General features: G+C 59.3%; 3 protein-coding genes across 3 annotated transcripts; 2 read left to right on the top strand and 1 right to left on the bottom strand.

Annotated features, from left to right (window-relative positions):
• Positions 1-52,051: 52,051 nt before the first annotated feature.
• JADE1 (jade family PHD finger 1) lies at positions 52,052-56,671 on the top strand (the record flags this gene model as incomplete). Its single annotated transcript, XM_084245710.1, has 8 exons — positions 52,052-52,103; positions 52,349-52,434; positions 52,792-52,949; positions 53,063-53,250; positions 53,345-53,556; positions 54,592-54,759; positions 55,178-55,294; positions 56,141-56,671. The coding sequence occupies 8 exons, from the start codon at positions 52,052-52,054 to the stop codon at positions 56,669-56,671; spliced, it is 1,512 nt and encodes a 503-aa protein (XP_084101836.1).
• An 8,730-nt stretch (positions 56,672-65,401) lies between these two features.
• SCLT1 (sodium channel and clathrin linker 1) lies at positions 65,402-102,616 on the bottom strand (the record flags this gene model as incomplete). The annotated part of the gene is made up of 20 exons (XM_084245606.1): positions 65,402-65,464; positions 67,849-67,944; positions 69,475-69,553; positions 75,231-75,427; positions 78,443-78,635; positions 78,841-78,898; positions 79,950-80,077; positions 80,343-80,514; positions 82,041-82,236; positions 84,187-84,261; positions 85,774-85,845; positions 88,603-88,701; positions 89,603-89,780; positions 92,000-92,091; positions 92,285-92,375; positions 96,465-96,535; positions 97,942-98,007; positions 98,742-98,864; positions 101,390-101,525; positions 102,567-102,616. 20 exons carry the CDS (start codon positions 102,614-102,616, stop codon positions 65,402-65,404), a joined length of 2,235 nt encoding a protein of 744 aa, XP_084101732.1.
• Positions 102,617-115,002: 12,386 nt separating this feature from the next.
• Positions 115,003-120,628, top strand: LOC311178880 (UPF0462 protein C4orf33 homolog; the record flags this gene model as incomplete). The annotated part of the gene is made up of 5 exons (XM_084245604.1): positions 115,003-115,186; positions 117,299-117,359; positions 119,934-119,985; positions 120,085-120,284; positions 120,514-120,628. The coding sequence occupies exons 1-5, from the start codon at positions 115,006-115,008 to the stop codon at positions 120,626-120,628; spliced, it is 609 nt and encodes a 202-aa protein (XP_084101730.1). The 5' UTR covers positions 115,003-115,005.
• Between the last annotated feature and the right edge of the window lie 18,196 nt (positions 120,629-138,824).

Here is a 138,824-nt window from a genome sequence, read left to right as displayed (position 1 = left end):
TTAGCCTCCTGTTCTGGGAGCCCAGCCTTTCCGGGACCTATTCAAAGGGAAAAAAGCCTTCCTCGGTGGTTGTGACCTATTTAGACATTCGGCGGCAGTTGCAATCATTTGAGGTTTTCTAAGAAAAGAAAAAGAAAGTCTAAATATAACCCTAAAAGCAGCTAACCTGACAACAGGCTCACCTGCCACCGGGGATGCTCTGGAAATGGGCTGGCTGGGCGGGGCTCCTCGGCCAGCCCTGCCCGCTGCCCCTGGCATCCATGCGGGCTCCCCGCACACGCCCCTTGCCCCACCACCGCCCTCTGCCCCCTGCCTTAAAAGCAGCTCCAGGCCGAGGCCACTGACCAGGATGCCCTCAGCCCACGCCCAGCCTCCCGGCCCCTCAGCACCGGTCAGCTCCTGTCCAGTCCGGCGTGTCCTCTTGGGATCACGGAGCCAGGGTCTTGGGCTGTCTTGGTGCCCGCCCTGCCATTCCCCGCTGTTCCCCACCGCTCCAGGCTTCCAGGGGGTGGGCGGGGTGCGGGCCCAGGTGCCACGGCAGGACCCCTGCGGCCCAGCTCCCAGGAGCTGCCCGCCGAGTGGTGCCTCTTTGGTCCAGGGTGTCCTCGCTGTCCTGCACGCTGACCTCTCCTTGCCCTCCCAGGGCAGATGTGGCCACCGCCCCAGCTGCGTCCATGGGGCGTCAGGGCAGAAGGCGATGCAGGACTCGCCCCCTCCCAGGACGTCACCATTGGCGCGTTCTAAACCCTCGCCCATGCGGGTCAGGCTCATCGGCTCACTCCGGCCTCGCCAGGACACTGGGAGGAAAGCCGCCCCCGCACTGTGGGGAACAGCGTCAGTCCCCGAGGTCCCACAGCTCAGCCGCGCCCTCAGCTCCGGCCCCTGGAGGCTCAGCGGCATCCCGGGGCTGGGCAGAGGCCCCACTGGTCGTTAAGAGAGCGGATCAGCGGAGTTCAGGACCTTCAAGATGTAGCTGGGGGTGAGAGGCCAGGGGTCAGGTGGTCAGGCCGAGGCCAGGGGCCTCGCCCTCTGGGGCTTTCTGCACTAGGGCAGGTCTGAGGTTTCAATAGTTTTTGTTATTAAAATCGTTACAAGGTAGACAAGACCATCACTGGGTCCCTTCTTATTTTATATGAAAGGGAAACTTTGAAAACTGGGATTTTGCAACTAACTTTTACTTAGACCTGCCATACCTGGAGCGTAAAGTCTGCTCACAACCTACGCCTCAAACTTTCAGGATCTTTTTATTAAGATCTGAGCAGGTACCTTGACATACTGCGCTACAAAAGTGAGAATCACCCCGCGGTGCGGAGCTGAGGCTCTGGAGTAATTAGGTGCGCCCGAAATAACCCCCCCCCCCGCCCCCTCCTCTTGCGAGCACTGTGCCTCACGTCCTCTGGGCTGTCTGAGCCGCAAGCTCCCTCCTCCGCCCACATGCGCCACCCGTCCCTCTGCCTCGGGGCCCACCTGCACCTGTTGCCCCCGTGGGCGTCCAGAGAGCCGGCACCTCTGGGTGGGAACCCACGGGCCGGGGAGGGCAGCCTCCTCTCACCGGACTGGGGCTGATCAGGGCCCTTCTCTCCGCAACTTTTCGATTTGGGGGTTGCGTTTTCCTGCCCCACGAGTGTGCTCTCCGGGCTCCCACGAAGTGGCCAGTGGTGGGTGGCCAGGGCATTCTCCGCCTGCCAGCTCCCTGGCCCGGGCAGGGCTGCACGGTCACCCGCAGGCCTTTCCCCCAGGGCATCAGGCCGGCCGAGGCAAGAGACGCTGGAGCAGTCTGAGGGTCTGTCCACCCACGTGAGTGTCCACATCACCCCTGTTTCTGTAGCAAAACGAGTTTTCTTTTTTATAGAGGAGAAAAGTCAGACTTAAGAGATAAATGAACGGCCCAGGGTTACTCAAACAGCAGCAGAACCGGTTTCCTTTAGCAGATCACTCCCTGGATCAACAAAGGCCTTTATCTGGTTCTTGCAGAAAAGAGAACCTGGAAGCCTGGCCTGAGGGTGCCAGCCGGCGCGTATTTCACTGTAAGGAAGCTTAGGCACGCCATTTTTGTTTTATGAAAATAGGCCTTTGCACACTCAGACCACGTCTGTTTCTGAGAGGTCGGCCTGGTGTGTGTCTTGCTGTACACTTGTCCACAGCGTCTGGCTCACAGGTCTCAGAACCCGGCCAGCTGAGTGGGGGGGAGGGTGGAGCCAGCAGGCCGGGGCAGCTTCTCTATGGATCCGGGCAGACGGTGAAGGGGAGTCCTGGGGCCCTCCGTGGCTTTTAAAGGTCTCTCTGCACCATGTGTAGTTAGCACCCAGGCGCAGAGTAGGCAGGTGGCCGGGGGCTGGCAGGTCTCCCAGCCCCCCGCGAATCCTCACCCTTCTGGGCTCTCTGGCATCGCTCGTGGCCCCCCGCTGGTCTCTGCTGCACTCTGCGGCACCGGTGCTCTGCGACGCTGCCCCTACACGCCCGGAGCTCGGCCTCCTGGCTCAGGCGTGCCACTAAGCGCCCGCACCACACTCCAGATGTACGTCATAGATGCTGCGGCGGGAGCGTGGAAAAACCTGATCACTGCCATTCCCCTGCAGGTGGGGTGTGCTGAGGCCTCTCGGGAAGCACCTAGGGCTGCGGCCAGGAGAACCAGCCAGGCTGTGAGGGGGGCCTTTCCACCCGCCGCCCCCACGCGCCGGGGAGGGTTGGGAGGGGGCTGCTGGGCGGGCCAGGACGGCGGCCCTCACTCCCTGTAATGAAGGTGCCATAAGACCCTGAAGGACAGGCTTCTGGGAGCTTCCGGGCTGCTGACCCGGAGCCCAGGGGAGATGTCCTGGGGAGGCTGGGGCCTGTGTCTGCCCTCGCGCCTGCCCCCGCGCCTGCCCCCGCGCCTGCCCTCACACCTCACCGCGTCTCCCACCTGGCCCTCCCGAGCTCTATCCCACTGCGACAAGCAGCAGTTTAGTAAGGACGCCTTGGTGCTGCGGTGGGTGGACCACTCCAGCAGAAGAGCCCGCCCAGGGACGGGCTCCGGGCCCCTAGCTCGCCCGGCCGTCGGAGGCACTGTGACAGCCAGGCAGGGACGAGGGGGCGGGCAGCGCCCGGTGAGCCCCTGACCTGCAGCCTGCACGTCTCAGCGCCCCGGCCAGCGCCCAGTTCCCGGCCGGCATGCTTGTGGGGGACCCGCACCTCCACACACCCCACACACCCGCATCTGCGAGCTGCTCCCCAGTGCGGGCCCCAGCAGTGCCACGGAGACCCCAGAGGGTGACGGCACGAAAGACCCTGGCGCCGTGGGCTCTCTCGGCCCTCCCGCTGGCCTCCTGGCCCCCTCTCTGCGGCCGGCCGTCACCACAGCTGTGCGGCCCCCAGGGGCCCCGAGGAAGCAGAGCAGCGCGGCCCGGCCCAGCGAAAGGGCACACATTTGTCTTGCGAGATTTCTGTCAGCTCAGTTTTTAACTTGCAGAACCACGGCGGGAAACGTGGTCGCTGACCTTCCTCAAAGACCAAGACGCCGCGAGCACGAAGCGTCTTGGTGTTTGAGGAAGACGTGTCTTCTCTCTTCGCTCTTCGCGAGCGTTGTGCTGGCTGTTGAGCCCCAGGCTGGCGATTATTTCTCTAGAGCGCTTTGAAGTCTCTCGTCCGTGAACTTCTGAAATTCTGCCTAAGCTTTGGGCTCTGTTTCCTTTCCTCAGAACAAAAGAGTCTTGAGCCAAAGGAGTCAAATCTTTTAGTCACTTGCGGGAACCGTCAGCCAGCCTCACGCTCCCGGCTCTGCTCCGGACCTGGACCGTGCTGGGCCTCCTCGTCTGGCTTCGGTGTCTCCTAATCGCTCATAATTCCCAAAGCCCTGCGTCTCGATGCCCCCTGGTTAGTTCCTCAGATCTGGCTCCCAGTTTACGAGTCCCCTCACTGTGTCTAATTGCTGCTCAGTCATTTACACGTTTAATTTCTTTGATCTCTCCCTGCGCGCGGGGATTTTACCCAGGCCTCTCGCACGCACGAGGCGCGGCCCCGCGGTCCTGGCTGCCGAGCAGAGCTGGCTCTGCGCCAACGTCGTGTCCCCCGCAAGCGCAAGCGGGATTGTGAGCCCGAGGCGAGCAGATCGACAGCAACCCCCACCCCGCGCTGCCGCTCCGCCGTGAATGGACGTGAAAACTTGGCTCTGTTTCCAGTGACCCGTTTCTGGTGTCTGGGGATTTCTCTTTCCTTGCTATGCATGCAAAACATTTAAAATTTACATTTTATCGAGCATTTCTAGGTCTTTATAGTGAGATTTAACTTAGTCTGTGTTTTGCTAAAACAAAAAGTCTTGAGTGATATGTCACGAGCGAGAAAGAGCGCCCCTGGTTGGCTTCAAACAGAGAAAGACAACCCGCGGTTCCGGTCCAAGACAAATCACTCCGACAGCCCCGGCCGAGCCCGGGCTGTGTCCGCGTGCCCACGGGCGGTGGCCTCGGGTCGACGTCTGCCTCTGGGAGAGGAGGAGCAGTGCTCGACGCTGGCTGCACATCCCGCCGTCGCTCACCCGCATCTGGACTCCGAGGCTCAGTGACCCTCCTCGGGGCGTCCATCCATAGGCTCGAAACCATCCGGGCAAAAGCCCCGTGTGCCAGAATGTCTGCTGCGGCGAGTGGGCAGTGGCTAGGACGTGGAGGCCGCCCGCATGTCCACCAAGAGACGACTGGTCAGGATGTGGCCACACCAGGCCACACCATCCAGCCGCAGAGGAGGGCGGGATGCAGCCATTTCCAGGAAAGTGGGGGGTCCCCGGGGTGCTGTAGGGAAGCAAGTGGGAAGGATGAAAACAAACACTGGGAGTTTACCTCGCAGGTGAGTGGCAAAGTCAAGTGTGAAAACAAGGACACTAATCAGGGGGCGGGAGGGCTCTGATGGGGGGGCAGGCCGGGGTGGGGAGAGAGGATGAGGTCGGGAGAGGGGGGAACCCAAAGGACCTTGAGCTCTGGTCACGATTCCACCACCAACTCATAAGCCCAGGGCACGCAGGGCAGTTAGTCTCTCGGTAGCGTTCATGAATCACTAGATCCTGTCAGTCCAGGAGCATGACCGGGCGCCCGCTCTGCCCACCCTGAGGCCCAGGAGCAGAGACTTGGGCTCGGGACAGGGGTGGCCAGGGCCCCCTCGCACGGACGGCAGCGGTGTGCCCGGGACACGGGTCAGCGTGGCCAGCTGCGTGGGTCCGGCGGGGCATTACCGTCCAGAGAGAGCACAAGACAGGAGAGGCCCCGAGCGCATAAGCGGAGGCTTGTAGTGGACACCAGGGCCTGCGGCTCCCCGAGTGCTGCGAACGGCAGCACAAACCCTGGAAGGGCTCCCAGCCAGGCCCCGGCGTGGGGCTCCGCCAGACAGCGGCCCTGCCTGGGCCTTGCCCTTCTGCAGCCGTCCATGAGGGTCTGCTGTGGCTGGTTCCCGACCAGCAGCCCGCACCAGCTGGGTAAGCAGTTCCAGATGTTTCTACGGGATCTGGGGACTGCGCCTGAGGAATTCTTTGTGTGTCATGGGAACCAAGTCCTGACGGCGCCTGGCGCTGGACTCGTGGGCCGCTGGGCTGGTGCCTCGGGGACCAGGACACCTCTGGTGGGAGATGGCTGGGCCTTGCAGGGCGGCCTCACAGCCTGCGCCCAGCCAGGCTCAGGAGGGGAGGGCTTTGCCTCCTCCCCCACTCTGTGCTCCTGGGTGCACACTCGGCCCCGCTGGAGGCTCCGGACGCCTGGGGAGAGGCCTCCTGCTGGAAGCCAATGAGGATCTTCAGATCCTTCCTGGACAACTGTGTCCCCCCATCCATGCCTGCTGACTCGCTCTCCCCGTGTGCTGGAGCCTGGTGCCGCTGAGCACAAGAGGGCCGGGCTGTGTCCGGGGCTGGGAGGGCTGCATCCCCGGGGGCCGGGCAGCCCTGGGTCTCGAGTCTCGCTGTGTGCGTGGCCAGGACCTCTGTGCGCGCTCCTGTCCATCATTACGATGGCCCACGGAGGCAGGAACTATAATTATTCCTCATTTTAAAGATAACTTCATGGAAGCTGGGGGAGCCGGAACGATTTGCTTGCAGTTTTTCAACAGCTACGTTAGTCTCCCACGAGTCCCCCCAGGGCAGCGGCAGGGGTGCCCGGCCTGACTCAGCCCCCCCGGGGCCGTGTCAGCCTGGATCTCCCCTGCCCTGGCCCGAAGGCGCTGCTTCCCCCCAGCTCAGCCACGCTGCTGCGGCTGAAGTCACCCAGGCAGGTGCCCTTCCCCTGCCCTGGGCTCGGTGTAGGGGTGCAGGCCAAGAGGCTGGAGCCAGGGCAGGACCTGGGCAGAGACTGCAGCTCCCGAACTGTGGCCTCTGGGCAAGTCCACCTCTTCACTGAAAGACAAAGCTCAAGTGTGGGGACTGGCCCGGTGGTGTGGAAATGGAGGGGCCCCTGGAGGGGGCTTTGTCCACCTCACTTACTGGGCACACTCTGTCTTCCCCACACCTGGGAATTAAAATGGAGAGAACCCCCAGCTTATCCCTCAGGGAGGCGCTCTCCCGCCGCCCCGGCTCCAGGCGTGCAGCGGGCCCCAGCGGCTCTTGGCAGGAAAGGCCGAGCCTGGCCCTGGCCTCCCTGGACACGGACCCACCCCTCAAGTCTCTGGAGTAGCCCTCGGTCACGTGACCTCGGGTCAAACTACCCAGCTAAATACCATTCATGTCTTGGGAAAACTTTTCATGCAAAAAGCTTTGCCTGTCATAACCACCTGACTCTCAGCTTGGACGAAAGTAGCTGAATGTGTGTTTTCCTGGCGGTGGAAATTCTTGCCCGAATAGTTATGTTGCCACTAAATGTTCCCAGTTTATACAGCTAGAGACAAGCAAGACTAATTTCCAGCTTCTCTGTCTAAGCAGTAACTTGGCCCCTGGTAATCAATTTACTTAGAAAGTGGGGAAAAGAAAGGCTCGTTGAGGACAGGGGCCTCCAACGTGCGTCAAACACCCGGCGTGATTCCGACAGCGAGTTAAGTGCTTTTTGTATAGGCCTGTTGCGGCCTTGCCGTGAGAGGGAGGAGGGCTCCTTCTCATTCACGGACCCCCTTCACTCGCCAGACCCCCTCTCACACGCCAGGCCTCCGGGCCAGGGTTTCGCCCAGCCCGGAGTGTGGAGGGCAGAGGTGGGGAGCGCTGGGTGGCAGGAGGCAGGCCATCTGGAGGGTTCCCCCTGCAGGAGTGTCCGGCTCCCTGGGCAGGCTGGACAAGAACCGGTAACGGAAACCAGATGGCTTGGGACAGAGAGCGCAAGAAGGAGCAGCCGACAGAGGTGCCCAGAGAGACCGGGGCCCTCGAGCCCCCTTCTCGACCTGCCCATGACCTCTGCCCCATCCTGACCTGTGGCCTGCCCGCCCAGCCTGAGCAGAGGCTCCTGCCCGGGCCCCACACCAGCCACCTGACCACGCCGCCCCCACCTCCACCTCCTCGTGCAGGAGCCCAGGGGCGGCCCAGCAGGACTCTCGCCCCAGTCTCGTGGCGCAGCCTGTACCGCTCCGGCCGCACGCCCGCATCCCCCTGAGCCTGGACCTGGTCTCTCCCGCTGTGACTCGAGGGCCTGTTGCTGTGGTGAAGTTTTCCTTGCCCCTGAGCAAGTGCCAGAATGACTCTTCCTCTGGGCCGGCCCAGCACTGCTAAGTGTGGGGCCCCAGCGGGGGCCCCCAGGAACGCACAGGGGCACAGTGGTTCTGATGAGCCCCGGACCCCGCCGCCAGGAGACCAGGGCAGGGCCCGAGCGTAGCAGTAGCTCCCCTGGGCCAGCCAGAGCACCGTCCCCTGGGGGACACCAGCAGAGGGCACTCAGAGACCAGCATCCAGGCCCGCAGCCCGGCCTGGAGCTCACCCCGGATCCTCGGGCCGGCTGGCAGGAGGGGGCCCTCTGGAGAGGCTGGGCAGGCGCTCAGGCCGGCCCAGTGCTGGCTGGTTGACTCTGTGCCCCAGAGCAGTTAGCGAGGCCACAGGGTCGCCCGGAAGGCAGAGGAGTCTGGGGTCAAAGCGCATCGGCTCTCGGGGCCTGAGTGGCCGCTGGGCACCATCCCAGCGGACGCCGTGAGAGCAAAGCGTGCCACTGTCTGCTCGCCCAGCTTCGAGTGCTCTTGAGACCCTGCAGCCCCAGGGTCGGCCAGAGAGCAGCCAGGCAGGGCCCCGACACGGCATCCCAGGGTGGGGGGCCTGGGACTATTTGGGCCTGAGGCCATTCCAGTTGCAGCTTCGCTGTGCCTCCCCTGTCAGCGCAGTGACCAAGGCCTGAATCCTGGAGCAGCTGAATCGGGGCTCCAGAGGCCCGACTCCAGCTGCTCGCTGCCCGATGGGGCCCGGCAGTACCCCCTCCGCAGAGCCTCGAGGTGGAGCATGCATACAGCTCCGTCCTCCACCAGCCGCTAGGCTGGGACTGCAGAGCCACAGCGGAGAAGGCTCCGTGAGCAGTGGAAACCCCTCACTGAAGCTTTGAGATCCCCCCAGGCCCCACTCATGCCCTGTGAAGGTCAGAGCCACCTCTGATACAGCACCCTGCCCTCCGTCCAAGGTTCCGCTTCCCTGGAGGCCATGGTCAGGGCCTGCCCTGCATGCACGCCCTCTCCAGGGCCACTGCTGCCCGGGGGAGCTGCTCCCTCTTGGCTGGCACCACCTCTGCCGGCACCACCTCTACCTTCCACCACAGGGGAAGCTGCTCTGCGTGCCCACGCTATCCTTCCCACAGCTTGGCTGTCGATTTAAAATTCCAGCCTGTGCAGGACGCGGTGAGATGCAGGGGGACAGGCCCTGCACCAGGCCAAGCGAGCGAGACCCAGGGGTCCTGGCTCCTCAGAGCCCGGCAGCCTGGCCCACGCTGCTCAGGCTACAGCTGGCAGTGCCTCTGCTCCTGGCGACGACGTGGGGCTGCCTGCAGGTGATGAGGGTGCAGACGCCAGATGTAGATGCAGGTGGGAGCCGCGTGAAGACTTTCCCACAGGAGTGCTGTGTTAGCCCCTGTGTCGCCTCCCTGGGGCCTGGCACCAATCACCACACTTGGCGCTGGAATGCACGAAGCGGACTTGCTGGCTCTGCAGCCGAGCTCCCGTGAAGGTGCTGGCAGGTGCGGGCAGGTGCCTCCTGGTGGGGCCTTCCTCCAGCACTCCTTGGCCGTGGCCGTGGCGCTGTGGCCTCCGCGCCACCAGCACCGCTGGGTATGTCCCTCCTCGTCTCCTATGAGGACACTCAGGTTCCTCGGGGCAGCCCAGGGAGACCTGTCTCGGCAGCTTTCACTGAATCCCACCTGCAAAGACATGCCCTCGGGGATGGGGACGCACGTTTGTGATTTGGGAACTGCTGGGCAACGCCCAGGGATGCCCCATCACGGTCACATTCCACCCCTCACTTTCCACTCCAGGAAGTGTCACGACCCTCCGTTTCACCCCCGTGACCCACAGTGGCCTCTCGCTGGATACCAGCTGCCCGTGGGCCTGCTCGGAAGCGGATTTTCCATCTTGTTTTCTGCTTTTGTTTCTACACCCTGTCATCCAGGCAGCTGAGCTACTGGAAGGTTCACTTCGCTTAGTTCCAGAGCGTGGCCCTGCCCTGCTGTCCCTGCGCCCGTGACGTCCACTCTCAGTCCACGTGTCTGATTCTGTCCATCGGGGCAGGTCCACTGCAGCCTCCACCTCAGCGAGTCGCCAGCCCCACCTCTGCCCGTCTGTTCTTGTCCCTGCGCTGGTCACACTGTCCTGCCCTCTCGTGGCCCCTGCTTGGTCCCTGTCCAGTGAGATTCTGTGCCCCTCGGGGGCACACCGGGCTGAGAGGCCTTGTCTTCTGGTACCAGGCTCGGGCTGCAGGCTGCTGGCGCTGACAATGTCGTGAAACGCACAAGCCGTCCAGGGTTGTGGCTGAGAAGTAACCAAATTAAAGTATTTCCTATCTCAAGTCCTTGATCTTTGGTTTTTCAGGGATGTACCAAAAAAATGGCCATGGGGAAGCTTCTATTTGTAAGTGGAAAGGTTGGGAGTTATTAATAGTGCGTCCGCCTGGCGCTCTGCCGGCGGCTGTGAGGTTTGCCGTGGCATTTTGCTGACCTTGGCGTGCTGGCTAAGACGCAGGCCGGTGGAATGATCCAGCTGCCCAAGCAGTGACTAATCCACGAGGCTGCTGAATATTTATTCCTTCTGAAAATGAAGCAAAGTTTTGATTAAGAACATTCCAAGGTGAGGTTATGTGTGCAGCTCCATCGTAGCAGCTACGTCTAGCAGGTTAGGCCCACAGCAGAACTGCAGACAGACAGAACGTGCAGAAAGTGTTTAAACCACTACTGTCGCCGCTCGCTCTCGTGTCCCGCGGACGCGCGCATTTCTGAGGAAGGGGAGGCAAAAACACGGGGCGTTTCTTCAATGTTAACTGATAAACTGTCAGATCCACGTGTGCTGGGAATCCGGTCGCCCGTCTCCCTGCTGCTAACAGCGGGCTTGCGCAGAGCCTCACACGCAGGAGCTCGGGGCGCTGACGGGTATCATTGTATTCCAACATTTGTGTTAAAACCTGGATGTTGTGTGGCTGACACCTCTTGGATGCTATTTGCACTGAGGAAAGTTTAACAAGTTGTTTAACAAACAGCGCGAGAGGGGACAAGACGGTCCCGTGTCGGAGGCGTGACGACGTGGCCGTGCTGAGTGGATCTGCCGGGCAGAGAGGGCTTCGGGGCCGGGAGGACCAGGTCAGGGCGCCTCGGCGAGGCCCGGGAGGCACTCATGCTGACGGCAGAGGCGGGAGCGCGGGGCCCGGACGCCAGGGTGGTGTGGCTTCTCCCACCCACACCACCGTGACCGAGGGCGACCCAGGCCACGCTGCCCTGCCCGGCCTGCGGCTGTTGCTCGGCTCCTGGGGACAGCAGCAGTCACCCTTCAGGGCTCTCCTGGGCGGGGCCCAGGAAGACTCAGCAAGTTACCTGCTGCCCGGAAGGTCCTCCGTGACTCTTATTCCTGCCAGAAACGGGCGTGTCTCCAGCTGGAGTCAGCGGCCGCCTGGCCCCGGTGGCACGGCCTGGGCATGACCGGCGGCACAGAGGTGCGGACGCGCCGTGGCTGTTTTCAGGAGTGGTGTTTGCAGGTCGGGAGGAGAGGAACCCCCCGCCCCCACCGATTCTTTTAGGCTGGTCAGATAATCAAATTCACATCAGACAGATGAGTAGCAGAAAAAATATATATAATGGCAAAAATAGGGGCCCACAGACGTGGATTACAGTGTCATCCAGGAGAAACGGGGGGTGTGTGCGGGCTGGGGGCACAGGGCCGGGGCTCCCAGGAGGGAGGGGGCCTGGATGGCAGAGACAGGTGCCGAGAGTCAGATGCCTGCCCCGCCGTGGAGACGGCGGCTCTGCTGGGAAGGGCGCTCCTGGTAAACACCCCAAATCTGGGTCAGACCCCAGTTTCACTCCTTTTTTTTTTAAAAAAGATTTATTTTTATTTATTTATTTATACATGCACTGGGCACAGTCAGAAGCGCGGGAGGGTGAGAGGATTCACCAGAGCCAGAGCGGGGAGCAGAGCAGGCAGAAGGACCGAAGGACACTGCTGAGGGGAGCAGCGGGCGGCAGGAGAGGTCTGCGCGCCATGTGGGACCCTCCTCCAGTGGCCGGGGAGCAGCCGGGGATCGAACCGGCGCCGTAGAGGCCGCGGGCAGCTTCTCAACCCAGCGCTCAACCGCTGCGCCCCCGGGGAGGCCCTAACCCAGTTTCACTCTTTGGGTAGTTAAGAGGGTGGGGAAGCTTCTCACGAGCCTGCAGGGCCTCGATTGAGCTCAAAATAATGCATGTGCCCAGAGGCTTGTCTCAGGGGTCTGCTCTGCACATCTTGGGGGGCCCTGTTCTGGACATCTTGGGGGGCTGTTCTGAATGTCTTGGGGAGACCTGTTTTGAACATCCAGTTTTAATAGCATCCTCTTAAGGTGGTCAAACCTTTTCCATGAAAGATACTCAGTCCCCCAAGCTATGACCTAAGCCAGCTTCAGACCCTCCTCCCCCGAAGCCCGGGGACCCCAGTACTGGAACATCGGGGTGGCCTCCTTGGGAGGCTTTTCTTCCTCCTTCCCGCTGGTGGGGCTCTCTCACCCGAGAGAAAAATTTTGCTGTGATGATTTTGTTTGAGCCTAAGGATTCTGAGTTGCCTCGTGTGGCGAGCGCATTTTCAGGGTCCAGCTCTAAGGAACCGGGTGACCAGCCTGAGTCTTCGACTGCAGAGACAGCAGGGCCCACGCGCCGCCCTCGCCCAGCTGCTGCCCGTCACTGTCAGGTGCGGTCTCGGGGACGAGGACCCGGCACCTCACAAGCCGCCTGTTCAGTGTACGACACCCCAAATTTACGACAGGAGGCTTGTGGGACGGGAGCGAAGCCGAGCAGGTGGAGGAGCGCGGCGTCGCAGCGGGAGAGCCAGCCCCGCTCCTGCTGCTCACTTTTGGTTTTATTTTTCCAAAGGTCAACACTGGAAGTCGCGTGAGGTGGGCCGGGGGTTTCCTGCAAGGGGGAAGGAGGCCCCAACACTGGGCTGGTTTTCGCCAGCAGGGGGCAGTAGGCTCCCCGGGGGCTGGAAGGCAGGCTCGGGCTCCCCACTCTGGCCACCCTGGGGAGGAGAGGCCGGTGAGAGGCGGGTGAGAGCGGCTGGATCCTGGGGCAGCGGAGCTGAGGCATCGTGGTGTCGGATTTCTCCACCAGCTTTGGGCAAGTCATCCAGAGCCGTCCCTAGCGAGCGGCAAGGCAGGGCAGCTGCTGGCACAGCTGGCATTTGGCTCCCAACAGGACTGCCAGGCCCTGGCGGCCCGGACGGCCAAGTCTGCCTCCGTGCGGAAGGCCCTTCCCTCCGCCACCCGGCCCTGAGGTCTGGCCGGGGTGGGTGGCCCCTGGAGGGCGGAGAAAGGGTGGGGAGCCGCGATTCGCGTCCTTCAGCCTGACCCTCCCCTCCTGCCCCCTTGAGCGCCGGCCAGCAGGGCCACAGCGCGCACCGGAGGCGCCAAAGCGTGCAGGGTCCCTGGAGGCTCTCAAGGAGGACCCCGCTCAGACTTTGGGTCAGGTCCTCGGTCCCCGACTCCGAGCCGCTCCAGAAACAACAGGGAGTCCACAGAGACACCGCCGCAGTCCTGGCCCCTGGCCGCTCACCTCCGCCGGCTCAGGCCTCTCGGTGAGCTCGGGACGGGACAGCCGGGCTGGTCAGGAAGGGCCGGGGTCCCCCGCATGGGGACATCTTGAAGTCGCTTCTTGAAGACCAGCCACGGCGCGGCGTCGGGGTCTGGGCTTGCACAGGCGCGAGCTCTGTGTCCGCGCAGTCGGAGCAAAGACCCTTCCCAGCGAGCAATTCCTGGAGCCGGCCTGAGTCGGCCGAAGCCCCAGCCCCGGCCCCGGCCCCGGCCCCGGCGAGGCAGGCTCCCTGTCAGCTGCCCGAGGATGCCCGCCGGGAGGGGTCTGGGGGAGCGGCCACACCAGGCCGGCCATCGAGCCCGGACCGGCTTCACTCCCGCACAGAAAGAGCATCTCGTCCGTCCTCAGTGGCTGACAACTACGTTCAGACCTCCCGCTGGAGGCGGCTTGCAAATGGCGAGGGCGGGAACCGTCCGAGCCTGCCTCCCAGACTGGAGAAGCCACGCGTGTGCCTATGTGTGCATACGTGTGTGCACACGTGCCGGGGGGCCTCTGCAGGGTGTGGATGGCCGGGGCCGAGGGGAAGCAGCCACCCACCGTCACCAGCAGACCCTGGGCCTTTCCCTGCGGCCTGGCACCGTGGCTGTGTGGGGAAGCAGCTCTCACCTGTATGGCAAAAGCCCCACCTGGCCTTCCCTTTCCTCTGAAGAAATGGGGTCTTGTTGGGGGACGCCGGGGCCAAGCTGGGACGGGCGGCTGGGGCGGGTGCGCGGGGAGGAGGCTTTGCCGCCACCGTGGTCTCAGAAATGGGCTTCCACCGGCCGTGCCCACTGCTGCCGCCCCGAGCGCCGGGCAGCAGGAAGCATCCCAGGCAGCGGGAAGACTGGCCATGAGGCAGGAGCCAAGGACAAAGGGCAATTAATTCCAAGGGAAGTCAACACCTTTGCTTTGCACTAGCTCTTGCAGCTAAAAAACAGGGCTGGTAATTGGACTTGCTTTATGAAAACCTCATTAGCATCAGCATCTAACTAAAATGCACAGCCCCGGCGTTAATTGCAAGCCTGCACCCAGGTTAACAACCGTGGTGATGGCATTTGCATATTGCACATAAAATTAAAAATGCATGTCAGAGAGGCGCTCTTTCAGGGAAAAACCCTTGAATAACGTGGCATTCACTACAAGCAACGGAAGAGGCTGAGTCTGAATGGAAATGATGTGTCGTGCGAGCTGCAGAAAGACAGAGGCGCTGATCAGAGGGGCGGGGACGCTGCACGGGAGGAAGCACGGAGGCAGCTCCGCAGCCGGCCGCAGGCAGGTGTGCAGGGGGCGCTGCCGGGCGGGGCTCCTCTGACCGTGGCGAGCTCCCCACCTGCCGACCTGTGGGTCTCAGAGTGGCTGCTGGTTCCTGTGGGGACCCGGCCGCGCTGGGCCAGCAGAAGCGGGAGGCTGGGTCACGCCTTCCATGAGTAGTGACCACCTGATCCAGTCCTGGGCCTGCCGGGCCTCTGGCTCCTCCTCGGCCACCTGTTCTGAGAAGGTCCGGAGCAGTGTCCAGAGCTGCGCTGGCCTGGGGGGCAGCAGGCCCCGCTCACCCTTGCCCTGGGGGCTGTTGCTCAGGATCAAGGGGTGGTGGGGCGCCCCGTGGCGGGCCTCAGGTAGACGCGCTCACCGTTTCTAGCTCCAGCGCCTGGGTTTTGACCCTCCAATCTAGCTCCATTGTTCAAATGACCCCAAATGTTCCCACCGCAAATTTTTATCTATAGTTCCTCTGACACGTCTCTATAGTTCCTCTCTTTTGGAGGCGAACTAAGAAGACAGCGCAGGTTGCTGTGCCTGGCGGCCTCCGGGCGTTTGATTCTGGGTTTTCCCTCCGATGAAGGGAGGACGGCAGGTGGGCCTGGGGAGCGGCCTCCGCCGCGTGCCTGCTGCGGGCCGGGCAGCCGGTCCCTCCGCTGTCGGCGGGGCTCATGGCTCATCCTCCGGGGCTGCTTCAGGCGGCCAGCGGGGCTGTGCCACCGGCTGCACAGCAGACGCCACGCGGAGGCCAGGCCGCCCGCGAGCAGAAACGAGGCCGCGGGGCTCTCCGCGTGCTGGGGCGGGAGAGCAGCGGCCGCCTCCCCCGTCAAAGAGTGTCTGCTCCCAGAGCCGAGGGTTTGCAGGAAAGAAACATCTTCCTGTGAGAAAGGCCTGGTTTCTGGGGAAATGGGTCATAAAGGAAAATTGCAGTTTTCCCTTTTCCTCCGATAAAAGCTCTTGGGACTCTGGTCCTGGTGCCCGCCGTGGGCGGCTCCGGTCAGCCCCTGCGCTGGACCCCCGTGGACGGGACGGCAGCGGCAGGCACCAGGCTGCGGGCGCCCCCGGGCCGGGCTGACGGGCGTGGGGAGCGGGAGTGGGCGCAACTGCAGCCGAGCGGCTCGGCCTGCGGTGAGTCTGCTTTCTAAGATCGTTTTACCATGTCGTGTCTTTCCTGAAAAACACAAAATAAAGCCTCTTCGCTCTGTTTCTTTCTCCTCCCCACAGTGCACACAGAGGATGGCGGCCGGGAACGCGGGAGAGAGAGCACAGACCGGAAAGAGACGGGCTCCCCCCAAGCCACCCGCCAGCCGCTCGGTGCGTGGACCACGTGAGCTCGGCCCCCCCGCGCTAACCGGGTCAGACGATGAAGACAGACCAGGCCAAGGTGCCCAGAACAGGCCCCCAGGATGCCCAGACCAGGCTGGCAGACGCGGCTCCGTGGCGGGCGACTGTTCCCGGAGAGGGCGGTCGAGGCTCTGCAGGCTCACGAGCAAGTCTCGCCGCTCCTCTCGCCACCTAGACGGAACTTGGGGGTCTTACCCAGAACTGAAGGTTTTCCCAGAGAAGGTTTTCTGTTGGGAAACGCGCCCCCCGGAGGAGGCAGAACTTAATGCAGAAATCCTGTCCCCTCAAAGTCCTGATCCTTCAGCCAGTGTCGGTAAGATGTGGTTGAAGATGCTCAAAACATCCCCAAGATGTCCAGAACAAGGCCCCCCAAGAGGTCCAGAACGGGCCCCCAAGGGTGTCCAGAACGCGCCCCAAGATAGGTCACTTGGGCACGTGGATTATTTTGAGCACAATCAAGGCCCTGCAGGCTCGTGAGAAGCTTCCCCACCCCTTTAACTATCCAGAAGAGTAAAACTGGGGTCTGAGTGGCCCAGATTTGGGGTGTTTACCAGGAGCGCCCTTCCCAGCAGAGCCGCTGTCTCCAGGGCAGGGCGCGCATCTGGTTGGAGACTCCGCTCTCCCCAGGGGTGCCCCCTCCCCTCGGTGAGCCCCTAATCTCTCCCTGGAGCTCCAGGCCTCGCCCTTAGCCCCGGATAGACACCCCCATTTCTGCTCAGTGACCTTGGAACCCACATGTCTGTGCCGACTCGCCAAGTGTGGGCAATTAGGTTTGTTTTTTCCTCCTACTAATCTGTCTGATCTTAATTTGATGACTCCACCAGATGGAGCCGCGAGCGATGGGAAGTTTCCTCTCCTCCTAGATGCTTCCAGGGTGTCTCCCCGACTCCTCTTGCCTCCATCATCCTGCTCCCCGGACTCCCCCCACATGGAGGTACCATGTTTGTTTGTTGGGGATTTTATGACAGTTGGTCTTTGCACACTCATGTTTATCAGGCGTTGGGAGGAGTCTCAGGCCACTGCCGTCGTAGTTGGTCACAGAACACTTCTGGTTTACTGGATCCCGCGAGAGGGGAAGGTCCCACTCGCTGGGCTAGCCCGGGACATCGGGCTCACTCTGAAGGGATCCAAAAGAATCTTACTTGCCCATAGATCCCGGGAGGTGCAGCGATGCTCAAGTCTTTCCTTGGGATGAATCCTAAGGGCTGTCAACTGTCTCCTCAGTTACCGCTTTCCCACTAAAATGTCTTCTCCAGAAAAATTCATCATTTCATTGATATTTGGTAAAATTTCAGAAGGTTTTTTTCTTGTTGGCAAATTTCAGAGAAAGTGGCATTATTTGACCCATTCCTGCCAGTGAGCGTCTGACCCGGGGCGGTGACAGTGCCCCGGGAGCGCCTCTGTGGCAGGAGAGCACGGGGGTCACTCGGCAGCCTCTGCCCTCCGGCCGGCCTGGCCTCCGGCCCAGGTGACCAGCGTCACGCGGCTGTTTAGCAATTAATGGGCCAACTTTAGCAGAAGACACTTGTGAGGTCGCTGCTAACTTATGTCACTGATGCAATCTTTTATTCTCTTTGGTTTTCTTTTTGAAAGGTTTGTTTTGATTTATTTATTCGGACCAGAGCTAGGATACAGGCCAGATGTGCGGGTAGGGGGAGATCCACCAGAGACAGAGTGGGGAGCAGAACAGGCAGACTGACTAAAATCCACTGCTGAGGGGACCAGCGGGGAGACAGGAGAGGTCTGCTGCGCCCTGTGGGGAGCTCCCTGGCCGGGGATCGAACTCGTGCTGCAGTGGCTGGCGATAGCTTGATAGTACTGAGACTTTAACCCCTGCGCCACCGCGGGATCCCTTCATTTTGGTTTTAAAGGAATTAACTTCAAAAGAATCCTCGTCTATTGTAAAGGCAATATGCAAAGTCACGGAAAGACTCAGTTATGAACTTAAATGTGCGCCTCCACGCAGGTCCTGTGTGAGCTGGTGCCTGCGGCCTCTCAGAGCTAAACACAGAATTAAACCACCTTAAGTTCTGCTTCCTCGTCTTTAAAGTTGCTGAGCTGCCAGAATCTGTTGCAAGTGGAAATCTGAACTGTAGGCCGGTGGCTGGAGGGGGTGGAAGGCTGCCGGGTCTTGGCGAGTTCCAGAACCCGCGATGCCCAGCCGCCAGGGCCCGCTCCTTGGAAGGGACATACGCTCAGACTCAACAGTAATTGAGCAATTGTTTAGGATTTAGACTAACAACAGATTTTTTTCAGAGAGGACAATCTTACCCCTGACATGGCTTGGAATTGCCGAGAACAGAGATAATAAAAAGCAGACCAAGTCTTAGTCGGTTTTATGAGAGCTTTAAAACTCCTTAGGCAAGCCCCCCACCCCCACCCCGCCTGTGCCGAGGGGCTCCTGGCTCTGACCCCGGCTGGCTCTGACCTCAGCTGACTCTAATCCCAGATGACCTGAGCCCGGCTGGCTCTGACCTCAGCTGGCTCTGACACTGGCTGGCCTTGACCTCGGCTGGCCCTGACCCCATCTGGCCCTGACCCTGGCTGGCCCTGACCCCGGCTGGCCCTGACCCCAGCTGGCTCTGACCCTGACTGACCCTGACCCCGGCTGATCCTGACCCCACCTGGCCCTGACCCCGGCTGGCCCTGACCCCGGCTGGTGCTAGTACCTGGGCGACCGAGGGGTTTCAGCAGCAAGCAAACTGCAGCTGATTTGCAAATGAACAATTTCGATAAATATTGAAGTGTCTATAAAGCTTTTTGTAAGCCTGGGCTGAGATAACAGTCGAGAGGAGTGGCACGTCGTCTCTTCTCGGGTTTATTACGTGCCGCGTCTGTGAGGGGAGTCGCGGGCACAGACGCCCTGTGTTGCCAGATACCCCCCCACCGTGCGAGCCGCAGGCCGTCCAGGAGCGCGCGGCCCTGCCAGCTCTGACCAGCTGTTGCTTCTTGTGCTTTTTGAGGCGGGGCTGGCTCCCCACTTCCCCGGCCCTGGGGACGTGGTGGAGAGGCGAGTAGCCCCTCATTTTCTGCAGGCCTGGGGCGCAGCTATGGGCAGGCGAACAGCTGGGGCAGGAGCCTCTCCTGGCTGCCCGAGCCCGAGGGTGTCCGCGGGCTCCGCTAGGGAGGCTCTTCTCGCCCCAGGCCGAGTGCGCAGCAGGCAGGGCTGACAGACACGCTCTCTCCCTGCCGCTGCTCCAGGTGATGCTGCCTGCGGGGAGGGAGTTTGACTGTCCCCACTAGTCGCTCGGCTGCGGCGGCTGCTGTCTGGAGTGTCCTTGTGCGGGGCTGTGCGGGGCGTCTTGCGGCTCCAGGAGTGTCTCCTGCTGTGGCTCCTGCCGTCGTGTGAGGTGGACCCGGCCTAGTCTGACGCCTTGCTCCAGGCCCGTGGTGGCGGGAAGACACCATCTTAGACGCTTTTGGTTTGGGCCTTTGAACCCCGGGCCTGGCTTTGGGTGGGGTGAGAGGCCTCTTGTGGCCTCCGTGACTCTTTGTTTCCCTGGTTTGTTAAATCGACCCCAGACCCCATCCTTGTTGTTCCCTGGGCCTGCGTGGGCCTGCGGTGCGTGCGTGTGAGAGCTCAGATGGTGACCGGGGAACTCTTTGGGCATGTCCTTGGCCTGAGTTACTGCCCCGGCTGCCCTGGATCATGTGTGTGTGTGTGTGTGTGTGTGTGAAAATGTTTCAGCACACTCCTCTAAAAGGTAAACATTCCTGTTAAGAATTACTTCCTAGGGGCCTCCCCGGTGGCGCAGCAGCCTCTGCAGCGCTGGTTCGATCCCCGGCCGCCAGCGAGGATCCCACATGGGGCGCAGACCTCTCCTGCTGCCCGCTGCTCCCCTCAGCAGTGTCCTTCGTCAGTCTGCCTGTTCTGTTCCCTGCTCTGGCTCTGGTGAATTCTTTCACCCTCCCGTACCTCTGACTGTACCAGTGCTTGTATAAAATAAATAAAAAATCTTTAAAAAAATTATTTATTAAAAAAAAAAAGAATTTACTTCTAAAAAATTAGTAACATATCTACCAGAAAATAGAGCGTTGCAAACACCAGCAGCACCCCTAGCAAGCAGTCATGTTTACTGCATTTCTCTCTCATTGGCCTCTGATCTGCCTGGTTATTCTTGTCTCCGGAGTCTTGGGTCAGCCATCTGGGCTCACCAAGTTTTCAATTTCTGGTTGAAAAAAACACAAGTTCTGGGGCCTCCCCGGTGGCGCATCGGTTGAGCGCTGGGTGGCGAAGCTGCCCGCAGCCTCTGCGGCGCCGGTTCGATCCCCGGCTGCTCCCCGGCCACCGGAGGAGGGTCCCACATGGCGCGCAGACCTCTCCTGCCGCCCGCTGCTCCCCTCAGCAGCGTCCTTCGGTCCTTCTGCCTGCTCTGCTCCCTGCTCTGGCTCTGGTGAATCCTCTCACCCTCCCGCGCTTCTGACTGTACCCAGTGCATGTATAAACAAATAAACAAACAAACAAATAAATAAATAAATCTTTAAAAAAAAAAAAAAACACAAGTTCTGGGATTCCTGCAGGACCAGGAGCAGTCAGTCAGGGCCTGACATCAGGACCTTTCTTCGAGGCACTGGTGACCGTGGACAGTCTTCTCCCCGCTCGAAGGCTTCTGCAGGGTGAGAGCTCTGGCCTGGGACTCACAGCAGCACCCGTGGGCACGCAGCCAGGGAGAGCGGCCAGGGCCAGCGGGCAGGACGGGAGCTGTCTGCCCTCAGGTTCCTGAGGGCAGGTCAGCGTGTCCAGGAACACGCAGGTTGCTGACCTTGGGGCAGTGATAGGTGTCGAGGGCTGCCTGTAACCGCACAACCTCCAGCCGCAGCATCTCGCCCCATGGGCCTGGGCAGGGAGGGGGAGCTTCACCCTAGTAGGCAACTTCTCCTCCCGCGTGCTGGGCTCCCTGGAAGCTGTTAGGCCACCCAGCAAACCCAATCATGTCCAGGTTCTCTTTCTTTACAAGGCGAAAGAATAAACCTTTGTGATCCCCCAGCGGTTCTTCGGGAATTCTACAAAGGTGTTATAGGTGAAGATATTCTGGGAATTTTACTTCTGATTTTAGGGTTTACCTCGCGAAGGTGGAAGCAACAGATTTCAGGGAGATTTGGCCCCTGGTCAGGGTAGATCACGGTGTCTGAGGAAAAGCCTTTGCCACCCAGTCATTAAAGCAACAGTGCAATTGTAAAAATAGACAGAGAAGTGGGTAAAACAATTGTAAGGAGTCTTAGCTCGTTAAGGTGTCAAGGAGACTTTGCTCCTAATAAAATAATCACAGACATGATGAAATCACACAAAGTGTAGACAATGTGCCTCTGTGTACTCTGGGAGGGACGCCACGAAGGTAACTTCTTGCCGTTTGTGAAGCGCGGGAAGACCAGCTTATTTTAATAGAGAGAAAGCCAAATTCTATTTTTGCATTAATTCAATATTTGGCAATAAAAGATTCCAAGTTCCTTTTTAAAAATTATCTTTTGAATAAGCCCATCAAACTGAGAGAACTTTGCCAAAAATTTTAACATATTTTATTGCTTCTTTTCAAACAATCATGACAAATATGATTTATTTTCAATAAATGTTTAACAATTTTCTGAATCCATTCAAATTTTTCTTCCCCTATCCAAGCTCATATTCTGGAATAGATATTTTTCTTTAGGACAAAACTACTCTTTTTTTTTGAAAAACAGCAAATTCCTTTACTTTGCAAACACTGCAATTCTTTTTGTTAACCCTCACACTGGCCCTCCTGGCGCGGCTTCAGGTACCTTGTTAAATATAACTTTTAAACAAACTAAGGTCTCCTTCGCAGAGACTCGGGGGGTGGGTAATTAATAATTGAGTGTTATGTACAAACACGTGACTGAACGGGGAGGAGTCACTGCAGCTTGCGGGAAAGCTGCAAAGATGGAGAAATAGCTACCATATAGGTGTTATGTATATATTTAAGAGTGATGTTTAATAATCAGTGCTTTAGCATCCCATCTTAAAAATTATCTAGGCATCCTGTGATGATGCAATTGACTTGCTTTCCTCTTACTACAACACCTTTCAGTTAACTAAGGACCGTAGAAATTATATTTCAAGTGAGATCTTTGTTTTTTTTTTTTAATAGAGGCATGCTTTATTTATTTATTTATTTGTTTGTTTGTTTTGTTTATACAAGCACTAGGTACAGTCAGAAGCTTGGGAGGGTGAGAGCATTCACCAGAGCGGGGAGCAGAGCAGGCAGAAGGACCGAAGGACACTGCTGAGGGGAGCAGCGGGCGGCAGGAGAGGTCTGCGTGCCATGCGGGACCCTCGCTGGCGGCCGGGGATCAAACCGGCGCTGCAGAGGCTGGGGCAGCTTCGCAACCCAGCGCTCAACCGCTGCGCCACCGGGGAGGCCCGAGATCTTTGTTATTTTGCTTCCCATGCAGCTTATAATGATTGTTGACATAAAAAAGACTACTGAAATGACAAGTCCATTTGCTTAGACACGTTATTTTTCATTTTTCATAATCTTTAACATTATTAAGTTGTCATGTTGACTTATTTCACCAACAAACTAGTACAGGAGTTGAGGAAGTTGAGGAACCAAGCCCAGATCTTCAAAAAAATAAAATGTGCCTTTTACGCTCCTGCTCCCAAAATCAAAGGGAGAAGGTACAGATTTTTTCTTTAACCAAAATTTTAACTAATCAGATGTATCTAAGGATTCACCTAAATTATGTGAATTTAGATTATTACACATTGTATTAAACAATGAGGCTTATCATGTAAATGCTTCTGAGTTAGCACTTTTTTTTTTTTTTAAACATTTTATTTTTTTAAGATTTATTTATTTATTTATCTATACAAGCACTGGGCACAGTCAGAAGCGCAGGAGGGTGAGAGAATTCACCAGAGCCAGAGCGGGGAGCAGAGCAGGCAGAAGGACCAAAGGACACTGCTGAGGGGAGCAGCGGGCGGCAGGAGAGGTCTGTGCGCCATGCGGGACCCTCACCCGGCGGCTGGGGAACAGCCAGGGATCGAACCGGTGCTGCAGAGGCTGCAGGCAGCTACACAACCCAGCGCCAAACCGCTGCGCCACCAGGGAGGCCCAAGAGTTAGCACTTTCTGAAGGAATTTTCACTCAAAGCCCAGACTCTGAAATACTCAGAAGGAGCTTCTCTGTTTTCTGGGGAGTCTGGAAACGCTGGTTCGTGGACACAGGCTGCTGGGAAGCCACCGGCTTCCTCTCCCAGGACAGAGCGCCTCCACTTAGCAGACCTTCTCAGCTCCCTCCGGAGGTCAGAGCATCCCGCACACACAGCGAGCGGTGTCGGCTCTTCTCCGTCCAGAGAGCCAGCTGGCTCGGCTGTGCCGCCCCGGCCAGGGCTCAGGAGCGCACGCAGCCCGCCAGCCCAGCTCTCCAAGGGCTGATTTCCCTTCTAATGAGCACTCAACGTTTTAATTAATTCGAGCTCACACGTAGACAAACAGACAAACAAAAAGACTGACACGCAGGATTAGTGGCCACCGCGGGTATCAGAACCCTCCGGCCAGGGCTCTCCTGTGCGTGGACGCGAAGCCACCCGTCTCGTCTAGAACTTCTAGCCAGAGGCTCGGTCATGCGCCCGGGAAACGCACAAACACACTAGCACCTGCCTCGTTGGATCGACTTTCGATGTTGATACAACCATCTCGGGGCCTGCAGCGGGTCTGGCTCATTGAGGACCAGAACAAGTGAGGAAAGGAGCCCCGGAGGGCCCTGGGGTCAGGCCCCCGCTGCGCGGCCGCAAGAGGGGAGGGATGAGGCAGGGAGCCCCCCCCACATGTTCCTGCACCTTCCCTGCCTCACGCCAGGTCCTGCCAGACCGCGTCCCCGCAGGGCCGGTGCCCGGACACAGCCGGGTCTGCAGTGGGCGTGGGGGCAGCTGCGTCCTGAGTTCTGGGTTCACTGACGTTTCACTCACTGGACACCACCTCGCTTTTAGCTCACAGCCCCGTCAAACGCCACTTCCAAAGAGCACAAGACTCCAGAATGACACAGGTCAGAAAGTGCTCCGTGTGGAGGGGATACTTTGGTCCGGGTGGCCCAGGGTCTGGCCAGAAGCTCTGGCTCTTGAGGGTCTTGCTCGTGTTGGCAGAATCAGGCTCCCCTGGAGTTTTGCCCCCTAGAAGGTTGGGTTAGGGGCGGACAGACCAGGCAGCTTTGTGCATTCACCAAAAAGGGCGCAAAATACCCTGAAGCTCAGTCGACGGTGGTGCCGGTCCCCACCCCATGGCTCCCCTCCGGTGGCTGCAGGGGCTACGCGGACTCCCGGGGCTGCCAGCCGCATCGGTGCTCCCCCACCGAGGCCCAGGGAGGCCGGCACGCCCGCGCTCGTCCCGCAGGAGCCGGCAGAGACGGGTCCCTGGTCCCAGCGCCTGGTGGTGCCGGAGTGGGCATGGGAATGAGGGTTTTCTTATCTCTTACGTACACCACGACCCCGGGCTCATCATTCCTCCAGAGTTACAGCATCACATAAAACAAGGAGATGCTGCCAGCGGGAAGGCCAGACCAGGCCTGGGGTTGTGGGGTGCAGGAGGCTGCTGTGCCCCAAAGCCGCCCTCTTCTCAGGTGGCTGCACCCCGGCTGGGAGGGCCCAGAGACCGGACGCTGCAGCTGGCCACCGCACTGTGGCCGCCGCGCCAGCGTCCTTCTGGCGTGAGGAACCACACGGTCTATCAGAGAGGAAGCGGTTTCTCCCCACTCTCGCAGGCACTGGCCAGGCTCTCGTGGGCCCTCCTGGCCGTGCTCTCCAGTTTGGCTGCTTGTTTCCAGCTCCAGCAAGACCAGTTGCCGCTTCTCCAGATGACCCGCGACCCTCCCAGGGATGGCTTCCAGATTGCTACCTCTCCGCCTTTCCGCCCAGCCGGGGCTCCCTGCCCTGCCTGTCCAGTGGGACGTGGCTGGTGGGACGTGGCCGGTGGGCGTGGCTGATGGGTGTGGCCAGTGGGACGTGGCCAGTAGGGTGCACAGGCTCCTGCGGGCATGGCCCAGCTGTCACAGGCCCGACTCGCCCAACCTGTCTGCCAAGTCTGAGTGAAGTAACAGGGAAGGCCAGGGGGGGAACACCCACGTCCCTCCATGAGCCTGGTCTCTGGACTTCCTGGGGTACAGAGAGCGGGTGCCATCCTCCCAGAGACAGGAGCCACAACCACTGTAGAGGGGGACCCTTCACAGCTGTGAGCCAGCAGCAGGTTGCAGCCAGAGCACCAGGGAGGGGCCGGGGGGGGCAGAGCTGCCAGGGAAGGCGCAGGTGCAGCTGGGAGAGCACTGGGCCTGCCAGCTAGGAAGGCCCTGCAGAGCTGGAGTCACCAGCCACAGCCACTGGCCCAGCCCCAAGACACGCCCCAGCTGCTCCACCCTAGGGCAGCAGGCTGCAGGCCCCCCACCCGTACCCTGCCCCAGGAAGCCGCGGCCTGGCCATGGCCCTAGGAAGCAGCGGCTGCCGAGACCTGACAGGTCACCTGGCTCTTCCGAATCTCACACACGATGTGCGCAGGGCCAGTGAGCGGCACCAGGGGTTGTGACAGAGGCTGAGAGCAGGAGCTCACAGACCTGGCGCTGAGCTGGGCAGGCATGGTGGACGGTGGTCACACCAGCCGCAGAGACGAGACCCTCAGGCAGCCGGGCGGGAGGCCCAGATGCACAGGGGTGTCGAGGCCAGGCCAGGCCGTGTGGCGAGGCCGACCGTCCTCAGGACCAGCTGGGACCCGGCAGTGGCAGCTCCACCCCAGGGGGCCCCTCTAGCCCCCGTGCACCTGCCCGGTGAGAGGCCACTCCCGCCCGACCACAGGCGCCGCCTGCCCTCCTGTTCGTCACGAACCTGCCGTTCCGAGTGCAGCCTGCATGACCTGTGTCTGCACACCCTCCGCTCCTGGCAGACCTGAGCAGGCTCTACCCCACCCCCGCGCTCAGCAGCTGCTGCCTGCAGCTCTGGTTTGCTGCACCTGGTCCCCCGCTGGCCCCCGCATGGCTGCTGCTGTCCAGGGCCCTGGCGGGAGGTGTCCAGGCCAGGCTGCCCGTGGACCCAGCTCCCTGCAGGGGCTCTGTGTCCTCCCTGGCCTCTGGGGGGCCTCCGGGTCCCAGACCACAAAGGAGACACGTCTACCTCCCCATGCTCTCAGGAGGGCACCGGGTGCCAGTTGTGGCTCTTTTGGGTGGCTGTGCAGGGAGAGCAGGGCCCGCCAGAGGCCTTGCGGGGAAGGCGGGGTCCCCACGCTAGCTTGCCGGACTCAGACACTGCGGAAGGGGCCCGAAGCCTGAGCAGTGGGGTGTGGTGGGTGGTGTGTGCCCCTCATGAGCGGCCCCCAGGCGGCATCTGGATGAGCCTGTGAGGCGCCGTCCTCAGGCGGGGAGCACCCGCCCAGCGGGCCCAGGACAGGAGTGAGGGCGGCTGATTTTGAGTAAGAAGGCAGGGCAGCCAGACCTGTGCCTAGGGTGCAGGACCGGGACTCACCAGGATTGAGCCCAGAGGCCATGAGACCCCACACGCACTGCCGGCTCAGCCCAAGCCACACGCAGGCACCCCCCGAGCAGCAGGCGTCCGCGGCGACGGGCCGGCCCAGTGCTGCTGGGGGCACGCGGCTCTGCCTGTCCTGGCCTGTCCCCGGTGTCCACGTGCCCCTGGTGCCCGCGATCCCCCAGATGCGAGCAGCAGGGAGGAAACGGAGACCCAGGGTGTGGGGCGAGGTGTGTGTGATCCGAGAGAGTGAGCACAGAACGTAAATCGCTGGCAGCAAATTCTCTGAGTGCGTAGTAATTGTCATTTTCATTTCCAGGGTCTCAAGCCCAGAGCTGCCCGCCGCTGCTCGCTGCTCCCCGTAGTTATCAATCACTGCACGGCGTGCTTCCCTGAGCCGAGGCGCTTCCACGGCATCGCGGCCCAGCCGCCAGCAGCCCGCAGGTCAGGGGCGCTGCGAGGCTGAGCTGGTGCTTCTGGAAGCTTCGGGGAGGACAGTAGCTCAGACCGCACCCGTCCTCATGCCCGCCCTTGCACCTGCCCTCACGCCCACTGTCGCGTCCACTCTCACGCCTACTGTCACGTCCGGGCACTCCAGCCACTGGGCCACGCGAGGCGGGCCGGGCGGGCACACAGCAGCTGTCTTCCCTGGGAGTCCCGGCGGCCCCCACAGTGGCCATCTGGCTGCTCCCAGGGCTCTGCCTCCCCTTCCGCGGGGGCGGGGTCTGGTCCTCTCGGGGAGGACCATGGGCAGGTGCCCAAGGCGCATCCTGGTTCTAGAACAACACGCGTGGGTCCCGGCTCCAGCGCCACGGCTAAGACGCCTGCTTGCGCAGTGGTGGGCACCCATCCTCTGCTTCTGCCCTGGAAACGGCCCCCGGGCACCCGAGAAGAGGCCAGCATGACTTGCCCATGAGGTCAGCTCTTCCCCCCACCCCCCTGGTGCTTCCCCGCCAGCCTGAGGCGGGATGTGCCTGCCCCGGGGTCCCCGGGCTGGGGTTTCCTCCTGCATGGAGGCTGCTCTGGGAAGCGGCTGTTTCTGGACTTGTTTCCTGAGTCCCTTTTGCTGCTCAAAATAAATATCTTTGTGCTCAGTTAAAAGCTTTCCAAGATGTTCACAAGAGAAGGGGAAATTCTTGCCAAAACCTTCAGCCCAGCCAGACAGGGAGGCTGAAATTCTGTTGCGGGTGGGAACACGTGGCCAGACAGGCCCCTGGCGCGGAAGCGGCGTCTGTGCTGAAGGGGGACGTCGCCTGGTGGTTCCGCGGCTGTGTCAGCCCCGCACGGCCCGGGGCAGCCCGCCAGCCCCACGCAGCGACACCGCCAGCTCCCGCCTCTCCGCAGCACCCGCGGCAGACCCCGGGCCCTCTGGCGGGGGTGAGCGCACCCTCTTGCACGGCGTCCGCTGTGCCAGCCCTGCCAGTGGCCACAGGGTGTCAGGGCCCGGGGTCCTGCCGGCCACATCGGTGTGGGGGCTCGGGTGAGGCCGCGATGTTCTCATGCACGAAAGGGTGGCCGAAGCCCTTCTGCAGTCAGGTGATGTGGTGTCAGCGGGCACCTGGGGGGCAGCAGGCATCCTGCCCACGTGCCGTTGCTAATGACCGGGCGTCTCCCCTCTGCCCTTTGCTTTAGCTCATGTTTCTGTGGGTCTGGAGCATCTTCTTTGAGATGCTCTGAGGGTCTCGATGTGGTCGATGCTCCCCTTGCTCAGCATGAGCTTGTTGCCCGCCAGGCACCCTGCATCGGCCTGGACCATTCACCTCCCCGTCAGAGCCCTCCCGACAGGCCTCAGCAGAGGCCCCACCCCCCAGGCCCATGGAAGGAGAGCTCCGGGGCCTCGTCCCACTGGGGAGAGACACGGTGCAGGTCCCGGCCTCCTGGGAGATGCCGCAGACCCCAGCAGCACAGGCCAGCCTGGAGGTGAGCTGCCGGAGGTGAGCAGCCCTGGCTGGGTCATTTTCAAGAACATGCAACGGCTTTTGAGGGCAGGTGTCCACGCGCACAGGGGCCGTCACCTGGCGCTGGCGCCCTGGCTCACTGAGACATCGCGTGCCCGCGGCCACCCGCTTAGGCTGGCCCTCGTCGGCCGCCGACGCCTCGCCCCCGCGTCTGAGCCTCGCACGCCTACCCCGTGTGTTTTCAGTGTCTCGCTTACGGGACCCCTGCACGTGTTGTTGGTTTATCTTATCAAAAGTTACTTTTCCAGCCTAGAAATTACAAGCTGCATTCGCTTACACTTTAAAACGATCAAGCAGAATCTTTTGCAAACACCCGCTTGGCCGACAGCAGCATGGAGACCCGCAGCCTCTGCGGCGGAGGGCCTGGCCCCGAGCACCACAGGGGTCAGGTGGGAGCTTCCAGGAGCTGCGCAGCCGCTGCGGTTTGGGCTCTCGCTGTCGGCACCGGCTCGTGACAGGCTCTGGGGCCTCAGAAGGGAAATTCTCCTGCCCCTGGGTGTCGCCTGGGCTCCTCCTCTCTGTCTGCTCCCCGGCTGAAGGGGTGGCCTGCTTCCTTCCCTCCGGAGGAGGCCATTGCGGGCACCTGCGCCTGGGCCACGCCCCCTCCCCCTTCCTCCACCTGCTTCCCCTCCTGCTCTTCGCCTCCTTCAGCCGGAGTTAGGGCCCTCAGGGGCCAGAGGAAGCTGAGTCTTCAAAGGGAAGACCCCACATCCTCCCTCATGGAGCCTGCAGGCTGCGAGGTCCCCATTTAGTGAGAAATTCCCCGGGGAAAGGCTGTCGTGGAGATCTGGGGGCCGCCCCAAGGCCGGTCTCAGCTCCTGACAGCAGAGCTGTTTTCTGGAAGAGGCAAGGAAGCCCTTTTCCGGGGAGAGACTGGCCCCCTGACTGGCTTCCCAAATCAGAGAGGCCGCCAGAGGACCCGGACGCCGTGCGGGGTCCCAGTGCATAAGTGGGGGGCGGCATCAGGGCCCTGGTGTGGTCCCTGGTGACAGGCCCTGTGACATGGGTCTAGATTGGACGCACCCGGTGGCGGTGGGGCCAGGTGGCTTGTGTATTATTATTATTTTTTTTTAATTTTCTAGAGGCATGTCTTATTTACTTATTTATTATTTGTTTGTTTGTTTTATACAAGCACTGGGTACAGTCAGAAGCGCGGGAGGGTGAGAGAATTCACCAGAGCCAGAGCGGGGAGCAGAGCAGGCAGAAGGACCGAAGCACACTGCTGAGGGGAGCAGCGGGCGGCAGGAGGGGTCTGCGCGCCATGCGGGACCCTCCTCCGGTGGCCGGGGAGCAGAGGCTGCAGGCAGCTTCGCAACCCAGCGCTCAACCGCTGCACCACCGGGGAGGCCCGGCTTGTGTATTATTATAGAAAAGAGGGAATGGGGTGGTCCTGGCAGGAGCCAAGGCCTCTATCCTGCTGCTCTGGGCCCGGGGCAGCAGCGTGGCTGAGTCACGTCCACATCTGGGGAGTTCCACATCTGGGGAGCGGGGAGGAGGGGGCAGGAGCCGCAGGCCTGGCACCCCTCCCCCGACTCCTGCCGGCAGCTCATGGGCCAGAGACCGTGCAGTGTCTGCCCGCGGGGTGTGGGTGGGGGCTGGGCACGGTGGACCCCGATCTGCTTAGGCATGTGGCCCCTGGGGTGCCCGCCGTCCGGTCCAGGTCCAGGTCAGCGTGGGCAGCGGCGTCGTGTGTGAGGGCCGCCGGCAGGTCTTGCTCAAGGTGATGTTCGGGGCTGAGTCTGCCCCCTCGGCCTCGAGCATCTGCCTGGCGGGGGGAGGCGGCCGTGCCACGGCCGGTCCGAGGACGGAGTGGTGGTGTTTAGCAAAATACAGCCCCGCCGCACGTGGAGTGAGAGGCGCCGAGTAGACAGGATTGTCCTCTCTTGCTCTGGCGCCGTCTCCAGCTCCGCCTGCAGCAGTTGTGGCGTTTTCCTGTTTTCCTTTTTGTGACTCCCCGAGCTGGGGCCGCGGGGCCGCCGCGGGGCCGCCTCTCCCGGGCCATCTCGGGCACTCCCGCGAGTCGGACCGCCAGCTCGGGCACCAGGGTGGCTGGGAGGTTCTTCCTGGGGGCCCAGCCTGACCTGGGCGGGGCGGTCAAGGGTGGCCCTGCAGGGCTGTCCCGCATGCAGCAGGCCTGGGATGGCACAGCCGGGCCTGCGTTCCTGGCAGGGCTGGGGCTGTGTCCGCCCCGCTCAGCGCTAAGGCTGGCGGCCAGAGGCACAGGGCACGGCTGCCCGCTGCCGAGGGCGCCCCGACCGCCAGCACCTGAGCCGAGACGGAGCGCAGTCGCTCGGCTCCAAGATATTTTCTCTGAAAAGGGAAAAGGCAAAATCTTTGCAGCTTGAAAGGCGACGCGTGAAGATGGTGTTACAATTATAGCAGCGGGGCCTGGAGAAATGCCGCCGCCGTGGGAAGCACGAGGGCTAGAGCTGGTTTTCTAAAATAGTTTCATGGCACTGCTTGAAATGGTTAGGATTTTTCCCCTTTCCTTTTTAGACTTATTTTACTTCTTCCTTTTTGGATCGTCACTAGTCGTAGAGCGGCCTTGGGCTAGGTCCACAGACGGTGAGAGAGCAAAGTGGCCTTGGCGGGGAGAAAACAGAGGAAGCCCCGGGGTGACGGTCCAGAAACGCTACATTTCGAAGAGGTCTGCAGCGGCAAGGTCAAGTTCAAGGCCGTCCCCAGCGCTGGCCACTGGAAGTCGTGGTGAAGATGCCCGGGCTGCAAATAGCAGCCGCCAGAAGAGCCACCCAAAGTCCCCTCCAGATGGGAGATGTCCAGGCTTTGCTGAGTCCATTGGACGTGGTGTCTGAAGCTGTATCCCTTCCCGGGGCCTCCTCCCTGTGCAACATCACAGGGCGACCTGACCCAGGCCCTCCGTGGAGATGGCTGGTCTTTGGCAAGTAGGTGTAGCAAGTCACTGGCGATTGCTAATTTTTTAAGATTTATTTATTCATGCATGCAAGAACTGGGGTGCAGGCCAGAGGTGCAGGGGTGTGAGAGGACTCCCCAGAGACAGAGTGGGGAGCAGAACAGGCAGACTGACCAAAATACACTGCTGAGGGGAGCAGCGGGCGAGTCAGGAGAGGTCTGCTGCACCACGTGGGTAGCTCCCTGGCCGGCCAGGGATCGAACTCGGGCTGCAGAGGCTGTGGACAGCTTCACAGTGCTGAGACTTAACCCCTCGCCCCACCAGGGAGGCCCTGATTGCTAATTTTTAATGTTCTTTTGAGCCACCGACCCCGTGGGTCTCCCGATGTGGCTGACTGGCCAAGATGCGACCCGGTAGGCCAGGGGGCTCCGGGTCTGGCTCTCACCTTCTCCCCACACGGGTAAACGGCAACCCCAGGGGAAGTCACCTGAACTTGGGGGGCAGAGGGGACAGGTGGACAATGACCCTGGCCATTCCTTAGGCTGCATCTCAGCGTCTCCGGCCGTGATGACGTAGCAGCCAAACGCACTCCCTCGGCCCACACACCCACGGGAAAAGAGAACAGTCACAACTCTAGTCTCAAGTTCCTGACGTGGAGGTTCTTGGGGTGCCTGCGAGAGCTGCTGTGAGCGGGGTCGGCCAAGGCCCCTCCCGTGGAGCTGGGGGGCTGTCGAACCCCAGGAAGGTGTCCCTGGCGGCACTGACGCCTGGGGGCCCAGCACCCAAAGCCGAGGGCGCAGGAGGGCCAGGCGGCGTGTCCACGGGCTCGCCGGCGAGGCGGAGGTGTTGGAGCCACGCTGTCCCGGCGAGAGCGAGGGGACGGTCTCGGCGTCACGGGCTCAGCAGGCACAGGCGTCTGTGCGGCTCGGCAGAGGCCTCGTGCTTGCAGCAGCAGATGCCGCGGGAACTTCCGGTGCCCGGTTCGTAGTCGCCCAGACTGGAAAGTGCCCAGTGTCCAGCCACGTCGAGCGTACCCTGGAGTGTGCCTGGAGAGGCCCGCCTGTCCAGCAGGAGGGCAGCAGCTCCCGCCCAGGGCGCGGACTCACCGTGTCACGCGGAAGAAGGCAGGCGTCGGGCTCGCAGCGCAGGCGTCCGTCCCTTTGTTGGCGATTCTGCTGGGAATGTGCCCTGAGAGCACCAGTGTGCAGAGACCGGGCCCTCCGAGGTGGTCGTCATGGGTGTCGGTGTCCGCAGGAAGCCTCTGCAGGCCCCGCCCAGGGCTCCTCTGCTCTGATTGCCCGTTCCCAGGTGAGTGTCCCGGTCAGGACGCCGGCCCGGTGGTGCGGCTCGCCACCGTCTGTCTCTGTGCGGTTAGGATTCCCAGCAAGCAGCCGCAGAAAACCGCGAGGTCATTGTTTCTGTTTCTGCAAAGCGAGGACTTCTGAGTTTGCACAAACCTTCAGCACCCGAGTGCAACTGACAAGCCCAGGGCAGGCGCGAGTTCGAGTCTCCCTGTGGGCGTGTGAGCACGCACACTCACACGCGTGCAGATGAATGTGGCATGGGGTCGTTTGCCAGTGAATTCCCTGAGCTGGGGCGCCGGGGGTTCCTACCGGAGGAGCGCTGACGTGAGCCTGGAGAATGAAATGACAGCGTGAAAGTGGGGGTCGTCCCCTGGCGCCAAGGGACGGAGGCCGGTCTGGGAGCCAGCCCGGTTTGGGGTTCCATTTCATGAACAGCAGTTACTGTAAGACTTACCTAACATCTGTACAATATTTGCCATGTCTACAGCGTATGTTTTCTTATTTCGTAACCCAGAGAGCAAAAGGGGCGACTCTTCCCACTGCAGGGAGGAGTCTGGAGACATGGAAGGATCTGCTTGTGTGTCCCGTCCTGGAGCAGGGACTCCGAGGCAGACTGTGGTCGCGGCTGCAGGGAACAGGCGCTGCCTCCAGATCCCAAAAGCCTTGGGAAGCCGACAGGCGGGTGTGGCCGGGCGGGCGGAGGGCAGGGGCGGTGGCTGAGCAGCCTGGGTCCAGCTGTTTCCTCCAGGGGTGGTGCCTTGGGGGGCTTGGGCCTGGCTGTCCCTGAAGCCTGGCGGGGGGCCCCGCACCCCTGTGCTGGGCTGGTGACCTGGCGAGGTGAGCCCGGCGGGGAGGGTCAGTGTCCCCAGGTGTTGCTTCTGAGCTCTCAGCCTCAGAACCACTGAGTTAAGGCTTTTCACACTTAATATGTTTGTTTTTGCAAGTTCAGCATCTGAAGATGCTTCTTTCTAGTTTATTATGTGCAATTACCACATCCTGCTGTGCCCCGAGGAACCGCGCCTCCGCTCTTGGGTCTAGCTCGGTTTAAGGTAGAATTAGCTGAGAAAAAACATCAGCACACTCAAAATTTTTAAAGAAAAAAGTGTCCCTTTTGAAAAACAGCTAGACACAATTGGAATCACTACATCCACTTAAAAATAATCCTTAAAATAGGCTTTGAAGAAACAAATGCCCAGAGCCAATCTGGTGCCATCCTCACTAATCTCTAATTGTTAACAATTGTGTTTGTTCTCAGCTTGGTTATTTATAATGAGGTGTTTTTTTTTAAAAGATTTATTTATTTATTCATGCACACAAGAGCTGGGGTACAGGCCAGAGATGAGGGGGGGTAAGAGGACTCACCAGAGCGGGGAACAGAACAGGCAGACTGACCGAGATACACTGCTGAGGGGTGCGGCGGGGAGGCAGGAGAGGTCTGCGGCGCCATGTGGGTAGCTCCCTGGCTGGCTGGGGATCGAACCCGTGCTGCAGAGGCTGCGGATGGCTTCACAGCACTGCGCTCAACCTGCTGCGCCACCAGGGAGGCCCTATAATGAGATTTTTAAAACTGCTTCCTCCACTCTCTAAACTCTTATGTTAAACTCCAGAGGCATCTGCCATGGCCGTTTTCATCCCAAAGAAGTTTGCCCTCTGGAAAGAAGAACGAAATACTTGTCCAGTTCTCCTGGCCTCTTTAATTTCCTCTTTCATGTCTCATGTGGGGCAGAGAAGCAAGCCCTCCCTCACCTGACAGGGCTCATTAGCACAGTCTACCTCAGCAGTCAGGAGTCGCTTCAGCTGCAGCTGCCAGGTCGGGCAGGCGGCACCGTCCTTCCGGGCAGGGCTCCCCTGGGGTGGACGGCGTGGGAGGCGGCTCTGGAGGCTAGAGGCTCCCCTCACCGCTTGAGCTACTTGCTGAAACGTGTGTTTTCACCCATTCATTCACCACGCGAGTCTCCCACCACCTTGTCCTCATCAAATCAATTACTCACGCACCCCGTGGGCACCTCTGAAGGGGTTGGGGCCCAACCTGCTAATTTAAATCCGGATAATGAAGAGAATTAGGAGTTGATCAGAATTAAGGGTTTATCTGTCCTTCCCGTGTCATCGGTCCTTCCCATATAGCGAATATTTCCCGGGGAGGGGTTTTCACCACCAGAGTTTTAAAATAAGTTTTTCCAACTAAAAATGAAGCCCAACATCCCCACTTGTCACCCCAGTGAACTCCTGGACGTCGGCCAGGCTGTCCCCGGCCGGGGTGACCGGCAGACGGCAGGCGCGGCGTGGTCACGGCAGCCAGCGAGGCCTGGAGCCGGGGCGAGGTCTCGGGCTGGCTGGGCCTTCCCAGGGGAGACAAGCGGCGGCAAAACACGTTTTCTGTGGAAACACGGTGAGGGCGGCGTCGGCAGGGCCCGCAGGTGGGGGTTTGCTTAGAGTTGCCATGTTTGGGCCTCGTTCAGACACAGACCCTAAGAGATAAGCCGCTGAGGGGAGAAACAAATTGTGAAGCAAGTGAAGGCAGTTGGGGAGCCTGGTCACGGGGTTGACGGTTTTAAGGAACAATTATTCATTTTGTAGCGCAGCGACGATCTTATACGAGGTGTTTGGGAAAAGAAGCCTTATCTTGGAGAAACACAAAACAAGATGTGTACGGGGAAGTGACAGGCGTCCGGGGCGCTCCAGCGTCGTCAGAGGGGAACAGACTCAGCTGTTTCGACCTACCAGGTGGGGGGCGTGACGCAGCGCCCTGCGGGTGTCTGTGGAGTCCCGGCATCTAGACCCCAGGCCGCGGGAGGAGCCCCGGGACCACCCCACCTTCCAGCTGGGGGGACACGAGGGTGGGAAGGGAGAAATGTTCCCCGTGCAGCAGCAGGCTGGGGGGAAGGAAGAAGGGAGCCCCATGCCCCCACGAGACCCCCCTCCACGAGACCCCCGCCGCCGCCTCTGGCCTGAGCTGCGTCCCGGCTGGCACTGGTCCTCTGTCCCTATATGAGCCAGGACACCCTCGGGCGCGGCAGCCATGACAGCTGCTGGAAGAAGCGCCCGTCTCTGCGTGGAGAGCAGCAGAGCCAACTGGGCCACAGGGGCTGCTGCCCGCGCTGGCCCCCGACCTGCTGGGCCGGCGTCCCCAGCCTGAGGGAGGTGATCGGAGCCAAGACCAGCCCACTGAGGGAATCGCGTGTCCTACAACCCGCGTGTGGCTCCCAATCGCCTGGCAGCTGCTGGACACAGCCTTGCCATGAGCCCCGCCCCACCCAAGGGTGTCTGGCTCAGTAGGTCTGGGCGGGCCTGAGAGCCACGTTTCCAACAGGCTCCCGGTGTCCCCGATCGGTGTCCCCTTGGGCCACACTGAGGGCCTCTGACCCACAGGCGTGCTGCGAGTGGATGTCCATTCTGGACATCCCGCTGACACCCTGGGGAGGTGCCGGCAGGACAGAGGGGGTGTTCCCGCGAGCCCCTCCGCTCCAGAGTCGCCCGTGGCGGGACCTGTCCGTGTTCCAATTCGTGAGCAAGGTGCTGGCCTGCATCCAGGCCAGCCCACGGGAGGGGGCCGCGGGCCGGCGGCCACTTTGGAGCCGGTCACGGGTTTATTTGGAGCTTAGTGAGTTATTATTAAGAGTAAAAAGGACTCAGCAGCGGCATCGGGAACAAAACCCTTCTAGATATTTCTAGCTCTGGACTGAATGTGCAGTTTAACCTGCTTTGGAAGCTGTGCTCAAAAGAGGAGAAAATAAGCTTTTCTCAAGCAATGAGCATTTTTTCAACACTGGCAACGTTTACAATTAAGTATGAAAACATTTTTAAAAGCAAACACATCATATTCGTTTTTTTGTGTAAAAGAATCTGTATGTTGTATTTTAAGTATTTAAGGGAAAATGACTTATTAGAATAACATGGATTTATTTAAAAGGTTCAATCTAGGTGATTGATTTACATGTGTGATTGTAAGTGGAAATCTTTCAAAATGTAAATGCAACATTAGACATTTAAAGAAGTTAAAATTAACATGTTTATGAGATTAATTTATTAGATTTATATGAATTACGTAAACACTTGGAAAGGTAATATTTTGTCAGACTACTGAAGTACTTAAGAAATAAATTGAACTTACTAAGTTTATAAACGAAATTAAATACTTAAAACGGGCTAATTAAGCAAATTTATAAAAGGGATCAAATATTAATCCAAAGCCCCCTTTCAAACTGATTAAGTTTAGCTCTCTCCATAGAATGTACTAGTTGGACTGACAAGCTTACAGAACAATCTTCTTGAGATTTGACTTTGTAAAGTCAGTGTTAATTTTCAAAACCGAAGGGACTCAGCCCGATGGCTGCCTGGGGGAGCCGGGGCAGGGCGGTGAGTCCCCACAGCCAGCCTCCCGCGCTGGGCGTCCAGCAAGCTGGGGCCTGCGGGCCAGTGTGGGCGGCTCTCGCTCTGCACGGAGCTGGCCCAGGGTGAGTGGATGCTCTGTGACCCCACTCTTAAACCTCAGGGGGCTGCTCACCCACACACAGAGCTAAGCAGCCAGGCTGTGCGCAGGGTCCCCTATGCCTCGGGGGTCCTGGACACGCAGGCTGGACCTCAGCACGTCGTGCCAACCGCATTGGCCTGATTAAAACAACAGCACAGGGCCTCCCCGGTGGCGCAGTGGTTGAGCGCTGGGTTGCGAAGCTGCCCACAGCCTCTGCAGCGCATGTTCGATCCCCAGCTGCTCCCCGGCCACCAGAGGAGGGTCCCACATGGCGCGCAGACCTCTCCTGCCGCCCGCTGCTCCCCTCAGCAGTGTCCTTCGGTCCTTCTGCCTGCTCTGCTCCCCGCTCTGGCTCTGGTGGATTCTCTCACGCTCCCGCGCTTCTGACTGTACCCAGTGCTTGTATAAATGAATAAATAAATCTTTAATTAAAAAAAAAACTTTAAAATAAAAAAAACAAAACTGGAGGTGTTGTTATAAAACAACAGCACAGCGCCCACGGCGGGGGCAGGGCCTGGTGTCTAAGTGCTGAGTCTCCTGTGGCCTTCTTAGCTGTCCCCTACAGCCCATCTGTACCTGCCAGAGGCCTGCAGCCAGCTCTGCATTCCTGCGTGCCTGCCCCTCCCCCAGGGCACCCAGGTCCATAGTCCTCCCAACAGGCTTCTGTTCTCGAAGCCACTTCCCGGGTGTGATTCAGCCCCTTCCCCAGGGATGTGGGGAGGCAGAGCAGGGTCCTGGGGTTCCCGCCTCCTGCTGAGTGGCTCCACATTAAAGTCTTTTCCCCCAAACCCAAGTGGCACATCTTTGGCATTTACGCACACTGGGTGGGGAGCCCTTGACGCTTGCTGTGACAGTGGCACTACCACAGGGTGGGCACAGCCTGGCATCTGACAAGGCGGACCCCGTGTCCTCCTGCCCCCACGACTGGTAGGTGTGGCATTCTTTCACGTTTGCTGTTTGGAAATGTGATTTCTTTTAATGGCCACAAGACGATTCATCCCATCAGTGAACTGTCATTACCTAAGTGCTTCCTCTTACTGGACATTTAGATTGTCTCCCAGTTTTTTCTATATTGAACCCAGTACCCCATAGGGCCTCCCTGGGGGCCTAGGGGTTGTGTCTCAGGCTGTCACCGCTGAGGCCTGAGCTCGATCCCCGGCCAGGGAGCTACCCACACGGCGCAGCAGACCTCTCCTGTCTCCCCGCTGCTCCCCTCAGCAGTGGATTTCAGTGGATCCACTTGTTCTGCTCCCCACTCTGTCTCTGGTGAGTCCTCTCACCCCTACACCTCTTGCCTACATCCCAGTGCTTGTATGCATAAATAAATAAAATCTTTAAAAAAAAGAAATGAATAACCCAGAAATAGGCATTTTTGTGCATACATTGTACCCTCCAGTAGTGCTCACAGCCCAGCACCTCGTGGTCTCCCCCGTGCACCTGCCCTTCCCCCCGACCGTGCTGCAGGTGGGCAGGGCGGGGACCGGGAGAGGAAAGGGTGAAAACAAATAGAGCTTTGATTGTCTTTGAATTTTATTTATAGACACTATTCCTGTCCTTCGCCCCCATTATAGCCAAGTGTCTGGAAAGCCTGTCAAGCCAAAGCTCTCTAATTTCGCATCACGCAGAACAGAAGTCTCTCATCTTGTTGAGGGACGAGCAAATGCAAGAGTCCCCGGACCTGGCCGGACCCTACACAAAGCAATTGTTTCTTAAGTACAGAATGTAAGTACAGCGTCCACCTTTTCTTGCCATGGTGGGGACAAGGTGAGATTTGTACCTGGTGCCATGAAGAGTAGATATTCTTGTTTGTTTTTTTTTAAAGATTTATTTATACAAACACTGGGGTATAGGTCAGAGGTGCAGGAGGGTGAGAGAATTCACCAGAAACAGAGCAGGCAGATGGACTGAAAGCACTGCTGAGGGGAGCAGGAGAGGTCTGCCGCGCCATGTGGGCTTCTCCCTGGCCAGCCGGGATCGAACCTGCGCGCAGAGGCTGCGGACAGATTCACAGCGCTGCGTTCAACCGCCTGCGTCACCAGGGAGGCCCCAAGAGTAGATGTTCTAATACCTGAGTGGATAAACTTCCTTTCCTATATTCTTCTCCCTTAAACTTTCGCTATTCGTCAGACTGCTTCCACCGCAGAATTCCCACTTGAGCAAGGTTTTCATAACGTTGTTCATGCTCTCGGCTTTGGGTGCCAATGAAGTCTCTCAAGCCTAAAATTGCTTTGCTTGCTTTTTAAAGAAATCTGCCCACCTTACAGACTGGCAAGTTAGCTCGCGGCCTGGTTTTTCCTCCCAGAGGACTTTGCTCTGCTGATGTCCTGCCAGCTCCTGCTTTCCGACGCAGAGTTCAGTTTCTCTGTTTCTTGAACACCGAGAGCGGGACACCGGGAGGCTTGCCAGCCAGGCCCATGCGTGTCCGTAAGCTAAGCTGAACCGGCCGGCTGGGCGGGACGAGAAGCCAGGAGGAAGGCGGGAGGCCCTGGGAGGAGAGGGCTGCGCTGAGCCTCGGCCCTGGGGTGGAGAAACAGGTGCAAGACATGAGGTCAGATCTGACGGGGAACCCAGCTGGGGCCCCGCCCCGCCCTTGGGCCCGGGGCGGGTCTCTCCACAGAACGGGCCCAGCCGTCCCAGCTTTTTGGCCACTGGCGGAGGAAACAGCCGGGGACGGGGACGCCTGTGCAGGCGCGGCGGAGGCCTGTGGTTCTCATCGTCCACCCTCCTCTCCTCCCCGCCGCCCCGCTCCTCCCGGGCCTGGTGTTCTGAGCCGCTGCCTTCGGGCCACAGGGCAAAGGTCCTGGTCAGCTCTCGGGACGGCCATTCCCGGGCTGGGAGCCGCCAGGCCAGGCCTCGCCCCTAGACACGCCCCAGGAACTGCCGCTGCTCACAGCTTGTCCAGCAGACCGGACCTTCTTGAATTAAGTCTTTCGTTTGGAGATGCCTGCAGCGGCACAGCAGTGACGAGACTCACAGGCCCTTTGCCCAGTGCCCTGGCAGATTCGGGGCTCGGCCCCACAGGACACCCCTCAATGCCTCTGACACAGCACAGCCGGCGGTGGGGGGTCTCCATCACCAGCCCCACCGGCCCCAGGCAACCGGCTCTGCCTCTCATCTGAGTTTGTCATTTCACGAACGTGTGTGACGGGACACGCTGGGCGGTGGCCTCCGGGATGGTGCTTCCTGCCCGGCTGGGGCCTGGGGAGGCGTGGACACGCGGTCCTCGGGGTTCGTTGCTGAGTCAGCGTCCACGGTGCGCGAGTCTCCTCCCTGTTCGCTGGTGAGGGTCGTCCGGGCCGCTTCTCGCTCGGGGCTGTTTCGAGGAAAGCTCCAGAAGGTTTGTGTGCAGGGTTTTGTGAACGTGAGTTCCCATTTCTCCAGGAGAAACACCGCCAGAGCAGTCGCTGGCCACTCTCCAGGCAACCGCGTCCACCCTGCAGGGTGTCCACAGCTGCACGTTTCCACGCGTCGTCTCAACTGCTGGGGTGTCCCCTGTGGGGTCCTTCCCGCCTCCCTCCTGGAGGGTTGGCCGGCGAGCGGGCAGGGTCCAGATGCTGCTGCTTCTGTGACCTGGGCGGTCAGGGGCTGGGAGGGACGGGCCGCCGCGAGGTGGACGGCGACCCAAGACAGGAGGAGGCTGCCGGGAAGACCCGAGGAGCTGGGGGGCTGCGGTGACCGGGAAGAGGGAGGAGCAGGAGGACAGTGGTGCTGAGTGTCCGGCCTCGGGCTGCAATTTCAGGTCAACCTGGACGTCCCCAGCAAAAAGCTGGCCACTCCCTGTGCCCTTTTAGGTTCATTTTTTTTTAAATCAAATTTTTATTGTCTTGCCCGACGCTGACATGGCTCTGAGTTCGGGAGCGCCGCCTCGCCCGGCCGGGCACCCCACAAGGCCCCCTCAGCCGCCTCTCCCCTCCCCAACCCACCGAGTGTCCCGCCAGTGATTTTTGCTGTGTTGCCAGTTTGTTCTCCTTGGTTATTTACACGCCACGAGGAAGCGGGGCCGTCCGCAGCGGCCTTTTCCTTTCGGACTTAACTTCACCGGCGACCTCACTTCACGCGCCGACCCCAGACCCTGCGCCCTGCACCTCGGCCTCCTGGGCCCGGGCCCCTCTTCTTGCCCCGGCTCCTCCCACACCTCAGGCTACCTCTGCCAGCCTCCCAAAGCAGCTCTGCCCCCCGCCCCCCGCCCACCCTGGGCCCAGCCCCCCTAGTTCCCCCCCCTGCCCCGGACATCTCAGTGGGGTCCCGGGAGGGGACATGTCCTCCCCCACTCCCCATTTCTTTTCCTCTGACCGGGGCGGGGCGGGGTGCCGGGTTCAGGGCCGTCCTCACGCTCTCCGGAGCCCTCTCGAGGGCTGCGGCCACCCACCCGTCGTCCTGCCCAACCTGCTGCCGTCAGCCCTGCCCCGGCCCCAGCTGGAGCTGAGGCACCTCCCGCACAGGAAGCCAGCCCTCGGGGTTAGCTCAGAGAAGGAAGGGATGTTTGTCTCCCAGATTTGCTTCATTATCATGGAGACTAAGCCCCAGGCTGCTCCCCACCCGGCCCTCCCCAAGCAGGAGCCGGGTTTTCACTTGCTAATGGTTCGCACTTGGGTTACAAAGGACCAATAAGGGCTATTGTCAAAGAAAAGAGTAGAATGGGGCTCACTAGCTGGGGAATAACGAGACTGTGGGGGGCCACCGGAGGTGAGGAGGGGTCTGGTGAAGGGTTTGGGGCCAAGGACCCCACAGCCTGGGCCCTGCCCCACCCATGGCCCAGCAGGGCCCCGCAGCTGGGACCCAGAGGCCCTGCCCCTCACCCTCCCGAGATGCCTCTGGCAGGCCAGAGCTCCAGGTCCAGGGGCTCCTCGATGTTTGGGGAAGCAGCAGCCACACCCCTTCCCGGAGTGGGTGCCGAGCCTGGAGAGCAGGACGCCCCGAAAGCCAGGGCAGGTCTGGCCAGCCCCATCCCAGGTCTGGCCAGCCCCATCCCAGGGCTGGCTCTTGTCCACCCTCAAGGGCAGGGCAGGCTGTGTCTCACCTTGTAATGGCACTGACCGCCTCAGGTGTCCTCCAGCCCGCCCTTCTCACAGACTCTAGCGGGCGCAGCCCTCACCCGCTGGCTCCCTCCTCACCTGCAGGCCCCAGCTTTAGGTTCCCCGACCTGAGAGGCCCCGCCTCCGCCCTGTCTCCTCCACCCAGAGGCTTCCTGTTATCACCACATGTGTTTTTCCCTGGCCCCGGGCAGGGAGGCCTGGTCTGTCCACTCTCCTCGTAGGAGGGAGCCAAGCCAACAGGAGGGCTGAGGGCTGTGACCCAACAAGGTCGGGTCCGTGCCTGGGCTGCCAGAGCCAACCGGGCAGAGACAGGACTTGAGTCTGTAAGGCCAGACGGCCGGAGATGTGAGGCTGTCACCCCAGAGCCCGCCCGTCCGCTCCTGCTCTGGGGCTGGCCTTTTTGTGGTGAGTTGAACAAAGGTGGGTGATGTAGCGGCCAGGCGGTCACAACAGCCCTCGCGCTGGTCTCCGGGCCTTCCTTGTTTGGCCTGGAGTCCAGTCACCTCCTTGGTCATCTTGACCCAGGTACAGCCTGTTTTCCCGATGACGTCATGCCCAATAGGGTCACTGGGGCAGGTCAGGACTCTCAGCTCCAGCACGGGACTTAGGGCCTCCCTGGGGATGCAGGGGCTAAGCCTCAGTGCTGTGGCGCTATCCCTATCCGCTGCCTCGCACAAGTCCAATCCCCGGCCAGGGAGCTGACCCACAGGGCGCAGCAGACCTCTCCTGTCTCCCCACTGCTCCCCCCAGCAGTGTATTTCAGTAGATCTGCCTGTTCTGCTCCCCACTCTGTCTCTGGTGAGTCCTCTTGCCCTCCACACCTGTGGCCTGAACCCCAATTCTTGTATACATAAATAAGTAAAAAAATAAATCTTTAAAAACTTTGAGAAAACAACCCATTTCCCCTGTGGGCAGGGGTGCCGGGGAACACCAGCTCTCACTGCACATCCTGACACCCGCGGGCACCTGCGTTGGTGGGCAGGAACGACCTCCTTTCTCTGAAGATGCGCACGCGCAGGACTGCAGCCTGGCAGCCTGGCCGGGCCGCACAGCTGAGTCCCTTGCCAAGGCCTCGCCAGTCCTTACCCCAGACAAGGCCCTTGAAGTGACTAAATAAACAAAGATTAATTCTGATTTCAAAGTCAGGGATACGAATGCAAGAAGCCAACTTTTATTCCCTACAAGCCTGGATGATGGAAGGAAGAGCATGAAACTGTGTGTGATCAGAGGAAGGTGGATGCAGGGGCCTGTAGTCACCACACACACCGGGCCCCGCGGGGAGGCTGGGATCCTGGCATCTCACCTACCTGCGCCTTCGACGTCCTTTCATCTCTGATGGCGAAGCGTGGCAGCAAGGACACGTGGGGCGAGGCGAGGTGCAGGTGAGAGCAGCCGCCTGTCTCTGGCCGCCGGCGGGTGCGCCCCATCTGAGAGGTAAGCCCCCGCTCTGCAGCAGGTGGTAGGGAAGAGTCCTCTCGGGTCTGACGGCCAAAGTCCCCTATACCCTAAGGACAGCCTCTGACGTCACAGCCCTGTACCGCTAAGAACTGCGGGTCATGGTGACAGCATGTCCACTGCGCCCCTGGGGTCCCAGTGTGCCCGTTGCTGTTCGGAGTTGGGTGAGAACAGCGAGTGGAGGGCTGACTGCTCGGAGCAGAGGCACCAGAAGCCTCCTGCCCGTCACCCAAGTGGGCGAGTAGGCCCGAAGAGAGGGTCCCAAGTTTCGCTGGACTCCAGCCCACAGTTGCCAGCAGCACCTGGACAACCTCGTCTCTGCCCGATGTCCAGCCCTGGCCTCAGGGCTGACCTGCGGGTGGGGGTGGGTTTGAGCCATTTCGCCTCCTTAGTCTTCTCCTGCTTCTGCTCCCCATCCTTCACTCTCTTGCTTGAAGAGTTGGCTGTGGGGGCAGTCAGAACAGTAGTGGATGCCATTAATTTTTTTTAGGGAGAATAAGTGGAATCAGGCCGGCTGGAATTTAGCAAAGTAGGTTTACTGTGTTGGGGGCACCAGCGCCCCGGGAGGGCTGGACGCGTGAGCTGGTCCTGCGGGACTCTGCAGGCATATCTTGTGCCCTCTCTGCCCTCACGCTCCAGGCTGGCGGCCTCATGTGTTACTCATGGCTCCGAGGCCTCTGTGGGCCCCATCGTCACACGGCAGGCAGCAGGCAGCCCTGGCTCTGGTGCCCCCAGCAGCCTGTGTCAACTCTGCAGGATCATCCATGTGGCTGAACCAGTGGAAACAGCCAGCCCAAGGGTCCAGCAAGGCCCACGCAGTGACCCGCAGGGGTGGGATGGGCCTCCTTGCTGTCCTCATCAGCCAGATGGGCGAGGACCAGCCGGCACCTCACTCTCCTTTGGCTTCACTTTGTTTCTGAAAAGTTCCTGGAAGGTTCCGTGGACATGAGTCTTGTTTTGCCACGTTTACCCGATGGCGCCCTGGCGGTGGGCGGGGGCCAGGACGAGCGAGAACTTCCGAACACATTCAGGACACGCCAAGGGGCACGGCCGTGGGGCTGGCCTTTCAGGTCCGCGCCAGCAGCGCGCTGTTTGCTGGACGGGAGTTGCCATTTACAATCAGGTCTTTTTCTGTTTGAGCTGAGTGTCAATATGCCCTTCCTTCTCGGGGGCGGGTGTTATAGAGCCACCCCGATATTAAACGGGTTCCTGGCTGTGGGTCCTCACCCGCGCGCTTTAAAGGGACTTATGAATACTCCACTGCAGACACACACAAAAGGTTCATGAAAGGTTTATTTACAAGGGAAAAGGAAATAAGGAAAATGGACAACTCAGGGAGAAAATAGGGGAATAAAGTCTTTCATGCGTCCTACCCGATCCGCCGACCTGGAAACCCAAAGGCACTCCCAGAGCTGGCCAGACGCTGCGAGCTGGCCAGAGCGGCCAAAATGGGGGACCCCCCAAAGCCCACGTGTCTGGCTTTATCCCACCCTGGCTGCTGAACCCCACCCTCAGGTCCCAGCCACCTTCCCTTGGGTGGGGATGGGATGTGGAGTTCCCAGTGTCTTTGGCTTTGGCCTGGGGTGGGGTGGCGTCCACAGAGCCTGCGTGGGATCAGCTTTGGGACAGCCTTTCCCCCTAACACCGGGAGAGACGTAAGTTCGCCTCCACGTGAAAAAGCAAGTTCGGACCCTGGGAAAGCAGTGACGGCTCCTCTGCAGCCCCAGCCGCCCGGGAACCCCCATGTCCAGTCGGGCCTTGTCGGGCGGCCGCCTCACCTGTCCCGCGGGGAGCGTTACGGGGCCACCCCCATATGAAACGGGGCCCTAAGGGGCGGCGAGGCGGCCGTCGGGAGGGCCGTCGTCTGAATCAAAACTCATTTACGCTCGTCGCCCGCGCAGTGACTTGGGCAGAGCCGGCTGGCGGGTGCGGGGTTTGAAGGGTGACCCTGCCCCGCGGCTCCCCGCGGCCGCTCCCGCCGCACAGAGGGCCTGTTTATCGGCGGTGACCCCAACATCAGCCTTCCCGCCGGCGCGCCGCCGCTTCATCCCCAGCGTTCTGGAGCGACCTGGAGGGCCGGGGCCGGGGCCGGGGCGGGCGGGGGCGCGGGGGGCGCGCGGGGCGCGGGGGGCGCCGGCCCGGGCTGCGGGCGTGCGAGGCGCCCGGGCGCAGAGGGGGCGCCGCTCCCCCGGGCCCCGGGCCGCCAAGGGTTAAGCGGGCGGCCCCCCCGCGCCGCGTCCCGCGCGTCCCCCGCCCCGTCCCCACCCTCGGCTCGGCCGGGAGGACAGGGCTCCCCCCCGTGGCCGCCGCGACCCAGAAATGAGCGCGCGGCGCGCCGGGCCGCCTCCGTAGCCGCCAGGCCGGCGCAGGCCTCCCGCGCGGGGCGGCCGAGCCGCCGAGCAGGGCCCCGCGCGCCCGCCCCGCCCGCCGCCGCCCGGGCCCATGCGGCGCGGAGCCGGGCCTGGGCCGCAGCCGCCGCAGGTAGGCGCGGGCGGGCGGGCGGCGGCGGCGGCGGCGGCCATGTTGGCGGCGCGGGCGGGCGGCGCGGACGTCACTAACATGGCGCCGGGCGCCGGCGCCCCGGAGCCGCGGGAGGCGGCGGCCGGCCCGGGGGCGCTGGCGGGGCGGCGCGGGAGGGGCCCGGGCGCCTGCGCCCCGACCTCGCGGGCCCCGTAAGTTGGCGCGCGCTCGGGGGCGGCGCCGGGCGCGCTCAGGTGAGCCCGTCCCGCGCGGCGAGTTGCCCGAGTTGCCCGGCGGGGGCCGCGGCGGGCGCGGGGGGGGCGCGGGCGCGGGGGGCCCGGGGGGGCGCGGGCGCGGGGGGGCGCGGCCGCTCTGGTCCCCCGGCGCCGCGCGCCCCCCGTGCTCGCCGCTTCCATTCAAGGGCAGCGGGGGGCGGGCGCGGCTCCCGCGGGGGTCCCCGAGGCCGGACCCGCCGCTCCCCACCCCCGGCGGCGCGGGGCGGGCGGGGGGGCCGCGGGGCCGGGCGCCCGGAGCTGGCGGGTTCGGGGGGCGCGCCCCGACCGCAAGTTGCGGACCCGGCGCACGTGTCGGGCCGGCGCGAGGGCGCGCGGGGGGCGCGGGGGGCGGCGCGCGGGGCCGGGGCCGGGGCCGGGCGGCCGGGGCGGCGCGCACCCCGCGGGAGAAGCCCGACCCCGCGCCCCGCCCCGGCGGCGCCGGCCGCGCGAGGGGCGCGCGGGCGAGGCAGGTGCACGGCCCCGCCGGGGCGCCCCAACTCGGCGGCGGCGCGGCCCGGCGCCCGCAGGTGACCGCGGCGCTCACGCGGGCAGGTGCCGCCGGGGCCGGGGGCGCGGCCGGGCGGGGGCGCCCCGGGCCGGGCCGCGCGGGGCGGGGGCGCCGCTTTCCCGCCGGCGAGGGCCGGTCCCCGCGGGGAGAGCGCGCGGCCCGGCGCCGGGTCCCGGCCGGGGCGCCCGCGGGCGGGCGGGGAGGCGGCCGTTTGCCGCGCCGGGGGCCGCGGGGCGCGCGAGGCCGGCCGAGCGGATTGGCGCGGCCGCGGGGCGGGGGGCGCGGCGGCCACTTTCAAACGAGCGGGCGGCGCGCGCCGGCTCCCCCTCTCCGCCGGGGCCCCCGCCGGGGCCCGCTCCTGGGGTCCCCGCGCGCCACCCCCACCCCGGACGCCCACCCCCATCCTGCCTCCCCCAAACCCCACTCCCCCCAGCCCCCCGCCCTGGCCCCTCCGCCCCCCCGCGGGCCTCCCGCCCGGCTCTGCTTCCCCTCCGCGGGGTCTCGCCCGGGGTCCCGGCCACCCCGCCCTTCCCCAGGGGCTCCCTTCCCAGGTCCCTCCACCCCGGCTCTGCCCTCCAGGATCCCCTCCCCCAAGCCTCTCCTGGGGTCCCCAGCTTTCTGCCTCCCCCTCCCGCAGGAACCCCCACTCCGTGGCCTTCAGCCCACTCTGCTCACCCCGGTCCCTGGTCTGGGGTCCCCACGTGGCTCCCTCTCTGGGCGCATGGGGGCAGCCGCAGGCCGGCGGGGGACGCCGCCGCCAGCAGACAAAAAAGCGGGCGATTTAAACGTCCCGGGAAACCCGTTAGGAATGCGTGGCCGGCCGGGCCTTCGCGGGCAGCGGGCGGGCGGCCGGCGGGCGGGAGATGCTCCTTCCGCAGCCGCAGGGCCTCAGGCGAGGCCGCCTTCCCGGCAGGCCGAGGTCCTCCGGGTGGCCGGCCTGGGGCTGTGTTCCTGGAGGGGTCCGGGAGGTGAGCTCCCTCCTTTGCGCACAGGCCCCGGGAGGCCAGCGCCGGCTGCCTGCGGCTGGAGGCTGACCCTTCCCGCTCGTGAGCTGGCCTTGGGATGGAGAGGCGCCGCCCGGGAAGGCCCTTTGGCTTGCGGCCCCCAGAGTCCCAGTGGGTGTGGGTGAGCTGGGTTTGCACCTGTCCTAGTTGGGGGGCAGCCTCCCCAGACCCGCCCCCCGGGCTCCTCCTCGACACTGGCCAGCGGTGGCCCAAGCCCCACGCCCTCCTGGTGGAGGGAAATGAGCACCCGTCGGCCACTTTCAGGTCAGGGCTCCTGGTCAGCAGGGTGCTGCTTCCTCGAGAAGCAGGGCTGTGTCGGCATCCACACCCTTGTCTGCTGTCCACTGTCTCGCTCCCCTCTGTCCCCCTCCACCCTCAGAACTCGCACCGCTCCTGAACGAGAGCTGGGGGGCTTGGACAGCGCTGGACACTCCCTCCAGGGGCAGCGAGACCCATCCACCTTGCCAATGCCCCGCCTGGGGCAGGAGCCCTCTTGTCCCCAGCCCGGTAGTAGGACAGACGGAAAGCCTGGCCGTCGCGGGCAGGGGGACCAGCAGGAGCGCCTCAGAGTCCAGGGGACCGGTGCTCTGGCATGAACTGTGCTGCCTCTGGCGACCTGGGGAGGAGGTCAATTCACACAAGAGTCTGGCGGGCCCGCCGCCTCCTCCAGGGCTCTGGCCTGTGGGGACACGAGGGCTTTGTGACTTGGGCAGCCGGTGGCCTCGTCATCACAGCAGCCGTGCTCGTCGTGCCCCCAGAGACGGAGACGCGGGCAGGCAGGGGGACACCAGATAGACGCCTGCCGCCCAGACCCGGCCCAGTCCAGGCACCGCCTGCCCGGGTTCCAGCAGCCGGGGGTCGGCGCGCGTGGACAGCTCTCGAAGCAGGTTTTTCTGCCGGCCAGCCCCATCATTTCCTCAGCTGTGGGGGTGCCTGAGCTCCTCGGGGTCCTGTGGTGACACTTGCGCGTGGAGATGGCGCTGCAGGCGCGTCGTCTGTGCTCAGGAGCCGCGTGTCTGTGACCGAGGTCCTGTGCCCGCAGCCCTGCCCTCAGCCCGCGAGCCTGGGTCGTCCCGCCTGCGGGTTCCCGAGTCAGACCTGAGGGAGGCGAGCCTGGGTGCTGGCGCTGGGTCCCGCAGAGCTGGGAGCCGGCCAGGGTTGGTTGTCCTGAGTCTGGGGTTCGGAGACCTCCTGTCTGAAGTCCTTGGGTGCGGCACTTGCCCGGTGTGTTCATCCACAGCTGCGCCGGAGGGGGTGTGCTGGGGGGCGGGTGGCCCATGCTGGGCCTCTCGGGGGTTCCATGAGGCTGCCTGTGGGGCCCACCCGGCGCTGCCGTGTCCCCGAAAGTTCTCACTGTGGTTACGATCGGAAGCTCTGCTCACCCCGCCGGGCTGTGGGCTGTGGGAGCGGTGATGTGCCCTCTGTGGGGTCCCTCAGCGCCGGCTCCCTGGCTGGGGAGGGGCGCCCTGGAGGCGGTGCCACGCCCCTCATTGGCGGACTCAGCGATAGAGGCGCCCCCACCTGCAGAAGCTGGTCTCCCCACAATGTCAGTCTGCACGAACCCCAACGGGGTCCTCTAACTCCTGAGAATCGTGGCTTCAAAGTTGGCTCCTGGTTCTGCCCGCTGGTCTGGGTCCTGGCACGCGTGCGCCCAGGGGTTCACGTTTGCACACTTACCTGCTGCTGTCACATGACAGCTCACAGACAGCTCACAAGGCTGAGACTGGGCGGTGCCAAGCCTGGCATCCTCACAGGGGAGGTGCTCTTGGGCTGGGGGCGGGGGCACATCTTCACCCACTCGCAGTGGGGACGCAGGTGGCCGACAGCACCGGCAGGGCCTGCGGCAGGGGAGGGGCTGTGAGGCCCCCGGGGATCCTTCTCCAGAGCAGGGTGCGGCCTGTGCCTGCACGTGGAGACCCCCTGGAGCCCCCCGGGCCTGCGCTTGCCATGTCTGGTTCTGGGGAGTCCAGATGGGACGCGAGTTGACTGTTTATTTATTTTTATTTATTTATTTATTTACTTAAAACTTTTTTTTTAAAGAGGCATGTTTTATTTATTTGTTTGTTTGTTTGTTTGTTTGTTTTGTTTACTCAAGCACTGGGTACAGTCAGGAGCGAGGGAGGGTGAGAGAATCCACCAGAGCCAGAGCGGGGAGCAGAGCAGGCAGAAGGACCGAAGGACACTGCTGAGGGGAGCAGCGGGCGGCAGGAGAGGTCTGCGCGCCATGTGGGACCCTCCTCCGGTGGCCGGGGAGCAGCCGGGGATCGAACCAGCACTGCAGAGGCTGCGGGCAGCTTCGCAACCCAGCGCTCAACCGCTGCGCCACCGGGGAGGCCCGAGTTGACTGTTTAAACCTCAGGCTCTCGGGGCTAATTTGGGGAGGGCGCTGAACGGTGAGCCCTGTTTGGAGGTGCCCCAGGCGACCTGTTTTGCCATCAGTTGTCGGAGATTTTTATTACGAGATTCACGACCACCTCTCAGGCCGTCTCTGACTGCTGGTTAAGTGAGGGTGTCCGTGGAGAGCGAGGTGGGCGCTGAGACGGGGCCTCTGGTCCCCTCCCCCCTGCGGGCGGTGGCCGGCGCCCCGTGACAGGCTGTGTCCAGCACAGAGGACCAGCGGGGTGGGCAGAGTCCGGGCTGCTCTGGGGTCTTGGCGAGCACCCACCAGTTCTGGGGGAGCCTTAGGGCACGTCGGTGTGGGCTGAGCTCTGCGGACACCTGAAGCCATGCCCCAGCCCCGAAAATCAACTTGGGCTGACCCTGCAGGCATTTGGGGGCGCCCTTCCACTTAACATCCAAGTCCTGGTCACTTCTTCCTGCGGCTCCTCTCCCTCGCGCGCCGTCATCCCCGGTGTGGCCGTCAGGACCGGCCGCTAGGCCGGCGGGAGGCTGGAACCCTCCGAGGCGCGGAGTTCCTGTGTTAGCTTCGGGCATGTGGGGCTGGAGGCTCAGGGGTCTCCCCAGGAAAGGTCACACGTTTCTCACCGTGGCCTTGTGTAAGCTCTGGGGCCGCCCCGCCTGCAGTGTCCCTGGACCCTCGCCCGTCTGGCGCAGGGTCTGGGCTTGCCGGGTCTGGTCAGACGTGCACGGTGCTGTTGCTGGACCGCAGCTGGTCTGCGGGCTCCGGGGCCTGCCTTCCCGGTTCCGCGGATGCAGCGGGGGAGACGGGGCCTTTTTGAAAGGGTGCTGAGGGGGGTGCTGGGGACTTAGTGCTGCTGGGGTGATGCGCTGCGGCGCTCCACTCCTGGGAACCCGCACGTTTGGCCGTGGTGCCCGTGCCCCTGGCTGGCTGGTCTGGTGTCCTCAGGAGCCGCTCCGGGGTCCCGCACGAGCACATCTGGTTGGCGCGCTCACAGGCCCCCAGCTGCCTGCTGACACTTCGCAGTTGCCCCCAAGGGTGCTGCCTCCTCTCCTCGCCCCTCCCACCCCACTGAGGGGTGTCGCGTTGGACGTTTTCTTTTCCCAGGTGCGACGGGGCCGACGGGCCCTGCGTGTGCACACGTGCGCGTGTGCAGGCGCCAGTGTGTGTGAACCCTGCCCGCTTCACTGAGGTGCTTTAGAAACGGCTGTTTCCTGCCGTGCGACGAGTGTGGTTTACCTTCCTTTTCCTCTGGACCCGCGTGGAGCCCCCCACCTGGGGTCCGTGTTGGGGGACTCTGGAGTCACTGACCTCGAGCCCCGGACCCCAGGAGCACGGCGTCCGCCTGGCTGTTATGTTCTGGCACCCGGACCCTTGGCACCTGTGCACAGAATGGAGGGCATCGGGGGTGCAGCGAGGTGGGCGGGACCCCGAGTTCTGGGGAGCCCCATGCTCTGAACGCCGGCACCAGGCAGCTGCAGAGATGCGTGTGTGCGTGGTGCGGGCGGGGGTGGCTGCTGTTGAAGAGCAAGGCAGGCTCTGAAGGAGGCAGCAGGAGCACGTGCAAGTGTGGGACGGGGAGTGGGGCCTTCCAGCTGCACCCCGGGGCCGTGGCTTGGCATAGTAGGTGGGTTGGAAGGGAGCGGGGTGTTTCAGGGGGGAGGCCTGGCCAGCGAGGCCCGCTGGGCTGGGGCTGGTCGGAGGGGCCGGCGGGAGCTGGGCCGGCAGCTGGATGGGCTCTCCGCAGAGGGCCGGGCTCCGCGGTGGGTGGCTGGGTGGGGTCGCCATGGGAGGGTGGACTTGCTGTCGTAGCCTGACGGGGCGTGGGGTGGAGCTGGGGTTCGGGCTCCGTCTGCTGGGAGCCACGACCGTCCCATGCCGGGGTCCGGGGCTGGAGGGGCTGGAGGGACCCTGCAGTCCTGGCGCCTGTGGTTTTCTTCCTGGAACTCGCACTGTTGAGCTTTTAGGGTTATTTTACCAAAATGTGCCCGGGGAGCAGATGGCGCCCCCTGCAGTGGAGACCCTCAGCCCCACTCGGGGCGCGGGAGCCAAGGGCTGTGGGGCCGGGGCAGGACGCTGGCGGGTCCAGTCCCTGCACCCCGCCCCGCTCACAGCGTCGTCTCCCGCAGGCCCTGCCGCTCCCCGGGGAACATGAAACGAGGCCGCCTGCCCAGCAGCAGCGAGGACTCGGACGACAATGGCAGTAAGTGCGGCTCAGGGCGGCCTCGGAGACCCCCGCACACTGCTGGGGCCCTGGCTGCCCAGACCCGGGGGGCTGCTCCCGGGGAGGGGCCGGGTCATCCTGGAGGCCGCCTGGTGCAGCCGGGTCTGAGCGCCCTGGGGCGGCGCGGGGCCTGGGCTGTCGTGCCCGGGGGAGGCGCGGCCCCAGGCCCGTGACGCTGGCCCCGCCGCCGTCCTCACGGCTCCTGTCTGCCGCCCCCTCCGCAGGCCTGTCCACCACCTGGTCCCAGAGCTCGCGGTCCCAGCACAGGAGAAACTCCTGCTCCAGACACGAAGACCGGAAGCCCTCAGAGGTGCCGCGCGAGGGGCGTCCGCCGGCGCGGGGTGGCTCTGGGTCACGCTGCTTGTGGGCGCCAGGCCATGCCCTGCGGAGGGAGCCTCCGGGTGAGGCTGGCCCGAGGGTGGACGTGCCACCTTGCACACTGGGGAGGGGTGGGGAGGGGCAGTTCCCGGCCCCTCGGCCTCGACCCTGCTGCCCTCCAGCCTGTCCTGCGCCGTCCCAGGGGCCCAGTGGCTGTGGTGGGGGCAAGTTCTCGGCCTCCCCAGGCAGGACGGAGCTCTTCCTTGCTCTGTAGACGGGCGGGCCGGGCAGGGCTCCGCGGCCACATGTGGCTGCCCACCAGCGAGCGCCTGACCCGCTGTGCCCGCAGGTGTTCCGGACAGACCTGATCACCGCCATGAAGCTGCACGACTCCCACCAGCTGAGCCCCGATGAGTACTGCGTGCTGGCCGACCCCTGGAGGCAGGAGTGGGAGAAGGGCGTGCAGGTGCCCGTGAGCCCCGGGACCATCCCGCGGCCCGTGGCCAGGTGGGCGCCCTGGGCGGCGGCTCCGGGGGCGTCCTGGCGGGCGGGGCGCGGTGTGGGCGAGGCAGATGCACCCCTGCTGCGCCCCGGGGTCACCGCTGCCCGGCTCTCTGCAGGCTCGTGTCTGAGGAGAAGTCCCTCGTGTTCATCAGGCCCAAGAAGTACATTGTGTCCTCGGGCTCGGAGCCCCCAGAGCTGGGCTACGTGGACATCCGGACGCTGGCCGATAGCGTGTGCCGGTACGACCTCAACGACATGGACGCCGCGTGGCTGGAGCTGACCAACGAGGAGTTCAAGGAGATGGGTAAGGCCCGGGGTGTGGGGCGCAGGGCGCCCTCCGGGGAGCAGGGCACAGGGCACGGTGGCCCCCGACGGACTGCTGACGGGTGCGGCCGCAGGGATGCCGGCGCTGGACGAGCACACCATGGAGCGGGTGCTGGAGGCGTTCGAGCAGCACTGCTATGACAACATGAGCCACGCCATCGAGACAGAGGAGGGGCTGGGCATCGAGTACGACGAGGACGTGGTCTGTGACGTCTGCCAGTCCCCGGATGGCGAGGACGGCAACGAGATGGTCTTCTGCGACAAGTGCAACATCTGTGTGCACCAGGTGCGGTGGGGCGCGGGGTGGGGGCAGCCGGGGGTGTGGACATCTGCAGCACGTGTACAGGTGCGCCCCCAGGAGTGCGCCCTGCGGTGGGGCGCCCCGGCAGAGTGGCCGTGAGCCCGGCCCTCCGGGGGCGGGGCCCCCCACAGACGGCTCCTTTGCTGTGTCCTGCGCAACTAAGGAAGCGCCACGGCGGCAGCCTCGCTCCTCCAAGGCTCCAGTGCTCTTTGGCCGGCCCAGCTGCTCTGGCCGCTCTCCACATGGGGTCCCCCCCCCCCCCCCCCCCCGGGCTCTTCCCTGCTCGGCTCAGCGCAGCTGTTAGGTACACGGAGCCCAAAGCAGCCCTTGGTGGGTAGCGTTTGCGCATCCAGGGCCTGGAGCTTGGCGAATGCAGCCCGGTGCTGGCTGGTGCTGGCCGGTCCTGGCTGCTGGAAGCACCCCCCAGCATCCTCTCTGTGGGCCCCGGGTACAGTGGACGGGGCCCACCTGATCCAGCGAGGCCGCATGGTCCTGCCGCAGGGGCTGGCACTGCCTTTTGGGGACGCCTCTCTGCCCGCACCTTTGCCAGGGTGTTGGTGCAGGAACTGAGCGGGCGGGGTGGGGGTGGGGGTGGGGGCCCTGCCGTGAATCGGGGCCGTGCAGTCCCTAGGGCAGACACGTGGGGTGGGACGCGGGGGTGGTCTCTGCGCCTCCTCTCATGGCTGCCCCATGGGCCCCTCCTTGCCCGCCCAGGTGCAGTGCACTGGGTCCTCCTCGGCTGTGTGGGGCCCTCCAGGCAGCCTGCGCTGGCGGCTTCCTTGCCGGCCTCAGCTGAGCTTTGGTCTGCACTGCCCGCGGCCGGCAGCACACCGCCCAGAGCCTCCGAGGCCTCTCTGTCCTCGCTGTCTCCAGGGCTACCCTGTGGTGTCACTGGCCGTCAGCTCCCTCTGGCCATGGTGTCCTGCAGCCCGGCAGGGGGACGGAGGCTGGGCTGCCTGGGAGGCTCTTGGGTGCCTGCGAGGGGACGTGCGGGGCTCAGCATGTTCTCCCGCCATGCAGGCCTGCTATGGGATCCTCAAGGTGCCAGAGGGCAGCTGGCTGTGCCGGACGTGTGCCCTGGGCGTCCAGCCCCGCTGCCTGCTCTGCCCCAAGAAGGGCGGCGCCATGAAACCCACGCGCAGCGGCACCAAGTGGGTCCACGTCAGCTGTGCCCTGTGGATCCCCGAGGTGGGTACAGACTGAGGTGGGGGACCCCGAGGTGGGGGACCCCGAGGTGAGGGCCTGGGTTCTGGCGGCCGGGGCAGCCTGGGGCTGGGTGGGGAGGTGAGAGGACGCCAGGACCAGGTGGCTGCAGAGTGGTCACTCCCCTGGGAAGTGGGGTTTTCTGGCCACAGAGAAGAGCTCCCAGCACCAGGGCCTCGCAGCTGCCCTACCCTGCTCTGCGCTGACCCCTGTGGCGGGTCCCGTGGGCTGTGACCCCAGGAGGAGGGGACGGCCCTGTCTGGCCCGCGTGGGTCCTGGCTGTCTGTCATGTGGGCAGGATGAGGCTCCCTGCTCCAGTGTTGCCACAAATGGGGCATCGTCATCCGGGGGGGCTGAGGGGCATCCCTCAGCTGGGGGGCTCTGACGCGCCCCCCGCCTGCAGGTCAGCATCGGCAGCCCCGAGAAGATGGAGCCTATCACCAAGGTGTCCCACATCCCCAGCAGCCGGTGGGCGCTGGTGTGCAGCCTCTGCAGCGAGAAGTTCGGCGCGTCCATACAGGTGACTGTCGGGGTGCGGGGGTTGGGGTGGGCGTGGCCCCGACTTCCAGGCCTGAGTCCCCGTCCGCTGGCTCTGCTTCTGCCCGCCCTGGGTGTCACTGCCCGCCCTGTCCTCGGCGATGCCTCCAGGAGAGCCAGGGCCCTGGGATGGCCTCCCCGGCCCTGCCTGCGGCTGACGCGGCCCCAGGCCCAGTGCAGGTTGCTGGGGAGCCGGCCCCGTCCTGGAGCGGGGGTGGGGGGGCCACCACAGGCAGGGCCCAGGTGCACAGAGCGCTGTCTGGACAGCTGGGGGCTCTGGCCGGCGAGGCGAGTGTGTGGAGGGGGGATGGTCCGTACGGGGCTCCCGTGCTCTCCCACGACCGCCTGGTTGCAGTGTCTTCAGGCCGGTAGGATTAGGACAGGGTGTGGGGCAGGCGAGTTCCAGGCCTACACAGCAGCCCTGAGAGGCTGTTCCCCTGGGGCCCCGTCCCCAGCTGCCCAGACCGCGCTGGGCCTCTGGCTCCGCCGGGGCCAGTTCTGGCCCTGGGGCCTGGGGTTCTGGAGTCCACCTGGGCTCTTGATTCTCCACGGCCGCCGCCGCCCTTGAGGCCGCCCCACGCCCGGCTGCTGGTGGGGACTGTCGGTGAGACGGGGCCGCGGACTTCCGGGCCAGGCGGACCCTCCCAGCATCTTGTAGAAACCTTGAAGGCGCTCAGGTGTGTGCCCAGGCCCGGAGCCGCTGCCCTGTCCCCAGGGACGCGCCCCTTCCCGTGCCCCCGTGTGCCCGGGCGACTGCAGCGGGCCCCCGGCCTCCCTCCGTCCCCGCGCTCCGCGGCTCGGGGCTCCTGACCCCGGCTCTTGTCCCCAGTGCTCCGTGAAGAACTGCCGCACGGCTTTCCACGTGACCTGCGCCTTCGACCAGGGCCTGGACATGAGGACCATCTTGGCGGAGAATGACGAGGTCAAGTTCAAGTCCTACTGCCCCAAGCACAGCTCCCGCCGCAAGCACGAGGAGGGCCTGGGCCCGGGGCCGGCGGCGGAGAACGGGGCGGCGCCGCCGGAGCCCTTGGCGGGCCGGGCGCAGGCCCAGGATGAGGGGCCGCGGGGCAGCGCGCGCAAGCAGAAGCTGCAGCAGCTGGAGGATGAGTTCTACACCTTCGTGAACCTGCTGGACGTGGCGCGGGCCCTGCGGCTGCCCGAGGCGGTGGTGGACTTCCTCTACCAGTACTGGAAGCTCAAGCGCAAGGTCAACTTCAACAAGCCGCTCATCACGCCCCGGAAGGACGAGGAGGACAACCTGGCCGAGCGGGAGCAGGACGCCCTGTTCCGGCGGCTGCGGCTGTTCACGCACCTGCGGCAGGACCTGGAGAGGGTAATGACCGACCCCGACACCCTGTAGGGGCCTAGAGAACGGGGGCCGCTGGGACCCACGCGCGCCCTGTGCCTGGCCGCCCTGTGCCTGGCCGCCCCGTGCTCCCCCGCCCTTGCGCCGCGGGAGCTGGGCCCCGGCGCCCGCCCGAGGGCCGGCCTGGGATGGGGGGCGGGGACAGCGCGCGCGTCAGCCTGGGCGGCTCTGCTGTGGGCCTCGGGGTGCAGCCCTGGGCTCTGGGCTGGCCGGTGCCCTCCGGAGCTCGGGGGCGTGGGCCCGGGCGCTCCCTGCACACAGCGTGTGGTGTCTGTGGCATGGTGGGGTTCTGGGCCGGGGTCTCACTGCACGTCGCGGTCAGCAGCTGCAGCCCCTGCGGGGGCCCCTGGGACGTGGCTGCGGGGCTCTGGACTCCCTGCGGGACTGCCCTCCGCGCAGCTACTGGCCAAGGCTCCTGACCCGGGCGCGTCCACTCCCTGACCCTGTCAGCGCCACGGGCAGCCGAGGGCCCTGGCCCACGCTGCTGCGTGGAGGGCACCCGGAGGACGGAGCTGCCCCTGCACATCCCTAGCTCCCGCCTGCAGTGGGGTGGCTGCCGCGGGACAGTGGGGAGCTATGTGGGCAGTGGCCGCCCAGGGCCTGCTTCACTTGGGGGACTTGAGTGCGAGGTTTTAGTGGCCCAGCATGGGCGGCCGTAGTGGCCCTTCTGTGACCAGGGGAGGGTCCTGGTGAGGCTGGGTCAGCGCTCTGGGCTGGGCTCGGGCGCGGTTCTGAGTGAGGCCAGCGGGGGGTGGGGGGGCACGTGGGTGCGGTTCCGGGTGGACGGTGGCCCCTGGTCGCGGGGGAGGCCCATCACCCTGTGTGGCGTGGCTCGGGTTCGAGGACGAGCAGAGCCCACGGCCTTCCGCTGGGGCCCGGGGCGGCGGGGGGCGGGGGGGCGGGTGTGCTGTCTGTTCGTCTGGATCACACAGAATAAAAGTGTGGAAAACGCTGTGTTACTAACTCTCTTCTGTGCTGGCTGACTCGCTTAACACGCTCAGGACGCGGCAGCGCTCGGCGTCCTGGCTGCTGCTTTCCAGCAGAACGCCGCTGCCGCTGCGTAAGACGTGGGATGAATCAGGGTGCGTGTGCGTGTGTGTGTGCACGCGTGTGTGTGCGCGTGTGCACGTGCTTGGGGGGCTCCTTGCTCATAGCTACTTGATTAAAGATCCTTAGAGTTTTTAGGGGATTCAGTGTCAGATTAAAACGGTTCATTTTAAAAGGGAAGCACGTTCTCCAGGCTTTGGCCCAGGCCTGGGGGGTCTGAGGGGCTGTGGGGTCTGGCGCCCCCCACTTCCCCTGTGAGCCCCCCTGTGGTGCCGTGGGCTCAGCTGCTGCAGGGACATGGTTGCTGTCTCCTGGAGGCCTGCACTGCCCCAGCGTGGTTCTGGGGTGGGTTTGGGGTAGGGGCCGCCGCTTGCTGCCCCCCTCGAGATGTGCCCCTCAGGGGAGCTGCCTCTGGGTCCCCAGGTCTGCAGGTCCCCCTCCCCGGCCCCCTACCCGCCATGGGTGAGACAGCTTGGGCTGTCCCTACTGGGGATTGAGGAGCCGTCTCTGGGCCCTGAGGACAAGGTTCCGAGTGGGCCCGGCCGGCCACCGCACCACCTGGGCCTCAGTGGACGCCCTCGGACTCCAGAAGCCCGTAGGGCGGCCTCCTGCGATGGCCCAGCGCGCTTCCGCCTGGCCTGGCCTGCCGTGGACCGGGGTGGGGCCTCCCCGGCGTGGGCTGTCCAGGTGGGAGTCCGCCAAGAAGGCCGCACCGTGGCCGGGAGATGGACCCCAGAGCCACCACTTGGGTGGCGCGGCTGCCCGAGCGCGTGGCTTTTCAGACCTTCTCCAAATGGAGACGGGCGTTTGGGAGCGGATGGACGAGCGGAGGCGGCGGGCCGGTCGCCCTGGGAAGTGGCTCAGCCGCCCCGTGGGAGCCCGAGACTTGCCCTGGCCGGGTGACTGGCTTGCCGGCCACTTGAGGGCCACCCCGCGGCCCCTGACTCGGGCCCCCCCCCCAGGCGCTTCCCTGCTGGTGCGGGCGAAGGACTGCAGGGGGCTCCGTGACCAGCTTGAATCTGCTTCTCGCCGGGCGTGGGGCTCTCGGGGCGCTGGGCGTGGCCAGGAAGGGCGGAGTGGGGGTGTCGGGACGGCTGCTGGCCGGTGGCACCGCAGGGTCAGTGCCGCGGGTCGGGGGTCCTGCGTGGGGGTGGGGGTGGGGGTGGGGGTGGGGGGCCCTGCCCGGCCGGCGGGCTCAGGCCGTCTGTCTCGCGCAGGTGCGGAACCTCACGTACATGGTGACGCGCAGGGAGAAGATTAAGCGCTCCGTGTGCCGGGTGCAGGAGCAGCTCCTCGGCCTCTACACGAAGCTCGTGGAGCAGGAGAGAGTCTCAGGTAGGCGCGGCCGCGGGCGAGCGCGTGTCCGCCGGGCCGGGCCGGGCCGGGCCGAGCCGGACGCCCGGGCCGCGCCCCGCCGTGCGGGGGACCCGGACCGGCGGTGAGGCGAGCCCTGGCGGGGCTGGCGGCCGGCGGCGCCCGGGGAGTTGCCCGCTCTGGGGACGCGGGGGGGCCCCCCCCCCCCCCCCCCCCCGCCTGCGCCCCGGGAAGCCGGAGACGACCCTGAGCCGCCGGGGGCGGGGCGTGGCTGGCCCGGGGCGTGGGCGTGGCCGGGCGAGGGGCGTGCCGGGGGCGGGGCCAGGCGTGGGTGTATCTGGAGCCGGGTTGGGTGTGGCCGGGGCGGGGCCGGGGTAAGGGGCGTGTCGGGGCGGGGCCAGGGGCGGGCCTAGCCGGGGTGGGGGTGTGTTGGGGCGGGGCAGGGGCGTGTCGGGGGCGGGGCCAGGCGCCTAGCGGGGGGTGGGGGCGTGGCGGGGGCGGGGCCCGGCCGGCTCTCCCCACCTGGCCCTGCAGCCCGAGCTGGCGCCGCCGCCCCCCCCCGCCCCTCCCCCCCCCGTGACCCCCTGGCCCTTCGCCGGACGCTGGGAAGCCACGCAGGGCTGCGACCCTGGCCCCTGGGGTGACCCTGCGGCCGTCCAGGGCGGCTGCAGGAGGGGGCGCCGCAGGGCAGCCTCGGCCCCCGTCGCTCCTGGACGGCGGGGCTCCTGCCGGACTCCGGGGCCTCCCTGGGCCGGGGCGCCCGGCGGCCCGCGAGGACGGCTGGGGGCCTGTCGGGGTCGCCCACGTGGGCACGAGCGGGCAGCAGCGGGCACCAGTGGGCAGGATCGGGCACGAGTGGGCAGGAGCGGGCACCAGTGGGCACGAGCGGGCAGCAGCGGGCACCAGTGGGCAGGAGCGGGCACCAGTGGGCAGGAGCGGGCACGAGTGGACAGCAACGGGCAGCAGCGGGCACGAGGGGGCAGCAGCGGGCAGGAGCGGGCACCAGTGGGCAGCAGCGGGCACGAGTGGGCAGCAGTGGGCACGAGTGGGCAGGAGCGGGCAGCAGCGGGCACGAGCGGGCAGCAACGGGCAGCCACCGCCCCGCCTGGCGCCGTGTGCCCAGCTCGGGCGCCCGGCAGAGGGCGGCAGGGGAGGCGCGCGGGCCCTGTGGGGTGCGGCTGGCCCCGGGGGCAGCTCGGCCGGCGTGTGGGCGGCCGCGTGGGGCCGGCTCCTGCGTGGGGGCGCCCGCCTGTTCCCTCGGGGTCGTCGCGCCTGCGGGGAGGGGTGCAGAGGCTCAGGCCCGCCTGCCCGCCGCCCCCACCCACCTGGCGCCCGCCCCCACCCCACCTTGCCGTCGTGCGGGGAGGGCCTGTCCGGCGGGGAGGGCCTGTCCGGCGGGGAGGGTCTGTCCGGGGAGGGTCTGTCCGGCGGGAGGGCCTGTCCGGCGGGGAGGGCCTGTCGGGGGGGAGGGTCTGTCCGGGGAGGGTCTGTCCGGCGGGAGGGCCTGTCCGGCGGGGAGGGCCTGTCGGGGGGGAGGGTCTGTCGGGGGGGAGGGTCTGTCCGGGGAGGGTCTGTCCGGCGGGAGGGCCTGTCCGGCGGGGAGGGCCTGTCGGGGGGGAGGGTCTGTCCGGGGAGGGTCTGTCCGGCGGGAGGGCCTGTCGGGCGGGGAGGGCCTGTCGGGGGGGAGGGTCTGTCCGGCGGGGAGGGGGGAGGGTCTGTCCGGCGGGAGGGCCTGTCCGGGGGGGAGGGTCTGTCCGGCGGGGAGGGTCTGTCCGTCAGGGAGGGTCTGTCCGTCAGGGAGGGTCTGTCCGGCGGGAGGGCCTGTGGGGGGGGGGAGGGTCTGTCCGGCGGGGAGGGTCTGTCCGTCAGGGAGGGTCTGTCCGGCGGGAGGGCCTGTCCGGGGGGGAGGGTCTGTCCGGGGGGGAGGGTCTGTCCGGCGGGAGGGTCTGTCCGTCAGGGAGGGTCTGTCCGTCAGGGAGGGTCTGTCCGGGGGGGAGGGCCTGTCCGGGGGGGAGGGTCTGTCCGTGGGGAGGGTCTGTCCGTGGGGAGGGTCTGTCCGGCGGGAGGGTCTGTCCGGGGGGGAGGGTCTGTCCGTCAGGGAGGGTCTGTCCGGCGGGAGGGCCTGTCCGGGGGGGAGGGTCTGTCCGTGGGGAGGGTCTGTCCGTGGGGAGGGTCTGTCCGGCGGGGAGGGGGGAGGGTCTGTCCGGCGGGGAGGGCCTGCGGGGAGGGGGGAGGGAGGGTCTGTCCGGCGGGAGGGCCTGTCCGTCAAGGAGGGTCTGTCCGGCGGGGGGGGGGTTCTGTCCGCCCCGTCTCACAGCCCCGCCCCCCCCAGGTGTGCCTTCTCCCGCCCGCGCCGCCCTGGAGGGCCGGCTCCTGTTCAACAGCCCCTCGGCGGGCCCCGGCGCCCCGAAGATCGAGGACCTCACGTGGCACTCCGCCTTCTTCAGGAAGCAGATGGGCGCGGCCCGGGCGCCCCCGCGAGCCCCGCTGCTCGGCGCCCCCGGGGGGCCCGGCCCCGCCCTGCTGCGGCCCCCGGACCTCTGCGGCCGCCGGGGCGGCCCCGAGAGCCTCCCGGGCTTCGAGAAGACACCGGCGGAGGCCCGGCTGCCGCCCGCGCCCCCGAGGAACGGCCTGGTGGCGCCCCGGCCCGCGGCGCGCGGGGAGCCCGGGCTGCCCGGAGACCCCGGCCGGGCCGACGCGCGGGGCCGGCCCTGCAGACAGAGCCTCCGGCCGGCGCGGCCCCCGGACCCCGGCCGCGCGGCCCCGGGCGCCCCGGGCCCCCGGAGGGAGGCGCCGCCGCGGTGCAACGGCGCCCTGGCGCGGGCACCCCCCGCGCACGCCGCCGCCAAAGTGCCTACGACGCCGGCCAGCCCGGCCAAGAACTGGGGGGGCTTCCGGATTCCAAAGAAGGGGGAGCGCCCGCCGCCCGCCGAGGCGCAGGAGGGCGCGGGGCCCCCGCACGCGGACCTGCCCTACCTGGGCCTGGGCCGCGGGCCCCCCAAGGAGCGCGCCCCGAGCCAGCCGCGGCCGGACCCCGAGAGCGACGGCTACGCGCCCGACGTGGAGATGAGCGACTCGGAGAGCGAGGCCCCCGACGGCCAGTGCGCGCGCGGGGGCCTGGGCCGCGGGCCCGCGCTCATCCGCCGCAGCGTGCTGGCCTCCTGACCCGGCGCGGGGCGGGGGGTGCCGGCCGCGGCCTCGACGTCCAGGCGGGGCCTCCCGGGCGCGGCCGCGCTTCCGACAGGAAGAAAAACAAAGCAGAATAGGTTATTTTTGAAAAACCACGGAAAGGCAATAAGTTGCGAGGACCCCTCCCCGGTGGGCAGGAAGGGCCGAGGGGGGCCTCGCCGCGGGGGCCGGTCAGCCCCGGCTCCCCCCTGCGCGCGGCAATAAGCAGCCAGTGACCAGCAATAATAAACCTGCGTTCAACCCCGTCCTCTGTCCTGTCCTTGCGCCGGCGGCGCGGGGCTCTGTCTTCTCCGGAGTCGGTGTCGTCGAGAGGCCCGCGGGGGCGGCCTGCGGTCGGGGCGCCCGGCTCTGGTTCACGTCGCGTCTTCCGAGGCCCGCCCGCCCCCGCGCTATGCAAGCTGCCCGCCGGCCGGGGACGGTCCTGGGGGCCACCTACCCGCTGATGGGGGGCGAGGGCCGGGCGGGCGACGTGTTGGGGCCGCGGGGCGCCCGTCGGGAGACGGCCGTCCGGAGAGGCTGTTGCTCCGAGTCCCAGCCGTGCTGCGTCTCGCAGGGCGTCCTTTAAACGTCAGATTTTATTTTACTTTTTTGCATTCGAGCAAAAGCCTTTTCTGGGTTCAGAAGTAGGTGGACATCCCTGCCCTTCTCTGGCGACCGCGGCGACCGCGCGGGGTGAGCAGGATGAGCAGGATGAGCAGGAGACTCTCAAGCCATAGAAAGAAAGTCTAAATTCCCTCTAGTAAGTGTGCGGCCTCGTCCCATTCCCAGAGGCCCCAGATTCATTTGCACTATGAGGAATGCTAGTTTTGTGCAAAAAATAATGCCTTACCTGTTTCCCCACATTTAGGTTGAAAAGCTTTCAAACGTTCCAAGTTACGCTGAACCAAAAAAAAAAAAACAACAACAAAAAAACCCAAACAAAACAAGAAATAAAAAATCCCACACGAATGAAAAGTCCACACTTGTTACTCCTGCTTCGAGATGCAAACGGTGCAGCCCGCTGGGCGGCCGGGGGCTCGGGGGTCCGAGACTCGGGGCGCCCGGCGGCGGCCGCACCCACTTGCACCGTCAGTGGGAACATTGGCTCGTTCCCCCTTCTTTCTTTGTTTTGGTTAAGCTTTACCTTCCTTGTGCATCCTGACCGGGGAATATCTCTGATTGTGCTCAGTGTCTTCTGTCGAAGTGTCGGCTAGAGCCACTCCGTAAACTGCCTGGAGAGTCACTCGTGAGGTGCTGGACACAACCTGAATGGAGGATTCTCTGTGTTGTGGACGGATCTTCGTTATTCTGCGCGGGGCGGCCGTGTGGCCACACTGCCCGCGCGCAGAGGACTTTCACTACGTGCCTAGCTTGGAGTCCGCGCGGCTGGAACGGGGCGTGAAGGTGCATGAAGAGAGAAGACCCAGAATCCCGCAAAGTCTATGTAGAGATGACTATTTTATATGACACGGCCCGATCCTGTATTTATTTCTACCCCCTTTTTGGAAAGTATTTATAAAACTAGGTGAGGACAGCTGTATTTTTTTGTTGAACTATTTAGTAGAATTTGTGCCTTTTTGTCTGTATGTGAATAAATGCTGTACATTTTGCAATACACGTCAAGTGTCTCTGGAAATACGCTTTTCCTCAATGTTCGAAGGTGCGTGCGGCGCCGCGGCCCGGTGGGTGTCCGCTGTGGGCTCCCGGCTCGGCCGAGGGCCGAGGAGGCCGGCGGGGCGGTGGCGGGGGGTCAGGCCCTCCTCGGCTCTGGCGCGCTGGCCCCGGTGCCGCTCAGGCCCGGAAAGCGCTTCTGTTGAAACAAAGGACGGGGCTGAAGGCCGCGGTGACCAGCCCCGGCCCGGGGACCGGGGTCTGCGGTGCCGCCCAGCGCCCAGCTCTCGCGGGCAGGAGGCCCTGAACTTTGTGACCGTGGACGAAACAGTGTATTTTGCCCCCCGATATAATGTTGACTGATGAGGCGTCTACGGTGAAAAGTCGTCCGGGTGACCGAAGATGGTATTTCTAAGCTTTGAGAAAATGCTTCCTTGAGGAGCCGTTTGATTCAGTGCTGGTTTCAACCACAGAATTCGGGGGCGCTGGGGCGGGGGCGGCTGCCTGTCTGCTCCAGGCTGTCCTGGGGCGCCTGTCCCAGGTCTCGGGCTCTGCAGGGCACGGGGAGCGGGGGGGGGGGGGGGGGGACGGACACTCCCGCATTCCCGGGTTGTGCTAGAATGTGGCCAGCACCGTTTTTAGACCGTGAGTTGTTTACAGTCTGAGGAGAAGCCCGTTCCTGGTGACTTGGCTCCGTGTTGCCCGGTTCCTGGTGACTTGGCTCCGTGTTGCCCGGTTCCTGGTGACTTGGCTCCGTGTTGCCCGGTTCCTGGTGACTTGGCTCCGTGTTGCCCGCGGCGAGGCAGACCCTCCCGGTGCCCGCGGGGCGAGTGCAGTAGCCGCTGGGAAGTCAGGTCGGGGAAGCCAGAGGCCCAGCGACCCTTGGAAAAGCAGCTCGGCCTCGGAGACGGCGGCCGTCGGGAACAAGAGAGGCTGCAGCTTCACGGTCAGCTGCCTGGCCGGGGTCTTCCCGCCCGGCTGCCAGCTCGAGGGGACGCGCACCCGGGAGCAAGCGCGGGGCTTAGGGTCAGAGCCCGCCGGGCGTCTGCGCCAGAGCAGGGCCGCTGTCCCGCAGGGGGCGGTCGTCGGCCCAGGCGGGGGGCCGGGGCCTTCTCCAGGCCCATGGGGGGCAGGTCTGCGGCCAGCTGGCCTCGCGGGCTCGTGCGCAAGCATCAGCCCCGGGCCGGGCCGGGAGACACCGCCTCACGGACACGTCACGGCAGTTAGACGCTGAAATGCAGGACAGCAGCACTCGGGAAAGCGCAGAATTTATTACATTCGTGTTCATAATAGACGGGGCCTTGGGGAGTGACGAATGGGTCAGGACCAACAACTAGATGTGAAATTATCAACTCTTGGAACTAAAATATTAAAATTCTAGCATTTTCTTGAAAGATTTCTTTCTCATGATTCGCACGGTCTGCGGTGTATTGTGTGCCGGGGGGCGGGGGTTCGAGAAGAGCCGGGCGGTGTAGACAGGCAGCTCCTCTGCAGCCCTCAGCCGAGAGGCCCGCGCTGCTGACCTGCGGCGGCGGCTCCTCCTCCAGGCGGGCGGCCGCCTCGGGCCCTCTGCGCCGGGCGGGGTCAAGGGCCCTCCAGATCCACCATGGACGCGGCTTTCCTCCGCTGCACCGTGGCCGCGCTGAGCTGCAGAGGAACAAACAGTTGGTCAGCAGTTACCTCGCTGCGGAATGTCCGAGGCTCACGACGCGCCACAACGTGGGGTGACTGGAGAGATCTTACCGGAGGGCACTGTGGGGTCCGCGCTTGGCTGTCGATGTCCGGGGACACCAGAGGCTGCGCGCCACGCCCCGCGCTCCCCGCCAGCCCGGGCTCAGCCCCGCCCCGCACAGCCGTGGGAACATCCCCGAGGAAGTGGGGCGCGGCTGCTGGGCGTGCGCCCCGCAGCGTGGGAGGCAGGGGACACAGACCACCGGGGGAGCTGAGTGGCCCCCACGCGGCAGGCGCTCCACACACGCCACACGCCACACCCCGCCTCTCGGCCCCAGGCCTGGCGCGCACAGGCCTCTCCGCCGCCCTCCTTCCCGCGTGCAGGCGGGTGAGTGACCGGGATTTGCCGCCCTCCCGCCCCAGCCCGCCACGGCTCCCGCGGTCCTGCAGCATCCCCACGCCTGGCGGCGGCCCCGGGGCGGGCACGGGTGGGCGCGCCTGGGCCGAGGGGCCGGGCTTCTAAGGGCGGCGGCGGGGGGACGCCCGCGGAGGCCAGAGAGACGCGGCCCGGGACGAGGGAAGCCTCGGGGGGCTGGACGCCTGCCCGCCCCGGCCCGCCCCGCCGTGGCCCCGGGAGCCGCGCGGCTCGTGGCGTGAAAGCTCAGTAAACCCTGCAGAGCCGCCCAGGGCTCCAGGCCGCTCCTTCCCCCGCCGCCGGGGAGAGACCCGCTGCCCTGCCCGCCGCCGCAACACAGCCTCTTCAGCCTCCCGTCCTGGCTCCTGGAAACGTGCAAGTGGGGTGCCGGCTTGTGTGTCCCCCTTGTTGGTCTGAACAAGGGCAAGGGCTGCGCGCTCCCTCCTTTTCCCAGCCGGAACTACGCCTGGACCCCCGAGGCCGTGGCAGCAGGGCAGGAGCGGAGCTGAGCCCTCGGGGCGGGGCTGCGTCTCCAGGCGAGGGCGGCTCGTGATGGGGGTCTCCAGGCCCGATGGGTGTCTCCAGGCCGCCATCCGTCCCTCCTGGCCCGGGGCCGCTGGGCACTGGGTCCTGGCGGGGGAGCTAGCCCGGGAGTCGGGTTTCCACGGGCTCGGCCAGTCCTCGCTCCGGTTTCGGGTGTCAGCGCTGGCGCGGGGAGACTCCCACGCTGGCCACGGAGCTCGCCGGGGAGGCGGCGTCCCGGTGGGGCCCGCTGAGGCCGCAGCCCCCACGCAGCGCTGGGCCGGGCAGCCAGGCCCGGGAGCCCTCGGGCCGGGCGCTGTCGGGGGGGCGGCCCCCACGGGCGCTGTTTCTCGCTCGTAGAGGGAGATGGAGGCCCGGAGAGGCTTCCGCCAAGGCAAAGATAAAGCTCGTGACTTAGACTCACTCGTCCGGGGCCGCTTTTCTCCCGTGTGAAGACGAGACGGAGGCTGGAGCCGCTGCCCGACGCCAGGACCCTCTCAGGACATGGGGCGCGGGCTCCTGCCCCCGGCCTAGACGAGCGATTCGCGAGCGGGAATTAATGTCTCACGTCATAGTTTCAGAACCAAGTCTTGGATGAAGCTAAAGGACTCCCAAGAGGGAGCGAACAGAAGCGCAAATGAGTCCTGACTTCTTTCCGTGGACGCCAAGGTCTTAGCAGACGGAGCTTCTGCCCACAGCTGTGACGCCGGGACGGCCCGAGCGGGGAGCCCCGGGGCTGCTCCGGCCCCCAGAGAGGCGCAGCGGCGAGGGGGCTTCGTCCTGACCCCACGGCCCGCGGAGAGCCAGAGCAGCGAGCGGCGCGGGAACCGCGTCGACCTTGGTCCCTGTCGCGGCGCCGCGTCCACCCTGCCTCTCGCGGGGCTGCTCCACCCCCCCCCCCCCCCGCAGGAGGGAGACTGCGCCGCCTCTGAACAAACGCCCGTCGAGCCACCGCCTCTCGGGGCTCACCACGTGCTGCCCCTCCTGCTTCCCGCCGCGGGGCTTTGTCGCGCAGTCCAGCGCCACGGGCAGGCACACGCGGCCCTGGGCTCGCAGATGAGCCGAGGGATCTTCCCTCTGAAAGGCGCAGTCGGCGCACGGCGCAACCCGGAGCAGGGTGTCGGGGGCCAGGCCGCCCACGGGGCAGATGGGCACGGCCGTCCCCGGGGCTCCCTGCGCTGACGAGGCCCTGCGTCGGGCACCACGTGGCAGCCCCGCCCCGCCCGGCCTTGCTGCCAGGGCCCCGCGCCAGCCTCACGGCCGCCCGAGCACATGGCTGCTTCTGCCTCTACAGTTCCCGCTTCCCAGCCTCAGACATTAGAAAGACGAAGCAGGTAAATCGAGTCAAGTGGAACTGCCGGTTTCCCGGGAACCCCTGAGGAGCCCCCACCCGTCTCCCCCCGAAGCCCACCTGCAGACCTACCTGCTGGATGGCCGAGGCGGCTCTCTGCTCTGCCTGGCTTAGCCGCCGCTGCAGCCTGCTGGCTTTCTCCTGATGCTCTAGAATCAGCTTCTCGCTCTGTCGCGGGGAAACACGAGGAGACGTGGCGTCGACAGTCACGAGGCACCCGACACAGCCTGCCACTTGGCGAGACGCCGAGGCTGCCTCCGGGCCCGCGTTGCTCGAGGAGGGACCTCAGTGCTCAAGGTGGGTTTTACATCTGACTCCAGGGCCCCCCTCTTGCCACCCGTGAACTGGGGCACCCGGCACAGTGAGCGAGGACTCGCCGGGGCGCGTCCCTGTGTGGAGCTGAGGCGCAAGGCCCCTGCCCCAAGGCCTGGAGACTGGGAAGACGCGCCTGGGCCCCTGGGCTGGCCGCCTCCCGGCGGGAGCAGGGGCAGCGTCCAGGGAGTCGTGGCGCCTGTCCTACAGGTCTGAAGGGCCGCCCCACAAAGGTCTTGGTGGAAGGGGAGGCCCCGCGTCCCCACCCTCTGTCTGCCGTGGGCCCCAGAGCTGCGGGGCCACAGTCACTAAAGCACCGTGAGGGGCTCGGCTGTGACCCAGAAAGGGAAGCTGAAGCCCCCCGGAGGTGAGCAGCACCGGGCTTGGGCCCAGCTCCCGGAGGGCCGCTCTCTGGTGTCCGCGCCCGGGAGCTGCTGGGCTTCTTACACGTGTGAGTGTGCCCTCATTTGGAAGTTGGTTAGGCTTAGGGGCGTCACGGGGGGCAGCAGGCCAGTCTTCATGAAAAGGGGCCGTCTGCAGCGAGGGTGGCTGTGGACAGAGGGCCCTGGGCCAGCTCTCGGAGGCCAGGCAGGAGGTGGGCGCACCCCGGGGCCCCACTGGGCACCCCCATGGGCGATGCCGCAATGGCAGCCTCTGGGGCTGGCTGTCACTGATGCCCAGTGGGGGCAGAGAAGCTGCAGGTGAAGGTGCTCCTGGCCCGCGACAGCCCGAGTCTGTGCACAGCAGCCATGTCCGCCCTGCGCCGGCCTGTCGGGCCAGGACACGCTCCCGCTGGAGCACGGCAGCCTCGCGTGGGTGCTGCGCCTCCTGCTCGGCGTCACAGGCCCGGCTAGCCCGAGCTGACCGGGGGTTACACCCAAAAGCAAAATTTTTTTATTCTTTAAATTATTCTAAATACGTTCCTGAAAGTGGGGCTCGCAGCACGAGCGCCTCAAGGGCTCCCGTTTTCTCACTGGCTCGTCCCCGTTTTCATCCCCTGGGTGGCCTCCCGAGGCGAGAGGCTTGGGCCCGGGGTGGGGGGGGAAGCCCAGCAGCTCCGGGGCGCTGACACCAGAGGGCGGCCCTCTGGGAGCCGGGCCCAAGCCCCGTCCTGCTCACCTCCAGGAGCTGAGACGGGAAGCCCCGACTCCTGCAGCTCTGAAGCGCGACCCGCAGGCCTTGAACGCCCCGGCAGGCAGAGCACCTCCCCGGGGCTGCTGGGGCTAAAAGCCGCAGGCGCAGGGCCGAGGGGACGTGCGCTGGCCTGGAGCAGCCCGGGCCTGCGCCTCCCTCCGCGCTGCGTCCCCTCGGGGCTGGGGGTCCTGCGGGAGGCACATCTGGGGGGCCGAGTGTGGCGCTGCCGCCCGGGCTCTGCCGCTCTCTCACCTCGGCCGCCTTCTCGCTCGCCATTTCCAGCTGAGAAAGCAGCTCCTGGGTGCGGAGTTTCTGTCGACTCAGCTCACTCCTAGGCACAGAGCAAACCCCGGCCGTTAGTGCCACCGATGGGAACGGGAACAAGACGGGGTCTTCATGACCGACACACGTTCATGTTTGCATCAAAAACACCATCTTGCGTTGAAACAAGCTGCTGACTCGCGGGCCGCGGGCCCTGGGATCGGTCAGCCAGGCCTGCGAGGGTCCTGGGGCGACTGAGCATCGTGAGCACCGGCGGTTGGCGCTGGCAGGGGAGCGGCTGCCGGGCACTGACCGCTGCTCCCCGCAGGCTCTGGACAGGCGGGGGTGCGGGCCAGGCGGCGCTGCGGGGGAGGGACGCGGGGGACGCGCCTTCGCTCCGGCCTTCACCCCAGCTTGCTGCCTGTGGGAGCCGTGCTGGGCAGACACCCCCGGCCTGACCTTGGCTGTAACGGGCTGGGAGCGCAGCTCACGTGGCCTAGGAGCACACGCGGCCGGCGCTCGCCGGGCTCCTGACGCCTCAGGGAAGTTACCGGGAGCCGTCAAACCCTGGTCGGAGGGTGGACACGCTGAGCGGACAGTGGCCGGGAGCAAGGAGGGAACCGGCAGGAAGGAGAGCGACAGGCAGCTGCGGGCCTCGGGGCCGGGCCCAGCGCGAGGCTGTCCAGGGGCACCTGGCTGACACCCAACGTGGCCCGGGGCGGGAAGCAAGGCCAGGACCAGCCATCAAAGCTGAGGTGTCTTGTGACCCCGACCTGAGGGGCTGCAGAGGTGAGACCAGGATGCCAGTCCCCCGGCGAGTTTACAGGACCCGGGAGCACCGGGTTGGAGCAAACGGGGAAGGGCCAGGCAGGTCCAGCAGAGCAACACAGCGAGTGTGCGGGGACGATGAGCTGCTGTTCTTGCAGAGCTAATGAATGTCGTCTCAATACCCTACTTGCTCCTTCCAGTACACAAGCCGCAAAGGGGTGGCCCTGCCTTCCTCTTAAACTTGACCCAACGTGGCCGCCAGGGACAGAGGCTTTCTCTGAGCAGACGCACAGTCAGTCCCCAAAGCCGCTGACCATGCGAAGGTGATTATGTCAGCAAACGGGACGGTGGATCTCCCCGGAAGGCCTCAGCACTGCGGCCTCGAGCAGCAGGAGGCGTGGCTACGGGGCCTGCTGCGTCTCCACCAGGTTGTCAGCTCTCAGGCCCTCGTGCATCTCCCACCTCAGCGCTCTCATCACAGCGGACAGTCCAGGCGGGCAGAAGAGCACGTCCTGACCCAGGTTCGGGACTGAAGTTGTCTTCAGCGCTGTCTTGACTGAGGCCTCTCTAGAGGCGGGTCAGTTCCCTTCTTGGTGCTCATGAAATCCACCCTCCCAGCCACTTCCCTGCAGGCTCTACTCCCCCTTGGGGCCCTGCCCGAATCCCCAGGCCCAGACGCCAGACCCCGGGGGCGGTCCCTGCTCAAACGATGGCCATTTGCCCCAGCTCCTTCCTTCCAGCTGGGCTGTGCAGCCCCCATGCTGTGCCCGCACCCTGTGGCCTGTGTCAGAGCAGGGCTCCCCATGGGCCCGGGCGTGTGCTGCGAGTGCCCTGGGAACTGAACCCCTGAAAGGGTGACTGTCTGATATCTCCCATTCTCATCCAGCCTCATCACAGCCTCATCACAGCCTCGGGGCTCAACGCGAGGAGACCCACCCCTTCCTCCTAGTCAACCAGCGTAGGGCCAGTGGGTTCCCCGGGCGTTTTACACCACTGGCCTCTGGGCCTTCACCTGTAGCTTGATCGTGCTAATGCAGAAGGCGCTTGGGAGTGTGGGTGCGGGGCACGCGTGCCTGAGTGTGGACGCCGGGAGTGTGGGTGTGCACGCATGCGTAAGTGTGCACACCTGTGCTCAGAGGCGGGGATAAAGCAGAGGCGTCGGGGGCAGGACGAGGACGAAGGATGTGATTGCAGAAGAGGTGAGGCCACAGGTGAGCGCCAGGGAGAGCCGGAGAAAGAACACAGCTTCACGCGGGCTGGAGGGTCGGCTGCCTGCCTGCCCCCCGGCCCCCCTACCTGGGTCTGGGCCGGCCTCCCTGCCTGGCGCCCGCGCACCTGGGTCCCTGAGAGAGCATTAGAACCTGGAAAGCCCACTGAGGGCTCCGGGACTCTATCCGTCTGCCCGAATCAGTGACCCTGCCCCGTGCCTGCTGGCGCTAGAGCAGCAACGCGAGCCTCTACAGCCCGTGCTTGTGGAACATGCGGAGTCCACTAGATGCCCCGGGTAGGGTGAGGGAGACGGTCAGGCTTTACGCCACCGGCCTCTGTGGCCATCACGGCGGCCTTGAAAGCAGGAGGTGCTTGGGCCTGACGGTGGACACCTGGGGTGCGGTGTGGGCCTGTGTGAGCGGGCGCCCCTGGGCCTGCAGGTGGAGGCTGTATGGCGGCGTCACTCGGGACGGCTGCAGTGGATGGAGAAGGGCTGCGGCGGGACAGCTATGGGACGAGGGACTGCAGCGAGGCAGGACCAGGAGGCGCCGCCAGAGAGAGCCCAAGGAGAGGCATGCATGAAGATCCGCAGGGGCCGGAAGGCCCGCCAGCCTCTGGGCCCCGGGCCCCCTCCTTGCCAGTCTGCGGCTCGCCTCGTCACAACTGGCGTAGAAAGAGCCTGAAAAAGCCACTGAGCGCGCCGGGCTCTCCTTTCCCGTCTGCCCGAAGAGCCCGAGAGCCAGCCCGGGGCCCGCCGGCCCCACACCTGCCGCCGGCCCCGACTCACTCCACAGCTGCGCCCGCTTGCACTCCGGGCTGGCGACCGGCCCGACAGGCGAGCCTGGAGACGAGCGCCCCGGCAGCGAGGCCGCGCCGGCCGTGCTGGCCGAGGCGGGCAGCTGCAGTGTGTTCGGTCCAGGAAAGGCACGCCGGGTCAGCCGGGCTGGCCACGCGGTAAGGACGCCAAGACGGTGCAAGCGTTAGGGAGACTCCCAGCACGCCACCCACCTCCTCCGGAACAAACGCGCGTGACGAGAACGACAAGCCTAACGCCTGCCGGAGCAGCGCCGCCTGCCGAGCCCCGGACGGTGTCTGCCCCGTGCTTCGGACCCGGTTCTGCTGCCAGTCGGGACGGGTGGGCCCGGGCCCCTCCTCACGGTAAAGGTAGGTGCGTCCGGCCGACCGGCCCCGGGCCAGCGGCGGTCGCCGAGCAGAGGCGGGTCTCCGGCCGGGGCGGTCGGGCTCCAGCCCACTCCCCGGGGGCCCACCTGGGGCCGCCTCCCTGGCTCCGGGACGGACGGACAGCGCCGGCCAGGCTTCAGGATGAACCGCGTCTCAGCGCCGGAGGCAGCCGGAGTCGCTCTTGTTCCTTCCCGTCACCCTGAGCTCGCGGCACTGGCTGGTGGATGTGAATGTGTTTGACACGTTCATTTACTGCACGTTTCTCGGTGTCCAAGGGCCCCCGCGAGGCCAGGGGGAGCCTTCTTCAGTGGGCCCGAGACCGGCAGGGTCTCCCGGCGCCGTCCCGCAGCTCCGGAGCCGCCCTCTCGAAGGAGCCTGGGTTCTGCTGGGAGACCGCGCGCGGGTGAGCGCCGACCACGGTCTGTCGGGCCCTGGCGCGGACCGAGCTAGGAGGACGTGGTAAGTGCGAAACAGCGCTGAACCCACCCCCTGGCTTCTCCAGCTCAGAACTGAGTTTCATTTCATTTCTTTGAATTTCTCTTTTCATGAAAATCTTGGCTCTTAAAGGCATTTATATAATTACTCCATTGTTTTATCCTATAATTATAAGTTTCAGCATAAAACCAATATTATTCCTAACGCCATTGCCATTAAAAACAGCCTGCGTGGAGGCATTCCTTTTCAGCCCTGGGATTAATCCCACTAGGAAAAACAATCTAATTACGGTGTTAATGTCACTTGAAATGTTTCAAGCCATCAACTTCCTGAACAATTAATCTGTTTGATCTTGCTTTTTTGTACTTTTAAAAACATTAAAATTTTTTAAAATATTTTAAGGATTCATTCATTTATGCATACAAGAACTGGGCTGCGGGCCACAGGCGCGGGGGCAAGAGGACTCCCCAGAGACAGAGTGGGGAGCAGAACAGGCAGATCCACTGAAATCCACGGCTGAGGGGAGCAGTGGGGAGACAGGAGAGGTCTGCTACGCCCTGTGGGTAGCTCCCTGGCCGGGGGTCGAACTCAGGCTGCAGTGGCTGAGGATAGTGCTGAGACTTTAACCCTTGTGCCACCAGGGAGGTCCCTAAATTTTTACTTTTTAATTAAATTTATTTTGTTACATCACTCATTTTTGTATGGCATTTGATTTCTCCCCTCAGGTGTAGTCCCTGTAGCTCCCCACTCTCCACCCCCACAGCACCAGTGAGCCATCTCCACCACCCGGGGGGCTCTTCCCTCCCATGTGACCCCTCCCTTGCCTCCCCTGCTGGATGCCTCAGATCTATGGTCAGTTGGCAAGTTTTGTCTCTTCCCTGACCCTTTATTTGGTTTCTCTATATTCTAATATTTATCTTTTTCCTTCCGACTTGTTTCTTTCAGCACCATCCCTTCCAGCTCCATCCAGCTGCAGCAAATAGCATGAGTTTATCTTTTTTGATTGCTGCACAGCATTCCAGTGCATATACAGACCACGCCTTCTCCATCCAGCGATCTGGTTTGGGCATCTGGGTTGTTTCCGTATCTCAGCTATGGTAAGTGGTGCTGCAATTAACATAGATGTGCAGGTTCCCTTTGAATTGGTGGTATTTTTAAAAACATTTAATTCTAAAACTAATTACATAAACACTCATATAGTTTCAATTGTCGCTTTTTATACGTGTATAAAAAAGATTTATTCCAAAAGGTCTGAGGTCTTTGTCCTCATCCCCTCTCCCTGCACAGATGGCCGCTTCGCTGTGCGTTGGCCCCTCCAACTCCTGAGCAGAACGGCAGGTCTGCATGAGGAGTGTGGGGCAGACCCGGCCCGTCTGTGCCGACGGACGCACAACACCCCCCTGGGAGGGACAACCCTGGACACATCTTTACACTTGCTTTTTCCACTTGCTGTATCTTGGGTACTGTCCACGTGCAGGTTTTTGCTGGGGATTTCACCGCGTCTGGAGTTAAGGGGGCGATGTTCGTGACGCTGTAACACTGAGCATTCTGGTCACTAGCGTGCTCGCCCTGGCCCTCATTCTCACTACTGCAGTTTGCACGCGGAAGCCACACCCCGTTGGATTTATTCCTGGGTATTGGGTACTTTTGATGCAGTTGTAAATTTTACTATTCTTAAGGTTTTACTTTGAAATGCCTGCTGCTGGCTTGTAGAAATACAACTGATTTTTGGATATCCACATCATAACCTAGCCATTATTTCGGGCTTTCTGCACATACACCCGTGTTGTCTGCGAAGAGGACTGCGCCTCTGCCCCTGCCTGTGGTCTTTTCTCTCTCCTGCCCCAGCACACGGAGATCCTGCTCCAGGGATGGCTGCGGTGGGAGGGCCCGCCTTCAGAGGAAAGTGGGCTTTTTTGCCTGTCCAACAAAAATCACTACCTTGAGGAATATGCACAAAGTGTATAAAAATATACAGTATTAGTTTTGTCTTACAATGTTAAATAGTTTTCATGCTAGTTCTACAAATACCTGCAGAATAAAAAAAGTAAAAGTCCCAGAATCACACATTTCTACAAAGAGATTAAGGCAAAGACATTGGAGGTTAAATAATTTCTTTGGTAAAATGTACCCGACAGCGAGCGTGGACTTACTTCAGGCTGCTGATCCTGACTTCTGCACTCTCTGCGACCTTCCTCGCTTCTTCTCGCCACCGGCTGGCGGTCTTCTGCTGCGTGGCCAGGAGGTGCCTCAGCTCCACAGTGGAATTCCGGCTGCTGTCCTCCATCTCTCGCAGCTGAACTTCAAACCCACGTTCCTTGATGGAGAACTCGTGTTCCATCGTGCTGATCTAAGGGATGAAACGGACACAAGCCTTCTTTCTCGCTGTCACGCTACGAAACGCACCCATCACTGGTGTACACACGTGGAATCACACCTGGGCATCTGCAGCGCAGGGCTGGGGCCCGCACACCTCCACCAGCTCAGCCCCCGGCCTGTCTCCATCGCGAGGGAGGCCTGCCCCGCCCTGCCCCGCAGGGGCCCCACATGGCCGGCGGAACCAAGCCCGGCCCAGCGTGCGGCTGCTTTCGTCGTCTTTTGCTTCTGCGCCAGAATCCATGGACCATGTCCACGCTCTCGGCTAAGAGCTGGGTGGTTACTGAGTCACTGAGACAAAGGGTTCAAGAACAGCCGAATGGGAGAGATGCAAAGGGCAGGGGGCAGCGAGTAGGGGGTTCTCAGGCCTCTGCTAGGGTTTGGCAGGCCCAGCCCCAGAAGCGCCTCCATCCACTTTTGAGCTTAGGTGCTTAAATTTCAGACAGTCTTTCTTTCAAGGCCTTTGTAAAGTCAAAGAAAATTATATCTAGGAATTCCTTCCTCACGTCAGTTACAGCACTGATGAGAGGTGTATGTGTTTTTCAGGAAAAACGCTAGACTGATTTCCTACGTCTCTTATGGAAACAGCTTCAGTCATTTCTAGTAATTGGTCGGCACTGTCGGCAGCTCCCACTGCGGCAGACGTTGTTAGCTTGGGGCTCTCTGGGTGCCCTCGCTGCACCCTCCGCTGGGCTCCGCAGGAGGCCAAGGTCTAAGGCGCCAAAGTATGTCGCGAGTCAGGTTCACATCTTCGCCTACACGTGCGGTTTCTGGCCCTCACGGGCCGGTCTCACAGGCGTGAGTTGGTGTCCCCCTGGTGCTGGTTTGTATCTCCCTGGCGACCATCTGTCTGTCTGCTCAGGAGAAGTGTCTCTTTGGCAATTCTGCCTGGCTTGGGTTGGGTTATTTCCCTTGGCTATGTTGGAAGTGTTTCTTTGTGGGCCTTGGATATCAGTCCCTTGTCAGATGCATGCAAACATTTCCTCCCACCGAGCAGGATGTCTGGTTGTTCACGGACAGGCTCTTCCACCATGCAGAGGCCTCGCAGGCCGATGTCGTCCCATTGGCTCGATTCTGCTTGTTTCCCTTGCGGTGGCAGTCAAGGCCCCAAGGATGTCCCCAAAGCCAAGGTCACCGTCTCCTGTCCGTGTTTCCTTCTATGTATTTTATGGTGTCAGATCTTATAGCCAAGTGTTTAATCCAGTTTGAGTTTATACCTAAAAGATTGTTTATTTCCAACTTTTAAAAATAGGAATATTTTAGGATGGGAATGCTCAGGCAAGCCCCAAATACAGTATTAGGGTGAATCCCCACAGGCCCACGACGCAGCTTCCCGAGTACCCAAAGTCACAGCTGCGCTCCGTTATCTGAACTCCCCCCACCTTCCCTCTCAAGATTCACCATCTCTTACAATGACGTCCACAGCTGCAGGCTACACTGAACTTTGGGACAGACTGGAGGGCAGCCACACCCAGACCTCGAGCCCCATCCATTAGGCATGGAACAGGGCACCTGGGGTGGCCGGAAGCAGGTGCGACCGGGAAAGCAGCTCCCGAAGTTGTCAGACCAAGTCACGCCCCCGCGCTATCCCACGAATGTCCAGGGGCTCCATCTTTGCCATCACTCGGCATCAGTGGTTTCAACAATGAGGTTGAACGTCTCCTCCTGCGTTCCCATGAAATGCTTATTCAAGTCCCTCCCCTATAATCAGAATGCGGAGTCTGCTTTCCGCGCGAGTAACTGCCTTATTACCTGGTAACAGTTTTTATATTCTGGATGCGAATTCTTTTGGGGGTTTATGGGTGAAAAGTACTTTCTTCCAATTTCACTCCCTTAATGGTGTCTGTTGGTGACCATTCAGTGCCTCCAAATTCATCTTCCTGCTTCGATTCCTGGTTTTCCTGTTTCATTCAAGGCATCCCTTCTCACCCGCGTCACGGACATCCCTGGAGCCGCGCCGTGCGCCATCCAAGTCTACAGGTGGTTCTAGGGAATCGGCACGTGTGGTGTGATGGGTTTTTAAAATCCGGACCTGTGTGTTTGATCCCAGAGGACCACTCGCTGTAAAGAGAACCATTTCTCTGCGAGCTACAGGGGTGCTTTTGTTATTACTGAAGTGATCATGAAAAATGGATTTGTTCCTGGTCTCCCTTTTGTTCCACGAATCAAGTTTATTATCTTGTCCATGCCCCACCGTCCTGATCACCACAGCTTCGCAGCAAGTCTGCCTAGCAGCGTGATTCTTCCCCTCCATCGTCAAAGACGTCCCACCGACCAAGGCCTGGAGAACAGAAGGCCTCGTGTGCTAGAACAACTTTCTTTTCCAGGGTTCAGACTTCGACAGTACAGGCTGATACCCTCTCCACGAAGAATTCAAGACACACGTGTTCGTAGGAAGCAGCGGGGAGGGGCGTCTTAGGTGAGTCCTCCAGCACCACAGTCCACGGCGAAACACCCCCCACCCGGCCACACCCTCCAGGGCCGAGGCAGAGGGGCCGCCGGCCAGTCGGCACAAGTCAGAGCTGCTGCCCACAGAAGCCCCGGGAGCCGGGGGCCTGCGCTCTCGAGCCCCAAGGGCCATCCTGCTTGGCCCCACAGCGGTGAGCAAGACAGATCGAGGCCGCAGGAGGGAGAGGCCGGGGGGCTCCTGTGGAGCTGGGCGCTGTCAGGCCCTGGCAGGTGCCTCTGCACACCGTCCCCAGGGGCTTCCGGAGGAGCGCAGGGCAGTGTGGGCGTGGGCTCCCCGCCAGGTTAGCGCCCGTGCGCCTTGAGGCTGGTGCGTGTGGACAGACATAGTCCCTTCCAGCACGCGGCGAGCGCTAGGCTCAGAAAGGACGGTGGCCACTCGAGGGCGGCCAGTGCCACCGGATGAGAAAGGAAGAGAGAACATTTGGAAAGGACGTGAGAGGGTCTTGGGGCGTCTCCACCCACTCTCTGTGCCTGGAGCTCCCAGGCCCGCACGACACTCTACACTAGTCTTGAAAAATACCTTTAATTTCGCTTTTTTTTGAGCCTCGAGAGCAACCTTCCTTAACTCCTCAGTCTCTCGCTGCAACTGCTCATTTTCCTGCTGAAGTTTCAGTCTTTGCTCACTGACCGATCCACAGCTCTCTCTCTCGGCCTCCAGTGCATCCTGAAGCTTCTGAATCATTTCTTGGCAGCGCGACAGCTCTTCCGAGGACCTGATTAACAAACAACAAGCAAAAAGGAACTTTTAACTGTAATGACATGGAGCAGGAATGTTTCATAGTACGGGTTTTTGCTTTCTCTACCTGCGCCATTTCTCCTCATTGCAGACTAACACGCAGGGGTCTCACGTGTTGCGCTGCACCCGGCGAACAGTCCCAGCAGCACCTTAACCACACCGAGCGGCCTGGCCCTGCTCACCGAGAGTCCACGTGCAGCTCCTCGCCAGTGCTCACGGACACAGCTGCTGTGAGGGGGCCTCAACGGGGACCCGGGGCTCACTGAAAGGAGGTGCGGGGGGCTGCAAGCACATCTCCCTCCGTCAGCTCCACAGGCAACACATTAGCCGACGGCAGCATCAAGTTATATCAAGACCAACTTCATATTCTCCTGTTGTGCACCTTAGAAACGGTTCACAGGCTTCTTGTTCTATGCGTGTCCTGTTGTCACAGCTTGAGACAGCCTGTCGTGACTCCTCCACGGTGGGGGACACAACTCCCAGCATGCGCGGGCATCACTGCGCCGCTCTCTCTGACCCTGTTTCCTGCTCTCCCGTCCTCGCCAGCCCAGACGATGCCATCCTGTGAACACTCCCTCGTCAACGGGGATTCAGGGCCTGCACCAGGCCCTTCACTCCCAGAGTACGCACAGCCCTTTGCTCCTCGCCCCCCGTGGCTGATCGGGTTCCTAATGAATCAAGGATTTGGTCCATGATCCTCAAAAGATGCTAGTCAGATGCTGGGATCAGAACAACCACGTTATGAGCCTCCAAAGAGCAGCCCACAATATCACCACCTCTGGAGAAGTCCCTCCAAAACACCAGGCAGGACCAAATCCAGCTCCTTGATTTACACAGCAGATGTTAGGAACGAGAGACAAAGGAGCAAGGAACATGACGCCCAGCATGCATTAGGGAGGCATAAACACAGCCCAGTTTTCAACAAATTATAAGAAAACAAAACGGGGGGAACAACCTGGAGATTAAAGGAGATTTTGGGGAAAAAACCAAACCCACCACTCCAGCGTTCCTGAAACCCCGAAAGGCCAGGCTCACCCTGAGAGGCAGCCTCATCACATGACTTTACAGCACACACGGGAGCGGACAGGGGCGGAAACCCACAGGCAGGAGATGTGCAAAGGCCTCTGTGAGCAGGTCGGACTTACAGCGGAAGGAAATGCTCTGTTCGTGAAGAATTATGGGGGGTCTCCAGCGATTCCCTCGCCACTGACAATGGAAACTTGCACTGCACAGAGACCTCACAGCAGAAAAAGGGGCTCACCCTCCGTGTTCACTGACAGTCACAACTTACCCTGCTGATGTGGGTTTCCGATGCGCAGCGGGAGAGACTCCCGCGCCTCGGCCCCAGTGTCTCTCTGCACGGGCGGGGGAAGAACTTTCCAAGGTAAGCGATCAGGGAATTTTTTCCCCCTAGGTTCCCTGTATTGGTTCAGAAGGTGATTCAAATACAGAGCGAAGCTTTCTCGGCATCACGGAGTCCGACGTCTTGAAATCTATTCTCCGGGCAACTCCACTAGTCACCATCTTCACGGCCCTGAGGGGTCTTTCACGGGAGCTGCTCCTGCTCCGGCTGGGTACTGGCTGGCGCTGGGCCGGGCGTGCGGAGCTGACGCAGCCGCCTGATGCAGCCCTCTCGCCGTGGAGCAGCAGGGCCGCTCTCCGCATTCAGGCTGGTGCTACTCGCCTGCAGGGAGCAGCCGTCTCTCGGTGCTCCGCCAGCATGTCCCCGGACGCTGGCCCGCGCTGCGGCACACACTCCACGTCCTCCTGCGGCTCCCGGCCTCGACCAGAGGCTTCTTGCTTCAGGGACGAAGCAGCGGCTGCTCTTGGAGCCGATGCTGACAGCTTTGCGTTTTCTAGGGATCGTCACATAAAGTGCAAATCAGAGCCTCACGGTCTCTCTTGGAGTGGCCAGAAATAGACAACTTTGGGGTCCACTAGAAAACTGGCCTTTCTGCGTGGGGAGGCTCCTCGGTTACACAGGGTGCTCTAGTTTGTCTTCAGGAATTCTCGGTGGCAGCAAAGCCTGGCTCGCTCCTTCTGTGCGGCAGTCGCAGCCCCAAGGGCTGCCAGGGGGGCGGCGAGGGTGAGGCTGCTCTCAGGCGGCTTTAGGTAACTACATCTGGGTACAAATTCTGTCCTGTGCAAGCTAAGCGGACAGTCAGCACAGTGCGGGGCTTCTCCTGGTCCTGCCTTGGGGCAAGTGGACGGCAAACTCCTTCCCAAGTCTGTCCTCCCATCCTGGAGCAGGCAGTCAAGAGCCCAGCGCCGCTCCCCTGGCCGCTGCTACCTGCTGCCATGCCTGTGGGGAGGCAGACGATGCTCAGGAAGCAGCGGCGAGGGAGAAGCAGCCCCTCCTTAAATGGAAGCAACGGTGCACCTACTGGCCTGCGTCAGGACTGTGGTGGGCCTGATCAGGGTCAGCAAGCTGACCCTGCAGACACCTGCAGGCCTCCCACCGGCCCCACGGCGGGTGAGCAGGCGAGAGCGAGTCCACAGGAAGATGGCCCTGCTCTGGTGCACGACGGGACGCAGTGGGCAGGCCTGGCCCTGGGATGGGGACGTGCCTTCTCATGTGGGTGCACTGTGGTGGCGTAGCCTCTGACCTACGTGCTTGTTTCTGTGAAGGGATGTGGGCGTCCAGGGCCTCTGTTCTACCACTGCTGACATCACCCCTTTTATTTTTAAAACAACTATAAGGCAGAGATTCCGTAAGTTACACTGTATTAATTAACACTTGGGACAGGGTGTGGAAAAATACTCAGAATGGATCAGCCAGATAATAAATTTATCATTTTAATAGACAATGGACAATAAGTAATAAGTAATAAGCATGATGAATTATTAGAAATATTCAAACCTCAAGAGGTACACACTGAGAATAAAAGCAGGAATTATTAGCAAGTTACTAAAATAGCTGCGTCGTACGAAAAGACAGGCAATGAACACCCTCTACCTTCAAAGTGGCACAGTGCTATTACATTTTTTCTTCCTAAAGAAATTCGTTTTCGGGCCTCCCCTGGGGGCGCAGCAGTTGAGCACTGGGTTGCGAGGCTGCCCGCAGCCTCTGCCGCGCCAACTCGATCCCCGGCCACCAGCGAGGGTCCCACACACACAAACACAAAAAAAGAAATTCGTTTTCAGAAATCCTGAGGGAAAAAAATTTTGCATGGACTTAAAAACAGTCCCTTCAACGTAAAATATAATTACAAGCCCCCTAGAAAAAGTAGACGTAGAGCAGATGTCAAGGCGGGATGATCCCGACCCCGCCCCGCGGCCCACCTGAGCTCGCGCCGCCGCGGCCCACCTGAGCTCGCGCCGCCGCGGCCCACCTGAGCTCGCGCCGCCGCGGCCCACCTGAGCTCGCGCCGCCGCGGCCCACCTGAGCTCGCGCCGCCGCGGCCCACCTGAGCTCGCGCCGCCGCAGCCCACCTGAGCTCGCGCCGCCGCAGCCTGCTCTCCGCCGCGCCGAGGCCCCGCTGCAGCTCGTCCCGCGCGCGCTCCGCGGCCAGGCACCGCCGCTGCGCCTCCTCCAGCGCCCTGTGCGCGCCCTCGCCTCCTCGGCCCTCCCGGTGCACCTGTGGGGAGCGCAGGCGTCAGGCCCGGAGGCCGTCGTAGGAAACCGCAGCGCTGAGGGCTGAAGCCGGGAGACACAGCTGCGACCCGCATCACCCGCCCCCGCGGCCCCCGGGGCCCCGGCACCCTGCTCCGGACAACGGGACACGCTGGTGACTGGCGTAACAGGGAGTTTCAAAAAAATATTTTGCAAATGAAAGAGCATAAACGCCTTAAAAAGGAAGGTCACGTGAGCGACAGCCTGTGCCCAAGAGGAGGCTCTGAAGCTGCAGCGCCTGAGACGTCCCGGCGCCGCGTCCAGCTGCAGCCTCGGCCGAGGCCCCGCCGCTCCGGGACGGCCGCCGCGCAGGCTCCGCGCCGCGGCCTCTGTGGCCACCTCCGGCCCTGCATGCAGAGGCGCGTGGCCGGGCGGGGCGCACCTGGGGTGTGCTGCGGGCCCGCGGGAGGGGCGCCCCCGGGCCTGGAGGCGGAGGCCGTCGGGGCGGCCTCGCTGCGATACAAAGCAGCGAAGGCTGCGGACGGCGACGGCTGCGAGGAAGCGGCCGCGAGACGCCGGAGCGGCCCGAGGAGCGGCGTGGGGAGCTCGCGGGCGCGCGTGGCAGTCCCTGCCGGCCTGCGTCCCCCGCGGGGGCCCCCGGGGGCTCCGAGCTTCTCTTTTGAGCTGCCTCAGCCTGCGGTGACCCCGCCGGCCGGGGCGGCTGCGGACCGGGCCCGGGCGTCGCTGGCGAGGGGCGGTGTCGCTGGCACGAGGGCCCTTCCCGCGCGCACGCCAGGCCCCCTCGGCCTCCCACGGGGCCGCTGTCCCCGACACCGCGGCAGCAACGTCCACGGGGTCGAGGCCTCGGTTCTCGGCAGCTCGTGTCTCCAGCCCACGCTCGGCGGCCCCCAGATCCGCACTGCCGGCCAGGGCACCGGCGGCGCCGCCCCGCTCCCCGGAGGCAGCGCCAGCACCCCGGTCTCACCGCCGGAGCACCCCGGTCTCACCGCCGGAGCACCCCGGTCTCACCGCCGGAGCACCCCGGTCTCACCGCCGGAGCACCCCGGTCTCACCGCCGGAGCACCCCGGTCTCACCGCCGGAGCACCCCGGTCTCACCGCCGGAGCACCCCGGTCTCACCGCCGGAGCACCCCGGTCTCACCGCCGGAGCACCCCGGTCTCACCGCCGGAGCACCCCGGTCTCACTGCCGGAGCACCCCGGTCTCACTGCCGGAGGGGCGCCGGCCGCGTCCTCGCGGAGCCTCCTCTGTCCGCGTGAGGCCGCGGGGGACGGGGACGGCCCGCGCCTGCTGCCCGCCATGAACCCCCCTTACTGACGGCGCCTGCACACCCCGGCAGGCGCCCGCCGCCCCGGCGCCGAGAAGGCGACGCGGAGGGCGGCCCGGGCCTCGCCCGCAGGTAAGGCGCCCGGTTCCCACACGGCCGGGGAGGCTCCGAGGCCCCGCCCTGGCCTCCCACTGCTCACTGTTGTTTTTAAAACATCGGGCGGGCGGGTGAAACAGCACAGGCCCAACGAGCGCAGCCTCCCCTCCGCCGAGAGCTAACACGGGTGCCTATTGCTAATTTAGAAAAAGTTCTCTAAGAAATAAGTTTCTCACATTTTTTCTCAAATATCACTGGGATAAATATTTTTCCTGACTATGAAATAAAAATCCGTATTTTAGGAGGTAAAAATCATAGCCGTATCTGTGCTTTTAGCGATGGATCCTTGTTAGACCAGAACTAGTTGGTATAAAATTAAAAAAGACAAAACCAAGTGTCCAAACGGGATTAGGTTTAAATAAGGAATTCAGCTACTTCTTAAAATTTGTACTTTTAAGCAATTAATGTGAAACCCCCTTGTAAAGGAATTATTTAAACACCCGTGTTTAAATGCAGATTCCGGGTTGACAGGAAAGTGTGATGGGGGCCGACAGCCGGGTTTTGGGGCTCATTCATTCCCTTTTTCTCTTTACCTTGTCTAGTTCTTCTTCCACTGCTTTCTTCTCCCTCACGATTCGTTCAATTTGGCTCTGCTTTTCGGCACACTCCTACAAAGTTAAGTCATACTGTGAATATATTTAGTGAAACTTTGCGGGAAATGGGAGGGGGGATGGAGAAGTAAAACGAATTGCTCGTACTGAGGACACCATGCTTTCGCAGGCGGCACAGAACTGGGTAAAAAGACACTTGCTTTTAGAAGCTCGGCTGCCCAGAGTGCTCTCTCCATCCCAAGTGTCAAGGGGAAGCACTAGGTGGCAGCGAGGCTGGAGGCCGCAGGTGAAACCCCAGCAGGCCTTGCTCAGGCTCAGTTTCCCACGCGCTCACCACTGGCTGAAAAGGGAACGCAGGCACGAGAGCCTGAGGATCAGCTGGCTGCGGGGTGCCCGGAGGCCTACGCTCTCAGACAGCTCATTTCCCTTTGCAAAGTTATGAACAACCAGTGAAATAGTGAAAGCATGAACATAAAATAGTTTTGCTCAAGATGTTTTAATTATAAAATTGAACAAGCATATCAATTAGTCAATGAAATTTAATATTTTACAAATGAGACTAAAAGGAAAATCATTAATGGCCTCCACCATTACTTGTTTTTATCTCTTTTTGAGAAAGGGTGTGGTCCTCTTCTGCCGCAAATTGTGCTTTGGCTGAGCTTGCTTGGCTGACAGTCCTGCAGGCACTGTTCAGCTACCCACACTGTAACTTTATTTTACAGAAAACAGTGTTTTCAAATTTTAAAATAAGCTCTTAAATTGTGACCAAAGTTGACTCTGACACACACAAGCATCTGCAGGCCCCTCCAGGTCCTGTCCTGGTAGTGAGCAGTGACAACAGAGACACTGCTCATTAAGGCCAGAGTTGCCACAGAGCCTGTGCAGTGGCCAGCTCAGGGACATGGTCACAGCCACTGGCTGGCGAGGTGGGAGCCGCGGGGCTCTGGGCCCTGCACCCAGGTGCAAAGTGGAGCAGCCATTTCTGAGGGCATCTTCAAAAGTGGTTTCCTACAAACCAAGTAGACTCTTACCACACAACTGGCACCTCTGTATTTGCCAAAGGAGTTGAAAACTTACATGCACATACAAGCCTACGATTTTGTGAAAAGCTGTTATAAACAGCTTCTCAGCTTTTCACAAAATCGCCAAAGCCTGCAAACAAGCAAAGATGCCGTTAGCGGGCGAGTGGCTGAACAGACCGTGGGACACCCAGACGGCGGAGTAGTGCTCAACACTGAGGAGTGAGCTCTCGAGCCTTGAAAATATGCAGGAGAAACTTAAACGCACATTCCTAAGTGGAAGAAGCTCCTGGAAAGAAGATTCCAGAGATGGTTCGAAGACCGTGCTCAGGAGCTGAGGGTGAGCAAGCGTGAAGCAGAGCATGGGGACTGCGGGCAGTGCACCTGCCCCGCCTGACGTGGTACTGTGGGGGGCTGCTCCCCCCACCCCTGGCATTTAACAGAGTCCCTGGTCTGGTCAGCACCCTTTGAATGAACACCCAGTGACACGCAGCTGGTCTTCACAGTAAGCAGTGTCTGGGAGCAGATCTGCGTGGGGGTCCCGACATACCAGCTGAAGGGCTGAGAGTTCTTCTGTTAGCCGAGAGATCTGTACAACGTACTGTTTTCTTGTGTTTGTGACCTAGAAATCAAGATATTTATGAGTTACTTAGAGTTTATAATAAAAATTGCTATCCAACAAAAAAGTTAGGCCAAAAATTGAGAAAAATGAAGCTGTCACTCGTAGGACACGGAAGACACCAGGACGGGCCAGTGCCAGGGCAGCAGATGGTGCGGCGGCTTAGCCGAGGACAGTGCTATCGGGCTTCAGCCTCGGGCCCTGCACACTATCCACACGGAGACCTTCTCTTTATAATGGGCTCTTTTCTATGAATATTTACTATATTAGAAATGAAAACTGAGAAAATCTCAAGCTATTTACTTAACAATACCTTTATAATCAGCAAAAACCAAAGTCACTACTAGCCAGCAAACATCTTAATGAAAACAGGTGTCACCTTTTACAGAAGTACTTTAAGAACAGCATTATTTTACATTTCTGCAAATGTCCCTTTGCCTGGCTCCACAGGAGACAGCGGCCCGCCTCTGTGGGACGCCGCACGAGGCCGTCTCGGGCGGTGCTGCTCACCGTGTGGTGACCCGCAGGGTGGCCCACGGTCAGGGCGCCAGGATGCCACGTGGCCACGCAGCCTCCAGACAGCGCCGAGAGCCGCTGCCCAGACCAAGCCAACACAGACGGCGCCACAGACAGGACAGAGCACTGGTGGCCACTGAGGTGGCTTTGGAAGAACATCTTTCTATCACACATCATGTCTCAGTGCTCGGCAAGCTACTCTGCCAGGAAAATCTGTCTGAATAAACGTTGAAATGGCTGCAGAAACAGTACAATTTTTGTGCAGTCTTTTGAAGAACAAGACATCTCATCAGAAAGCTCCGGGACACTATTTTTTCTAGCATCACCTGTTTTGCAAAGGAGCATGAGGAGTGAGGGAAGCCGTGCTCCAGCATCAGTGACCATCCATGGTCCACGGGCCTTCCGGGGTTCCAAGTTCTCTTATAAAATGGATTATTTATAAAGCACGATGTACCTTCCTTAAAACATTTACAAGACTGCCATATACTTTACTTGGCTGATTAACATGAATTATTTTCTCAAAGCTTGGCTGAACACAAGTGGGTCCATTTTCATAATAATTTGTTGTAGACTCTTCCCATGAATAGTTATTTTGGGGTCAAACTATCCTATTTATGGGTCAATGAGAACCGCAGCGAGCTTTTATTGAGGTTAATGAGTTAGAATTGCTCAGGGGGCGCTGTGTGTTATTATCTCATTAGTTTTCAAACAGTCTCACGAAGCAGCTGTAATGCCCATTAAGATGATGAAGGTCAAGGCATAGAGAACTTAAGTCCTACAGCCTCCTACAAGATACAGATTTTGGCACTCTAAGCCTAGTCCTTAGACTAAGTATTTAAAACCTAAGTTGTAAAAAATGTTCTTTTTAGTATCAGAAATGATGCAGCTACCATAGGGCTTGGGACCGCAGCAGGCCACATACTATTTTTAGTCACGCTGACAAATCAGTGAATTAAACTGTTCAGATATTTTTAAAAGCCTGTAGGGTACTGGCGCTGAGATTACCTGAAGATTTGTGGAAAAGACAACGCCATCAACCTTGAACTCAATGGAATTTATTTTAGGATGAGAAAATACAGTGAAAGTGTATCATACCACGAGTGCTCTGATAAACATGTTACGGTTAAAAGCCATGATGTTTATTAAATGTTTAAAAAATGTCATCAGATATTTTAAACCAAGGGCAAAGTCAGCCTTCTCGGCCCCACACGGTCACTGCCTGTGGATTGCACTCAAGTACTTTTTCAGGTGTGGCGACAGTGGCGTGGCTGTGTAGCAGATGTCCTTTCTCTGGGAAGACAGAGGCCAAACTGCTTAGGGGAGAAATGAGCTGAGGCCTGTAGGCGACTGTGGAGGTGTGCGAAGGGAGGCGAGTGTGTCGCGAGAGACGGAACAGGGTGTTGAGATGTGAGGGGCGAGCGAGTGTTCACTGCACAGCTCTCCCAAGCCGCGTGGGCCTGAGAATTCCTAGTGGTAAAAGAACACGCTTCAGGGGATGTCCTGGGGTGCTCCGGGCCACAGGCAGGCGCGCGTGTGTGGAGGTGCAGGTGGGCAGCGACCCAACCAGTCCCCAGCCCAGCCTTTTCATCTTTAAAATGGGCCTTTGTGGCTTCTTCCTCCGAAACTCACTTTACACTTTCAAATCTGCACATGCCACTCCCCACCACGCCCGGGAGGCAGACGCTGGCCCTGGCTGTCCACACGGAGCACCCTGCCCTCTCCAGGCGCCGCCATTACAGCCCTCACAGCACACGCCGAGGCCCAGCTCAGACCCCCGGCCCAGTAACCAGAGCCCGTCTGAGAACGGGAGGGTCAGCACGGTGGGGCTGGCAGGTCCGGGCGCCGCACGACAAGAACCAGCGGCTCCCGCTAGCTAGAGCCTCCGTGCGGTCCAGAGACCTCCGCTTCTCTGGCTGTGAGATGCTCTAAGATCCCGTAAAAACAGCAAAGGTCTTTCCTCGTGCTTCCCAGGCCTCCCACGAGCTCCCTCCCCCTCTGCACTTCCGGGGTGCGGGTCTCCACGTGTTCCGAGCGTGAACGCCCACCCCTCGGTGCACACCTCTGCCGACCCCAGCCCCACGCGGTCCCTCTACATCCATACGGTTTTCATTTGAAATTTCGCTCAGTGGATGCAGTGACCCGACAGTTAACCGCTGGGCCCACTGTGAAAATCAGGGAGTATCTGGCCTTAAGGTGTGAGATTTTGTAAATCTTTGCATTTAAATATTATTAAAAAGCTCTTACTTCCTTCCTGGTTCTTAAGGCAGCATCTTGCAGGAGCCGAGAAACCGATTTTCTCATGTTCTCTATGTCTTCTTCTTTCTGCTTCTCTTCAAAAAGAGCCTTCGGGAAATAATCATTTATGTTACTGCAGGCCGCGCCACGGTGAATAAGGACCACACAGCGACTGGGTAAAACCTCCCCAGAGCGAGTTCTTAAGAGCAGCGTCTTATTCTAGCCCCCGGGCCGTCTCCCCTGGGAGAGCGCATCTAAGCTCCTCATCTGACCTTGTCCTAGCTGAAAATTTGTTCTTTTTCTTTGATATTTATTTCATGTTCAGAAAACGGTCACCTTAGTGCTCCTGTGACCAGGCTTCAGAGAGGTGAGAGCCTCTGTCTTGCCTTCATTCTACCTGCTTAGATGCTTAGCGCGACTCCAGCACACGTGCCTGTGTGTGCCTTCCAGCCACCCCAGTTTCATACCACCGCCCAGAGGGTGAGCTGAGAGGCACGCTAAGCCCCTCAGCACTCCCCTAATTAGGATTTGCATAATTATTTAACAAGCAGCTGACAGCCTGCTTTATTTTTAATGGCTCTCTTGAATTCCCTGTGCTCCCCAGCAGAGTATTATGCATACACTAGGCAGTAAATAAATGCTGGTTAAGTGAATGAAAGATTTAGTGGTCGCACATAAAGGAGACAGCAACGTGAAAAGCCGATCTGTCCACTCTCACTGACATGCTCCACACCACTCACACGGGCGTGACAGAGACAGACGGCACGTGTGGTCACGCAGGAATCACAGCGGCGCGAGGGCCGGGACACAAGGGCTGAGTTAATCTTTACGGCCGAACGGAACGTCTGTGGGTGACGCGTGTGTCCGCTGGAGTAACCGGGTGACTGGTGAGGGGGATGCAGGCGAGGAAGGACGGCAGTGCAAACCCAGGGCCTGCCGTCCAGGCTGCTGCGGTGTCCTGAGTGGAGGCGACAGGAGGGGAAGGCGGCCACGCCGCGCGGGTGCTCACCTGGCTCTTCAGGAGGTTGGCGTCTTCTAAGAGCTGCAGGCTATTTCTGGCTCTCACAACAGCTTCGTATTTCTCATTTTCTAATTCCGTGCACTTTGCTTGTAACTCTTTGGTCTGTTTTTCCAAACGTGCTTTTTCTGTCCTCAGCTGGCTGGCCTCTTGGGTTGCCACGCACAGTCTAGAGTCAGGAGCACAGGGACCGTGAGGAGGGGGCAGGGCCACTGCGCCCGTCAAGACCAGCGCCGCCCAGCGCCTTCTGCCGGTGCTGCCTCGCCTGGTCTCGCTGCCGCTGTGAAGCAGCCCGGCAGGCCCAGAGAGGCCGAGCACTGCGGGTGGCGCGACCGGGCCTTCCCGGGGAGGGCTGTGGCTGGGGCTACGCGGCCTTCTTTAGCTCGGACCCTCATCTCCCTCCACCCACGGAACCTACTGACTCGGAATGGCTGTCCCTCCAGTTTCGCAGCCAGAGGACACACGTGTGCACAGCACACCGTCATCGTCTCCTGCCTCCGAGGGGACGCCCAGCCACAGCCCGTCCTGTGCCTGCTCCCGGCCGCACGTGCTGTGGAGAGGCCGAGCGCCTTTCTCTCCACCCGGCGCCGCAGCCTCACATACGACTGTCTCTCCCTCTCACTGGGCGCAGCACACCCAAGGGTTCCTCCCCGGCCCCGCCGACTACCTCTGAGGTGTTACTGACCCCGCTCGCTCTGAACACGGAGCCCCAGCCCGCCGTCTGCCGGCCGCACTGCGCCAGTCCGTGGCTGGAACTACAACCGCGGGCCCTACTCCAGGGAGCTTGGCCACTGAAAACCCTCTTTCATTCAGCCGACCCCGACAGTTGCTTTGAACTTTGAGGCTTCAGTGTTTATAAAGATGACCCCCACCCAGACTCCCTCAGAGGACTGCAGTGAATTCTTTACCCTCAATCTTTAATCGACGTGAAGCTTTCTGGCGAGCTGAGAGCCCCGTGGAGCTCTCCCCAGATGCGGGGGCAGGAGCAGCAGCACCAGCACAGCAGGGCCACCCCACGCCACCCCACCGCACGGGTCACTTCATGCAGCTTCACGCTCTGTGCTGTACTTTAAGCCCAAATCCTGCACATCTGATCATGTGGCCTTACAGTGTGCTGACACGTTCTGGAAAGACCATTACCCCCTTGGTTATTTTCAGGCGTGTCTTCTCCTAAGTGATGGAAGGAGGCGCCTTCTCCAGGCTCCCTGCTCCCCATGCTCCACCCCGCCCCGACACCTCCCTCCCCAGCACTGGGAAGCGAGAGCACCTTTTATGGAATTTCTCTCTTAAAGGGTTTAGTGACTGTTGGCAGATCTGCTTCATTCTGAACGAGGCGAGTTAGGTCAGTCACCACGTTAGCCAGGCTTCTTGGCTGCTGGCGGTGGGAGCCAACTGTAATTGAAGCAGAGAAAGTCCAGTAACAAGGACACTGGTCATCCCAGGGCCTCCTGGGATTGCTGGGGGCATCCTGGTGTTTACAGGGCTGGGAGGAGCAGCCAGAATTCAGTGTGCCAAGGATGCTGCCCACGTAGTTACTCAGCGTGTTCTCACGAGGAAGGCCGAGTGTCTATTCAAACTGTGCCGCCAAGTGGTGGGGGCTGCGTGGGCAGAGGTCAGGGTGGGGAGGGGTGTGCAGGGGCCCTGGACACTAGGGTTCCCAAGAAAACAGGGAAGAACAGTCCTGCCAGGTGGAAGGTGGTCTAGCTTGCCTTCTGCGGAGTTGGCAGGGCTGAAGACCAAGCTTCCACTCACAGGGCTTTCCCGAAACACCAGGGCAAAGACACAAGAAAAACATAAAGGATCTGTTCTTAGCTTGTTCTTGAAGGGCTTATGATCATGATTCTTGGGGAAAAAAAAAAAACAGGTTCCCACACACATACGCCTTTCTTTACCTTCTGTTCTAATGGTTTATTTCTACCACGGCCGCATTACCTGCAGGAATGGGGTAACAGAAAGTTTCCCCTGGCGTCACACTTTAAAAATTTTACCTGCCTTCAGACCAAAAGGGTTTTGTTTCTGCAGAGCCGTCAGACTTGACCCCATGGGGGCGGGAATGAGAATGGGCGTGTGCTGACGCGAAGCTGTGGCCACCATGGGCTCTGCTCCCTTTAAAACCAGAGCAGACCCTGCACTCCCAAGTCATGACACGAATTCGTGTTCTTTGTGAACGTCTAGACTCCTACTGAACAAATGATCTTTGAATGTATGTTCCAATGCAATAATCTCTTGAATATAAATTATAAAGAAGCTGTGCCCAATAAGTCAGATTTCAAACCTACGCCTGCAGCTTGGTCAGCACTTACAGCAGACGTCGCTAGAAAACATCACAAACTGACACTAATGGGGCATGGCTCCGGGCACCCCGACAGAGCAGCGGTCAGCACTCGCCTGGACTCCAGCTGCTTGATGCTGGTCTGCAGCTGCTGGGCACGCCGGTCTGAGGCCTCCTCTCTCCCCTGGGCAGACGCCACGACCTCCTCCTGGAAAACAAGGAGCCTGAAGCTCATGCAGTGTGTGCGGGTGCAGCACCTCACTGATGCGGGAGGACCGTGCTGGGAAGCGATGGCTCTGCGGGGTGTGTGGGGCCCAGGCCAGCCCACGGGGGACAGCTCTCCCCACACCCGCTCAGACCAGCCCCTGCTGCACACAGAAGCGTCCCCGGATAGGAAATACCTTCCTCTGCATCTGTCCCTGGAGCTCCCCAGTCACTCTGGTTAATTCTTCCACTTTGGCTGCTGCAACTCTCAGGTCTAACTTGGCTTGCCTAAAATGGAAAGTAAATTAATAAATAGCTTTTCAAAGACCATAAAGAATTAGAAAAAACAAACATGAACGTGGCGGCATTAGCTGAACCCTTGTGCACCTGCAGTGGATCCAAGCCACACGCCCTGGAGGACCCCATGGTGAGAGTGGGGAACAAATTTCAGTATCTCCCTGATATTTTAGGACACAGAAATATTTTAGGACAATGTAAACATTTTCTGAAACAAGATTTTCAAGATGAAATTAAGGACTGTGAATACAGAGTAGTCTGGATATATTTATAAAATACATTTTTAGGGAAACAAGCTACTTTAGGAACTTGTTTCTTTTACTACATTTTATGTATTATATGGGCTGAAATTACTCTGCAAAATTCACAATAAGTTTAATTCATGTACTTTTGACTCCAATAGCATTTATGGTTGCAGAACTGATGCACATGAGTCACCAGGAAAGAAAACCCTAATTGCAGCTACAACTTGCCAGAACTGCCCTAAATGCATAGTGGAGTCTCCCCACCGCCGCGACTGAGAATCCAGCACCATGACTGTGTCCCACGGAAGTCAGAAGGTTTGCCATTGCCCTCAAGAATTCATAAATAAGTAATGAAGTTGGTATTTAAAGAGTCCTCTATGATATATTTATCAGATACAGATTTTTGTACTTGAAGAACGATTTACAACTGAGAAAACAAAAATCACCTCACACCAATGCATCTAAAATGTACTTGAGGCTTAGAGATATTATCGGAGTTTCTGCTGTATGGAGCACGAAGTGCTTCTGCCAGTTAGGAAGTTCTGTTTGTTTACCCAGGAAGAGCTCAGGAAGGGGCGCATCTAAGCAGCAATGAGAAAACCCCGAGTCAGCATACGGGAGGACACCGAAGATGCGTCCACAACTGGGCTCAGGGCTGCTGAGCAACTTAAAACAGGCCAGGCCCCCTGCTGTGCTCCCAGAGGAGTGGGGTGCGCCGTGGAGAGCCCTTGGGTCAGGAGCCCGCTCCACCACTTGCCCTGATGCAAGTGGTCTTGGTGAGCTCACGTCCCACGGCTGGGAGGAGGGCTGGAAAGTGTCCAAGACCCGGCTTTGCAACCGGTGCCTCTGCACTGCCGCCCCCACCCAATCCCCGCACTGCTTCTGAGGTGGTGTCATCTCCACCACACGGCCGACCTCTGGCCCTTTCACTACTTCCCAGGATGAGCCCAGGATTCCACAATCATTTCTTTGCTGCTTGCCTCTTCTCCAGCCCATCCTCTTTAATGGGAAACTACCCCTGACCAGAACTCCCGACTAGACTGTAGACAGGCTCTTGTGGGCCGTTTCGAGGGGAGAGAAGGGAAGGCAGTAATCTGAGGACTCACGGGGGTCTGTACATCGGAGACCACGGGAAGAGCCCTAAGCGGAGACCGAGATCTAAAAAGAGAATGGAGGCAGCTAACGGGGCAGGGTGGAAGGAGAGACGGAAGGAGAGATGGAAGGATCTGGGATCATGAAGTTGGCAAGAAATGGGGAGACAACGTAATAGAACAAATGGAAAACGGGGTGCTTCCTCTGGTGTCAGAACCCACAGGCACCACACAGGGGCTGACTCCCAGTGCCGGGGAGGGAAGCACCCCCCCCCCCCGGCCACCAGCACCTGCTCTGTGGCGGCTGGACGCGGGGTGGGGTGGAGACCAGGGCGCTGAGGCCACCCAGGCACATGGCCTGCCCAGCCCGTCACCAGAACACAGACGGAAGGAAAAGGACCCAGAGCTGCGCCGTCCAGCCCCACAGCCACACCCTCCACCTGCACACGTGAAGGCTGTCTGAGCAGGATGAAGGATTTGCAAAACTACTATTAGCAATAAAATATGAATTTTGAAATATACCAGTAATCAAGTATTTAGAGGCAAAGGTTCCAAACCATGAACTTAAGGGCTTGTTTCTGTTCTTGATCAGCTGGTTCTGTAAGTAAAAAGTCGTCTTCTTTCTGCCCCTTAGAGAGGGAAGGACACACGTTCTGAAAAGCGGGTAAACTACATCTAAGCCTTGGAGATAAAAATTAAAGGAAGACGGTGTGAAGAGACGGAAAAATGACAGCAAAGTCCTACTATTTTTGATCTTAAAACATGTTTCTGGGCCTCCCTGGTGGCGCAAGGGGTTAAGCACAGCACTACGAAGCAGTCCGCAGCCTCTGCAGCGTGAGTTTGATCCCCGGCCGGCCAGGGAGCAACCCACATGGCACAGCAGACCTCTCCTGTCTCCCCGCTGCTCCCCTCAGCAGTGGATTTCAGTCATTTTGCCTGTTCTGTTCCCCTCTGTCTCTGGTGAATCCTCCCACCTCCCGCATCTCTGGCCTGTACCCCAGCTCTTGTGTGCATAAATAAATAAATCTTTTAAAAAACAACACGTTTCCATCCTGAGAAAGCCAGCTGCCACCACATGGGGCTGCCTGGTGGTCTCACGGCAATGCACATCTGCCTGTGGCCTTCTCACCCGGCCAGATGCCAAGGGACACTGCACAGCAAGAGCGAGCCATGGAGCTGGACTCCACGGAAGGTTTTATCAGCGAAGACACAATATTATTCAGAATGGAACATAAAATACCTGAGAAAAATCTGTGATCTCAGAAAAAAATTATTACCTGGCAAAGGGACATAGATTTTTTTTTTTTTTAAAAAGAAACTGCATAAAAATTACCAGGACATATAAGTTTTGAAGACAAGTGTATATATCTATAAAAAATACTAAAAAAGATCAGTGAATAGACACAGACTGATTCATATGATTTAGCTTTGTCACCTTACGCCTCACAGGCGTGCAAGGAATGCCTGCCGGTCAGTCTGCGTGCTGTCCAGTAAACGTTACTCAGTGATCTTTTCCTCATCACATTTAAAAGACTTCCTGGGCTTTGCTTCATATTTAAATAGAGTGAACATTAGATATAAAAGAGGACGATCGGTAAGTGCATATGTCACACATTCAAGCTTTGAGACGATCGGTATTAAAGGCAGATTTAAGAGTCAATGTACCTCCAAATCTGGATCCATATTGGGAAAGATTATGGAAAATCTTTAGATTTGTGTCTCTCCCTTTTCAAAGGGCAGAAAGAACAAGATACTTTACATACAGAACCAGCTGGTCAAGAATAAAAACAAGCCCTTAAGTTCATTGTTTGCCTCTGGAGTTGATTCCATAAAGCTGCTGTGCCCTGTATTACAAATGGGCTTGTTGTTTTCCAGGAGTGTTGGCACCACAATATCAGACAACAAATGAAACGAATACGTTTTCAGTTAAGTACAAATCTAAGCATCTCTAGTGTTGAGAGTTTCTGGTGTAGCTGTTCTTGGCATGTGTCTAGCGACAGGGCACCTCAAGACCTCAGTTCCAGCGAAGCCAACATGCCCGCCACTCAGAATCTGTCAGACGCGAAGCGGCGGCCCCGTCTCTGCAGGAGCAGCTGCTTGCCCTTATGTTCCCGCAAAGCCGTGGCAGGAAAAACAATCCTAGCCTCACGTACACAGCGCTGCTCCGAGCTAAGCTATGGAGGACTGTCAGTAAATATTATGGCAAATTTGCTCCTGGACCCTAAAACACCTCAGACCTGGAGGCTTTAGAAAACCACCACCAGCTTTATCCACCTTGCATCTCTGCTCACAACCCCGAGGCCAGAGCATCAGGAGGAACATCCCTGGAGACGTCACAGACGATGCAGCCACTCTTCGTCTGTCCCGAACAATCAGCCTCACTCCCGCCCTCCTCCCGTGCAGATGCCGCCAGGGGGTCGGGCTGAGGCGCACCGACGGGTTGTGCGCTTCCAGCCCTTCCAGGGGCTCTGCTTGTGCGGATCCCAGGAGGGACACAGAAGATGTCCTCCAAAGGGGCCAGCTTCTCCCGGCAGCGCGGCGTGAACGACACACATGCCCCTGCACGCACGCAGCAGCTGTCTTCCGGAAAGTCTTCATTTAGCGACTTTCCATCCCAACCGGACGCACATACAAAGAGCAGTTACAGAAGCGTAAGAGGAAACCCCCCCAGGGAAGGTGACGGGGTTATCGAGTCTCCCAAAAACGATGATTAAGAAGGTAACAAAATTAGTTTTTGAAAATACCTAAGTTGCTTTCGGAGCTGCTCGAGTTCCACGTTTTGTTCGGTGATGGCTTTCAGAAAGTGCTGGTTAGTCTGCCGCGACAAAAAGACACCCGTCGTTAGAAGATTTAAAGCCACTCAAGACTAACGAGAGGGGCATGTGGAGGAAAATGCAGTGACATCGTGATGATCAGGTTTTCTGCGGTTAGAACAGAGCTCGGGCCACCCCGGGCCACCCCGGGCCCAGCGACCCGACTTCACCCCCAGCTCCAGGGCATCTCCGCGTCCCCTGCCCCCTGTGGGGCCGCTCGGATGCGCTTCCCCCAGACCGGATCAGAATGACTTGGGGCTGTTTAAATGAAAACAGCAGCACTGGGGTATTAAAAAAAAAACCCCAAAGTTGATGTCATGCCCCCGTCTGGGAGATGACGCAGAGAGTGGGTAGTTGGGACGGCGGCCTCCAGCCCCCAACTGCCGCGGAAAGCACGATGCCGTCATCATGGAAATCAGCCATCATTTCCTCTGGAGCACGTTAACACTGTTTTAAAACTTTAAGAAGGGTATTCTCAAACTATAAGCGATTGGAAATTCCAAATGTTAACGTAAGTGAAATAGGGAGAAATTTATTTAATAATTTTTACATGGTTAAAGGAAAAAATTTTAAAAAGTAGAATAATTGGAACACTTACTTTTGATGGCACAACTCTGCTCTTAAACAAAGACATTTTCATTAGATGCTAACAAGAATTAGCAGAGAGAGTAATCAAAATGTAAAAGGGAAAGAGAAGAGTTTGCTGGGATGTCATAATCCTATGACTCAACCAATAGCAATCCTATTATGCAACAATAAAGTAAAAAAAAACAAACAAACAAAAAAAACTAAGAAGGAAAGGAAAAAGAGAAAAGAGAAAGAAAAGGCAAGGAAAGCGGGAGGGCAAGAGGCTCAGAGCAGTTGGGAGGACTGGCTACACCTGTCTCAGAGCAGTCGTGGGTGCCGGCTACACCTGTCCAGAGAGGTCGGGGGTGCTGGCTACACCTGTCTCAGCACACGGTCTCTGGGAAGTCGAGGTGCACGTGCTGGTGCTGGTGGCCAGGTGACTGCTCATGGTTCTTAGGGCCCCCCTGTGTTTAAGGAACTGGCCGATCCATGCCACAACTGGGCAGTGAGCTGGGGACCCACCAAGAACAAAGTGGGAGCCCCACTCTCGAGGTGCTCAACCTCTGGGTGCTCTTAGGGGATCCTACCCAGGACCCCAATGGCATTATCAAGTTGGGATACAGTCGGGAGCTGTTAGCGTGAGGTGCCCAAAAAGTACCGTGAACCAGCCACACCACTCAAGGTGGGAAGCAGGCGACAGACAAGACCACTGCTGCTTCCATTCACGCCAGCCATTTCTGGGTGGCTGTTGATCTTCGTTAGTGCAAGTCACACTGTTACTGTTACAGCCACAATTTCCAGTCATTACAAGCTAGTAAGCCAAGCGCACATGTCCACTTACCATTTCCACGTTCTCGTGAGCGACATGAAGGTGCCTGGTGAGATGCTGGAAGCTGGTCAGCTGATCCTGCAGCAGGAGGGGCACAGACAGAGGCTCTTGTTTGAACCCATATTTAAAGTTAAAGGAACACCCAGCTTAAAATCATGACACCGAGCCTAGATGAAATCAGCTGTATTTCTTGTAACTATTGTATGGATTAATAGTTGAGATTATCTTGAAATGATTACAAAACATAACAAGGTGGTGGCGTTCAAACTACTGTATAGCTCTTTATGTTTTGTGTAAAACTATTATTTTTAGAAATCAATCCATTAACAAATAGAAAAGCTGGTCCCCCGCTGGCTTTTTGATCTTTTTTATTTTCTGTCTGAGTCTGAATAAAAACGAGGTTGCCCCGGGGGCTGGGCTGCACCTCTCGGAGGGTCCTCCAGGTTTCTCAGTGCTTTGTACGTGGACCCTGAGCCCACCATCCCCTCCCGCGCCACAGGCCGGAACGAGACCTCTACCTTTGTCTTTTTTAAAGGCAGATAGGAAATCAAGAATAGAAAATTGTTGGGTTAATATATATTAATCTTATAGTTGCTGCTTAGAACTAAATATAGCTTTTGCAGCTAGTCACATTTTAAAACCCATGTATAGTAGGTGCTGCGTTGATCTGTTTAAGAGCGTTCTAAGCAGCAAAGATGAATTTACCGTAACATACATGACACCCGAGCAAGTCGGGCATTCCTCTCCACACCGAGACTCTCCAGATGCTAGTTCTTATTGGTCTACCAGAAAATCATGGCCTCCAAGATCACCTTTTGCTTCTGACTTTCAGCCACATGGATGTGGGCCTCGGTCATATGCTCTTGGTAAAGCTTCTGCAGCCTTTCCAGCTGCTGGGAGGCAGCCTGCCACAGCTCCACGGCCTGAGCTTTTTCCTGTGAAACAAGTTCCATTGAGAGTTCGCCGCATGGTTAGCAGCTATTGTGCAGCACAGGTGAACCATACTCTTGAGAGAACAAGGTCTTGTACGAATGGTCAAAAACTAAAAAAACTTGTGTAATGACGGTAGAGTTGTACTATTTTTGATGACATTAAGTTGTATTATAGCAATTTAGAGAATAAATTTAAAGATAAATCCTTTAAAATTTTATTTTTATTCAGATTCCATAGTTAAAATTGAAACCTTTAATTCAAAGATATGGCTGGAACTCTCTGTTCTACAAGAAAGTGCTAGCTTGACATACCTGAAGGAGTAAGCTTCCCTTGGTAACATGACATTTTTCCTGATGGCAAAAGTAATGAATGTTTACTATAGAAAATTAAGGAAAAACACAGTAAGATAGAGAAGAAAGTAAGCATCACCTGTAGTTTTACCGCCTGGTAGTAAGTGCTGCACATCTGGCTACAACTGTCTGCACAGATGTGGCAGGCGCCGGGAAGACACCTGCAGCGGCTGTGCCCGCTCACCAGAGAGCCCTGTCACCTCGCTCCATGCAGTTCTCAGGGCCTGGGGTGCTCACGCCCAGGACAGACCCTCACTTCCCTCCTCCTCTCGGGAGGGTGCGGTGGGGTCTCCGTGCGTGTCACTGGGTGTGACACTGCCCTGGCCCCGGGGCCTGGTCTTGCGCCCCTGTGTGTTTAACGTGAGCTGGCACCGGCCACACGCCAAGCACTGAGGCGCGCAGGCAGTCGCCTCCAGGAAACCCGTCACGAAACGTTCGGCCCTCAGAAGGCTGCATCTTCACACTGTGCCAGAGGGGAGCGCGTGGCCGCCGTTCCAAGCACGGAGTCCCCAGGTCTCCCCAGACTTTGGACGCAGAAACTCGGGGAGGGGCACAGCTACCCACCTCCAGACTTGGACTGGGGGGGGGGGGGGTGACGATGGCCCCGGGAGCTGAGGAACCGAGGGGACTTCTTCAAAGCTTATGCTGTTGCTTGGAAAAACCACAACTTAATGATGCCACATTTTTAGATTTTTAAACTACTTCCAATTTTCCATGACCATGAACTATCCTGTCATGAACACTTTTATTCATAATCCTTACTTAGAGCGTCTTAGGACAGAATCCTAGAATTTAAGTCACGTCACAATCTAATTAGTAAAAGATAGGCATATCTGTAGGAATCACGTTGCCAAACTGCCCTCCAGAAAGATCTGCACAAATCACACCATTGCAGGAGAACAAATATGCCAAACTGCATGTGCTAACCTGGGCTCGCTGACCTGGCACTCGGTGCTCTCAGCTCCCACAGCGCTTACTCTTGGCCACACACATCAAACACACCGCTCTTGGCACTAACTATAACGCGTGGTTGTTTCCCCTTGCCATTTGCTACAAATAATTGGTCAGTTTATTGTTACACAGGTGCTAGGCATTATGCTAAGTGCCTTGCGGGGATTTAAAAATTCTATATGCCATTAGAATATAAGAATTGTGATAATCCCCATAAATGAAAAAGTTAAGGTAAAAAGAAGTTTCTCGAGATCACAGAACTGGAAAGCAGAATGAGGACCAAAGTCAAGAAAGCCTGACCAGAACTTTCTTCCAAAAGTCCATGCGTCTAAGGCAGGGGCCACGCGCTGACACGGGCTGAGGCTCCTCACAGTGTGCGAGACATACACCGCGGAGGGCTGCGCAGCGAGCGAGATTACGGGGCAGTCAGACCCGCGATCGTCACACTGATAAACCGCGCTGTGACACAGAAGGCGCCTCTTCCCAGCAACTTTCTGCTATTCATTGTTTGCATTTAATTCAGATTATCTCTGCTCAGCCTGGTCCCGCCAGTCTTCACACATGGTCTCCCCGTCTAGGGACAGATGCCAACACAACTACATGGGCTTCCTCACCCCGAGAGACAGACACACAAACATTCATGAGAAGTGACATGTGGAAAGGACACTCACACTGGTCCCTAGATTTAGTGACAGTTTCTATGACTCATGTTCCCATGATTCAAACTAAATCAAACCCACAAGATATGAGACACCTACGCTATAAGATTATAAATCAAACAAAAAATTCTCTTGCATACAATCACAAAAAATATTCTGACTACCACAAGGAGGAAAAAAGAAAAACTATAATTGTAGAAGCAGCATAATTTTAGAAAAATAAATTCTATAATTTTTGAAAATGGAAGAAAACAGTATTAGAAGAAAACAGAAAAATGGAAATGTATGGAAATGTACGGAAGTGGATAATAATTTTTTCTTTAAAATTTTCCTTTGCCATTTAAATATTTTTATAAGAAAACCAAGTCAAAATTTTATGATTCACTTAGGATATATATTTGGAAACTAACTTACAAGCAGTGAGGGTACTTCTTAAAAGTTTGGTAACCTGTTAACTAGTTTATAAATCATAAAAATCAGTGAAATGTTAACCACCTTATAATGACCTATACACATTTTTAAAACTGCTTATTCAGGATATCATTCAAGAACATGTATGTCACTCACCTGCTGGGACAGCTGTAACTGTTCTTGAAGGTTCCTGACTGTTTCACCATCTGCGCACATATCACTTTCTATCTCTGTGTCGAAGGGCAGTGCCTCCAACTGCTTTTCAACAGCATCTTTTAGCTCACAGTGCAGCCTTTGGAACAAACATTACACAATAAGCCCAAATTCCTTTAAGTAGCACTAACTACTCTTTAAGGGCCCATTAAATAAACGTTTGGGTCAAAAATCATTTGTAGGGCCTCCCCGGTGGCGCAGCGGTAGAGCGCTGGGTTGCGAGGCTGCCCGCGGCCTCTGCGGTGCCGGTTCAATCCCCGGCTGCTCCCCGGCCACCGGAGGAGGGTCCCACATGGCGCGCAGACCTCTCCTGCCGCCCGCTGCTCCCCTCAGCAGTGTACTTCGGTCCTTCTGCCTGCTCTGCTCCCCGCTCTGGCTCTGGTGAATTCTCTCACCCTCCCGCGCTTCTGACTGTACCCAGTGCATGTATAAAACAAAAAACAAACAAGCAAACAAATAAAGAAAGAAAAACATGCCTCTATTAAAAAAAAAAAAAAATCATTTGTAGCACAAAAAACCATTTTTAAGCAGTTCTCAAAAAGAGAAGTGTATAATCATGAGTAAGTACCACACCAGAAGAAGAAAAATATTATCTAACAACTTCATAAGCATTAAAGTGGTCATAATTATCAAGCATAATTCAGTTTACCCTGCGGAGGCTGAAACTTTTCAAAAACATAATATTCAGATATTTCACCTTCCTAAATGATAAAACAAGACATTCAAGGAAAAAGCTCTAAATACAATAGGGTTTTGTCTTGGTGATTAAATAGAAATTGGATATTAAGTCTTGTAGAGTGACTTGTTATTTTCTTCACTTACGTTTCACAAAATTTGTCTGACTTCTTCCTGGCGCCAGCTAATAACAATAGGTGAAAATTGCTGCTGGTTATGCACTCGAGACTACTGCTTATTTTGCAGCTGAGGCCAACTCAGGGGACACTGATGGCTGACACCCGCTCTGCCAGCTAGCTAATACCTATGTCACACAGCTAGTCAGGGGCCAAACAGGAAATTCCGTTCCTGAATACTCTGGGCCAGAATACTGTATGAATAAAATATCAGCAGCAATAAAAATGAGCTACTATGACAAGAAAGAATCCGTAGTCACTTGCTGTACCTTTCATTCTCTTTGATGACATTTTCAAGTTGTAGTTTCATTTCACCCATCTGTCTCTGAAAAAATAAAATACGGCTGTTGCAATACATTTCCCAGACAATTAGATCTCCATTACACAGTCCATTTAAAAGCAAGCAATCAGATTCTGATACTAGATTGTAGCCAAGAAATAATCATTCTTTACTTCTAACGAGCAATATTAAACATGGATATCTGAATATGCCAGAATGTAACAAGGCATTCATTTTAAAGAGAATATAAAAATATTTTCTATAACACACTGAGAAATATCTATAAATGTAATTCCTATGATTTATTGATGTTTAAAGAGAAACAGATGAAAGATACTCCTCAGGATGTCACGATAACAAATACCAGGTGATTCATATACCTTGTAATTTCATCAATTCACCTTAATTTATGTGAAGCCTAAATCAGCATAAAAACAGAGCTCTTCTTTGGCTGTCCCCACTCAGTGTCCAAGGCACTGCTTTCTCAGCGCCTGGATGCGTGCCGTGGCCAGCACGGTCCCTACCGTGGACGTTAGTAGGAAGATGGTGAGAAATTACTAAAACAAGGCGATATCCACTAGGCAGGGCATGAGAAGCAGCCATGGCTAAACTTCTGAAGGGAGGGTGACCAGATTCTCACAGGGAGGAAGGGCACTTCAATTAGGGAGAAACAGGAGACAAAAAAATCAGAGCAAAGAGGCAGAAAAGAGGCGGCAACGTAGCACGGTCACCCGTGCCCGTGAGGGAGACCCGCGGGGCCGGAGGCGGGAGATGGCCTCAGCTGTAGTCAACGCGGGACAGGCCAGGCTGGACTGCGCCGGCAGCCCCTGGAGGGGAGCGGGCCCGGGTCCAGGACAAACAGAGCAGGGGCCTGTGGTCTGACCCTGCAGGGCCCTGTGGAGCCCGAAGGGCAACTAGAGCAGGAACAGGACCACCCCCCGGAGGCCAAGGTGCCGGGGCCCGTTGTGGGAGCTGGAGGGTGCGGAGGGCCTCTGGAGGTCTCATCACTAAGGATGGATTCGACTTCCACAATGACCCCCTTTTTAATTTTTTAAAAAGTTGATTTTTAAAAGCTTCGAAAATGTCAGTGTATCTTGAAAAATATTTATTGCTCTTGAAAAATGAGGTGGGTTATACATAATATACACGTACGAGCTGGATTATGGGCCGAACAGTCACAGTGTTCCTCATCGTAAAATATTTCAAAATACTAACTGGTTTTAAGAAGAGAAATCTCAGGAAACCCTCTCATATGATTAAATTTTTCCCCATTATTTACATTTTCTGGAAGACAATCTTTCATATAGAAAGTCATAGTAATACTTGTCTTACTTCACAATAATCTATGCTTTGGGTCACTGAGATAAACCCTAAGAGCTAGTTCTCAGCAGTAGAACCTATGCAAGCAGCTGGTCTGGCAAGAGTGTGACATCTTTCTCTCTACAGGACCAACTACTCTCATCACAGGCCAGTGGTCTTCTTGCTGCAGCTGCTTCTACTTTGTGATTAATGCAGGAATCACAGGAATCATAGGTGGAGAATGTCACATGGAAAAATAAAGGTAAGCGTTTTAGTAAAATAGTTGAAGAGACTGAGTCGGATAGCTTACAAAAGTCTGAAAATTTTAATCAATTTAATTTCAAGGTAACTAGCAATTCCATTTTAGATCAAACCGCATGGCAGTATAGCAATTTTGTGAATTCAGCAGAAACTTTAGATTCACTAGTCTTCAAAAAATAAAACCAAGGCCATTTGTGCAAAAGCGGTCTGTTGCGCTCTGCCCGTTAGAAAGATGAACACACAGCTCCACCGGCTACAAAGCACAAAGGCAAGACTAGTAAATAACTTAGGATGAAACAGAAACTACAATTTAAGGAAACCCTTGTTTGAAAGGTGGGTCTACGGGACCACTTTATAAGTTCATGTATTACAAGACTGACCTTGGAAATGAATGTATAAATAATCCCAAGTGCAATGGAAGAACCTCACTAAGTCAGAAGATGTGTTTTCTCAGGAAAGCTACATGTTGATCCATTAACTTACGAAAAGGAAACTAATTTATATGTTAATTTAAGATGACAACATCATCATTTTGTTGTAATAAGTTGTGGCATTTATTCATTCATTACAAACTGAGTGCCTACTATGTGCTAGGCATGAAAGCCAGGGTAGGCTCTCTTGCTGTCCATGAAGGGAGAGATGAAAAAGAAAGATGTAAATTAAGTTCTGAAGGCTGCCACATCCACGGCCCCATGCTGAGGGGCTCGGTCGAAAGGAGTTTTTTCTCTCATAAACTTCCGCTGGCATGAAATTAAGTCAAGCCTGCCGCCCCTATCACAGTGAGCTGACGGAGTTCTGGTGTCTGAGCCCCACACAGTGATGAGCACATCCAAACTCAGAAAGAGGCCATCGCCTCTGGAGGGCTTAGCTTGAGACACAAAGCATCTAGTGAAGAAAGTCTACTACATGGTCACCCCCAGTCAGGAAGGTCGAAATTCGAGGGGAACTATGGAAAACATTTTTAAGTCAAAGAAATGCAAACTGCACCCTGCACACACACAATGCTGTGACGCTAGCTCTCACGAGTCTCAGAAATTTGGGGACCCTGTACCACCATGTCTCTGTACGGATTCTTCACTCCCAAAATAAATCCTCACTTCTAAGCAGTCTCTGAATAAAAGCTGCCACAGCTTAAGCCTCCACTGACATCAGATCGATAGGCTCTAAAATCTGAAGAACAAAATATTTGAAATTGGGAGAAAAAATTCCATTCTCCACATGAGAAGTGCAGGCAGAATAAGCAAAGAGCAATGTTACAGGGATGTGAGGTGGTTTCGGGTCTTCCTGGGGCAGGGCGGGGCAGGGCAGGTGACAGTCCCAGCCAGCACTGGTGAGCCCGAGAGCTGTCTCCTGGGAGCCGAGACACATGCTTGCCAGCGGGCAGCCGTGGGCACACACGGGGTGAAACGCAGGCCAGTCCCGCTGCAGCACACGTGCACGCTCGCGCTGACAAGCACAAGCCACTGACCGGCGATTGTATTTTCTTCTTCATCAATGTTTCTGAAAAGGAAGGGGGCATGTTTCACTTTTAATGATGAATTATTAGATAAATCTGAGAACTGCAAGTTCATACCTGGGACAATTTCAGCTGCCCACTTAGCTCTTCCACGTGCTTCTCGTACTCAGCCAGAAGAGGAGATAAAGTGCTGAAGAGAAAATACAATATTGAAAATAAGGTACCTGCTGCTGAGTGTAGCAAATATGGAACAACGAAACTGCATGTGACTGTGTTGGTGAAATGCACCCACAGCACGCCCTTCTCCCACACCCGCAAGCTTAGCTCCGCTGAGACTCCGGCCGCACAGCGTCCTGCTGTGGCCGACTGGCACTGTAGGGGCCCCCACGTAGGGGCCTCAGAAGCCCTCACTCTCCCCAGTTGCATCTGGACATGTCAAATGCCTGGAAGGGGGAGAGGCAGAGCCTGCCCCGTTGAGAAGCACTTAGAGACCTCGATGCTGCACGCTCGCTTCCTGGTCACTCAGGGACAGGCCTCATAACGTAACTGCAGGAGACCATGCAGGAACTGTTCCAGCAATAACCAGAGATAACAAAGGAGCTCACACTTTCCTGGTAACCTGGCCTTACCTTTGGCCAGTTGCTGTGTCTTCTAGTGGGTCACCTCCATGCCCCCCAAAGGCAGCTCTCTGTAACACAGAACACGGAGCTGGAAATGTCTCCCACAACCAAAATAGACAGTAGCTTAAAATTAATTACAATTAAAACTTTATAACCTTAGAAAAATCAATCAATGCAATTAAAAGAGGAAAAAAATATAATCTCAATGATGCTGAAAATGTTTCTAGTAAATTCCAATATCCGTACTCAACAACTAAGTTGCTTAATTTTAAAAGATATTATTTCTCCAACTTAGGAAATTTTATAAAATAAAAATAAACAACCTACGTTAAAACTAAGTCAGTCATGATATTTTTGCAAAATACTAATTCAAGCTCTCATTAACCTCCCACCCACAGACTACTAGTTCCTAGTTGTTACCCTGACGCATGCTTCTCTGCATGTTCCTCTACCTCACAGACAGCACCAGGCCTGTGTATTATGTCTCTAGAGTCTAAACGCTTCACAATAGATGAACAATATACAAGAGATAAATGAACTATTAACTTCTTCCAGATTACTCAGAAAATCATTCCTCCAAACATAGCAGCAGCAGACCTCAGCGCAGACCTCAGCTCGCTCCCGGCAGGTCGGGAAGCAGCCAGCTAGCCAGCCGGCGGCTCCCTCGGGACTCGGCGGGCCAGGAGAGCCGTGCAGGCAGAACTGCCGCAGCAGGCCCCATGGGCCTCAGGGCGTCCCAAGGAGCGCGCGAGAAGGGGCCGAGCCAGTAGGTCCCTCAAGCAGTGGGGCAAGCCCTGCCAAGAGCAGCAGACACGGCCGGCGCCATCAGAGGCTCCTGCAGGCCTGGTGCCCTGGGCTGCAGCTCTTGCAGCAGCGATACAGAGGAACACTGCTTGGACAGACAGGCTCTCAGCGACGAGATCAGCCCCTGGTCAGTACAGACCAGTGCACACTTCAGCACAGTGGTCGCTGAGGAGCGGCAGGCTACACTAAGCAGAAAGTAGTTGGGGAGCGGGGCCTGGGGGGGTCTGGAGTCGGGGACACTGGTGACAGAGTAGCCAGCTCAGCTTTTCCTCTAAGACGTACACGACAAGGATGTCCACCCTCAGAACTACTGTTCAACACAGAATTGGAAATCCTAGCTAGAGCCATTAGGCAAGAGAAAGAAATAAATGGGGTTCAAATTGGGAAAGAAATGAAACTACCACTATTTGCAGATGACATGTTATGAACAGGTCTAAAGATGCCACTAAAAACCCCAAACCATCAGAAATAATAAATCAGTACAGTAATGTGGCAGGCTACGCAATCAACACACAAAAGCCTGTGGTACTTCTCTATGTAAAAAATGAGCACGAGAAAGAAATTAAAGAAACGACGACATTCAACAAAAGAAACGTTTACAGAAAGAACTCTCCGCAGTTGGAGGCCTGACTCAGGAACACCGTGTTCTCTGGGGTCCCCGGGAGAGGACGCTGGAGGGACGGGGTGTGGGCTCCTCCTCCCTCGAGCAGGGCCAGCCGCTGCGCTTACCCCGTCACGACTCCGCAGGCCCAGGGTCCCCGGCTACTAGACGGTGAGTAGCTTGGGAGGCAAAGAGCACAGGGGCGGAGTTCAGAGGCTGCAGCAAACTGCCCAAACCTTTCCCTCCTGGCACGAGGCTCTTTTCATCACTTAGCAAGAAAGACTGAACCGCTCACGGCTGGATTCGCTACACTCGCTCCAGCGCACGAAGCACACAAGCTTGCCACACGCTGAAGACGTCCACTTTCAGTGTAAATCTACAGAACTGATATGTCGTTTGCTATTATCCAGGAACCAACTACTTCCCTAAGGAGAATTACTATACAAAAATCTTAAGGCAAATCTCTAACTGTAACCTGACCCCAAACAATCCTACGTGACCACTGCGCAGGAGCAGCCCCAGGAGGTGTGGAGTCACTCATGGAACAGTTCCCGCAGAAAAAAACGTCGGAAGTCCCAAGGCAAACGAAAAGAGGTAAAAATCAAACCGCTGCAGAGGTAAAGCTGACAACTGGATGTTTCCCGAGAAGCAATTTGAAGATGTTCCCAAACTTCAGTGAGTTCTCACTTCAGTCTCAGACATTTAAGTCCCTGTGGAAAGCAGCGTGACTGGACCCGTGTTAAAACAGGGCCGGGAAGCGCCACCACAGAACACACCGCTCTGCTGTCTGCTTGAGACTGAGCCTGGCCTGGGCGAAACCAGCAAGGAGGAGAATGCCCCACGGGAAAGGACCGCGAAAGAGATCGGGCACCTGCTTGCACCTGCAGCCCCCACACCTGACCACCACCTCCTCCTCCACACCCTCATTTCCCCCATTTTATACCACTACCCCTCCCGCCCCCGCCCCGGGACATGATTTCAGGTTGCAGTTTCTATCTGTGTACCCTGACTTGCGATCCCCTGCTCTTCCTAAATAAACACATGTGGCGCCTGCTAACCTTGCAGGTCTCTTCCTGAAGGTGACCCCAGCACCAGGACATGCACGCGCCAGCTCTGGAGGATGGGGCGGGGGCTGGAGGGGAGGCAATGCCTAAGAATTAATGCTGATTAAGCAAAAACAAATTTTCCTCCTTACAAAATTCAATATTGTGGGCAAAATTTCAAAGCATTATAGCCAACTTCACATGACAATAATCCTAAATGGAATTTGCATTCATATTGATGCAGATATATTTATAAGCAAATATGAATCTAGTCTGTGAAAACTTATTAATACATACCTGTACTGAGGAATATTTGGTAGAATTTTCCATTGGGTACCAACTAAAAACTTCATTTAATCTTAGATCTGGAATGAAGAGAAAAACCCATTTGTAACTCATTGGATAATGTTTAAGTTTTAAAAATAAGAAAGTAGTTACTATTTCATTTATCCAACACAAAATGGACAGTCCCCACTGCCTTTCAAAGTAAAGGGACACAGGACCCCAAATAACCAGGAGCATCAGCTTCCACACCGTGTATAACTCCACACCATGTATAACTCCACACCGTGTGTAACTCCACACCGTGTATAGACGGTGCTTCTCTGCCTGACACCAGCCAACCACTGTCCACAGGGTGAAGAACAGTATAAAGAACTGACGGTTCTGATGTCATAACTTTTAATTCTCAGTCTCTCCTGGCTTACTCCTCAGACAATCAGAAGTCAAACATTCCTCCACATTGTTTTCTCCTGCCACTAGAAGTGAAGAATTGGAAAGAAAAGCTGTTGTCATACTTTTTACAACTTGTAAAATCTACAACTCTCAGGACAGACCTCCATAGGAAGGAACACTGCAGGACAGAGTCTACACAGAATGGGAATGGGGAAGAAACAATGGAAAAGAAGATCAATCAAAGCCATGGTGGTAAGTCCCGGTGACACTCTTATTCACATCCAGAAAAGACACTCACCACAGAACACCTGGCAAACGTGCAACACTCATGTTTCCAATGACTGGCTGGCTGGCAATCCAGCAAATCTCAACCGCTTCCAAAAGGCCGGCGCCACAGAGCGTGCTGTCTGACAAGAGCACGGGAAACCAGCACGAAGCCCCAGAAGGGGAAATCTCCACATATCTAGTCGTTCTGAAATTACTTTTCCATAACCCATGTGTTGGAGGAGGAACTCCAAAGCAAGCGTGGAAGACTTCTGGACTGAATGACAGTTGCCAGGGGAGAAGCACCAAATCTGAAGGCCACCAGCTCCAGGGGCAGCGAAGGGAGAGGCCGCCGGGATGCAAAGATGTCAATGTGGAGAAAGGCACAGGTGGGCGGGAGAGGGCAGGTGTCGCCGTCCACCGACAGGGACTGGGTGGTTCGCCTAGTGGGGTGACCGATCAGCTGTAATGCCTGCCTGGTGTAAACTCCCGAAGAGACTACAGTGACACTCCAGCATTTCTTAGGGTTGAGTTTACACCACAGGCAGTGTGCAACGTGCTGGACACCATGCTGGGGCCTTCCCTCGTCATCACAGGCACGGAGGGTGGCTGTGCTGTTACACCCAGCTTACAAGTGCCAAGACTGAGGCACACCGGAGCGAAGTGACTTGCCCAAGGCCGGAGACCTGGAGCCCGGACACTGAATTCAGAGGCGGGGCTCTAAGCCCCTTGTCTATAAGGTTTCCCAAGAGCAAGAATCACTTTCCCCTTACTTTCTGGGTATCTAAAGATGAAATCTGAGCTGCCCACTGCTCTGTCCCCAAGTCCCCCATCTCACTGCCCTGCTCCTCCTCTCGCCCGCTCAGGGCATGGCACTGGCTACTGCCCGTTCCTCCCGCAGCCCGCGGGCGTCGCAGTGCTCCGGGGCCTCCTCCGCGGGTCCCTGCGGCCGAGCCTGCAACCTGCGTCCGGCCGGGTCGCCGGAGCTCGCAGCGCGCAAGGCCCTGGCCGCCCGGCCCCGCCCCGGCCGCTCCGCCCGCGGGTTCCTTCCCGGCCAGTTCCCGCCCGGCCGCCCTCCGCCCGCCTGAGCCAGCCTGGCGGAGGCCGAGAGGGCTCCGCGGGGCCGCCGACCCCGGTCTGGGCCTCGGCTCAGGGGTCCCCGCGGGCGGGTGAGCGACACCCCGAGCGCGGGCCCGGGTCCGGTCCTCCCCGCGCGCCCCACAGCCCCTCAGCCGGGGGCGGCAGGAGGGAGTGCGCCGGCGTCAGCCCGGGCCCGGCGGGGCTCGGGGGGCCAGGGGGGCGCGGGGGGCTCGGCGGGGATCGGGGGACCCGGGGCATCGGTCGGGCTCGGCGGCGATCGGGGGACCCGGGGCCTCGGCGGGGCTCTGGGGGTTGGGGGGCCAGGGGGGCCCGGGGCCTCGGCGGGGCTCGGGGGGCCGGGCTGCTGGGCGGGGATCGGGAGACCTGGGGCATCGGTCGGGCTCGGGGAGCTCAGGGGCCGGGGGGCCGGGGGGCCGGGCGGGATCGGGGGACCCCCCTCGGCCGGGCTCGGGGCTCGGGGCTTACTCTCGTCTCTCAGCAGGTCCATGTCCGCGCCCGGGGCCCTCGGCGCCCGTCCGATCCGCTCGGGGCGCGGGGCGGCGGGAGTCCGCGCGGCCCGCCCCGCCACTTTGAAACCCGTGCCCGGCCGCTCCTTGGAGACGGCGACGCCTCGCGTCACGGGCGCGCGACCGCGCGCTTCCGCCCGTCCCGGCGCGCCATTGGCTGGAGCCAGCGGCGGGCGGGGCTGCGGCCGGCGGGCCGTCCCCGCGGGCCCGGGGCGGGCGTGGGGTGGGGCCCGGCTGCCGCGCGCGCCCGTCTTTCTTTCCCCCAAGCCAGCCCGAGTGCCCGGGGAGCTGGACCCCGAGTCCTCGGCGGGGGAGAGCCCGCGCCAGGCGCTCTCGGCGTAGGGGGCGGGGCCAGGCGCGCCAGGCCGGCCGGCCGGAAGGTTTCCGGGACGGACCGGTGCTCCCCGCTCGGCTCCGGGCGCCGCGGGCCCCGCGCGCGGAAGGTTCCGCGCGGCTGGGGACGCGCCGGCGCTGGCGGGAGGGGCGCGCGGCGCGGCTCCGGCCCGGGGCCGGCCGTGGGGACTCCCGAGGCCGCTGCGCCCGGGTGACCGCGGCCCGGCTTCGAGGCCCGCCCGGGCCGGCGACCGGGAGCGCCGGCGGAGGTGACCGCAGCGGCCGCCCGCCCCCTCCGCGAGCCCGGCGGCCGCCTCCCGAGCGCCGCTCCCGGGGCCCCGTCGCCCGCGGCCCGGACCCCGCGCTGCCCGGCCGGCGCCGAGCGGGGAGCTGCGGGCCGGGCCCTGCGGGTACCCCGAGGCGGGCGGGGGCGGGCGGGGGCGAGGCCCGAGCGTCCCCCGGAGCGCCCGACGCGTGGCCTCCGGGCACACCTTAAACCACGACGCTGGACGCTCTGTCTCTGTTTGAGACGCGGCCGAGGTTTTGGGCTTGGAGGGTTGGGTTTTTTGGTTTGGTTACAGGACTTTGGGGGCAGTTTTAGTGGATTGTTGCCAAGGTAACTGTCATCTTTAAGAAGCAAAACTTAAAATCCCGCTTACCCTTTAGGTGTTCCCGCTCCTGCGCGTCTCCATTTTAAAGTTTCCCTGTGTTTTCTAGCCATATCCCTGGGGGGGGGGGACCCCTATCACCTCCTTATCACCTCCTTATCACCTCCTTATCATCTCCTTATCACCTCCTTCTTGCTCCTTCCTGTTTCCCCAGCATATTGTTTATTCTCCATCACAGCACCTGGAGCACAGTAAGGGCTCAGTAAGGAGCTGATGAAGAGATGCCAGGGTGCAGTGACTGTGGTGGACGGTGGCTGTTGGTGTACCTGGATACAGAAAAGCAAAATAGCAGAGACCACTTCGTACTTTTATTGTGTGCGTGTTTAATCTGAGGCACTGCCTCTTGTTATTATATTAGATCTCTTCTGTAATAAAGTCCTTGATGATGGATGAATTTCACGAATGTTAAAGTTTTCAGTAAATTCCCATTGCGCTCCTGGCACTATATGGAAAGCACCGTGGAGAATACAAAACTGAACATTTAAACTAGGGTCAAAAAGGTTACATGCTGCAAACAGTGATTTTTTTTTAAATTTTTTTTATAGAGGCATGTTTTTTTTTATTTATTTGTTTGTTTGTTTTGTTTATACAAGCACTGGGTACAGTCAGAAGCGCGGGAGGGTGAGAGAATTCACCAGAGCCAGAGCGGGGAGCAGAGCAGGCAGAAGGACCGAAGCACACTGCTGAGGGGAGCAGCGGGCGGCAGGAGAGGTCTGCGCCATGTGGGACCCTCCTCCGGTGGCCGGGGAGCAGCCGGGGATCGAACCGGCGCCGCAGAGGCCGCGGGCAGCTTCGCAACCCAGCGCTCAACCGCTGCGCCACCGGGGAAGCCCTGCAAACTGTGATTTTTAAAGAATTCTTAATTATTGTTAGCTTGACCAGCTAAGAGAAGTGGTCTGGAAATTGGAGCTCTTGTTTCAAGCTTGTCCTTCTATACTTACAATCTCGGTACAAAAACTCACGACATACGGTCCACTCTGAGGAGTGCAGCACAGGATGGCCGGCTGGATACACAGTCATACGGCAGGTTTCTAGGACTTTCATCTGCAGGGTGGAAACTCCACCCATGGAGCAGCCACTCCCCTCCCCCTCTCCCACCAAAAGTGATTTTCATAAAATAAAAGCAGCCCGACACAAAAGCTGCTTTCCCCGAGGAAAATTTTCAAGTGTGTTATGAACAGTGTACTTAGGCCGAGCCATGTGACAGTGCAAGCTTTCTGCTGTCCTGGGGCTCAGCCCCGAGCTGTCCTGGAAACACTTGCGTGAAGAGAACACGTCATTGCAACAGCTGCTCTGGCGGCCTGGGAGGAGGCGGCCGCCCCTTACCGGCCCGCCCCGGGCGTGTGGGCGGGGCTGGGCGGGCCTCCGGTCACCTGAGCAGGGTCTGGGCGGACCTGGGGCCCCTGGCAGGTGAGCCGCGTCTCCTGGGCGTCCGCTGCGCCTTCCTGGCAGCACCTGCACCTGCGCCTTCCCGGCAGCGCCCTCCCCGCCGCACCCTCCGGGGCTGAGGCCTCCGTTGCCAGGTTCTCTCGTCCGTGGGCCGGGAGGGCAGGAGCAGCCACGCAAGGAAGCAGCTATTGTAGAAAAGGAGCCCCTGGCGCGAGGAGAGGAATCGGGACATTTGCCTGCAAGCCTTCTGCTGAGAAACCCTCTTCCCAGGCTTCCTTCTCTGACCTTTGGGCTCTCCTGCGCTCTCGGCTCCTCCTGCCGCGGGTTCTGTCTCTCTCAATTTCCTTTGAAAGGAAAGGAATGGAAATGATTTAAATTGTGATTTTTTTCTTTTAATGAAAGAGTAATTTTAAAAATAGGTGAGAATGTGGGACACTACGGAGTAGCCGCGCACATTCCTGCCGGAACTGCTCTGCAGGCAGCTTTGGAATGGCCTCCCGGGTGGTGATCTAGGGGGGTGGGGGGAAATTTACAGCCTCAGTCACTTTCCCAATATTCCCTCTGCATTTATCAAACTGTGCAGCTTGTATAACACTGAGAGGAGAGGTGGTTCGCTTAATCAGCAAGACCAGCCTTACACTGGTCTTAAAATACTTTTACATGAGTCACTGTTTTTTGAACAGTAACGCACGTCCCTTGTGGCGCAAACCCAAAATGGGAAGAAGGGGAACAGTGGTTAGTCGCAAGGGCTGCCTCCCTCCCCGGTGCGCCCCGACGGCTGGCTGGGCTTCGGCCAAGCCGGCGGGCGTTTAACACTGGACATACCCGAAATTGAAGACCAAGAGAGTCCCTGCCCCGAGCCCAGAAAGTCTGCGTAAGCTCCGCTAGTTTGGATGGTCGGCGAACCCCACACCCATACCCACCCCCGAAGAGAAGGTCTTAGCAAAAAGAAAAGAAAAAAGAGGCAGGTGTTGGCAGCACCGCTTCTGCTGACTTCTGCAGGGTTTTCTTCTAGAGCAGACTGGATTGGGCTCCAGGGCACCCGCTCCACGGGGCACCTGCTTAGTTTACGGGAACAGACGCGGGGTGACATGCAGCTCTGGGGCTGAGAGCCCAGCCCACGAGTGGCTTCTGCAGTGACTTAGCTGCTGTCTGTAAAGATGATTGTGGTGCGCTCTTCGCCATGTAACTTGAGCTTCATTTAAACTCACAGTCTTAAAACTTCCAGCATCCACGTCCTATTGGGACAGAACTAGGGTGCGGCCTCGTCCCCCGACAAAGGGGCTTCACTCAGCGCTGTCTTCCCTGCTGTCTGGCCTTGACATTTTCAGGTCCTTGTACGAATGCACTGGAAATGTTTGCATATTGTTGAAGACCTTGTTTCAATATGTCTCTCCTCAGTCTCGAGATGGATTTTAAAATCGAGCACACTTGGGACGGCGTCCCAGTGACACATGAGCCCGTGTGTGTGCGGCTGAGTCCCCAGGACGAGGGAGTGACCCTGGAGGTCTGCGCTCCGTTTTTCAACGACCCCCCCGGCCCAGCTGGAGAGCCGGGACAGCCTTTCAGCCAACTGTGGGATTATGAAGGTGAGGGCAGGTGCTGCGGCGTGTTGCAAACACGAATCTTTTCACAATCGCCTCTCCGAGAACCAGCCTTTCCTCTTGTTGTAAGGCGGGCTGTGCAGTGTCTGATTCCTCCCACATCTCTCATTCTGGCTTTCCCCGCTCCCCACGTGCCTCCGCTCAGTCACCGCAGCAGTGGCAAGTGGCAGTCACAAGCCCCGGCTGCAGGTTGCTTCCATCTCCCTTGATGCCTTTGACCTGTTTTAAGAGGTGTTCGGTGTCTCTGTTTTGTCTCTAATACCTCCAAGTTGCTACTTTAACCTTCTTTATGGAAGTTTTGGGGTGTTTCATCTGGGGAAACACTGTCGGCTTCAATGGAAATGTGGCTTGTGTTTTCTGTGACAAGTGATCGCGTGTCAAACTAGCCAAGGCACTGCCCTCACACTTTCCCTTTTAATGCGTCCTCATGAAGCTACCAGACCTCCCTTTCTGTGTTCTCTTCACAATGCCACCCCCATCTCGGGCCATCGTCATCCCTAAGATGAAGTTGAAACCCTAGCGATCAGCTTCAGGGCGCTTAGGACCTGGGCTATGGTGCTCAACCACAGCTCTTGGCTCCCGAAAGGCCGACACACCTGCTGCTGCTGCCTGTTCTCACCGTGGCTCTCTCCCGCTCTGCTGCCCCTGCCTTGGATGCACCTGGTTCCAAGTGTAGTTCAGGCCCCATCCTCTGTAGACCCACTGACAATTCCTCTAGTCCACATAATTTGTACTTTTGCTACCTTATTTGCATGGTATGCACCTTGTCAGGTTAATCTAGCATGTGTGAAGTGTACGTGGCCTTGTGTTGATGAAGAGCTTGTATGTGCCAGCGTGCTGCCTTACACACCTGTGTGCTGCCTTACACTCCCCGTGTGACTCACCTACTGGGGAGTGGGTCAGGGCCCCAGCTGGCCCTCAGATCCTGCCTAGCACTGCTCTTCTTCAGCTAAGAGTCTGCTTTCTTTTCTCCCACAATCTCACTCTGTTTTGATATTTTTACCTTTAGTGTCTGATTAGACTGTGAACTAATCAAGTAATGGCAGAAGCACATCTCACCTTCAGAAATAAACAGTTTCCAAGAGAGGTTCTAGCAGAGGATCACTGAGTGGGAATCATTGTTAAGGCTCCCGTGCGCAGGTGCAGGCACGTGTGCCAAGTGGGACGCAGGCACGTGTGCCAAGTTTTATTTCTGTGTGTTTGGTTATTGCTCTGCTGCCACTTCTCAGGTATCGTGGCTGTCTTTCCATGTCAAAAAATACTTAACCATGGGCCTCCCCGGTGGCGCAGCGGTTGAGCGCTGGGTTGCGAAGCTGCCCGCAGCCTCTGCGGCACCGGTTTGATCCCCGGCTGCCGGAGGAGGGTCCCACATGGCGCGCAGACCTCTCCTGCCGCCCGCTGCTCCCCTCAGCAGTGTCCTTCGGCCCTTCTGCCTACTCTGCTCCCCGCTCTGGCTCTGGTGAATTCTCTCACCCTCCCGCGCTTCTGACTGTACCCAGTGCTTGTATAAATAAATAAATAAATAAATCTTAAAAAAAAAAAAAAACAACTTAACCATGTCCTTGACTTGAGTGGCTGCACCATGTTCAGCTGCACAGAAGGCACGGAAGGCATAATCTCCAGCATGCACTAGCAGCTCTCCTATAAAACCGGAGACTACCCCGAGGAGAGGACCTTGTCTGTGTAATAGGAGGAGCAGTTTAGATCGTTCTGGTTTCTGAGCAATTCTCTGATGAAGAGCGTTACATGGACGCATTGATTCAGCTCCCTTGCTTGATCATTTCCTGGGATAAATTCCTTGAAGAAGACAATTGATTCAAAGTCAGGGTGGTAATGTGGATTTCGTTACAGCCTCACCAACACTGGGCTTTATTCATCTTTTCCAATTATGATAAGCTGATATAAACAAAAGCAGTCATGCTTCATTTTCTATTTATTTCTTCTTCCAGTCAATGCCCACTTTCTTTGTCACCTTTCCTCTCGTGCGCAGTATAACTAAACATAGAGTTGATTCATTCTGTAATCTAAGGGAATAAAAGTATTTATTGTTGAAGCAAAATTTAATTTCTCAATATGTCCTATCTCTGTTTTCAAAAGTTGTGGAAGCATTTTTCCTGAATGAGAGAACTGAGCAGTATTTAGAAGTTGAGCTTTGTCCGTAAGTATAAAATATTTTTTCTAATTCATTACTACCTTATTTGAAAACATCATTTTTTAAGTTATAAGTCATATGGTATAGTAGAAATTCACTATTTCTAGTTATTTAGCAGGATGTTGTTCTAAATTAATTAGGATTATATATAATTCCTTATTTTCAAATAATTTAGAATATGTTTATATCATAAATGCTTAAAAATGTGATCTTGATATTTTATTTCACTAATGTAGTTGTTTTTTCCTAATAAATTTGGAATTTCCTTATGCAGAATGAAAAAACATTGCAAACCTAACCATTATTTACTCTAAAATCTGTAGTATATGTTAGCTGTTCAGAAATAAAAGGAGACATGGGTGTAACAAATTGAACTAGATTTTGAAAATGTTTCTTTTAGGGGATTTTAAAAAATAACGAGATTAAATTTCAGTTTTGTATATGACATAATGATACTGTCCTTCCTTTGTTTACCATTTGCTTATTGAGAGTGTTCGTGTCGCGTTGTGTTCAGTGCCAGGGGTAAAAGCTGAATCACACGTGGCTCTTAGAAGCTCACGAGATCCACCTTGGCCTTTATTCAGATTTAGCCATTTCCACGGGAACCCGCTGTCCCTGACTGACAATTTTTTCCCTGGAGATGTGAAAACGTACATCTGCACCTGCCTCTCGTCTTAATCTTAACACATCTCTAGTCAGTAAAATACTTAATAATGCAGAGCTTCTTTATTTTGCCATCACGCATTTGCGGTGGCGCTCGGGCCCCCGGGGCTGATAGTCGTTGGTCTTTGTTCCCTGTTGGAGCCAAGAGGCTTTAGATGTTATTTTCTTTCCCTTGCTATGATTTCTTTCTTTCTTTCTTTCTTTCTTTCTTTCTTTCTTTCTTTCTTTCTTTCTTTCTTTCTTTCTTTCTTTCTTTCTTTCTTTCTTTCTTTCTTTCTTTCTTTCTTTCTTTCTTTCTCTCTCTCTCTCTCTCTCTCTCTCTCTCTCTCTCTCTCTCTCTTTCTTTCTTTCTTTCTTTCTTTCTTTCTTTTCTTTCTTGTTTTAAAGATATATCTATGCATACAAGAACTGGGGTGCAGGCCAGAGGTGTGGGGGGTGAGAAGACTCACCAGAGACAGAATGGGGGGCAGAACAGGCAGATCCACTGAAATCCACTGCTGAGGGGAGCAGCGGGGAGACAGGACAGGTCTGCTGGGCCATGTGGGTCAGCTCCCTGGCCGGGGATAGCTTGATAGTGCTGTGTCTTTAGCCCCCGTGCCTCCAGCGAGGCCCCATTATGATCTCCTGCTAGAAGATCATGTGGGAAGTTCAGCTGTTCAAAGTTACAGTATTCAGAAAAGTTACCCGTAGCTCTGAGTACATTTCCACTAATGTGCTGGAAGCTTTCACTGAAAAGTGTGATTCTCATGAGCCGGCATGTGAGGTAACCATTGAGTGACTGTCCCACAGCACAGGGGGGAAGGCCAGTGGGTGGGGGCCTCATCCAGGAGACAGTAAACTCTGGAGTCCACCAGAGCTTGAAATCTCATCATTTGTTTTCATTTTATTTGGTGAAAATAGCACTTTATCTTCATGAAATGATGACTTAATCCTGGACGAGTAGGATAAGTAGATTCTCGTTTGTGTATGAAATTCATGAATTTTAAATATTAAAAAAAAACCCAGAGCCACATGGTTTCATGTACCCCAGGGCAGTCCACAGTCAGGAATCGTGGTTTGGCTGCAGGTGGTTGACTCCAGGGGCAGCTCAGGAAGCTCTGAGGGGGTGGGGGGCTGGAAGGGGTGGTTTAGCTCGCAGGACCCGCACCCTGCAGGAGCTTCTGTGGCTGCATGAGAACAAGAAGCTTGAGCAGAGGGTGTTGTAAGGGGAGGAATACCCCCTGTTAGGAAAGTCTTGCAGGAAGGCTTCCCTGACACCCAGAAGGACGCTCTGTGTGTGGCAGCGCTTAGACCGCGAGTCCACGTGTGGACGCTCAGCCCCCTGCATCCTGCTGACCGGGAAGCCGCCGCCCTGCCTGCAGAGCATCCTCGTGGGGCCGGGTGTGGCCTCTCACTCATGGGCCACGGGGTCTGGGCACACGGGGCAGCAGGGGAAGGACGGCTCACAGGATGCCACCTGCGAGGCCTGCGCCCGCTGACCGGTTCCAGACAGTCTGGTTTGCATTTTCTACCTTTCCAACGAGCCTTCGGACGCTCTTTGTGGAAATAACCTCTGGTGACGGAATCAGACTTGACCCTGGTGCCGCCTCCCCTGGGCACCTTAGCTTTCCACTCTGACTAGATTATAAGCTGCGAACGCCATGTTTCAACCCCTTTTGGCACTTTGCACCATCCACTGGCTGCACGAGTCATGATTCCTTGTGGAAAGACCAGAAAAGCGTGGGCGCGGCTCTGCGGCCTTGGCTGCGATGGCCTGGACAGCGGTGCACCCCAAGATGGGCTCTTCGGCCACCCTGGGCGCCCCTGCAGCTTGACCTCCGGCTGTGGGGATGCAGTCCAGGCACTCACTGTGGTGAGGGGCACAGGGAGGGCAGCGCTGGCTTTGCAGACGCTGACCAGGCCTTTCTGTTTTGACAGCCACGGCCAGCACTTGGTGCTTTTACTCTCGGGAAGAAGACAAGTGTGGAAAGTAAGTGAATTCAAGTGGGAGACACAATCCTTGCGAGTCGGTCCCTCAGCCTGCGCGCGGCGTCAAGGCGGGATGCTGAGGCCCGGTGTCTCGCTGCAGCAGGGCCTTGCGCTGGCCTTCAGTGCGGCCCGGGGCGAGCGGCGGTGGGAAGGCCGAGCTCATGTCCCGTGGAGTTACTTCCCGGCGGGGGTGAGCAGCTTCAACGCCTACGCCATCCACGGGTGCGGAGGCGAGAGACGCTACGAAGCCCTGTACCCCGTTCCCCCGCCCGAGCTGCGGCCAGGACAGCAGCCGGACTTGTAAGTGGCCAGTGCGGCGGGGCCCGCGGCAGACGCTCCTGGCGGCCCGGGGCTCAGTTTGCGGGCCGGGGGGCGGCCGTGGGGCCGGGCTCGGGTGGGTCAGGCGGACCCTGCTGCCGGCACTGCACTGCCTGGCCTGGCCGCTCGCTGGGCCAGGGCAGCCTCACTGTGCCTGGCGGGAGCTGCCCCACCCGGTCCCCGTCAGTCCGGCCGCCTTCTTTGCCGTCAGCCACCGCCTGGAGTACTTCCAGCCGTTCAGTTTTAACACGCTGCTCGGAGAGGGATGGAGCCAGCCGGGGTCAGACCTGTGGCCCCCGGGGAAGCCCGAGTCTCCGCGTGTGTGATGGCCGAGGTCGGCCTTCTCTGGCCTCTGAGGTAAACCAGTGCCTGGTGCAGCGTCGCCCCTTTCCCGACGCGCGACCGGGTCCCTGACGGTGTTTTGGAGAGGACGCTGCAGCTGGGTCTCTGTGGCAACTGTGTGTGAACTAGTGAGCAGACCCTGTAAGATCCTAGAAGTGTGTAGGTCCCTCGGAGTCACGTGGCCCTGGACGACCCTGCGGGGTACCCCATCTGCCCTGTGGGGATACCCCATGTGCCCTGCGGGGATACCCCATGTGCCCTGCTTCCCCATCCCTGAGTCTGTCCCCGGCTCTGTCACCCACAGGCGTTACTTCTCTTCTCAGCCGCCTGTGACCAGAACGTCTGATTTGCCCGTTTCTGAACTCCATGTCGTACAGGAAATCCTTACGTGGATTCTCTTTCTTGAAATGTGTACGAAACGGTGACCTGGTTGAGTCGAACAGAAGCACATCTGTTCAGACATCGCGGAGGCACCTGTGTTCCTTGCCAGCTGTCACCCTGTGCCGTGACTGTTTCCACTCGGTAGAAGGAGCTGGAATGACATCACCCTGAACTGGGGCGCAGCTTCCGCTCTCACAAAGTATCGGCGTTGTCTTCAGGCGGTTGAAGGAGAGGTCGGCATGGCTTCATGTTGCTGTGGAAACACCCAGCGCTCTTGGTTCAGGGTTTTCTGCTCTGGTGTTGTACTGGCTCCCCTCCGCCGGGAGCCGCGGGGAAGAGCCGAGACTCTCCGCGCCCAGTCTCCTCCAGCGGCCGCAGCCCAAGGGGACGGAGGCGGCGGCAGAGCGAGGCTGAGCCGGGGTCCAGGGCAGCGCGGCCTGTGGAGGAGAGCGGCGGCCTGGTCCGGGCCAGGGGGACCTCTGGGGCGGTTGAGGTGCTCTGTGTCTTCCCCTCGGAGATGACTGTACAGCTGTGCACTTGCCATCACTCCTCAAGGCCTGTTCTTTTAAGATTTGTGGTTTTACTGCATAGAACACGTACTTTAATAAAATATGGTTATGAAGAAGCTGCAAACTGAATGGGGTAACTTCAGGTTTATGCTGCCCCCCGAACAGTCACTAGTTGGAGGTGGCTTATCAGCTGGCGTTTTTCAATTACTACTGCGTTCTCCATCTGGGAAGAGGCACCGTGAGAATCTTCATAATGACATGGCATGTGGCAGCAGTAGGCCCTTACATTCAGAAATTCCGTTTACTTCTTTTTTGTTTTTCAAGAAGTTGCACTATTTTTCTTGAGGCAACATGGGTGGGCAAGACCGCGCGTGGCTTGGGGCTGGGGCCGCACGGCTTTGGAGGTATTTAAAATCGAGAACAGCAAGTAGCTAATTATAATAATTGATATAGCGACAGTCCTCCAGTTTGGGAAAAGAGGCTCTAAAGGTTTTGGGGACTGCTGCTGACATTAAAGTGGTTAAATTTTATGGGTAAAGGAGTGAGTGAAAGGTAAAGAAAGTAGACTTGACTGATGTGTGGGCACGAGGACATCGGGTGGTCTCTGAAGAGCCCCAGTTGGAGAGACACAGTGAAGACTCAGCCTCAGGAGCGAGACCACACCTTCTGCAGCTGAGAACATCTGGAAGTGCCGTCGAGACGCCTAGGCCCAGCAAAGACTGAGCAACTGGCCCTGGAACATATAGGTGACTCCATGGCCAAAAGCTCCTCTCAAGAGACAGGTGGTGCTGGATCCACCAGGTAATAAGGGCCAGAGGGCACAGGACTGGGGCTAAGCAGGTGCAGGGGGCACCATGGACAGGTGTCCCAGTGTCCCAGGCCGCCTGCCCTGTTCCTTTCTCTCACCTCAAACCCTTGGCTTTCTGGGCAGATGCTGCAACTAAGCAACAGCAGAGGGAGTGACCCAAGCCTGACAGGCATCTCAATGTGCTGGTACTGGCTGGGGATGAGTTACAGACCCCCTTGGGGTCTCAACACTGGGGGGCAGGGACAGTCTCCCAGTGGGCTGATGGGTGGACAGCCCGCAGCACTCAACTGTGTCGTGGAAACTGGCCTAAGCAAAGTGTTTCAGGTCTCCTAGCAAATGCTTTGGCTGGTGCTTGTGCAAGATTCGTAGGCAGGAGACAGAAAGTGTGGATATGAAGCCCAGGCCAGGGGGCACTCAGTGTGCTGTGTGGTGAGGGGGCTGCCTTGGACGCTCCCGCGCCCCTGCCCACCCTCCCGGCCACCTGCTAGGTCCACCTTGCTCTTCGGCGCCTTTCCCTCTGCCACAAACATGTTTCCTGCTCCCCCAACGCCCCAGCCACATGGAGCACCTGTGCTCAGCTGCAAGTTCAAGGGTATTCACACCCTTGGTCAGGTGGGGACAGGACCTGGTGAGCAAGCACTTCCGTCTCTCACCCTTGGGTGACACTCGTGAGGCACGTTCCGGGGTTCCCGAACTCCAGCTGCCTGCAGTGGTGACCCCATGAAAGCATCCTGGTTTATCCTGCTCCATGTTTCCAACATCCCCCTCTCATGCCTTAGAGTCACTTTCCAAAATTGACGGCTGGCACCAGCCTTGCCAGGCTCCACTCTGCCGCGCTGGGCTCGAGCGCTGACCTCCAGCGGCCGCCCCCCAGGCTGTGCCTGGCGGACGTCCCCTCGCGACTCTGGGATAAATTGGTAGTAATTGAAATGGGATTTTCCATGTACTACATACATGGCTGAATTTTATGTCTGACATTTATTAGGCTAACGTGCAATTCAAAGGAGAAATACTAGATGTCAAACGATATTTCCCCTACCAGCTGTGTGGTTAAGCATACACTCATCATTGGCTGTTGAGAGTGCTTTGGTGTTCACTGTTCAGTTTTTACTTTGTACTCAAAATAGTCAGAGAATGCCATCTAGTAAACGCTAATTTTCTCCGGCAGCCTGTCACCTGCAGTAGATGTCACGTGGCATTTCTTACCAAACAGAGCACTCTGAATCTGCATTTCTTTTTTTTTTTTTAAAGATTTATTTATTTATTCATACAAGCACTGGGCACAGTCAGAAGCGCGGGAGGGTGAGAGAATTCACCAGAGCCAGAGCGGGGAGCAGAGCAGGCAGAAGGACCGAAGTACACTGCTGAGGGGAGCAGCGGGCGGCAGGAGAGGTCTGCGCGCCATGTGGGACCCTCCTCCGGGGGCGGGGAGCAGCCGGGGATCGAACCGGCGCTGCAGAGGCCGCGGGCAGCTTCGCAACCCAGCGCTCAACCGCTGCGCCACCGTGAAGGCCCGTGTTTTAACTCTTAACTCCAATGGGACAGGCCAATTTCAATGGCTCCCTATTGGACCTTTGGGGGGTGATACTCCACGTGCCCTGGGCTGATAGCTGGGGACGTGATGGCATGCTAAGTGATCCCCATGTGCTCCAGAAATAAAACCATGCACACCCAAACAACTCCAGCCCGACTCAACGCAGGGTGATAGATAGTCTTAATATAAGTGGCAGAAATCGTCATTAAAATGTTCAACTCCACATAGGACTTGAAATCCCATTGCCAGCCATCCAGCTGAGCACTGCCTGTTTGCTAAACTTAGATATTTGTAGTAATTACTGCATACTTACAACATAAACTTGGATGTTGGATCTCACCATCATGAGTTCCTGAAAGGGCACTTTGCACCCTCCATCAAGGTGTTTCTCCAGGACACTGTTTCTTACTGCTTTTTGCCACTAGATGGAAGAAGCAGGTTAACAAAATGTATTTTTGGAGCTTCATTCAACTCAGAAACAACCACAAGACTGTGCTCCAAATAATGACAGTCTTAGCATCCTCTCATTTATATATTTTTACTGCTGTTGTTCTTTTCTTAAGAACATTGGGTCTAAGAACTGCATTTTTTGGTAGAGATTGATTTTTTCATAACTTTAAGGCACTGGAATTTTTGAAAGTAGCAAAGAACATCAACAGTTGCCAGCTGAGGAGGAGAGGGGAGAATTGTAAAAGGAGGCTGGTAGCAGGTTTCCTGCCAGGTGACGCTCATGCAGTGTAGTCCAGGGAGCGGGCCCCGCCAGGCCCTGAGGGGCAGGGGCGGAAGGCTCATGTGGCAGCGGTTTGTACACTTCCGTATCCTCAAAGAGAGGCAAGCGAGAGTTGAGGCGTGTTCCCTGGACCCGTCGATGCAGATGTGGGCAAGGAGCAGAAATGCAGAGGCTGTCTCCGGCCTGCTGAGGGATGGGAGGCTGGGCTTGGCCTTTGCGTCCACCTGAGACCGTCAGACCCACTTCCTGAGGAAAGTGGAGTGAAAATGGGTCCTGGGGACAGGGAGGGACTCAGTGATGGAAGGAGGAGCTCCGGCAGAGTCAGGAAAGGGCGGTGCATTCCCGAAAGCCTGCATGGTGGGACTGTAATGGAAGTTAAAAGCAGCTGATGGAGTCGGGAAGTCGCTTCAGGCTGAAGCTCCAGGTGGACAGTCTGGAAAAGGGAAGCTTCTGCTGGGAGACAGGTCATTCGGTGTGACACCACCTACAAATGGAGCCCTGGATGGACTGTCTGACCCTGCGCCTCACTGTGTGGGTTCCTGAGCTCACGTCTGCAACTGCAGAGAGGCATGAGACAAGGGTCAGCTCCGCTAATGGCGGCGCCTCCTGGGCCTCTGTTCCCTCCACCCTCAGGGAGTGAGAAGGGAGACGGGCATGAGCCTGGCCTCTGACGCTAAAGCCCAGGTTTAGCCTCAGGGCCGCAGGCCGCCTCCCTTGGTCCATCCCGGATGCCCATCAGAGCCATCCAAGATGCTGTTCCAGCCGCCAAATGCTCAGAGCTTGAACCCTGATATTATGAGTGCCTGTAAAATTACTCAGCTTTAAACTCCAACCACAGAATTTGATTTTATGACGCCTGTGGAACCGTAGCTGCAGGTTAACTAAAGGTTGTGAAGTAATATTTCCTTTTAATGGTTCTGAATTCACTGCCTTGTAATTTCAGAGATCACCTTGTTCCACAGAGGGGCAAGTTTTATAGTGGAATAATTTTATACAGCTCAATGAGGCTCTTGTAACTTTTGTTCCCCCAAATCAGATTCTCTAGTGCTCTTAGAATATTATTTGTATCTAGTTCCTCACTGTTTTTGCTGCTGGAAATGTATGTAGGAGACTATGTAATTTTAAGCCTTATTTTTCTTTTTGTTCTGGTGCCTTGCTTACAATTAAGGTGTAATTAAACCTTAACATTAAGTATTTTATGTATTAATGGGTATAAAAATGCTAAGCATTAAATCCTATTTAAATTTGACGTGTGTGATAGTAGGTAGGATTATTAGATTACTAGGCATATATGATATACCTTTATGTATTTTTAATTTGAATATAATGAATAAATTCAGATTACAAGCAGCCTCACCTTTTCATTCTACATCAGCACTCTATCAGCAGCAACACAGATGCCTCTGGCCCTGAATTCAAAACAGTAATCTCAGTGATTTAAATAGACATTAAAATATTATTAGTTTAGATCTCACCGGTTAGTACTTGTATTTTTATTCTGCTGACATTTTATAAAACAGAAGCTGATCCCCACCTCCCCCAAAGAGAATGGCCTTAGTTTGATTTTTTTAACTTTTCTGGCCATCCACAATGAAAATCTTTAAAAAGTGACAACCCGGTGGTATTATATATGAAAACAAGGCCGGCCACTGTGTTACGGGGGACAGCGCGGCGTGGAGCCTGTCGCTGCTGTCCCTCAGGCCTGTGTCTGCAGAGACCAGGTGGCGCGCGGAGGCATGCACTGGGGAAAAGCTGCGCAGAAAGTCTGAGGCCTGGAAGTGAGGAGGACCCCGAAGGCTGCACCCCATCTTCAGCTCGAAGCCACCGTCTGGAAAGATCCGCTTGTGGGGTGGCCAGGGCACGCTGGGGCGAGAAGCACTTTTTTTTTTTCCCAAAGATTTATTTATTTTTGCATACAAGAGCTGGGGTACAGGCCAGAGATGCAGAGGGTGAGAGGATTCACAGAGACAGAGTGGGGAGCAGAACAGGCAGACTGACGAAATCCACTGCTGGGGGAGCAGCGGGGAGACAGGAGAGGTCTGCTGCGCCCTGTGGGGAGCTCCCTGGCCGGGTGAGGCCCCGGGGGAGGGTCCCGGGTGAGGCCCCGGGGGAGGCCCCGGGTGAGGCCCGGGTGAGGCCCTGGGTGAGGGCCCGGGTGAGGCCCCGGGTGAGGGTCCCGGGTGAGGCCCCGGGTGAGGGTCCCGGGGGAGGGTCCCGGGTGAGGCCCCGGGGGAGGGTCCCGGGGGAGGGTCCCGGGTGAGGCCCCGGGGGAGGCCCCGGGGGAGGCCCCCGGGTGAGGCCCCCGGGTGAGGCCCGGGTGAGGGTCCCGGGTGAGGGCCCGGGTGAGGCCCCGGGTGAGGGTCCCGGGTGAGGCCCCGGGTGAGGGTCCCGGGTGAGGGTCCCGGGTGAGGCCCCGGGGGAGGGTCCTGGGTGAGGCCCAGGGGGAGGCCCCGGGGGAGGCCCCGGGTGAGGCCCCCGGGTGAGGCCCGGGTGAGGGTCCCGGGTGAGGCCCCGGGGGAGGCCCGGGTGAGGGTCCCGGGTGAGGCCCCGGGTGAGGCCCCGGGTGAGGGTCCCGGGTGAGGCCCCGGGGGAGGGTCCTGGGTGAGGCCCCGGGTGAGGGTCCCGGGTGAGGCCCCGGGTGAGGCCCCGGGTGAGGCCCCGGGTGAGGGTCCCGGGTGAGGCCCCGGGTGAGGCCCCGGGTGAGGCCCCGGGTGAGGGTCCCGGGTGAGGCCCTGGGGGAGGGTCCCGGGTGAGGCCCCGGGTGAGGCCCCGGGTGAGGCCCGGGTGAGGCCCCGGGTGAGGCCCCCGGGTGAGGCCCGGGTGAGGGTCCCGGGTGAGGGTCCCGGGTGAGGCCCCGGGTGAGGCCCCGGGTGAGGGTCCCGGGTGAGGCCCCGGGGGAGGGTCCTGGGTGAGGCCCCGGGTGAGGGTCCCGGGTGAGGCCCCGGGTGAGGCCCCGGGTGAGGCCCCGGGTGAGGGTCCCGGGTGAGGCCCCGGGTGAGGCCCCGGGTGAGGCCCCGGGTGAGGGTCCCGGGTGAGGCCCTGGGGGAGGGTCCCGGGTGAGGCCCCGGGTGAGGCCCCGGGTGAGGCCCGGGTGAGGCCCCGGGTGAGGGTCGCGGGGGAGGCCCCGGGTGAGGCCCCGGGTGAGGCCCCGGGTGAGGCCCCGGGTGAGGGTCCCGGGTGAGGCCCCGGGTGAGGCCCCGGGTGAGGCCCCGGGTGAGGCCCCGGGTGAGGCCCGGGTGAGGCCCCGGGGGAGGGTCCCGGGTGAGGGTCCCGGGTGAGGCCCCGGGTGAGGCCCCGGGTGAGGCCCCGGGTGAGGGTCGCGGGGGAGGCCCCGGGTGAGGCCCCGGGTGAGGCCCCGGGTGAGGCCCCGGGTGAGGCCCCGGGTGAGGGTCCCGGGTGAGGCCCCGGGTGAGGCCCCGGGTGAGGCCCCGGGTGAGGCCCCGGGTGAGGCCCCGGGTGAGGCCCGGGTGAGGCCCCGGGGGAGGGTCCCGGGTGAGGGTCCCGGGTGAGGGTCCCGGGGGAGGCCCGGGTGAGGCCCCGGGTGAGGGTCCCGGGTGAGGGTCCCGGGTGAGGCCCCGGGTGAGGCCCGGGTGAGGCCCCGGGGGAGGGTCCCGGGTGAGGCCCCGGGTGAGGCCCCGGGGGAGGGTCCCGGGGGAGGCCCCGGGGGAGGCCCGGGTGAGGCCCGGGTGAGGCCCCGGGGGAGGGTCCCGGGTGAGGCCCCGGGGGAGGGCCCCGGGGGAGGCCCCGGGGGAGGCCCCGGGTGAGGACCCCTGCGCCCCGCTGTCCCAGGGCCCCGCGCCGCTTCCCCGTTTCCACTCAAGCTCCCGCAGGCGGCTGCTCGGGTGGCGCGGAGGGCGCGATGGCGCCGGGTGCCGCCCCAGCCCTGCCCAGCGGGCGGCGGTGCCCCCCGAGGCGTCCGCGGCCGCCGCGCCCCGCAGGGCCTGTGTCCCCAGAGGCGCGGCCGCGCGGCCCACGCGGGGCGGGAGGCGGTGGGTGCGGCTCAGATCTGGGGGCCGCGGCCTCGGGGTCAGGGCCGTGGACACCCCCAGGCCGCCCTGGACACCCGCGGGAGGACGCGGCGGGCGCGCGGGCGCCCTGAGGGACGGGAGCGTCGCGCTGCCCGTCCGGGGTGACCCGCGCGCTGCGGGGCCGCCGGCCGCGACGCTGAGAGGGCCCCGGGCGCCGAGGCCTCCTGGCGGCTCGGCCGCGTGGCTCTGAGAGGGGCGGCCTCGTGTCGGCGGTTGCCTCTTCTTTTCCTGCGCGGCAGACGGAGCCCGGCCCGGCCTCCCGTGCCGGCCCCTGAGCCGGGCGGCTCCCCAGGACGCTCGGGCGGTGCCGGACATCGGGATGCCCCGCGCTCCAGGCCAGCAGCAGAATATGCGGCGCCTGCCCCGCACCTGCTCTGTGGAAACATGCGAAGCTGGGCGGGCCTGGGAGAGAAACGCTTCCCTCTGAGAGGCAAAGGCCGCCCGCGACCGGCCGGGCGGGCCGCGCCTGGGGAGCGTGTGACTCTGGTCAGCCCCCCTGAGCCAGCTCCAGACACAGGCAGACGCGGGACACGCGGGCATAGACACGTGGACTCGCACAAAGACCCACACACGCCAGTGCTTATCGGTTTTGTCTTTGTAGTTCAAGCCGCCTGCGGAGTAGCTTCCCAGTGAGGCCGATCTTGAGCTTTTTAAAAAAGATTTATTTATTTATTTACACATGCAAGAACTGGGGTGCAGGCCAGAGGTGCAGGGGTGTGAGAGGACTCCCCAGAGACAGAGCGGGGAGCAGAACAGGCAGATCCACTGAAATCCAGGGCTGAGGGGAGCAGCGGGGAGACAGGAGAGGGCTGCTGCACCATGTGGGTAGTTCCCTGGCCGGGAATCGAACTTGTGCTGCAGAGGCTGTGGGCAGCTTCACAGTGCTGAGACTCAACCCCTTGTGCCACCAGGGAGGCCCTTGAGCTTTTTTTTTTTTTTTTTTTTTAATAAAACGCTTGCCTGCTCTCCTGTGCACGGCCTGCAGAGCCACACCAGGCCCCACACCTGGCGGCCTCTGGGCAACTTCATAATGAAGATGAGCTGCTAAGATAACGTCTTCCAAATTAATCAGCTTCCTTCACACTTATTAATTGCGTGGAAATTCCCCTCTCCAGGCAGAGTCGTCTCAGCGCGCAAACCCTCAATGTGGCGCAGTTTTAATGGTGTAAACGCATAAAATGTTTAAAGACAAACAACTGGGGCTCGTGGTTGAAAATCTTGACTTTTGACAGGAGGTGAAATGTTTTGATTTATGAGCTTGACTTGTCCCTCCAGTAGCTGTGCAACTGAGCTGTGTCCCCCGGCAGGCCCCCCGCGCCCCTGGGCTCTTTGCACTGTAAGTGAAAGAGGGACTCCCGGGAGTGGCTCGGGGGTCTGGCTCAGAGGTGGGGGCCCTGCTTGTCCCCACCGGGCCCCTGGGTGATGTCAGCACGTATTTCTCGCTGCTCTGTCACCCGATCCACCCCCATCCAGTCGCCCTCCCTCCCACATGGCCCATGCCGCCCCCTCCCCAGGCAGAGATGGGTTTCCTTCCTGAGCGGGGTCTTTGCTGGGGGCCATAGCGGGGGTGGTCATCATGGGCGTCATCACCGGGGTCATGACTGGGGCCATTGTGGGTGCTGTGCGGTGGTGATGATTGGGAGGCTCTGCGGAGCAGGCCGGGGCTCGCCTCCTTCGGCCTCCTGGGAGGAGGGCGGGAGGCCCGGGAGCTGAGGCTGGCTTCTTTGTTTTTAAACATCTCACAGGATGGGATTTCTCCCGGCAGGTGCGGTCACGGCCTTCCTGCCCCACGGCGCCCGCAGCCCTTGCCCCTCCACGCAGAGTGGGGTGGCTGGCGCCCAGCAGAGCGGCCCTGGAGGCCGTCGCAGGACATGTCCCAGTCCCACTGAGGCCGAGTGGGGGCCGGCCGAGACACCGCGCAGGTGAGTGATGGGGCCTGCCTCCCTTGCTGTCGCCACACTGACTGGGAAGCTGGGGGGCCAGTGTGTGAGGCGCTGAGCTGCGGTGGATGCGGGTGGGCAGAACGGTGGCGGGCAGAGGGCGGCGGCTCCTGGTCTAAACCAGGATAGGAACTGACCCTGCTTGTGCCGGACGCCGGGGAGCAGCGTCCTGTCCCTGTGAATGATGGATGCGGGGTGTGGGGGAGTTTCAGTCCCAAACAGATTAACCTCAAGGCCTCGAGACATAATTTTAGTTGTACGCTCTGAGTCTACCACGTGCCCTCCAGATTTCCACGCGTCATTCTTTGAAAGATGCTGCGGTTAAGTCTTGATGTTTGGAGAGGGCGGTGCCGCCGGAAGTGACCGTGAAGGAGACTTTTTGCGGGTTGTTCCAATGTGGTCCCCTATCTTGTCTTCGGTCGTAAGTGACTTCGCTGTGAAAGGCACCTCTTCCCCACCCCCACCCCCACCCTGCCCAGCCTGCGGTGCTGCCTCTGTGCTGTCCAGCCCAGAAATATCTCCTTCTGCCTTGGTGGACAGCGCCGTCCAGGCTTTGGACTTCTTGCGTCATTTTGATTGCGGTTATAGCACTGCGTGTCATGGAGGGGCAGGTTCACCCCTGCTGATGTGTGTGACCCCACCACCTGCCACCAGGCACCCACAGGCCCCCCTCACAGGACTTAGGGCCTCCTTCCTTTGCTCCCCAGTCCCCTCTACCGTAAAAGCAGCTGCCCGAGCTGTCGTGGAGGGAGTGTCACACCTGGCCAGTGGGCTGCGGTCCCTGCAGAGTACCTACATCTTGGCTGCAGGAAACAAAGAACCCGCCAGAAAATGGGCGCAGAGCTGAACCAGCACTCCCCCAGGACGCACGACGCCGACAGTCCCTGGGGACGCTTGCGTGCCAGCCACCAGGCAGCGCAGGACTGTGCGTGGGGTGCTCGTGTGCCGGTCACTGGGCAGCACTGTTGCCCGGTAGAAGGGGCATCGGGGTGTCGCTCCTGGGGAAGCTCTGGCTGGAAGCCGCTTCTGTATGTGGCTGAGGCTCACCCTGAGCACCGGCGCGTCATTCCGAGCTCTGCGGCCGGAGGAATAAGCCGGATATCCCTTCTCATCCGGACACGCGTGGTCAAGACCTAGTCAAGGGGCCGCGTCTCACGGCAGGCGGCTGGGACGGGCCGGCTAGTCCACTGGCACCTTGGGTAGGACAGGGGACAGAAGCAGTGGGGGGGGGGAGGTGCGTGGAGAGCGTCCGTTCTGCGTTCTGGGTCTGGGGGGTCACGAGAGGAGATGGCAGCCAGAGACAGTGGTGGTGAGGTGAGGCTGGGGGACAGGCGCAGGCCGGCCTGGGAGAGCTCTGGCCTGCGGGCCGCTGGGGGGGCTGTGGCCTTCAAGGCGCGTCCACGGGAGAGCAGGCCGGGAGGGGCAGTGTGGGTCGGCTAGTTTGAAAGTGTTTGTGGCTCTCACTCTAGGGCTGGGCCCGAGCTGCTGTGCCAAGTCCTGGGGCGTTTCAGGCGAGACATTCTGCTCTGGGGTGCCCGGCCAGACAGAGGCTCCAGACCTGTCACAGACGGGACCCCTCGCTCAGAACTGGCCAGGCCGGGGGCTGCCAGGCCCTCCCTGGACAGAAAAGACTTTCAAGACGTCAAGACACTGAAATATAAATCTTACACATCGCTGTAAGCAATTAAAATTTCAGGTCAAACTGTAAACTGAGAGGCATTAGTTTTTACATAAGACAAATGAACTAAGCATGTTAAATAATAACTAAGGAAATAAAATATTAAAATTCTGCTATTTCATTGGCCTGGGATACCAACGCTGAATACTACTCATTTAAATGTAAGCGTCTCTGTTGGGAGTCCGACCTCCCAGGTCCTGCGGGGCTGTTTGCTCCTCAGCGTGTCTGAGGAGGCAGCTTGGCCCCGGAAGGTGACCGTGACCCCGGTGGGGATGTCCTCCACGCGGGCGCGGGCAGCATGCGTCCCCCGAGGGAGTGGCTGCTCCTGGGACTGGGCCCCTGGCCGTGGCGCGTGGAATCCTTTAGGGCCAACGTGCTGGGGTTGAGCACTGTTTCCCTGAACCCCAACTGCTGGCCCTGACGCTGGGCGCTGGTAACTACCCTCCGCGGTTAGTAGGGAGAGCGAAGGCTCGTACCCACCCCACAGACAGGGGAAGGACCAGGGTCTTCCTTTGATGAAAACCAAGTACCGGCCTGTCCCAGCTCTCGGCATCCCCGCTCGGCCACCTGCGGTTTCCAAAAACGGAGCGTCATGACTTAGATGAGATCAAAGTAACGCTGGATTCGTCCTCTCGTGGAGGTGCCCGAACCCCAGTGGCGTCAGCTCTGGCGATGACCTGCTGTCAGCGAGGGGTGGACGCGGGCTGCCTCGTCACGGGGTGTGGGCGCCCGGACCCCGGCTCGCTCTGGGCTGGGGCGGCGCTGACTTTGGGTGGCTCGACCTCCGAAGCCGTCGCGTCCGTGGTGTTTGAGCCTCATCTGCTCCAGGCCCGGGAAGCTGCGCTGGGCCGCAAGCGCGAGCGCGCCTTTCCTGACCAGCCACTGGGCCGCTGCCCTCCCCCGCCCCCCCCCCCCCCCCCCCCGCAACAGGGAGGCTCTGGCGGCCCCAGGGCTGGGGGAGGGCAGCTGTATTGTCTGTTGTGATGTGTTTGCGGGGCTGGAAGCATCAGCCTGCCAGGCCAGCTGTGAGAGTGGGAGGGAGGGAGATTGTGACGGGAATGAAGGGGCAGCGCGTGCTGAGAGCGTGTGCCTGTGCACGTCGTGCCAGCGACTCCTCTGTGCGTGCGAGCCGAGGGTGCGCAGCGCTGGGCGCTAAGAAAGAAGACGCACAGCAGTTGACTCTGGAGAGGTGGGTGTCACGATGTCCACGGAAATTAGGTGCGAGTTCAGGTCGTGATCCCACGTGGAGTTTCCCCGTCAGTGGAGATGGTGTGAGGAACTAGGATAAGATGGGGGGGGTGGGGGGGCACGAAGGCAAAGACCTATTAACACAACCCCCGGAGCTGGGGAGGAGCTGCCTGACAGCAGCGGGGAGCGAGAATAGGAGCAAGGGCAGCTCTTGAGTTCCCGGCTTTTGAGTGCTCTGCATTCCGAGGCGCCGGCATGGCTCTGTGCCTGTCCCAGGGATGACCGTCTGTTAACTGACGACGGACGGTCTTCTAAAGTAAGACCGGAGGGGCCGAGACAGAATTTTCCACAGAGGGGACGGTGAGCCCGGCCGCCGGGGGGGCGTCCCTCAGCTCCCGCTCTGTGGGCTGGGTGGGCGCCCCGAGCCCTCCGGGGCCTCGCCTGGCCGGGACGGGAGGGAGTGCCAGTATCCCGTCGCAGGCCTCTGGAGACGGCGAAATGAGCCAGGGGTGCCCGGCGCTCCACTAGTGTGTCACGCCCGGCGCGGCGCTGGCTGCTGCTGAGGACGTGTGTCCGCCAGAGCGAAGCTCCCTCATTCCCTTGTGCGCCTCGAGTGACGCGATGGAAACGTGGCTTACAAAAGACTTTCAAGAAGCAGCTGCCAAACGCAAACATCATGGGGGTGCGGAGAGCTCCTGAGGGCCAAGTGTGAGATTTGTGAATTTGAAGTAAGATTATTAAGGGAGATGTGACATTTTTATTATACTTTAAAGTCTCCGAGGGCAGGTGTTTGAAATGGGGGAAATACAGCTTAAAAAATGAGGATTTCTGCAGCGGGAAGGAGGCCTGGGTGACGGGAGGGGCAGTGGGAGGGCGCTTGGCCAGAGACGCCTGTGTCCTCGCCGTGCTGGGGAGAAGGTGGGCTGGGGCGCCCCCGGGACGAGCCGCGTGCAGAGGGAGGCCTGCCTGAGTCTCCCTTCACGCCTGACACCCCCGCGCGGGTGAGACGTTTTGAAGACGAGGCAGGAGATCACAGGGCAGCGAGACGCAGATGCTCCCTGCTTCCTGCCGGAAAGCCTCCTCCGAAGCGTGCTCTGCCCCTTTCCCTATTTGCGTTCTGCCGGGGACGCTCTTTGCTGGCCGCTTGCTTTTCTTGCACGTTGCTCTGCTCTGCTCGGGGCGTTGCTGCCGGGGCACGCTGGGCGGGCGGGGGCTCACCGCGCCCTGGCCCCACAGCGCCCTGGCCCTGCATCTGTGCAAGCGGCTCTGGGGCTCCGTCAGCTCGGCCGTTCCCGCCCCCAGCACACGGGGCGCCCCAGCCCCACACGCCCCCCTCCTTCTGGGGACAGCCATTCTGCTGTCAGGCGCTGAGGGCTGGCTTGATTTTGTTTTCTGGTTGCCGGCCTGCCCACGTATGCGCCAAGTTTTTGCTTTGTGGTGAAAGCAAAGTGAGAATTTAGTTGTTTTGTGCAGCGGTCCAGTGCTGAAAATCTACTAATTGCCGATCTGTTATCTCTTAATAATGAAACTCTATTAATCTATACTCGTGGTTTTGATATAATTTTCGATGTGGATGATGTTCTGTGAGGGGCTGATCTACTTAAATTCGAGCACATTCCAAACTTCACATTTCTGCTCCACCCCACACCTTATATCTCCGTGGTCTCGTCAGGGTCTTGATCTTCGGCGTGTCCTGTAGCCTAATTCTTTCAGCTCTTGTTTCGTTTGATCCTTTTGTCTTTACTCTTTGTGCTTCCTTTATAGATCCACTATGTTTACTGTGTGTTTGCTTTTTCCAGTGAGACTTTTTCTTATGTTTTTCTTGTGCGTTATAACTTTCCTTTCAGTACAGGCCCTTGGTTGGAATTCTTTTCCTTTCAGCGCTTTCCGCACATCATCCGCTCTCCTCCGGCCTCTGGGGTTCCCGCTGAGAAGGCTGCTCCCCGCCTGTGGTTCTCCCTGGTGTGTGATGCTTGTTTTCCTCTTTGTGCTCGAGTTCTCTTTCCCTTGGCTGTTTAAACTGGACCGTGTCTCGTGCGGCCCTCTCCGGGCTCCTCTCCCTGGGCCTCCCTGGGCCTCCTGTCCCTGGACGGCTGCTTCCCCCCGGAATGAGGAATTTTTTGGTCATTATTTCCTTGAACAACTTTTCTGACCCTTTCTCCAGATATGTCTGCTCTTTATTTTTGCTGGTGGTCTCTTGGCTTTGTGCCCTCCACTGTGGCTGTCTGATCCTCTCCCCTGCCTCAGCCCCGTTTGTGTTCACATTGCTGTGGCCTCTTTACCTGCAGGCCTCAGTTCCTCCCAGAGCTTCAGTCTTGCTGTCCAGCTAAGTCCCCAGGATCTCTGCACCCGCTGTCCTGCCAGCGAGTGGGACTTTTCTTTGTGACATTAACTCACCATGCCCCAGGTTCTGGCTCAGTGGCTCCATTATTTTCTAAGTCAGGCAGACGAGAAGCCGTCGCTCTCACTCCTCATGTCCCATCAGCTACACTGGCTTGTAACGTTGCCGTCTTGCTTCGAAACAGCGTGAACTGCCCCTTGATGGAATTACTATATATTGAACTCAACTTAGCCAGTGGGGATTGGAAGGCCCTGGGCATTCCCTGCTGGTATCAGGTGAGAGAATGAGGATTAGAAGAGAGGCGGGGGCCTCCCCGGTGGCGCAGCGGTTGAGCGCTGGGCTGCGAAGACCCCACATGGCGCACAGACCCCTCCTGCCGCCCGCTGCTCCCCTCAGCAGTGTACCTCGGTCCTTCTGCCTGTTCTGCTCCCCGCTCTGGCTCTGGTGAATTCTCTCACCCTCCCGCGCTTCTGACTGTGCCCAGTGCTTGTATAAATAAATAAATAAATCTTTAAAAAAAAAAATAGAAAGAGAGGCTGGTGCAGAGGAGGTGGAGAAAGGAAAGGGCCAGGGGTCTAGGCCCTGGGCCCCCACGGAGTCTCCCACCCCGGGGCCACTGCAGCCTGGGCCACGTGCCAGAGCAGTCCTCTCTGCTGGCTTGGGGTTCTGTGGGCTGCAGTGTCCGCAGACTCTTGGAGTCTCCTGATGGAGGCCGGTGCTCTTTAGCTGGGGCTGGGCCAGCAGAACAACATCTAGTTAAAAACTGCAGAAATGATTTCTATGATTTGCTTTCCCTGCTATAACATATTTGAGAAATGTGATAGAAAGAAGCGATTGGAGAGGAAACTCTGAGTGGTGAAGGGTGTTTCTCATCTCCTGGAGTCATACTGGGGGCTGCGTTTTGTCAGCTGCTTTCCTAAACCCAGCTTCTGGCTACAAGGTCAAGTTCTGGTCTTTTTTTTTTTTTTGTTAAACCCCCTCCCTCCCGCAGTGGGCTGAGAACAGCATAGTAGGGCCATTTATGCAGCATCTTTTTTCTTTTTTTTAAGTAAATAAAGCAAATAGATTTTTGCATCTTGCCTCACTGACAAGTTTGCAAATTGCCAATCTTTGCTCTTTTCTCTCCCTCCCAATTTTTCATGGTGGTAATTAAGGACTGTAAATTTCACTTTATCATTTGTGTTAAGAATAGTCGCATAAATCATAGTAATAGCACTGTTTATTTCAGTAATGCCAGCCTGCCTGCAAATCACTTGTAAATTGGTTCCATGGATGTACCTCTATCAAATTAATCAAAAACCCACCTGCATACATTCCCTGAGCCTATTTCAAAGGCTTCGTAGCAGTAGGAAGAAAGACCAGAGCTGACCTTTCCGCCTTTGTTTACTTGTTCCCTCTGAACGGCTGCTGCCTGTGCTTCCATTTGGAATCCTGATGAACGTCTAAGTGAGCATTTTGCTTTTTATTTTTTAAACACAAGTTGCGATTTGTGCCCCAAATAATACGCCTGCCAGATGGTCCACACACAGCAATAATAATGTGTGATTGGACATAAAATTATATACCATTTAAGAATTTGTGCAAAGTAATGCTTTTGTGCTAAAAAAAGGTTTTTCAAGTGAGAGGAATAGATTTTAATATTTTGAAATTAGGCAGCAGTCACTTATGTTTGCACCCTTGGGCAGGAAAAGTGAAGTTCATGTGCCCTTCTGGCCACGGTGGCGGGATAGAGCCTTCGTGGCATCTCCCATGGGACCCCAGACCTGCAGACTTCACCTGCAGTTACCCCTCCTGTGCAGCTCCCACCCTGCCTTCCTCTTAGTGGATAATGCTGGGGGGAGATAACAGGTTGTTTACTTCAACTTGACACTTGGGATTGCAAAACGAGGCAAAATCAAGTTCTCAGACTCCCAGAATAGGCATCATAATGACTATGCTATAATTTTGTATTTTTGTGTATACGCTTCTCCTGTTTCTGTTTCTGGCATATAAACTTGCTTTTGAGAAGTCGTTTCTGCAGGTGGCTTCTGTGTTTTGGGGGGTTTCATTCTCTGTAGCGTCTTCGAGCTCAGCTCAGGAGATGGACACCAGGGCAGGCTCCACTTTTACAAGCAGCCTACTTGCGCACGACGTGGTGACAGAGCCGACACCAGCTTTCCTTTGCGCCCTGAGTATGCACACCCGGGTTTAGTCTCCGTGTCTCTCCGCTCTGGTCTCTTTAATAGCCCACACCGACGGCTTCACACTTGGGCAGTCGGAACAGCCTTCAGCAAGCACATTCTTTCTTCTCTCTCGCCTTCTCCCCTGAGGAACTTGCAAGTAACTGGCAATGACTTACTTTGAAGAACTTCTTTTATGAGAACTAGAGCAACAGATTGCTTTCATTCTCTCTGCTCTCTGAAGAAATTAGCTTATTTTATTTCTATGTAGTCAGAGCAGAGGGTCCAGAGTGAGTACGAAACCTTTTGAAACACTGTTGAATAACGGTTTCAATTTCGTCCTGAGTGTAGATGCAGAAATTCTCATTGAGAAAAAAGTGACGGAAAGCAATGGATTGAATGCCAGGATATTATGTAGTGTTTTCAAGGAGTGACAATGCTGATTATGGTGGATTGATTATTATTATTATTTTTTTAAAGATTTATTTATTTTTATACAAGAATTGGGGTACAGGCCAGAGATGCAGGGGGTGAAAGGACCCGCCAGAGACAGAGTGGGGAACAGAACAGGCAGATGGACAGAAGTACACTGCTGAGGGGAGCAGCGGGCAAGACAGGAGAGGTCTGTCCTGCCATGTGGGTTTCTCCCTGGCCGGCCGGGAATCGAGCTCGTGCTGCAGTGGGCTGCGGATTTCTTCATAGGTTGTGTCTTAACCCCTGCGCCACCAGGGAGGCCCCAGGATTGATTATTATTTACAGACAAAGAAATATTGGTGAATGTATGTCAATGTACAAATAGATGTATTTATAAATATATGTGAAAAGTATGTTTTCAATGCCTAGTGTTACAATAATCCATTTTACTCTATTAAAGTAAGAGAGGA

The sequence above is a fragment of the Talpa europaea genome (assembly GCF_964194135.1).
Source record: "Talpa europaea genome assembly, chromosome: 10".
Lineage (NCBI taxonomy): Eukaryota > Metazoa > Chordata > Mammalia > Eulipotyphla > Talpidae > Talpa > Talpa europaea.
The sequence above is the reverse complement of the archived record's forward strand: the minus strand, read 5'-3'. Positions and strand labels throughout refer to the sequence as shown.